This window comes from Ixodes scapularis, unplaced genomic scaffold (genome assembly GCF_016920785.2).
Source record: "Ixodes scapularis isolate PalLabHiFi unplaced genomic scaffold, ASM1692078v2 PGA_scaffold11__112_contigs__length_91849675, whole genome shotgun sequence".
NCBI lineage: Eukaryota > Metazoa > Arthropoda > Arachnida > Ixodida > Ixodidae > Ixodes > Ixodes scapularis.
Genome location: NW_024609837.1, coordinates 83233860 through 83378038, shown reverse-complemented (window position 1 = coordinate 83378038; position 144179 = coordinate 83233860).

The following is a 144179-nucleotide window of genomic DNA, read 5'->3' as shown; positions in this document are numbered from 1 at the left end:
CACCGCCCACACATCATACAAAAAGAAAACAACTTTCAGCCTTTCCAGTCTGGTGAAGAAGGAAGTCCAGCGGAGTTGCACAATGGAAAGTAATGGCCGGGCGCAAGTCGGCAAGCCAGAGTGGAAAGGCTGCCGCCATCTATGAACGACGGCGGCCAACCAATACGTGGCTTGCCGCCGTCACGCATAGATGGCGGTGGGTGTCCAGAGTTCGGTGTCTTCATTTCTTTGCGGGGGACTCAATCCTGGGGAAGATATTTAGATATGTTGATGATTTTTTTTGGTATTTGTTGAAGCCTCCGGTTGCGAAAAAACACTAGATTACTTCCTTAAAGTATTCCATAAGCTTGGCCAAGGCCTTAAGTTCACTTGACCCCAAAAGAGAGTCGAATTCAGTTTTTAGATCTCATTGAATTTACAATAGAACTCATTTGCTGGTTGTATCATCCTAGAACATCAAAGAGTTTTCTAAACATTCCCTTCTCTTGTGGGCGCTGTTATAGCGGGCAGACTGGCCGGTGCTTAAATATCCGACTAATAGAACACCACAGCTCCTTGAAAGGCACCGCTAATTCGCATCTAGCGATGCATCGCAGAGATTACGGTTGCAAACCACAGTTCGAAAACACCAGCATATTATTTTAACACCGCGACCAAACAAGTCGAGGATGGTAGAAACCTACAACATCATGAAGAGCAACAGTTCGCGTGTGAGCCAACCTTCGGTGACTATGACTCCCAGCGAGATTAAGTTTTTGGATTCAGGGTTACCCAAGCTCCTGAGGAAAGAACACTAGGCTACAATCAGATGAAGGGCTTTGCTGGGGAGAGAAGAAGAGAAAGCCAGCTGGGTGAGCCGTTCCTTTTCTCTCATCCTGATTTTTTGTTAATTTCACCCCAGTCTCCATTTGTAAGACAAATCTGAGCAATCAGTCGTGACCACGAACAACCGACTGCAGCTCATCGCGGTACGGGTTACTTCAAGTAACCAAAAACGCGGCATGACCTCGCAACCCAGTACACCCGTACTGGCACAAGAGACCGGACCTTCGTGCTCCCAGCAGACTCCTGCTGACAAGAATCACTCAAATCATGCCAACCAAGAAACCCAGCCTGGACGCCTCAATCTAGGGAAGCGACACAGCGACGGGGACAACAATTCTCCCGAAACATCGTCGACACCGGCGAAACTACAAGCGCCCCAGAACGACGAAATGGAACAAGAATTTACAGAAGGCGACCTGGAAGGCTTCGTTCTCGTCCAACACCGCCGGCAAAGAACGACATTCTTGCGCCCGTGAATGAGGAACAACGGTTGCAGAAACAAAACCCGCTAAGCCTAAGCACCGAAGTGAATCAGGCAGCAGCAGCGGCCATTTTACGACATCGATTCACCAACAAAGGCGGCCTTCTGGTAGAAGTTGCTGAAGCCGCCACAGTTGACCGACTCCTCAAACTTCGCTCTCTCGGTGGGGTTCCAATCCAAGCTACCGTACCCAGGACCTATCTTAAAAATGGCGGAATGATCAAAACGGTGCCCCAGGAGCACACCGATGCCGAATTGGCATCGTTTCTACATGAAGACGGAGTAATTGCAGCCCGCCGTCTATACCGACATCGAGGAAAGCCCGATGAAGCTGCGCAACCAACAGACCGAGTTGTCCTCACATTTCGCCCAAACTCTGATCGCCCATCAAGAGTAAATCTTGGATTTACCAAACATGAAGGGACGGAATTTATTGAAGCACCGACCAGATGCTTCAAATGTCAAGCACTTGGCCATGTCGCCAAATATTGTATAGGGGAAACTAAATGCAAGAAATGTTCTCAACCACACCTCATCAAAGACTGCAAGGGAGATTCACCAGCCAAGTGCGCAAACTGCGGTGGAAACCACCCTGCGAGCTACGTCAATTGCAATGTTCGCCTAACGGCTCTTGCGAAAACAAAGAGATTTGTCCACGGCCCAAAGCGCACCCCACCATCGACTGAAAACAAGACTGATCAAGACCCTTTACCTGCTGATACAAGCACCATTCCTGACCTTCAACACAAAGAAGATTCGGCATCTCAAGCCCCGAAAACTCGAGAAGCACCTCGAAAAAAGAAAAAGAAGACATATGCTGCCGCGGCAAGTACAAAGACAGCCGAATATAATTCCACTTAGGAACAGATTCCCTCTTCAGCGGGTTCCGACACGTCAGGTTTAACTCCAGCAGTAGGTAACAAGCGCACGCACGGCAACGCCTCCAGTGGTACCACGCCTCCCCGGCAGTGGGGCCTTCCATCTTTGGCTCGATGACAATCAGTGATGTCGTAAGCCTTATTTTCTCTGTCATACGAGGTCTCACTGCCAAGCTGCCATCATGCGCCTTGAAAGACATCTTGCAGGGGATCTTGATGTTTGAAACTATTGTTCTAACGGTGTCAGAAGGGTCACATCAGGGTAATGACTGATGCCCCTTCTTACGCGGATAAAGTTAAAAATGCGACTGTTTTTCAATGGAACGCGAGAGGGCTTCGTACTAGACTTTCAAACTTTCGACAATTCACTTTCAAACACCATTTTCTGATTTTGGCGATTAGCGAATCGCGTGTAGCGCCAGATTTTCGATTATCGGGTTATGAAGTATTCCAATCAGCTCGCAATTCTGACGTCAGCCGAGTCCTTCTCGCATTACGAAAGGACATAACCTATATATCGCATAGTGTCTCACCTCATCCGAACAATGAGTACGTCTCCGTTACTGTACAGAAAGGCAAGCTCACGTTCACTGAAATAGCAGCCTATATACCACCTGCTTGCGATTTTGATACCACACGGCTGGGGAATATCATCCGAGAATGCAAAACACCAGTTCTTGTTGTTGGCGGCTTCAATGCCCATAATATCGCTTGAGGTAGTGTAAGAACTACACGTCGCGGAAGAGAACTACTCGAACTGATGGATTCTTATGACTTATGTATTTTGAATGACGGTTCGCCCACATTCTTTCGGGGCAGTCGCTGTAGCAGCTGCTTAGACGTTGCATTCATGTCACGAGAACTCGTATCTCAGAACTCCTGGTTTGTGGACATAGAAAGCCAGGACAGTGACCACTTCCCAACACACATTACAGTTCGCGGCTTCAAAGCCAGCAGTGCCAGACATAATATGACTTCGTATATCGACTGGACATGTTTTCGAGAAAATGTAGAACTGCCCATACACACTGCGAATACTTACCAAGAGTTTGTTTCTGTCGTACATAAATAAATCAGCTGCAGATGCTACTAGGAGTGTCCGACTCACGTCCTCACGATCTGTTGTAGACGCAGAGTACGAAAAACTTCGAGCTATTCGTCGACGAGCAGAACGTCGAGCCAGGAGAACCAAATTTCCAGCTGACATTCGTGAAGACAGGCGAACTCAAAAACATATTCGCCGTCACTTAGATAAACTCGCTAGAAAAAAATGGAGGAGAAAGGGCGCCTCATTCGACCCACGTGATCCGCTCACAAAAATATGGCATATTGCCCGCGGACTAAGATCTTCACCACAACAAAAAATGCCTTTTCATGCGTTATCACTTTTTTTTAAAGCAGTCGTCACTAAGTATTGCTGAAGAATTTTGTTCGTCACTTGTTCTGTCAGCAACAAAGGATTGTGGTCCACCTTTAAGCCCTGAAACTTTAACTGATACACTCTTTTCAACCATTATGGATACTGTATTCAGTGCCCTAGAATTAGATCAGGTTTTGCCTTCTCTCGGTCATTCTTCATCGCCAGGTCCAGATAAGGTAGCCTATTGCACACTTGCACATCTAGGGCCAGAGGCTCGCCAACTCTTACTAGACGTATTCAATACTTCGTGGACAAGCGGCTGTGTTCCTCATGACTGGAAAACGGCCTGCGTTATACCCATTCTTAAACCCGGCAAGTCCCCAGTGGACATGAGATCTTACCGAGCCATTGCTTTAACAAGTTGTGTTGGCAAATGTATGGAGCGGTTAATTCTCTCACGCCTTGAATGGTTTTAGAATCTCAATCAATGTATCCAGAAACCATGACGGGATTCAGACAAGGCCGCAGCTCAATTGACAATGTCATGGACCTTATAACTCACGTTGATGACCAGAAATTTTGCGGAAAGTTCACAACAGCGGTCTTCCTTGATGTTAGAGGAGCTTTTGATAACATCAAATATTCAGCGGTTTTACAAGGGCTAAAAGCTGTCGGTGTTAACGGTCGGCTATATGCGTGAATTGCTGATTACCTTCACAATCGAACAATATATATGAACACAAAGGAAGGTGAAACTTCTTGTCACACTGTGACAAGAGGCGTGCCTCAAGGGGGCGTTCTAAGTCCAGTCCTTTTTAACATTGCCCTCATTGGTCTGCCAGAAATTCTCCCAAGCGCTGTACGCCTGACACTCTATGCAGACGATGTATGCCTCTGGACGTCAGCAAGCTCACTAAAACTCATACATGCGCGCTTACAAGACGCACTTTCCAGAATCAATCAGTACCTTATCATTCGCGGGCTTGAGATTGCGCCAGCAAAGTCAGCCGCTGTGGCTTTTACAAGGATGAAGATGGACCGCTTTTCTCTATCCATCAATGGAGACAAAATTCCATATGCTGCAAATCACATCTTTCTTGAAGTCTCTATTGACAAAGGATTAACTTGGAACTCGCAAATGAAACACCTCAAGACTAAATTGTCCGCGTTTATTAATTTAGGACGCTTCATAAGTGGTACTACTGGGGGAACACGTCTACATCTGCTCTTCTCCGTTTATATAACAGCCTATTCGTTGGAGTCCTACGCTAAAGTTTACATGTGATGTATGGCTTAAGTCCAACAAACATGAAAATGCTCAAATCACTACAGGCCCAGGCTCTTAGAGTGTGTATTGGGGTTCCGCGACCAACGTCCACCATAGACACGACAGCAGAATCCCATTGCCTTCCTATCGAAGCTATTCGCACCCAAGAAACTCTAAGGATACATATTTATAGGGGAGGAGGGAGCTCGTCAAGCTGATTCATTCAGCTTTTTTTCCCCAACCTCCCACACCGCCCGGATGAAAAATAAAGGCATTATTATTATTATTATTATTATTATATGCGCCATCTAACACGACATCACTCTCATCACCTCGCCAACATTCCGGAGACACGCTTCTATAGCCGCATATCTCGGGTTATTATCAAACATAGTGAGATCCTTCCAGCGAAATTTCAAAATCCAATGTTACTTACTACACCACCTTGGTTACTGCCCCCCCTTGAAGTCTACACCACCATCCAGGGTATAACCAAAAAATCTGCGCTACCCTCTCATTTATATACACAACACTCTTCTTCTTGCCATATATATACTGATGCATCGACCACACAGAATGGATCATCTATTGGATTGGTTGCACCATCGCTTCGTCTGAAAGCCGGTTACAAGCTGTCTCATAAAATCTGCTCTACTGCTGCCGAACTGGCGGCCATCCGTGAGGCACTCCGATACATCCTAGGGCCTCCCCTCGTGCGTGGACTATAGTCAGCGACTCTAAGTCAGCCCTCCAGTCACTACAACGTCTACGCAAAAATAGTCCAGGCTGGCCACTAATTTTATAAATACACAAAGCTCACTTTGACACTGTCTCACTTGGACATTCCATATCATTTCAAATGGTACCTAGTCACTGTGGTATAACAGGCAATGAAATGGCTGATTCGATGGCTACACATGCTCACATATCTCCTCAACAAGTGCTGGCTCCATTCTCCAAATCTGATATTCGTACAAGATCATCAATTTTAGGAAAATCTGAAGCAGAGCACCTTTGGAAGAAGGTCATCAACGACACTTCATCTTTAAAACATATCGATCCATACTTGATGTTTCGGGCCCCCCGCGGTCTGAAGAGACGACGTGAAGCCGTACTCCATCGAATAGGGCTAAAAGTATCTTATACAAACAATTACCTTTATTTTATCGGAAAGCTAGGAACACCCAACTGCTCCGAGTGTGAAGCCATTGAAGACATTACACACATTCTAATTATATGTCCAAAGCATGAAGAGCACCGGCAGAAATTATTAAAGGACATTAAGCAGCCACCAGGAACAGTCCTTACGATTGAGCTTCTCCTGGGCCTCTGGGATAATGAAGCCTGTGCCATGACAACTACGAACGCCCTCCTACGCTTCCTTAGAGCAACAGACCTCGACAAGAGACTCTAACATGTGGCACTGAACTCTATCATGCGTCTATTTTATGTGTATGTTTAATCTACAAGTGTAATTTTTTTATTCTCTCTTTTTTTTTCTTCTTCTTCTTCTATATCTGTCATACCCCTACCCCATCCCCACCAGAGTTGCCAGTCAGGAGAAAATCTCCAGGCTAATTTCTCTAGCTTCCTTCTTTCTACCTCAATAAAAAAAAGAACAATCGGATGAAAAAGAAGAAAGGGGCATATTCGACGAGGTGCCAAGCAAGCGCGCGAACATTTGACTCCATGTTTTTCATTTCATTGTCATTCTTGCTTATGTTGTAATAATGAACCAGTTGCTAGTCAGCGCTTTGTCTTGTGTTCTCTTCCGTCTCTGTGTGTCCTCCTCCCAGTCGCGCTGTTTTTCAACATGAAACTAGTCCTTCATAACTCCGCTCTAAAAGACACGGGTGTTCGCGACAGACACGAGGACAAAATGATCCGCGCAAACTCCTTAAAAGCTTAATCGAGACACGTTTGCTTCTTTGACCGATGTAACGCGACCGATATAACGGGAACGTCTCGGATGTGAAAAAACGGTCTCCTAAAACTCTTTAGTGTTTCCAGAGTCCAGACTGTCTTTCGTGGGATGTGTTAGCAGTGTCACCCTGGTTGCTTTAGAGTGAGACGGTTTGAATTCGTGCAGCTAATGAGTGTCAGACAAGCCGAGTTCGCCACAAAAAGTAGGAAGTGTAAAAAAAAGAAAGTGGCTTTCGTTATCAGTTTTTCTTGTTCTTGTCTTTCTCGCGCGCAGGAAAAAGGGAGAAATATAAAAAATTTGCAAGTATAAAGTGCAGAAATGCAAATGTATTTGGTGGATTAATCAATGTGCTCCGAACAATAAGGTTCCTAAAGACTTTCGGCGCAATTGGACCCGTGTAATTCGTTGTTCTATTTTTGTTTTGTTTTGTTTTTGTCTATGTTTGTTCTAAAGGTAATGTTGCGTCCTTCTTTTTCTTTTTTTATGTTTCTTTTTATTATGACGAAATTGGAGCATGGTTTTGTGACATCCTCGGTCCCTGGAGTTTAAGCAGGAGGCACACAAAGAAGTTAAACGGGATTCTGGTGATGACCAGCTAGTGCGTTCTGAATTGTGCGTGGCTCGAAAAACTTGAAGTAGAGGCCCTACAACCAACATCCAAGCAATATGAAAGAAGATTTTTAAAAGAACAATAAAGGTTATTTCAGACTCACATTTCGTAATTAAATTTCGTGCGCGTGGAAATAATATATTAGGAAATAATGAAAAGTAGTCTTTTCTTCTTCATTTTTTTTGCCAAAATATTTTAAGAGCAGTTTTTGTTTTTGAAAAAAAGTATTAAATAAATATAACCAGAAACATTGTTTCGCCAGATTTTTTTTTCTTCAAAAATCGAGGGACCTAAAACAATCACTTCACTATGACGAGAGAGTCGAAATACGAAAGTCTTCCGAAATGGATAAAAGTGCTGGCTTGCGTTTTCTGCTGCCAGAAAAAGATCTACCACCAACGCTTCACATTGTTATCCTTTTGAAAGTTGCGCGCCATCTGGTAGTGGTTGCGGCAGTTACACGAAGCGGCCATTGTGTGGCCACATCCTCCGAGCCATAGCCTCCTCTATACTCACCAGGCTTCCTTTCTTTTCAACACTTCTCTCTCTATATATATATATATCAGGGATGGGAAAAATACATGCAAATATGTATCGAAATACAAACACAAAATACTTGGTCAAAAATGTATTTAATTACTAATCTAATTACATTTCCAAAAAAGCATTTAATTACAAGATATAAATACAACCAAATGTATTTGGTCTCCTCCAAATACTTTTCCAAATACATTCCTCAAAATTGGCGTCAGTGACTTCAGGGCACCTGCAACGGGTTTCTGGGTATCTCATTTTAATTTTGCATCGCACACTCGGGAGTTAGTGTGCGAGGCTCTAGTAACGTAATAGAAATATAATCACAAAAAAAAATGTAATCAGCTTGGACGTAGTAGATGAAGAAAGCACAGAGCGTCAAGCAGATTTTTTTGTCGATTACATTTTGGCATAGACCAACAAAGAGCCGAGGCGACCAAGACGTGCCGCACTAGCTAGAGAATTTTTTTTTGTTGCAACTCACACCAGTTACGAAAATCTGGACGACCTGCGCATTTAGAATGTTCCAGGCAAACATATCGATTGAAATCAGGCTGGAAAGCATCACAAGTTGTCACAGGCACTTATTTAGCCAGTCTGCCTGTGAACGTCGATTTCGTCATTATTTTTGCCCTGGACTAGCACCGTAATCACAAAGTCACTAAACGCTTGCGCTTGATTGAGAGACACTGCATTCGGTGCAGAACGTAGTTTTGTTCCTGCTCTGGACAGTGCCTTTAAAATAAAGCCGAAGGAGAGAAAGAAAAAAGCCCCATGGCCGAATAAAGGATGGAGACTATATCTTACAACCATATCATAAGAACAAGAATTATCGTGACAATAAATTTGAGGGACGTATTTTCACCCACACAATTGTATTTATTTACAATTGTATTTGAAATGCCCACGTTTTAGTATTTAAATACACACGTCAAATACATTACCCAATTTGTAGTTAAATACTTGTATTTAAAATACTGCCCATCCCTGATATATATATATATACTCACAAAGACCGGCAGTTCGACGACGGAGCCATAGAGTGCCCGGTCGCAGATTTGGAGCACAAGCATATAATAGCAGAGAGCCTTTCTCGGGGAACCTGGACGTGTGCGCACAGCTTTCGCAGAGGCGAGGACCCGAAACATGGTTTTCAAACCTGGCGAGAAAAGAAGAAGTAGCTCGAGGAACGCGAGGAGAACGAGCGGACATTCCATCGCTCGGGACAAGTGTGTGCCGGCGTCTCGACGCAGCGGGGCGCCAGTTACATGGCTCTCCTCTCATACGTTTTCTGCCCACTTTTCACTTTCGGCGGCCGCGTCTCATGGCGATCTGCCAGGCTTTGTCAGTGTGGAGGAGGATATGTCCGAGCATGTATTGGATGCGAGGGTTGTGTCAGCGTTCGACGTGAGCTCGAGCCCATGACATGTTATGTGCCAATGAATGGATGGATAGATGGATGCTAACGGTTATACCCTTTATGACGACGGTAGCTTACACCAGCTAACCTAGAAATTAGAAACCAACCGTACCGAAACATTTGGTTAACTTTTCGCTATCCGGATTACGGAACCGGAAATTTATCTACATTCTATCTGAATTTTATCTGGAATTTAGTTTTTCAGAAATTATTCTTTTGTCTGAAATCTGGATTTCGGGTTTCCAGAAACAAATTTCCGGTTCCATAATCCGGATTGTGAAAACTTATACCGGATTTTGCGGTAGGGAAAAGCATCATTTCTTAATTTTATGATTTGGCTTCCCCTCTGCAATTTCGTAATTATCACCAGGTGGTGTGGGATATATCCAGGATGACCTTTTAGTAGAATTGGGCAAACAAAAAAAAACTAAAATCATGACGTAAATAATCCCTGGAGAAGGGCAACAAGAGGAACAAAGGACAAACACATGTCATCAAACACATCTAGATGACTTGTGCGCTACCGAAAAAATTCGCCTCGTCCGGGTATAAAACCGGGACCTCTCCGATTCCAGTGGAGCGCTCTACCAACTGAGCTAACCAGGGGTTAGACGTCAGTAGTTCTTCCCCTTCTCCAGGTGTTAGTTACGTCATTCTTGTCCAGCTCGATTGCACCTTTGCATTTAGTCCCATTATAATCAAAACTAAAATCATCACTTTTCACCTCTTCTCCCCGGCGAGGGAGTCGCCAATTTTCCTTTGGTCAAACTTAGTCGGCGATACCCCGGCACCGGGTCCACTGGGCGACATGGTAAACATTTGGGCCAAAGCCACACGGGAGAGAGTCCCAATAAATGGCGAAAGCCAACGGTCCTTAATGAACTTTTGAAAATGGTATGTTGAATGATGGCTGTGGAATCACTCGACAAGTGCTGAAGAGTAAAGAAGTACAAGCATGTTTTTTGTTTGTTTTTTTATGAAATATTATGAAAATAATCCCGGGAGAAGGGGAACGAGGGGGAAAAGAATGCGCACCAGTCGCCTGGCTGTGTTTACAGACTTGTGTTTAGTGCGAGCTTCATGCCTCTGATAACACTTGACATGGCATGAGCACGCGCACCCAAAGCACGGCGGAAGGCAAGGAGCACATGATGATGGCGGAGCTTCTATCGCACTCACAAATTGTCTTCGATTATGAAAAGTTATGAATAAATAACCTTTCTTCATGAACGTACTGTTAATTGAAAAGAGGGTAATGACATAGCGTATGAATATTCGTATGTGTCTAATTGATTAATCCGATATCCATCTTACTTTGAAAATAACAAGTCACAAAACACGCGAGAATAACCAAGATAAGTACCGCCGAGTCGGTATCTCCACTAGGTTAAGACACAGTTTGGACAATTAAACCTGTGCAACACACTAAATAAAACGCAACATGCAAACGAACAAAGAGGTTGCAAGAAAAACACGAGCGCACGCACAATACGAGCTGCACGTAGGCAATTTGAAAATGTATTCCACGTTGCTAAGCACCCCTCGTACTTATAGCAGATGAAAACAAACATATGTTTGCTTGCCACTTGAAGCACCTTGCAATTTGCTCGCGCTGCAACATCTTTTTTTTTTTTTTATGCGAAGGCAGTAGTTATTTATGTAGCGGGGCCGGTGGCGTCTCTAACCGAAAAAATATAAGAACAAAAACGCGCAAGGAATGTTTATTTTTTTTTCTATTACAAGATCCTAGATCGGGTGCTGCCGTCATTGCGTTGCGTTCTTAAAAATAAACATCCATATGTTTTTATCTTCTTTTTGTGTTTCTTTTGTAGTCTGTTTTTGCATCAAGCATTTGAAAATCTCGCTATGATCGGTTGCGCTTTGTAGACGAGAAACTTGGACCGCGCTTATAGAAAATGAACTAAATCCTAATAGCTCCTTATATTATCCCTTGTTAATAGAAACTTGGGAGCGTGTTGAATTTTGCTCAAAGACGACAGAAAAAAAATAATACACTTAAGAAAAAGGAACGATGGACACTTTTTCTTTTTCTTTTTGAAAGAAGAAGTCTACGTCATCCTACTGCCCCTAAATAAGCTGCGCTTGAGAGTAACGATACTTGGCCATATTTTGTCTTAAAATCATGGTTGCCACTTATCTGAGGCTTTAAAGGAAACTACACGAAACGCCTTTATGCCCCCCACAAATGTTTAAACAGTTCGCGACAGAGCAAAGCAATAATACATGAGCCTCCCAACACCGTATTTAATGCTAAGAAAGTCGCACTTTTGAATCTTGACGATCGGCAGTGGCGTCTGCTCTGCACAAGCACCAAAATGGCGTCGCCCACAACAGTGTCGGGGAACGAAGTGCCGATACTTTAAGCGCAGCTCATTTAGTGGCTCTATGTCGTCCCTTTGTCTTAAGTACGTTTTTCTTTCCGTCGCATTCATTCCTAGTTGACTAATTCCTCTTTAGTCTTGTAGATTTCTTGCTGGTAAAAAGAACCATATATGAAGCGGGTAAAAAATTTAAAAAATAACACAAAAAAGATGTAACACACTGGCATTTTGATAATTTGAAATGAGATTAAATGAGAAGATGAGTGTCAAAGTAACAAAATTGGGTTTAGTAACTGTGGAGTGACGGGTAGCACTATTTAGTTATTCCTGAAGAGGAGTGCGTACAAGAAACGTTACTTATTTTGTTTTATCCTCAGCTCGCGCCTGTGGCATTCACGGCAAAAAAAAAAGTTAAAAACATATAAAATGCGTTAACAAGAAAAAAAAAGTTGCCAATGAAAACGTTTGAAAGCTAGGTATTTTGCTCTCCAGCTGACGGTTATGAACAGCTTGTAGCTCAGTTTAACCTTTTAAAAAGGCGGCTACACGCACTGTAAAAATTCAACATCGTAAAATAGACCAGAAATGGATGTTTTCAGAAATATTGGCAGCCATCAAATAAAAATATCTTCTATGGGCACAGGCAAAACGCTCCCCCGGTAACACTATGCTACGATCGAAATTTAAGCAATACAGAAATAAGGTTAATGCCATGATTCGTCAGGTCAAACGCATGCACTTTATAAATAAATTTAAGGACGCTCGTTCTAATATAAAAAAAAAAACTTGGTCGCTCATTAACGATCTCAATGGTACGAAGGAGTGCACTAAAAGCAATGACAGCTACCTTCTTTTCGCAATTCTCTACTGATGGACAGAGCATTGCTAATGAATTTAACATTTTTTTCTCTCAAGTATCAGGTATTGCAGGGCAACACCCAGCTTCATGTACCTTAAACAAAAGTGTCTTAGACTCGGCTTATCTTCCTCTTCTCTCTGAAGAAGAGCTTAGGTCAATCCTTTTTAGCCTTAAGCGCAATAAACCTCCAGGTATCGACGGTATTTCAGTTAATGACATGCGCAGAAACTTTGGGGGGATCAGGGCTGCTCTACTTTCGATTTTTGATCACATTATATCTAATGGTATCATTCCATTATTAATGAAAACAGCTTTGGTAATTCCATTATTCAAAGGAGGCGCGCGAAATAACGTAGAACATTATCGACATATTACCACTCTGTGTTGCTTTGCTAAAATCCTGGAAAAACATATGTGGATAACTATGAATAGCTTTTTAGATAAACACAGTTTTCTATCTTCTTATCATTACGGATTCACACAAGACCGAGGTACTCAAAAGCTCCTTGAGGACTTTTCTGACATGCTCAATTTATCTTTTGAACGTAATCAAGTTGCCTGCGCACTGTTCCTTTATGTCCGCAAGGCATTTGACAGTTTTAACCATCACATTTTGTTCACAAAGCTTTCAAAGTTAGGCTTTAGAGGTTCTTTTCTAAATTAACAGGAAAACTTTCTACATGATAGGCGTCAATGTGTTTCATTTGGAGGGTATCAAAGCGGATTCATTTTAATCAAAGCGGGTGTCCTCCAGGGCTCGGTTTTAAGTCCACTGTTATATAATCTTTATGTTAATGACCTCTTCATGGTGGTACCAATTTCGCTATTTCAATATGCTGACGACACGGTTATTTTATCTAGAGCGTCCAATTATTCAGATGCCTTTTCGTCTTTACAAACTGTGGCAACTAAAAATATGGACTGGTTTGAAGCTAATTTAATTAAGGTTAATGTATCCAAAACGCAGCTTATAAGTTTCCACAACCCTTTGAAGAAAGTTAATATGACCTCCTATTTAGGATTACATACGTCTAGATGTCTATCATGTGCATGTGAGCCTATACAGCATACATCTTCTATAAAATATCTTGGCCTATTCTTGGACAGTGACCTAGCCTGGAGCACTCATCTTGCTCATGCGTGTAAGAAAATCCGTGCAGTGTCTTGTGTGCTATACAACACGAGATATTTTATGCCACTATCCGTTCGAAAAATTGGTGTACATGCTCTTGTTTACAGTGTGCTCCATTACGGTATTACCGTGTATGGTCATTGTGCTCAGCGTTGGCAAATTAGAATTAATTCGATTCTGCGTTTTTAGAGCGCAGCTCTTAGGGGCTCGTTTCCGGCTTGAGCGGCGTCGCCGTCGCCGTCGGCGTAATTGCGCGGTGCCTTATGGGTAAATTTCCCCGCTAAATCTAGCGGAAAAATTTCCCCACTAGATTTAGCGGAAAAATTTTTCCGCTAAATCTCGCGTAAATTTTCCCCACTAGATTTAGCGGAAAAAATTCCCCGCTAAATCTAGCGGAAAAATAGCAGGAAAAATTCTCCGCTAAATCTAGCGGAAAATATTCCCCGCTAAATCTAGCGGAAAATATTCCCCGCTAAATCTAGCGGAAATTATTCCCCGCTAAATCAGCGGTAAAAATTCCCTGCTCAATCTAGCGGGAAAATTTCCCCGCTAAATGTAGCGGAAAAGTTTCCCCGCTAAATCTAGCAGAAAAATTTCTCCGCTAAATCTAGCGGAAAAATCTAGCGGGAAATATTTTTCCGCTAAATCTAGCGGAAAATATTCCCTGCTAAATCTAGCGGAAAATATTCCCCGCTAAATCTAGGTGAAAAATTTTCCCGCTAAATCTAGCGGAAACCTTTTCCCCGCTAGATTTAGCGAAAAAAATTCCCGCTGAATCTAGCGGAAAAATTTCCCCGCTAAATCTAGCGGAAACATTTTTCCGCTAAATCTACCGGGGAAACTTTTTCCGCTAGATCTACCGGGAAAATTTCTCCGCTGAATCTAGCGGGAAAAATGCCCCGCTAAATCTAGCGGAAAAATTAACCCGCTAAATCTAGCGGAAAAATTTCCCCGCTAAACCTAGCGGAAAAAATTCCGCGCTAAATCTAGCGGAAAACTTTCCCCGCTAGATTTAGTGGAAAAAACTCCCCGCTGTCTAGCGGAAAAATTTTCCCGTTGAACCTAGCGGAAAAAATTCCCCGCTAACTCTAGCCGAAAATTTTTTCGTGGAATCACGTGACCCCCCAAGGTCACATGACCCCCCCCCCCCCCCCCGCACCGAGAACAGGTAACCCTCAGTACCCTTCCCTCCTCCTCCTCAAGAGCTGCGCTCCAATTCGGTGTTACAGGGAGTTGTAAAAGGCTTTCACTTTTTTGTTAAAGAACCTTTCCTGTAATTTATGCCTTGGTAAAGACATTGACATGTTTAAAGCACTGCATTTGCCTGATTTTAACTCGCTATTGATGGAAACTGTTGTTCATAGGCCTTTTTGGGATAGGCAATTTAAAGTTCCATAAGTACATTATCGTATTCTTAGACCCAAAGAGCTTTACCGGATACCTCGATCTTCGACAAGATTTGGAAAAAGAGCTCGGAGTTACTATGTAACAGCATTTATGAACAAACTCCCTTCTAGTATTCTAAATTTAAGAACAAAATACAAGCTCAAGAAAGCCCTGAGAAACTTTAGATCGTAAAGTGCTCACTAGTTTGCTTTTGCTATCCTTATTTCTTTGTGTGGAGTTTATTTTACATGTTTCCTTTTGCAAACGGCATGGTTTCACTGATTTTAAGACGCTGCCAATCAAGCCCAATGTGGCTTAGACAGGTCAGACTTAACGTACGTTTGTTCATTTGGAATAAAATTATTATTATTATTATTAATATTATTATATTTTTAGTGCCATATATTGGCAGGCTGCTGCTGCTGCAGAAAAACGACACATTCAAAGTAGCGAGAAAGCATATTGTTAGTTTTGAGCCGTTCCTTCTGAATCCCACTAACGTACTGAGTACTTATAGTTACTTTTTAAGCCAGTTTTAGTTTTTTCCAGCAACGCGTACATGTCGGTACACAACACAATTACGGTTTTACAACATATATTTTTTGGATAGTGCTGCATTCTCAAATCAAAAGGCCAAGCGGGTTTTGTTTTGTTTTTCTTCTTTTCGAGCTTTCTGGGTACGTGATTTATTGCGGGTGCGCTAAAGCCGCATTTTTTCTTCCTGTAGCAACAAGCTCCGGTAATTGGTAGGGAATCCTTAACGAGGTAAGGTTTCTCAAGGATAGGTGGCGCAAGCTGCCCCCCCCCCCTCCCCCCCCCCCCCCCCCCCCGATATAAGGGGTACGATCGTTCGCATTGATCCACCCATCACTGATGGTCCTGTTACAGTGGTCATAAAAAGAATGCATGCAGACATCGAAACTAAAGCAGGGGTGCAAAGCGAGCTCGATCAACACAGACATGGTAACCCAGGAAAAAAAAAAGGGGGGAGGGGGGGGGCGAATAACGGTTGGAGCCTGTGTCGTTCGTCCCGTTTGTTCCCCCGCTCCCGGGCTAACTCTGCACACACGTTTCAAATCAATTACTGTATATGTAGGAAGCAAACAGACTTCGATGAGTAGTAAGTAGTACGACGGCGACCTGACATAATGCGGCGTGCATGAACGAGAAGGAACGCTCCTCCGTACATCTATAGGCGATTCGTGTTTATTCTTAGCCCCGTGCGTAAAAGAGAAGGACACCAGAATGACCTTGCTAAAGTAAGTCTCATCCTAGCTTCCACTTCGAATATTCTAGGCCTAATATTCGAGGTACCGAATGTGGTAGATAAGAAGTCGAGCGTGGGCTTTGCCGACTCATTGAGACTCTCCCGACGGCGATGCCCTCTTTCGCCAGCGCTCCACTCCACGTTTCCGCAGACTCAGACTTTGGCGACGCCCTGTAGTGATATTCATTGAGCCTTTTTGGTTTTTTTGTTAGTTCTGTACGCAAATTCGTCTCATTAAACGTTTCTTTCAGTTCATCCTTCATCGTATGTTTGCCTTCATCCGCGACAATATGACCGTTCATCCGGAATCTCCCCCCTCCCCCCCCCCCCCCCCCAGGCTTTTGTCTCTGCTCTTACGCGCAATTTAATTTGAAATCACACAGAAAAAAAATATACAACCTCTTTTGTTGATTGTTTACAATTTCGTTTTTCCCAGTATTTTCTACGCTATTTTCCTACGCCAGAAGGTGTTTATGTTTCCCGTCAGAAAAATCGGATTGCACTTTTAAATAAATGGAAGGCGTTCCTCTTACCCTCACTACATTAGTGCCTTGCATTGTGCTCCATCGATGGGAGAGAGGAGTTTGACGGAAGAAGGTGGGAAGAAAATAATACATTTGGAAACACTTAGGTCTCAATAGGTCAGCGTCATGTTGCTTACGGTCTCGTAATAATTTGAGTGTTTACTCTCTGACCGAAACACGTACCACCATTTAAGTAGAGTTGTGACAATAGTTTGAAACGTTCCTATTACAACGACTAAATCAAGCTATTTAATAACTTGAAATCAATCAAAATTGTCTAAAACAAAAATAGAACATCAAGTTTCACTTCGTTTGTTTTTAACTTATATGCACTACAGGTCCATCACTGCAAAACGGCAAAAGTTTTCTTAATGAGGAAAAGAAAGGAACTGTATCATCTTAGTCGTTTTTAGCTTCACATCAAAGGTTACGTTTTTTTACTTAATATATTCTCCTGCAGTACCTCTTTTTTTTCAATTTGGTCCAGCAAGCGTAGTGCAGTTTGCAAAACGTGCAACCAATATCCTTTCTTGATAATATTTTAGTGTTTTGTACAACATTTGTATTAGCGTGTTTTCGCTGCGATCCTGTATATATTTCTTTCGTTTGGTCTGGGGCTCCGAAATAGCGCATAAAATGCATAAACGCCTGCGTTAAAAAAAAAATACATGATCAGCTTAGTGAGATGAAAATAACCTAATAATGATGTTCACCTCGGCAAAACCGATTTCATCTTACAGATAGTTTCAACCACCTCTAGCCCAAATGGGAGATGCCTTTGTCATCAATTTCGTCCTGAGGTCACGGGGGCTTCCGTTCGATTGCGAGATAGAAAACTTCCCTCTGTGCTAAGGCCGGTTCACACACCCAGCGAAGCGCTGATGTAGCGCTGCTGACGTGTCGTCAGCTACTCACCGTCTGCCATGAGCGTTTTAACGGTGCGATGCGAAGCTGGTGAACGCTCCCGTCAGCAGGCGCTTAGCACGAGGTCAGCACTGCGTTTGTAGCGCTCCGCTGCATGTGTAAACAGGCCTTCCACCGTGTTTTTACAGCGGAGCTGTTAAGGGCTAGTTTCTCCAGGATCGTGTCCCCCGCAAAGAAATGTCGACACAAAACTCTGGTTGCCGCCGTCGCTCATAGAGGGCGGTACCTGTCCCGAGTGTTGTGTTTGCCGGTTGTCCGCTTGCTGCCGTCGCTCATAGATGGCGCAACCTTTCTACCCTTTCCACCCTCGCTTGCCGACTTGCGGCCGTCCATTACTTCATTTCCACCATAGTACAGCTTCGCTAGTCTTCCTTCTTCACCAAAGTGGAAAGGCTAAGTGTTTTTATCATTTGGTTTACTATCATTGAATTTAACTGAACGCTGTTACTTTTTTTGTGTTCTCGATAACGCTAAGATTTATTTTTTCCCAGATTGTTTTGTTGACTTCCAGCTAGCTACGAAGTTCACACTCACACTCACTCTCCTCATACATCGCTCAAAAGAAGCTGCATTTGCGGCAAACATGATGACAACATTATCTATCGACATGCCTGAAGTATGTTCGTAGCAGATTTGCTTCGTACATATAAGTATGCTTCTAACACGTCGACAGTTTTTGCATAATTATAGCCTTCTTTATACTGATAATGCCTGCCCCATTCCTGGCTTCCCCTTGCATCGGCGCCGTTGCGCCTGCATCACCTAATCACCGCCAGGGGCGCCACCTACGTATACAATGAAGACTGCTTATCAGCTGCGAACTGCTACTACACACAACACACGTGATTCCAACGCTTTCGGAACGCGTATTTCATAGTGGGTTAGCAGCAACATGTAGAGTTTCCTATAGCGAATAAATGCAGTGGACGGTAGGCAAGATCCAACACGAATAATACACAAATGGCTCAACTGCCAAACTTTCACGAAGTCAAAACAACAAACTGTAAATTTTTCTTTTTGGCTGAGGGTGAGGATTGGGCGAAACGCAAGAAGTGAAAAGGAATTGCAACTGCCACAGTTTTTCTGGGATTACAACTGCTAAGATGTCCCCTAAGCAGTGTGGAAGGTGTTAGCTGTGCCGGGGCTCGCATTTTTGTAATGGCGTGCTCTGCCTGTCGCTAGGCACTGGTCAATACCTCGAGTTGCGCGAAAGAGAGCTATGTAGGTCATTCAGTCAAGCAGCACAAAACGAAGCCGGTGAAATTTGCATGAGCTGATCCAGCTCTGACGACAGGGAGGCCCGAACCAAGCTGGTCTTTGAGTAAAGCCTTAACAGGATGCTGAGGCTTCACTGGTATGTACATCAGAGGAACACTGGCACCCCACAAAAAATGTATTTTTATTTTTAGCCAGACAATTTTATATGACGTCAAAAGACGACCGAATCAATTGCTTTACATCACAGTAAATTATAAATTTCATATTGAAAAAAAAATCTGCTGCTCAAAATTTAATTTCAAACACGTTACGGATTAATGCCGCGACATATCGACCACAGTGGAGAGAGAAATATAGAGGACGAGACTGTTGCCGGAAAGCACGTAACTACGCTCGAGAGCGTGTTGTTTTTTTTTTTTTGTTTTTTTTCTATACTGTTTCGCTTCTGCGAAGCAGACGACTGTTTTAACATTGTAATGGTGAAGCACACAAAGGGGAACTCCTCGTTCGCAGGAATGCAGCCAGTCGACTGTAGATCCGAAAGTTTCCTGCCAATTCCCTACTGCAAAGACACTCGTCAAGCTCAAACTCCGGTAGCATTACGCATTGGCTGCATTTGCGCCTAGTAAAGAAATCGTAGGCAGGCATGGTCAACACCAAGTGCGCAATTCATGCTTGCCGTTTGCGGTTGTTTAAAGCCTTTTCCAATTCGTGTTTGTAAGACGAGGGATGTCTTCAACCAAGAAAAGGGGCGACGATTGGGCGACTTTTCCGTGCGAATAAGCTTGGTGGTCGCGCGTGTCGTAGGTAACCAATCCTAATTGCTTAATCGGTAGGAAAAACAAGATATATATATATATATATATATATATAAACGAATATGTGCAGATGAAGGAACCGTACTTAATCCAATGAATTAAAGAATCCAAGTTTTTCAGGAACCCGCCGAAAGCCAAAAATTGGCGGAGCCAGGATTTGAACTCTGGGCCTCCCAATGTCCGGTCGGGTGTGCTAACCACTACACCACTCCACCTTAGCTTTCTGGCGTTTCCTACCTGTCTTATTAATGCACAAGAAACGAAATGTGTCCAATCGGAGGTGTTCTGGAAACACACGCCGCCGCGTGGAACGCGGTACGACGCTTAGTGTCACGTGGTACGTGCTCGTTTGTGCTCCAGAAATCCTCCCACTGTTTGTCTCGCCCCGTGTACATGTAGTATTCTTTGTTTATGAGCTTTTAGAGACACGGTATCATCATCATCTGCGAGAATCAAGAGCCACGTTATTGAATATACAACACGGGCACTTCACGTCATCGTACGTGGTCTCCGAGGGGGATATAAACGAATATGTGCAGATGAAGGAACCGTACTTAATCCAATGAATTAAAGAATCCAAGTTTTTCAGGAACCCGCCGAAAGCCAAAAATTGGCGGAGCCAGGATTTGAACTCTGGGCCTCCCAATGTCCGGTCGGGTGTGTTAACCACTACACCACTCCACCTTAGCTTTCTGGCGTTTCCTACCTGTCTTATTAATGCACAAGAAACGAAATGTGTCCAATCGGAGGTGTTCTGGAAACACACGCCGCCGCGTGGAACGCGGTACGACGCTTAGTGTCACGTGGTACGTGCTCGTTTGTGCTCCAGAAATCCTCCCACTGTTTGTCTCGCCCCGTGTACATGTAGTATTCTTTGTTTATGAGCTTTTAGAGACACGGTATCATCATCATCTGCGAGAATCAAGAGCCACGTTATTGAATATACAACACGGGCACTTCACGTCATCGTACGTGGTCTCCGAGGGGGATATAAACGAATATGTGCAGATGAAGGAACCGTACTTAATCCAATGAATTAAAGAATCCAAGTTTTTCAGGAACCCGCCGAAAGCCAAAAATTGGCGGAGCCAGGATTTGAACTCTGGGCCTCCCAATGTCCGGTCGGGTGTGCTAACCACTACACCACTCCACCTTAGCTTTCTGGCGTTTCCTACCTGTCTTATTAATGCACAAGAAACGAAATGTGTCCAATCGGAGGTGTTCTGGAAACACACGCCGCCGCGTGGAACGCGGTACGACGCTTAGTGTCACGTGGTACGTGCTCGTTTGTGCTCCAGAAATCCTCCCACTGTTTGTCTCGCCCCGTGTACATGTAGTATTCTTTGTTTATGAGCTTTTAGAGACACGGTATCATCATCATCTGCGAGAATCAAGAGCCACGTTATTGAATATACAACACGGGCACTTCACGTCATCGTACGTGGTCTCCGAGGGGGATATAAACGAATATGTGCAGATGAAGGAACCGTACTTAATCCAATGAATTAAAGAATCCAAGTTTTTCAGGAACCCGCCGAAAGCCAAAAATTGGCGGAGCCAGGATTTGAACTCTGGGCCTCCCAATGTCCGGTCGGGTGTGCTAACCACTACACCACTCCACCTTAGCTTTCTGGCGTTTCCTACCTGTCTTATTAATGCACAAGAAACGAAATGTGTCCAATCGGAGGTGTTCTGGAAACACACGCCGCCGCGTGGAACGCGGTACGACGCTTAGTGTCACGTGGTACGTGCTCGTTTGTGCTCCAGAAATCCTCCCACTGTTTGTTTGTGGTTAGCACACCCGACCGGACATTGGGAGGCCCAGAGTTCAAATCCTGGCTCCGCCAATTTTTGGCTTTCGGCGGGTTCCTGAAAAACTTGGATTCTTTAATTCATTGGATTAAGTACGGTTCCTTCATCTGCACATATTCGTTTATATCCCCCTCGGAGACCACGTACGATGACGTGAAGTGCCCGTGTTGTATATTCAATAACGTGGCTCTTGATTCTCGCAGATGATGATGATACCGTGTCTCTAAAAAGCTCATAAACAAAGAATACTACATGTACACGGGGCGAGACAAACAGTGGGAGGATTTCTGGAGCACAAACGAGCACGTACCACGTGACACTAAGCGTCGTACCGCGTTCCACGCGGCGGCGTGTGTTTCCAGAACACCTCCGATTGGACACATTTCGTTTCTTGTGCATTAATAAGACAGGTAGGAAACGCCAGAAAGCTAAGGTGGAGTGGTGTAGTGGTTAGCACACCCGACCGGACATTGGGAGGCCCAGAGTTCAAATCCTGGCTCCGCCAATTTTTGGCTTTCGGCGGGTTCCTGAAAAACTTGGATTCTTTAATTCATTGGATTAAGTACGGTTCCTTCATCTGCACATATTCGTTTACATCCCCCTCGGAGACCACGTACGATGACGTGAAGTGCCCGTGTTGTATATTCAATAACGTGGCTCTTGATTCTCGCAGATGATGATGATACCGTGTCTCTAAAAGCTCATAAACAAAGAATACTACATGTACACGGGGCGAGACAAACAGTGGGAGGATTTCTGGAGCACAAACGAGCACGTACCACGTGACACTAAGCGTCGTACCGCGTTCCACGCGGCGGCGTGTGTTTCCAGAACACCTCCGATTGGACACATTTCGTTTCTTGTGCATTAATAAGACAGGTAGGAAACGCCAGAAAGCTAAGGTGGAGTGGTGTAGTGGTTAGCACACCCGACCGGACATTGGAGGCCCAGAGTTCAAATCCTGGCTCCGCCAATTTTTGGCTTTCGGCGGGTTCCTGAAAAACTTGGATTCTTTAATTCATTGGATTAAGTACGGTTCCTTCATCTGCACATATTCGTTTATATCCCCCTCGGAGACCACGTACGATGACGTGAAGTGCCCGTGTTGTATATTCAATAACGTGGCTCTTGATTCTCGCAGATGATGATGATACCCGTGTCTCTAAAAGCTCATAAACAAAGAATACTACATGTACACGGGGCGAGACAAACAGTGGGAGGATTTCTGGAGCACAAACGAGCACGTACCACGTGACACTAAGCGTCGTACCGCGTTCCACGCGGCGGCGTGTGTTTCCAGAACACCTCCGATTGGACACATTTCGTTTCTTGTGCATTAATAAGACAGGTAGGAAACGCCAGAAAGCTAAGGTGGAGAGTGGTGTAGTGGTTAGCACACCCGACCGGACATTGGGAGGCCCAGAGTTCAAATCCTGGCTCCGCCAATTTTTGGCTTTCGGCGGGTTCCTGAAAAACTTGGATTCTTTAATTCATTGGATTAAGTACGGTTCCTTCATCTGCACATATTCGTTTATATCCCCCTCGGAGACCACGTATGATGACGTGAAGTGCCCGTGTTGTATATTCAATAACGTGGCTCTTGATTCTCGCAGATGATGATGATACCGTGTCTCTAAAAGCTCATAAACAAAGAATACTACATGTACACGGGGCGAGACAAACAGTGGGAGGATTTCTGGAGCACAAACGAGCACGTACCACGTGACACTAAGCGTCGTACCGCGTTCCACGCGGCGGCGTGTGTTTCCAGAACACCTCCGATTGGACACATTTCGTTTCTTGTGCATTAATAAGACAGGTAGGAAACGCCAGAAAGCTAAGGTGGAGTGGTGTAGTGGTTAGCACACCCGACCGGACATTGGGAGGCCCAGAGTTCAAATCCTGGCTCCGCCAATTTTTGGCTTTCGGCGGGTTCCTGAAAAACTTGGATTCTTTAATTCATTGGATTAAGTACGGTTCCTTCATCTGCACATATTCGTTTATATCCCCCTCGGAGACCACGTACGATGACGTGAAGTGCCCGTGTTGTATATTCAATAACGTGGCTCTTGATTCTCGCAGATGATGATGATACCGTGTCTCTAAAAGCTCATAAACAAAGAATACTACATGTACACGGGGCGAGACAAACAGTGGGAGGATTTCTGGAGCACAAACGAGCACGTACCACGTGACACTAAGCGTCGTACCGCGTTCCACGCGGCGGCGTGTGTTTCCAGAACACCTCCGATTGGACACATTTCGTTTCTTGTGCATTAATAAGACAGGTAGGAAACGCCAGAAAGCTAAGGTGGAGTGGTGTAGTGGTTAGCACACCCGACCGGACATTGGGAGGCCCAGAGTTCAAATCCTGGCTCCGCCAATTTTTGGCTTTCGGCGGGTTCCTGAAAAACTTGGATTCTTTAATTCATTGGATTAAGTACGGTTCCTTCATCTGCACATATTCGTTTATATCCCCCTCGGAGACCACGTACGATGACGTGAAGTGCCCGTGTTGTATATTCAATAACGTGGCTCTTGATTCTCGCAGATGATGATGATACCGTGTCTCTAAAAGCTCATAAACAAAGAATACTACATGTACACGGGGCGAGACAAACAGTGGGAGGATTTCTGGAGCACAAACGAGCACGTACCACGTGACACTAAGCGTCGTACCGCGTTCCACGCGGCGGCGTGTGTTTCCAGAACACCTCCGATTGGACACATTTCGTTTCTTGTGCATTAATAAGACAGGTAGGAAACGCCAGAAAGCTAAGGTGGAGTGGTGTAGTGGTTAGCACACCCGACCGGACATTGGGAGGCCCAGAGTTCAAATCCTGGCTCCGCCAATTTTTGGCTTTCGGCGGGTTCCTGAAAAACTTGGATTCTTTAATTCATTGGATTAAGTACGGTTCCTTCATCTGCACATATTCGTTTATATCCCCCTCGGAGACCACGTACGATGACGTGAAGTGCCCGTGCTGTATATTCAATAACGTGGCTCTTGATTCTCGCAGATGATGATGATACCGTGTCTCTAAAAGCTCATAAACAAAGAATACTACATGTACACGGGGCGAGACAAACAGTGGGAGGATTTCTGGAGCACAAACGAGCACGTACCACGTGACACTAAGCGTCGTACCGCGTTCCACGCGGCGGCGTGTGTTTCCAGAACACCTCCGATTGGACACATTTCGTTTCTTGTGCATTAATAAGACAGGTAGGAAACGCCAGAAAGCTAAGGTGGAGTGGTGTAGTGGTTAGCACACCCGACCGGACATTGGGAGGCCCAGAGTTCAAATCCTGGCTCCGCCAATTTTTGGCTTTCGGCGGGTTCCTGAAAAACTTGGATTCTTTAATTCATTGGATTAAGTACGGTTCCTTCATCTGCACATATTCGTTTATATCCCCCTCGGAGACCACGTACGATGACGTGAAGTGCCCGTGTTGTATATATATATATATATATATATATATATATATATATATATATATATATATATATATATATATATATATAGGGTGTTTTTTTAAGCTTAACAGATTTGTTTTAAAAAAGCCGTGAAAGTAACACTTATGCCGCTAGTGGAGGTGAGTTATACGGCCAAGGGGACATATTATAGGAGGCTAATCGTAACAATCAGTCGACTAATTAACTAAAATGCATTAATGAACTTCTTAATTAATGAAAATAGACACATAGTTCCAATTAGAAACTTGCTCAGCGTCATCGAAAACCACTAAATCAGTCATTTTCAGAAAGACTTTGAGCGCGTGAGAAGCGTAGTAGTGCACTAAAGTTACCACGCGTGGAGCAGAGGGGGGGGGGGGGGGGGGGGGGGATTGGACACGGGTCGCGCGCACACCGAATCAAAAAACGTTGAGCTTTCGCTCCACGCTCTCCGACCTGGGGGGATCGGTGGCCGAGTGGGCAATAAAGAAAAAAAAATCGGTGGCCGAGTGGGCTAAAGCGCACACCCAGCTCGACGCACGTGGAGCGAAAGCTCGCGCTGCAGAACCCAGTTCGAGCCCCACCCCTGCCCGTTTCGATCTGGATGAGCATCGTACCGGCGTGCGGTTGTGTATCACTACTGCGTGGTGCACGTTAAACACCCCAGGCTAGTGGTGGTACTGCACTGGCTAAATTGCTCATCAACAGTGTAAACCAGTGTCGCCCCTACTGGCAGACCAACCTTACGCTGTATAAATCACTCAAACGTTCAATTTGACTTTGACTTCTCCGACCTGGTATGAAAGAAAGATGTGCGCTAGTCCACTTGGCCACCGATCTCCCTTCAGAGCATCGAGCAACATTGGTGGTCGCCAAATTAGCTGACGCAATAGTGTTCGTTTTCAATACGATCTGAACGGAGTTTACGCCGAATGCAGACGCAGACCACGTGTCCGATACATGCTCAAAGCACGTGACCAAGCAATGGCGGACAGGCGTTGGCGCGGACTTTCGAAAAGAATCTTTCGCACTGAGCATAGTCTATTGCCCTGAGCTCTCTCAAGTGCTTCTCGGGAATGTAGACGCGCCCGATTTCATTGAGTTGCACTGTTTTCTGTTGGTATGTTTTTACTGATCATTGCGCTCATGCCTCGGGGCATCTTGTTAGGGCTCTAATAACAACTGACTAATCATCCCAAACCATAATATATTAAACAAAAAAAAAAAGTGACGCGTCACTTAATTCAGGCCTCCTTTGACGTAAGAATTGCTACGTGAAGTTATATATGAATAAATAACTGAAAACAACTGCTTGAGCGCGGTTCACGCTCGCAAATTGCCTTTCTAAGACGTATCCTGATCGGTCAACGGTTTTATAAAGGTGTTATGCCCGGTTTCGTACTGACACGGGGACTTTTAGAAAACCGTGAGCTTGTTTTGCGTACGGCACAGCTTCTGGAGCATGCTTTTAGGCTCGCTCCCCGCGGTCACAGATTCACCCGTGCGCATGATGCATGCTTCAAAGGCTCCGGGAGTCCGGTACGCGGAACACGGTAACAGTTTGCTAAAAGTTCCTGTAGAGTAGACTGAAGAAAAATCCGAGGAAAATACCGGACTTTTCGGAACTATTCGCTGGAGCTGTATCTAAAGACCGGAGAGTTTTTTTTAAGTGATTTTTATGGATGTAAGTGGTAGTATTAATGATAATAATAATAATAATAATAATAATAATAAATTTATTGCAGGTGCTTAAACGTCTTCAGAGTATCATTTCGGGACCGTCAAAGTCCTGAAGACTTGTAGGACTGATCCCAACAGTCCTACAAGTCCTTGTATTATTATTATTATTATTACAATAATAATAATAATAATAATAATAATAATAATAATAATAATAATAATAATAATTCATGAGAGAAGAATTACCAAGTTCAGCTTCGGACCTGGTCAAAGCCGGCAAGGGCTTGTGGGACCAGATCCAGCAAGAGAAGAATCAAAGGGCGAGCTCGCATATTGTCACACAGTATGTAAAAATAAGAGAAGAGAAGAAAATTACACAAAAATTGTCATTGCTCCCGCAGGACGAACGCAGTTACCCGTTGGGCCAGTAGATCAGTCGGAGCACCAAATAAAAAAACGGCACTCATCGGCGCGCGCACACACACACACACACGTACACTTGTACGTCCGTATTGAAGAAAGGCGAAGCAGAACGTCGGGACGAACAGACCAAGACTGTAGTTACAAATAGTGTAGGGCACTAAAAAGAAAAAGAGCACCAACGAAAAAAAACAAATCACTGGGCAAATTCGCAGAGGTCTTAGGGCCTCACGATGATGCAGATAAAACAACAATCTACTTCAGGACAAAATTGAGAAATGAAAAGGAAAATAATATCAAAAACAGAATAATCAACGTTTCACCGATATCATATGAAGCTCACAGTCACTGTCGCGATACGTCAGAAAATGTTGTTTTTAAAGTTTTCTTTAATTTCTTGTTTGAGGTAATGGAAAATATTGAGTCTGGTAAATCATTGAACACTTTCGGCACATAAAAAGCGCGCGTACTTTCACCATATCGCGTTCTCACTCGTGGTATATCGAAACGAGAGGTAGTCCTTAGTTCCCGCGGCGAATCTGATGTGACCTTAAATTCGCTCTCCCAGAAGTGGCGCCAGATCACCGTTTGAAGAAAGAGGGAGTGGAATGAGGGCAGTTCAAGCGAACCAAACAAGTTAGCGTTTGACGAAAATGGTGTGTTATACGTGACGTTCTTGAGGATTGCGTTTAGAATTCGGTCAATTCTGGAATGCCAGAAGAGTGGACAATTAAAAAAAAGTGTGATCCCGTACCTTAGTATACCGTAGGCCAGAGCGTGCACAACCCTTTTCCTGATGGAGAAAGGTAGGAATCTTTTTATGTTGTATAGCATACAAGACACTGACCTCAGCCGTTGACAAAGATGCGTCATATGAGTAGCCCAAGAAAGATCGCAATCAAAGTAAATGCCTAGGTATTTGATCGAACTCACATATTCTATAGGATCACACTGAGTACACAAGCAACCGGAGTTGTGGAGAAATAGCGGATAGGTCTACCTTATATTCTTTAAGGGATTGCAGAAACATATAAGCTTTGTTTTAGAGGCATTTACTCGAAGCTTGTTTACCGAAAACCAGTCCATGACGCTAATTACATCCAGTTGGAGCATGCCCACTGCACGCTGGTACACTAGATGGCGAGAAAGCAAAACAGTGTCATCAGCGTACTGAAACATTATTGAATTGGTAATGGATGATGAAATGTCGTTCACAAATATGTTAAATAACAGTGGTGACAAAATCGAACCCTGAGGGACTCCAGATCTTAGGAGGGCCTTTGCACTATGGACATTGCCTACCGCTACAACCTGTGTGCGATTTGTAAGAAAACATTTGAGCAGTGCGTGAAATGGGCCACGAAATCCCAATCTATACAGCTTGTCTAGGAGGATGTCATGGTCTACTGTATCAAACGCTCTAGCGACACCGATAAAGAGTGCACACACATACATGTTGTGTTCGAAAGAAGAGTGAAGGAAGTCTGAAAAGGTTTCTAGAAGATTGGTGGTACCACGACCAGCGACAAAACCGTATTGGTTTGGCGATATTACTGCGTGTTTCTCAAGAAAACTTGACATAACGACAAAAAGATGTTTCTCCAGAATCTGTGAAATACAAGACAGTATAGAGATAGGCCTTAAGAGGAAATCTCGTTTCGTACACCACCCTTAAAAAGCGGAACTACCAGGGCTTGCTTTAATTCGTTGTAGACAATGCCAGAATCCAGAATGTTATTTATCTGAACGAGAAGTACGTCTTTTAACGAGTCATAATTCCGGCATAGGTCACCTACTGCAATGCCATCCACACCGGCCGACCGGAAACGTTTAAACCCAAAAAGATAAGAACGCAAGTCTGGCTCCGTTAAAGAAGGAAGAAATGCAGATTCCGTGATTGACGAGGCTGCGGGCAATCGATCCCCAGCACAGTGAGATGCGACAACGCCTGCGCCTGCAAAGGAGCGATTGAACTTGTTCACAGTAAGAGTGAGATCAGTGCCGAAATGTTTAACTAGACTATCGGCTACGTTCGTTTTCAGGCAGCCACGAAATTCATTGATAATGGACCAAGTTTTCCTGACATCAGAACCAGCGTCAGAGATCTTTTTAGCAAAGTAGGACCGCTTCGCTGAACGAATGAGAGCGTTTACAGGGTTCCTGTGGATCTTACAATCCAGCTTGAAAGCGGCATTGTTGGGAGAACGCCGACTCTTTCTCCACAGTTGCTCTTTGAGTCCTATGGCCTCAAGTATTTCAGAAGTCATCCAGGGCAGTGTGGGCCTGCGTTTCTTGACATGCACAACCTTCTTTGATTGGCCTTGAAATTTTTGTATAACACTGGTAAAATTTGTATATAAATTTTCGCCGTTGACAGATGACAACAAAGCTGCCCAGTCATAACCGGCAATGAGCCGATCGAACATTTTCAAGTCAAGCTTCTCAAAGCGGTACCTTGCCTCAGTCACAGGAACTGCCTTAGTAAAGATACACTGACAAGCCACAAAGTAGTGGTCGGCTAGTTTTTGAAGAATTACGGCGGACTGAATGGAAGCATCAGAAGCGCGGACATTATTATGGTCAAGGCATGCAGAAACAAGATTCCCATTTAGCACTTCCTCTCGCGTTGGGCTTTGAATGGTGGATGTTATACCATGATCCGAAAGAAGAGATAAATATTCGCAGACGTGTGATTTGGAACCCTTAAGCGTGTCAATATTGATATCACCTACTAACCACACATTTACTTCATTAGTTAGTCCCCGCAAGTGTTCTCTCAGCTCATCTAAGAAGCTATTACAGTTTGAGGAAGGAGGTCTGTAAACTGCTAGCAACAATATTTCATGGCTGAAGTTAGAAATCTTAAGAGCCAGACTTTCTGAGTTCTTAAACGAGACATCGATTTTAGTTACTGATTTTAGTTATAATAATAATAATAATAATAATAATAATAATATAATAATAATATCAATAATGTAATTATGATAATAATAATAACAATATAATAATAATATCAATAATATAATGATAATAATAATAATAACATTTATTCCACTTTCATGTTTGTTTTCGATATTTTCGGACCCGTCAAAGCCAAAGTAGGCTTGTGGGACATAGCCCAAAAGAGGTAGTAAGCGATTATATACATCTTGTTAACAAACACCGATAAACAGTCATAGTTGTCCGGGGTGGGGGAGGGGAGGGGTGGGTAGTCAGTCACTTTGTACATGGCACGGATAGAGAGAGTAAATCACAGTAGACCGGTAGAAACATTATAGACATATACACAGGTACTATCGGGGAAAAATGAAATGCGAACAGAGGAGCGCGTGGCTCGCGGTACAGGCTGCGCCGCCTGGAAGTGAGCCCAGGAGCGAGGGTGCGCGGCCTACTCTGACGTGTTCACGCCCCTCCCTCTGCGCTCTCCTAGCTTCGGCAGTTCGCCTCTCAGTACGCTGCAAGCGTCACCGCTATCTTTGCTGGCTCAGCGCGTGCGGTGCAAAGAAGCTCGCCGCACTCGCCGAGCAGGCAAAGATAGCGGTGACAGCTTTCAGCGCACTGAGAGGCGCACTGCCGAAGCTGGGGGAGCGCCAATCGAGGGGCGTGAACACATCGAAGTAGGCCACGCACCCTCGCCCCTAGGTTCACTTCCAGGCGGCGCAGCCTGTACCGCGAGCCACGCGCTCCTCTGTTCGCATTTCATTTTTCCCCGATAGTACATGTAGAGACACACACAAAGCACACATATAGATATATAAAGATGCCACTGACGGAGATAGTCAATCGCAGTGAACCGGTGGAAACACAATAGAAATATATACAGGTGAAATAAAAAGGTTCCGACAAAGTTGTCAAAAAAAAAAGAGAAAAATGTAAGGAAACATTAACGAGTACTTAAGGTAGAGTCCAATCAATTAGAATTTTTTTTAGTTGCTTTTTTTTAGGTAAGCGTAAATATGTCATCAGGAAGCGAATTAAATATTTTCGGGACATAAATATCACGAGTAGCTTGTCCGTAGCGAGTATAAGAACGAGGTACAACATAGCGAGGACTATTTTTTAGAACTCGGGGGGACATGTAAGTTTTTTTTTTTTTAAATCATCCATCCAAAAGTGGCGCAAAATTACTGAATTCACAAACCACTTTTGGAAGGAAGGTAAACCAAGATACTCAAAGATACTTCCGCATTCTGTCATATCACAGTCATACGCCACGCTCTTCAGTAAGTTCTGCAGAATATTATCGATGCGTATTTGCCATCTTATGGAGCAATTGGAAAGAATAGTGATTCCACATCTTAAAACTCCGTAAGCAAGACTGCTGGCAATAGCTCTGCGCACACCGATCGGAGCAAGATGTCTAACGGTGTACAAAAGCCAGGCAGTACTTCTGAGTTTGCTACAAATATAGGACAGGTGGGTGTTCCAAGCAAGGTCGCTGTCAAAATAAACTCCCAGGTATTTAACTGAATTGACATAAGAAACTGCCGTACAGGAACAAGAAGCAGAAGACTAGTTGAATTTCTCTAAGGGACAATGTACTGAATTCCAATCCTTCATCTTTCAGTAGGTTAACTATTTTTGGGATAGCATGTCTAAGCATTTGTGTGCCATAGTTCGTTCTTGCAGTGACTACCTACCAACATTCCGAACGACGGGTAGAATATGGGTGAATATTTGAATAGAGCTGTCCAAGGTTTATCAAATGTTTGTACCCCTAATTTGTTCTAGTTTTAGACTAGTGACAAGTCCATAGCTAAAAAGAGCATGTCTATTGATATCGCGAAACTTCTTAAATAAAATAGCTGTGTTGAAGTCAAATGGAACGTCTTTTATAGACCTTAAAGGGGTACTCCACCGATTTTTTGAGCTACCTCAACTAACTATATTTTCTGACTCCCCGGCCTTTACTCTCTCCGGTATGCTATTTAGAATCGCGAAATTCATAATAGTTATTGCGAAATCGGCAAATGAAAATGATGCAAAAACCAACATTCAAGTATACGCGCGCTTTTCAGGGCCATGACGTCAGCGGCAGGCAGGCTTGCCAGTCGAGCAAGCAGCCAAAAAATAGAATATGCCAATCATCTGTTCCGTGCTGGAGCGCGGGTACTGCAGCGAGCTTTCCAAGCATTCATTTGACACCATGAAACTGCTTCGAATCAGTTTAAAACGAAATCTACAGCCCAAAGAGTGAACCCCCGCCTTCCACTGACGTCACTTTTTTATTGTTGCCAGTAGAGACTTCGAGCTTGAAAAACACGGTGAGGACCAAAACTGTAAATTCAATAACTTCGCGAAAAAACAATATTTTGACCTAATATTTGGGATACTACTTTCGCGATGTTTGTTGGTTAGTTTAGCAAAATTTCAAGCAAATCGGAGACAATGAAAAAATCGGTGGAGTAGCCCTTTAACCCTTTTTTTAGCAACAAGTATATTTTTTCTAGATTCGTCGACGTTGACGTCGACGACCCCAGACTAAATTACAATAATTTAGGTGGGAGTAAAATCACGAATTGTATATAAATACTTTCACCTTTGCTGGTAACATGTACCGTTGGTGATTTATCACACCTACTACTTTTGACAACTTAGAAGTAAGGCAGTTCACATGACTATCCAATGACGTATTTTTGGTAAAAGGGGTACTTCAGAGCTTCAATGAATTTGCAAACTCTATTTTGGATGAGTTCAAAACGATATCTCTTGTAATTGTTATTAGTTTATGTTCTGGGCCAAGAAACACTCCGTCTGCTTTTCGACGTCGATTTGTAGTGAATTAATACGACTCCAAATTGCTACTGCCGATTACGCCTGATTTGCCATGTCAAAAAGCACATCGACATTTTCATTTGAAAAACGAAAACGTGTGTCGGCGGCATAGTTGAATAATGTTGCATCAGAGTTAATATTAAGAACATTATTAACGTAAATATTGAAAAGAAAAGGACCTAATATACTTCCCAGCGGAACACTACTAAGAATACGCTTAAAACTTGACAAATATTCACCAATATAAACTAACTGCATTCGATGCCCCAGATAAGACTTTACTAACTGCCAAGCATGCCCTCGAATCCCATAAGTGCAGGTGGCGACTTTGGGGCCTTTATGAGCTTTGCGAAGCTGGCTGATTTTCGGACACTGACGAGTTTTGTGATAAGAGATCCTGATGAGGTTCGCAATACTCTAGTCTCTTGCACGTTACAAAACCAGGAGAGGCCTCTCCCACAAAGCCCTTTTCTTTTTTAAATGCTTTTTAGTTCAGCAGAGCAAAACACTTGAGAGGCGGCGAGGAGGGACTCACATCCTCTTCAGCGTTCGCACTGCTGAAGTGGAATGAGTGAAAGGCTTTTCAGGAGTAGCTTTCCACGTTTCTAAATATGCCGCATGCTATAGTTTTGTCATTGTTTCGATGATGATAAATATGTGATAATGTCAGCTTCCATAAGGTAAAGCAATATTTCTGAACGTGATAGAACGTTGAATGACTCAGATTTAATAAAAATGATTACAAATACCTGATAATGCATAGTTTTCGTGTTTTCTATACATTAAACATTTCCAGCTTTCAGAAGTGTCGTCGAAGATACGCATAGACACTTACGCCACGCGCTATGGACGGAAGCAAGACCAGCCTTTCGGTATACAAAATGCATAAAAATATTTTACGGACTAGTGTGCACAGAGCTCACATCAAGAGTTTGATATAACCACGCTCATAGGGATAATTATAGCGGCTTTTTCGGCCCGCACTGCAGAATTTTCTCCAGTCTAATACCGGAAATAGCGTACACTTCACTCGGACATGTGGGCTACTGAAAACGTGAGACCGCCCCTCGTAACCCGTTAAAGTAGAAATCGAGAACGTTAAGCGTAAACTAAACTCACAAGGTACATGTCGTGAAAGTAACGCGTTGCGTTTCTTATTGTTTTTCCTTTGTTGCAAGTATCGGGTGGCTCTCTAAATCACAAAAAAATACCAAATATGAGGTAAAAATGCAAAAGAAATTGCCTCGTGGTCGAGCGAACTGACCTCTTTTATTACGTTTGTTTCCAGGTTTCTACAATTCACACATGGTGTTCAACGCTGTCAGCGTCACTAGCGCGAGCTTCTAGATGACTGTACGAAAGGATGTATACACCTTTTCCACAAGGGTGCCGCCGTCTTGAATGTCGTTTCTTTCTGGTATGCGTTAAAATATCGTTTGTATCTCTCTACGCTGTTGGAAGGTGTTCACAAAAAAATGAGTGACTGACACGCATTCTTGTTTTGCCCTCGCCTATATTCTCTCTCATACTCCAGATTGAAATGTCTCGTTACTATATCGTCCCGCATACCAAATACGAAACTCACGTGACTGAAAACGATAGGAGATAGAAAACATCCATAGTGTGCAACTGGTAGAAATAATTAGTAGGAATTTACGCTTTTCTTCTTTGATGCTTCCGGATTTCGACAGAAATACAGCACAATGTAGAATGAACGCGAAATTCGTGTTAAATGAATTCGAAAAAAAAAAAGCGACCTAAATACCTTTCTTAATTTTCGGGTCATAAAGGTACTAGAATCGGTTACGTATTCTTGTTCGCAATACGTAACGAATTTGATATTTCATTACCAGTTAAAATAACGTCACGACGCACAAGTCTGATTGGAGCCGTGGGCGGCACACCCGGCCCCATATTCCTCCCGCCCTTCGCGAGAGCCGTGAGGCACACAACTTAGTTTCCGAGGTTGCCGGGTTTGACCCGACCCTCCAGTGCACAAAGCGACCGGCAGGAGCCGCTGGCGTCGCTTTCTCGCTCACTCCCGTCTCCCGACTGCGCCTGTTCTCAATCAGAAGCGAGCCTGCAACCGCGGCGCGGTGTTGGGCGCAGTGCTGGGTTTTGTTACACTCCGTGAGGAACGTCCACGTGGTCTCGATCCTCACGCTCTCTCCGCAACAGCGACAAGCCCCGCAGGTGCGCTTACGGCAGCTCGAGACTGAGACCAAAAAGCTAAATGTGTTAATGACGATTTCTTTTCTCTCTTTCGCTTGCGCGTTAGGAAATTTTTTTTCTTTTCGTGATTTCAGTTTAAGGTTGTGTTTGTGAGTGAACGCGTACGTGTCTTAGTTGGACGACGAGCATTTCTTTGCAACTACGAGATTCACTCACCTCCTGCGACTTTTGTTATTTTTCTACTTGTACTTTCGCCCCCTTCCCCCCTCCCCACAAAAAAAAAAATAGAAAAAAAAGCAGGGCATCCGTTGGAGACATATTAAGTGATCGATATCTCAAGTTACTTTTATGTTGATTGCCGCAGATCTGTCTCAATGCAGCTTCCGTAATCAAGGAAAGTTTTCAACCGATGATTCCAACGGAACATGTGGTACATTCTCTTGGGACGAAGTTTTATTCAGCCATATGTACGGGCCAGCTTGAGAAAAGCAGGACGTTGCAAGTTCTAAACATCTAAAAAAATTACGAGTTAGTTGTTCAGAGAGGAGGAGCTTAGGTTGCCAGAATATGGCACATTGTTACCCACTCTAGATGAGTAATTTTGCTATTGCAGTACGACCTCCTGGCTTGGGGGTGTTTCACGAGCAACACTGCAGTAGTGATACACTACCGCACACCGGTAAGAAGCTCATCCAGATCGAAACAAGCAGGGGTGGGGTTTCAACCGATAATCCCCGGGTTTCGCCGGGAAATCTTTCGTTCCCCGTGCACCGATCTGCGGTTCACGCTAGCACATTCGGCCGCCTGCTCCACGAGACATCTCAATATTGCTCCGTAGAATTGAGATTGCAACTTTAGCCGAATACAGCGACGAAGCACGAATTTTGAATCAAGAAGTACAAGCATGACAAGGCATGACCTTTAAAGGGATACTACAACGAAATTTCGGTGCTCATTTTTTTGGCCCATATGTGTTCAAAAGAGCAGTATCACATGGAACATACCAATATCTTGTTAAAAAAGTCTCAAAAAGGAATTTTAAAACGAATTAAACGATTAGCAAAGAGCACCTGGTGGATGTCGCTAACGCCTCGTTTCTAATGCTCGTCTAGGAACCTTGACAGCTAGTGACGGAGGTTGTCTCGTCTTCGGCCACGACGAGAGAAGGGGGCAAGGAGGAACTCCCCTCTTCCCGAGAATCCCTTTTGTGTGTCGCAGAAGTCGCTATTGTCCCCCTAGAAGATTATAGAAGATTAACCCGTCACTCAAAATTCGTACAAAAGCAGCCGCTTCGGTGGCTGGAACGACTAGGCCAACCTCTCTACGTCAGCCTCGCCGTAGCTTTGCTCGTCTTGAGACGACCTACGTCACGATTGCGTTGGATGTCACGTGCTCTAAGCTGGGCCTTCTCCGAGCGCTTGCCAGAGTGGGCCGTTTATAACGAAAAATACAGCCACCAGGATCAAAATACAAACGTGCGATTGTCATTTACGGATATTGTGGATCATATTCAACCTATTTTTGAACGCGACGGGAATATTTCAAATTTCGTTGAAGTATCCCTTTAATACGGTTCTTGAAGTAGTGAAATATTACAAAATCGTTAATTTTGAAAAAAAAAGGGAAACGTTTCAACATCTTTAGTTCGGAGTATCTCCCACCAAATATAATTGTTCAAATCAGTTTTTTTCTATCCTAAAAAAAATATACTTAAGCGGCTAAATTTCTAGCATAGAACAGCATTTAGGTGATTTTCTCGTCTTTGCATTTTTGGATAAGTGTCGTTGCTTGAGAGGGTTTTCGAGAGTGCTTCCCCGACTGTATTTCAAAAAACCTTTTGGTTTCTGAAAGAAAAAAAAAGTGAACTGCGTCTTAATCTTTTATACACTCCGTGCGACGCGACCGGCGCGCCGCCGCGCGGCCGGTACCGAAGGTAGGTAGTGAGAACCCCAGAGAAAACGAAACCGAAACCACGCCGCGTACGTTGGTACGCATTGAAGTCGGAATGGTGCGGTTGCGCTGGGTTCACAGCCTGAAGTGCTGCCTGTGCTGCGTCATTAAGTGCTTCAATAGTTATGCGTCGTATCTCGTCGTGACAAAGTTTCACAGTTTTTCACCTCGCCGATGTTTTGTGGGTCAGCGACAACGATGGAGCCGTGCCGTACGACGCGGGAAATTTGGTCTCCCGATCATGACTGCCACTATGTCGGTACGGCTGACATATTCTACTCTGCCGCTTTGCGCACTGCGTTTGTTTTCGTACCAGTAACGCCTACATGTGTCAGCGCCGATGGGACGAACGGAAATACCATCCCACACTCGTGGGTATGCAGTGCCAATTTCGTTGGAGGAATGCCCTCCAAAGAAGTTTCGTCCCCATCGTACGTGTCGATGATATTTCCGGACAAGTATGGCACGCAATCTGTACTTCATGAAGAAAGATTCGAACGGTAAAAAAAGTGACAAATATGAATCTAAAGAAAAAGAAAACAACAATGAAACTCGGAATCACTGGAGAATCGACGTTTGAGTATGGAAGTTTATGTGATATGCTTTCCTTCTTGATCAGCCTCCTTTTGGATGTGGAGCCGCTGACACCCCGAGTTCTGTAGACAATTCTTTTTCTCGGCTTAGAGCCACCTATCGCAAAGTGGCTCGAACTGGAGGTACCGTCCACTGGTCCCTTCCTACCTGTAAAGTGTGCACCTCCCACGATGAGTGCTATTATCTGACAGCCTTTGACGGTCAAAGCCAGTTCCCATTTAGTTACGCCGCCCAAACTAAACTTCCACCTGGTTTCGCTATACCAACTCTTTCTGTTATAATAAGTGTTGTGCCAAGGTACAGTCATGTCAAAGCACCTGTGCGCCGAAAATCAGCACCTCGCACAACAGGTTATTACACAACAGCTGACCGCAAAAGCCCTTGGCGGCCAAACCGTGTGTTGGCCGACAACTTTGTTTTCTCGGCTTTGGAACCACCTTTCGTAACGTTGTTTCAACTGGGAGTACAGTCTACTAGTCCTTTTTTACCTGTAAAGTCTCCACCTCCCCCGACCAGTGGTATTCTCTTGACAGCCTTTTCATGGTCAAAACCGGTTCCCATTGAGTTACACCGCCCAAACCAAATTTTCACCTGGTTTCCCTATGCCACCTTTTTTTTTTGTATAAAAAGTGGTGCGTCATGTTACTGTCAAGTCCAAGCACCTGTGTGCCCAAATCTGCACTTTGCACAGCCCGCTATAACACAACATTTTGGGTTTAATATTGGATATCCCGTACAGCTTTATTCCGTTATTCGTTAGAAGCATAACTTTCACACCTGCTGTACTAAAAAAACTTGGCACTCTTCGTGCACAAACTTAGTGACCATCTCACTCGCCTCCAAATATCATCGTTCCAGCAGTCTTAGGTTTACAGCGACGAGCGAAATAAATTTCCCACTCAGAGCAATTATGGAGGCGGCCGTCTTGTTTTTCGGAAAATTGCTCCAACTCCTCTTTCGACCGCAACTAAAGAAATTACGCCTAATAACGACTCAAACTCAATATGTAAGAAGTGGAGAACAGCTAAATGCCCTTCTTCCCCAGCACTCGTGCAACGTCACCCTCAACTTATCGGCTCAAAAAGCAAAAGTTTCGTCCGCGCGCGCTTCCGCCGCCACAGTTTGGCATGCGAAAAGGCGCCGCAGGCTGCTGAACGCGCCTCACAGTTGAACGCCAGCTCCTCCGCTAGCGGCGCTGCGCGCGTTTTTCAAAGCGCCCCCTATAGTTCCCGCACGGAGTGTATAGCTCTAAATTCAATAAATACAAACTAATTCAACACAACTTATTGCAAATATTACCTCATTTGTTTTCTTTTTTCAACTGTGATATATTTTAGTAATTTCAAAGCTTTATAAACATTCTATAGGCTTTAGGACATATAGTGGACCCTTGAAAAGGAATGTATGTAATGATAAGTAAATATATTTAGGGAGAGATTGTCCAAACGACCCGTAAAAAACTATTTAATTAGGATCATACACTTTTCGATACCTTTTGTGCGAGAAGACATATTTTAATTTTAATTGCAAATTAAAAATCGGCATTCTAAAGGAGATTACCCCCTGTACACTAAACTACAAATTAAAATTAAGAGGTAAACATGCGAAAGCTATTTTGTTTCAACCTAGAAATTAAAGGTTTAATATGCCACTTTTATCTTACAATCAATAATAAACCCATTGAATTCGTTAACTGTATTAATATACTAGGTGTGTAGCGTTCCGACGATATGATCTGGAATGCTCGTATAGGTCATGGTCAAGCAAAATTATTTAAAAGCGTCGGGCTAATAACAAAATTTAAAGCTATATACTTCCTACTCGTATTAAATGAACTATTTATAATTCAATAGTTTCTTCCCCTCTAAATTACTGAAACCTCGATTGGGGGCGCCACAACCAAAATAAACCTTAAAATCTTGCACCTCTTACAAGGAAGAGCAGTACCTGCTATTTTCTGTGTTTCATTTCTTTATCTCACTGCGTCGTTATTTGAAATTCCTAAAGATAAAAGCAATTCAACAAACATAGGCGTTAAAACTTTTAATAATATAGCTAGCGTGGGGCTCTACAGCATAGCAATGTTCAATTCATTCAATTAGCTAACCGTTCGTCCATCGCGTACTAACCACGTTGACGAGGCGCTTCATTTCAATTTGTCCACCATGCTAAGTAGTTTGTACAGAAAGTGAATAAACGTAGAAACACAGTCAAACAAAGTTTTTATACGTTCGATTTTGTCCCTTTGACCATTGAATACTGCTGATGTTGTTGTTGGGTGATTTTGGTGTGTTATCTGATATGCTATATTTTCGTGCACTTAGTTGTCTCGTGTTTTCGGGTACGTTTGTGCTTAAATTATTCCTTATATTTGATATCTGTGTGTTAGAATATTATCAATGTATTATTTGTAACTTCTTTCCACCATCTGTCACGAACTGCGCGGGGACTGGGATCCATTCGTTAAGCTGCTGCTCAAGCAAAGTTTTGTCCAAGTCCCCTGTTGCCATGTAAGACTGTGTCACGACAAATAAATGTGATTTCATTAGGTTAAGAGGAACAACCTGAACACTGTATTTAAGCGAGATTGGTTATTAAATGAGAACAAATGTTTAATAGCCCTCATTCCCCCTTCTGCTGTTTGTTACTTTGGTAGCGAAGCCAAGTATAAATAAATTAAAAAAAAAAACACAATGCGAGATATGCATATATAGAAACTCCGCCTTGAGCTCCCTTCATTGCCTTTCGCTTTGAATCTGACTCCGCGTACGTCGAAATAATTTCAAAGTCAAGAAGTTCGTGCCGGAGGAACCCACTGATTTTTTTTATTGGCCTCGAGATCGACCTAGATGTTGCGGTACTGTCGCAATATTATCATCATCGAAACGTGGATGGAAACATGACTGCCCCATAGGTTCTCCACGTTCGTGCGCGAAACGGTGTAGATTCTTGCGTTTATTTTGCCGCGTGGTATCGCCAAGAAAATAATTTTAGCGTAAAGGTGTGTGGTATCTGTTCGGTGTTTTGGTGAAAATTGAATCGTGTTACCAGTGTACGGTGTAAATTTAAATAATCGCTTGTGAGTATGTGTTGTCTGCTTTAGAGAGCAGTACTTTAGATAGTATTGCCTGCTCTAGACAGCAGGAAAAGGAATCTAGATAATCAGAGTATACCGTTCAGTGAGCGTGAGAACATGATTTGCGAAGTTGCTGAATTAATTCACATAACCGAGATCAGTTAATTCACATAACCGAAACTCGCCATAGGCTCCCATCGAAACCAGATAAGGTACCAGCTAGGATTCTGCGATCCGGAAGCCAAACAATAAGGGACAAGTAGTTGAAAAAGAGGACCCTGCTAAAAGTTTGCAACAGGAACACAAACATATATGAAAACCTAACTCGCCGGACAAGGTCTCTCCTCTGGACCGGGAAAGAATGGGCTCGGAATAACGGCTATCGGTTTACCTGATATGCAAACGGTAGCGTCCTCATCCGTACAAATCAAGATGACCCCGCACACGCTATCAGTTATGCACATGACCTAGCGAAGTTTGTGGCAGGCTGATAGTCGTCTCTTGCATGTGATAGTGTGCAATATTATTTGTTATGGCCACTTATGAGCGCTATCTGTTACCTCATGAAATATGGAGTACTGAAATGTTTTCACATAGGCGTGCAGTTTCGAAACAATAAAATCGATGAGCCCCAGATTCTACTTGATATTTTTGGCGTTTTTTTTATGTCCTTATGATATCTGAATTATGGCTAAAGGATAGTGATTGTTTTCAGTTACCATGCTTTTCCACATTTGCTGTGAACCGTTACGGGCAGGGTTGTAAAGTACCTAGGTACAAGTAACTGTAAATCGGTATCTAGGTACTTTTGTTGTACCTGAGGTACAAACCTAGGTACTTTCATTTTTCAGTATCTGCATCTGTATCTTAGGTACATTTTCCAGTAACTTGTAACTATGTGAAGTTACTTTTAGAGCGCAGCTCTTAGGGGCCCGTTCCCGGCTTGAGCGGCGTCGGCGTCGCCGTCGGCGTCGCCGTCGCCGTCGGCGTTGGCGTCGGCGTCGGCGTAACCAAGGTCATCCCAAGGTCACGTGAACCCCAAGGTCACGTGACCCCTTCCAAGGTCATCTCAAGGTCACGTGACCCCACGTGACCCCTAAAGGTCACGTGACCCCCAAAGTCACGTGACCTTGGGGGTCACGTGGGGTCATCTTGGGCTCACGTGACCCCCAAGCTCACGTGACCCCTTCCAATGTCATCTCAAGGTCACGTGACCCCAAGATGACCCCACGTGACCCTTTGAAGGTCACGTGACCCCCAAGTCACGTGACCCCTCTGAGGTCACGTGACCCCCGAGGTCACGTGGTCTCCTCCCCAAGGTCACGTGACTCCCGAGGTCACGTGACCCCCAAGGTCACGTGACCACTCCCAAGGTCATCTCAAGGTCACTCGACCCCCCAGGTCACGTGACCCCTCTGAGGTCACGTGACCCCCCGAGGTCATGTGAAACCTCCAGATCACGTGACCCCCAAGGTCACGTGACCCCCAAGGTCACGTGACCCCCTGAGGTCACGTGGGGGTCACCTTGGGGGTCACGTGACCTTGAGGTGACCCCCATGTGACATCCAAGGTCACGTGACCCCCAGGTCACGCCTCCCTGAGGTCACGTGACCCCCCTCCCCGAAGTCACGTCACACCCCCCTCCCCGATGTCACGTGACCCCCCCGGAGCATATTAAAGAATGAGGGGAGGAGGAGGAGGAGGAGGAGGGGTCTGCCCTCCCCTCAGTACCCTTCACTCCTCCTCCTCAAGAGCTGCGCTCCAATTCGGCGTTACAGGGATTTGTAAACGGCTTTCACTTTTTTACAGGTACTTTTCTATTCACTTCGCCAAAATCGTAGGAAATACAAAATAACATATAACTGAAAATAAATTATAATTACAGACGTAAAGCAATTTAACATCACGTAGTGTTTCCACTCAATAAATCAAACTCAAAATTTGCAGTTTATAAAACCGAAAATATTTGTGAAGAAAATAAAAACTGAGAGGACGTTTCACCTTCGCCTTTAAGAGTTGAAATGGATAGGGTTATCGGGCCCCGTTCGCATGGCCTTCTCAATCGCTGCTCATGCTCTTGAGTCTCACAACGACCTAGTTCTTATGATACAACACTCCCGGCGTGATCGAGGAGCTTTTGCCAGTGCTTTGATGCCATTTTACCCCGCAAGGTTTATTCACGTGTTTGCTGGGCACGTGCTAACAACACTCGATGCGATAATGCCTTTACCCTGACGCAGACAGACATCGAGGCACTCTAATGACGGCAGGATCGCAGTGCCATTCCCAAGCCCTCCGTTGCCTAGTCGGTATCATGTCTGGCTCGCAACCGAAGGGTCGTGGGTGCGATCCTCCGTAAATTTTTCAAATTTTTCTTGAAGGCAAATGAATTAGTTTATTAAGTGGGATCATTTGAAACATGCTGCGACCATTAATTCGTATGTCTTTAACCACCCTCATTCCACGCGTGACGTCACGTTTCACATGAGCGTTGTGGGTTGATTGAAATTCCCGCGCGAAGTCATGTGGCTGTGGCGTCACGACCCTATCGACCATTCAGAAATTTCCCGTCACGCCACCGACGCCACCGACATCCGACGGATTTTCTGAGACACGAGCTCCTAAACGCGCTCGCGTTAAAATATTATCTTCCTTCCTAAAAACGAAAGAAAAAACGTGAAAGCTTGAAGCCTTTCGCGCATCGTTGCGTTGCGAAGGTTAGGTGCGTATGCACTCGATTCTTCGTTTCTCCGTGCGGCCGACGTCTTCAGGGCCCGCCGATGGCTTCGATGCCAGTGCTGGCGCTGAAGGGCAAGCCACGTCAACAAGCGAGTTTGAGCGGGGCGTCGTAAACAATGGAAGCTGTGTCCTCGGTGAGCCAATTGGAGCGTGAGAGTAAGGCATACGAGGACTCAACTCCGATGTGGACGTCTGTGCAGCGCCGTTACGTGCCTCGCTCCAGTGACCTTATTGGCCCCCCGGGCCCTCCTGTTTTGCCATTTGCCAACTTCTACCGAGTTGGAGGCTGCTCCGGTGTCTGTTTCTCGCCGACTGTACAGTACACCAAACTTGCTCGGACAAGAAGTCTGGACTGCTTCAAGCACATGCCGCTGCTGAAAGCGTATCAAAGCTGTATGTTGGGCTAGTTGGTATTGGTCTTGGGTTGCCAAAGGCATGGTAGCGCTTTTTTGGACGAGGACAAAAGAAAGAAAGACAAGACAGACACAGCGCTCGTGTCTGTCTTGTCTTTCTTTCTTTTGTCCTCGTCCAAAAAAGCGCTACCATGCCTTTGGCAACCCAAGACTGAAAAGCGTGTTCTTAAAATTCGACACAGGGCTTAAGCAGTGCGGCGGTAGAGCACGTTTTTAGCATAGGAGGAACAATTGCTACCAAACTGCGATTGAAGATGTCGGATGAACATTTCGAAGAAGTCCTGATTCTGAGGTCAAATCGAGCACCCATGTGAAAAAGACAAAGTCTTCGAATGCTCTGGTGAGCGTTTTGCCTTATTTCTCCCATTGACACCAATAAAGCACGTTTATCAAACTTTTTTTTGTGTACATCCCAGTATACAAAGGACTTAATTCCAATAATAATGTGATAAATTTGAGAAAAATACTTGATGTGAAAATAAAAAATGAAAGCCGTTTACAACTCCCTGTAACGCCGAATTAGAGCGCAGCTCTTGAGGAGGAGGAGGGAAGGGTACTGGGGGGGGGGTCAAGTGACCTCGGGGGGCGGGGGGTCACGTGACCTTGGGGGTCACGTGACCTTGTGGGAGTCACGTGACCTTGGGGCGTCACGTGACGTCGGGGGGTCACGTGACGATACCGATGACGTCATCAGTAGCGTCACTGATGACGCCATCAGTGATGATGATGACGATGCGGATGCCGGTGACGTCATTAGTGATGTCACTGATGACGTCATCAGTGACGATGACGATGCGGATGCCGGTGACGTCATCAGTGACGTCACTGATGACGTCATCAGTGGCTATGACGTCAACGGGGGGTCACGTGACCTCGGGGGGTATCCCCAGGTCACGTGACCCCAGGGGGGGTCACTTGACCTGGGTAACCATCGTGACCCTCGTGAGGGTAACCCTAGTAACCACCGGAAAGAGTTGAGCACGTTGGTTACACATACTTAAAGGGACCATGAAATGATTTTAAAATCGAATTTCATCCACCGCACGTCGTAAAAGGTGTGAAAAGGAACACAAAAACACAAGACTGGGGAGCCAAAAAAATTATTTGCTATAGAACTTTTAAAAGAAAACTGGACTCTTTTGCGACTTCTTTCCTTCGAAAGCTCTGCCTTTTCACTACGATGCATACGCAGAATCGGTGCACGTCAGCCGAATCCACATCGCCTATTGGGTAAGAGCCTACCTCACCAGCACCGCGATCGTAAACAATAAATAGCCGGCGAATGTTTCCTAAAAGTTTTGTTAAATAATATTCAGATCCACATTTTGTAGCATAATTAGAGATGTGTGGCGAAAATTGCCAAATTTGATAATGCTGAGAGCCAAGCGCCATCTATCGTGTGGTAAACGAAGCAACTACTGCGCGTGCGCAGTAGGGCAGGGCCAAGTTAAGATTTCCTTTGGTTTCCTTCCTCTGAAAACTCTGACTGACTGAAAGTTTATTTTTCTACGTGTTCATCTCGCGCGCGCCGACTTCAAGCAGCAAGAAAGAAATGTACTTAAAACAAACCACGACGAACAAGAACGCTGGATCCACAAACACCCGAGAAGAGCGACAACAGCCGCGAATCCCGCTCCGACGAAACTCTCAGAATATAGGCCTAGCAGGCACTCCGACTCGGCGCAGCGTTGCTTCGTCGCAAGACCGTCTGCCTACGACCGGCTGGCGTACTGAATGGAATATGCCCGCGCTACCCTTGTGGACCCTTCCGTATTATAGTTTGATCGCTGACCTCAATTTTAGGTTAAGAGGTGAGGTCAATCTCTTCCCCTTGTTTTCCGAGGCAGTGTTGACGAACACTCGTCGAAAAGGGACCCTCGTCGATCCTCTCCTTGTTTTGTGTGATATAGAGCTGAAATAAACGCTGTATGGATTACCTTCGTAGCACGGTATGTACACTTTGTTATTGGTATGCCATTTTTATTCTGACAGACTGCACGTCACTGTCGAGCTGTAACAGTTCGTGGGAGGTATACGTGCAATACCGGTCCAACCTTTCTTTGCCGAGTGTCGCGTCAGTATCGAGTTGAAATTGTAAAAGATCGGTCCCGAAGCGCTTACCAACAGTGCGAATACAGCACTTCATCAAACGCGCGCGTCCGCTCCGAGTGTGGACAGGGGGGCTATGTTGCGCTTTTTGCGCTCCCAGGAGACTAGGGAGAAGGAAGTGACGTCAACAACGCAGCAAATGCAGATTGGATGTTGATTTTGTTTTCTTCTGTCAACATCCAATCTGCGTTTGCTCTAGTCGTTGACGTCACTTCCTTCTCCCTAGTCTCCTGGGAGTGCAAAAAGCGCAACATAACACCCCAGGTATTTACGTGGCTCTTGCTGACAGTTCAAACGTATCTTTTTTAACGTCGGCTCGCTCCTGCATCTCCGAGACCGCGAAAAACGCCGCGGCAAATTGTTCCCATCTGCACTTCCCAACAGGCATACCGGCGTATGGGACTAGTCCCATGCTGTCGCTGTAGCGCAACGTATCTCATTGAATTTCGTTCAGCTGCGATGCGGCGATGAGAGGCGCCGATTCAGAAAATACGTCGGTGACATCGGCGCAGTAAAACCCACCGGCGCACCCCAACTCGCTAACGCTCCCATCTCCTACTGCAGAGAGAACTTCCGGTTCCGGAAACATCGTACGTCACGGCTTGTTTTGCGGTCAAGAAAAAGTCGATATTTCATTAATTTTTTGTGTAGAAGTTAATAAACCGAGACGAAAACGGATGCCTGTTCGGCATTCAGTGAACATTGACGGTTTATTGTAAAAGTTATGTGGAAAAAGTAAAAAAGTCATTTCATGGTCCCTTTAATAGACACCAGCTGAACAACCCAAGCACACAAATGTAAGAAGGACTCTCGTCCTTCTTACATTTGTGTGCTTGGGTTGTTCAGCTGGTGTCTATTAACCCTAGTAACCCTTGTGAGGGCAACTCTCGTGACCCTCGTGAGGGTAACTCTCATGACCCTCGTGAGGGTAACTCTCGTGACCCTCGTGAGGTTAACTCTCATAACCCTCGTGACCCTCGTGAGGGTAACCCTCGTGAAGGTTACCCTCACGAGGGTTACTAACCCTCGTAACCCGCGTGAGGGTTACGAGGGTAAGTAACCCTCGTGAGGGTCACGAGGGTTATGAGAGTTACCCTCACGAGGGTAACCTAACCCTCGTAACCCTTTTGAGGGTTACGAGGGTTAGTAACCCTCGTGAAGGTTACCCTCACGAGGGTTACTAACCCTCGTAACCCTCAAAAGGGTTACCTTCACGAGGGTTACCCTCACGAGGGTTACTAACCCTCGTAACCCTCGTGAGGGTTACAAGGGTAAGTAACCCTCGTGAGGGTAACCCTTGTGAAGGTAACCCTTCTGAGGGTAAAAACACTCGTAACCCTCGTGAGGGTTACGAGGGTAAGTAACCCTCGTAACCCTCACGAGGGTTACGAGGGTTGCGGTTACGCCGACGCCGACGCCGACGCCGACGGCGACGCCGCTCAAGCCGGGAACGGGCCCCTAAGAGCTGCGCTCTAAAAGTACCTTTGAAGTAACTGTACCTGTACCTAGGTACATTTTTAAGCGAGTAGCTAGATACGCACCTAGGTACATTTTCGTATGGGTAACTGTAACTGTATCTTAGGTACATTTTAGAGCGCAGCTCTTAGGGGCCCGTTCCCGGCTTGAGCGGCGTCGGCGTCGGCGTCGGCGTAACCAAGGTCATCCCAAGGTCACGTGACCCCTCCCAAGGTCATCTCAAGGTCACGTGACCTTGGGGGTCACGTGGGGTCATCTTGGGCTCACGTGACCCCCAAGCTCACGTGACCCCTCGAGGTCACGTGACCCCTCCCAAGGCCATCTCAAGATCACGTGACCCCAAGATGACCCCACGTGACCCTTTGAAGGTCACGTGACCCCTCTGAGGTCACGTGACCCCCGAGGTCACGTGGTCTCCTCCCCAAGGTCACGTGACCCCCGAGGTCACGTGACCCCTCCCAAGGTCATCTCAAGGTCACGTGACCCCCACGTGACCCCCCAGGTCACGTGACCCTTCTGAGGTCACGTGAAACCTCCAGATCACGTGACCCCCAAGGTCACGTGACCCCCTGAGGTCACGTGGGGGTCGCCTTGGGGGTCACGTGACCTTGAGGTGACCCCCATGTGACACCCAAGGTCACGTGACCTCCAGGTCACGCCTCCCTGAGGTCACGTGACCCCCCTCCCCGAAGTCACGTGACACCCCCTCCCCGATGTCACGTGACCCCCCCTCCCCGAAGTCACGTGACACCCCCCCTCCCCGATGTCACGTGACCGCCCCCGGAGCATATTAAAGAATGAGGGGAGGAGGAGGAGGGGTCTGCCCTCCCCTCAGTACCCTTCACTCCTCCTCCTCAAGAGCTGCGCTCCAATTCGGCGTTACAGGGATTTGTAAACGGCTTTCACTTTTTTGAAGTAACTTTTACAACCCTGGTTACGGGTGTTGCCGTGAAGGTGTGTGTATCCGTGTTAATGAGAAACTTAATTGCGAGCTCTTGCCAAAGCTTTGTCACAGATCAGCTGACGTTGAAGTTGTTTCAGTAACGAATTACAATACAGGAATATCAGTGTTCCAAAGACCTCTGTTTGTTGACACCTGTTCCTTAAATACTTTTAATTCTGTCTCACTTTTATATCTGGCCAAATATATGATGTAATAATAACTGGAGATTTTATCATAGGCATTCTGTCCTTACCACATCAAACAGTGTGCATTTCGATGCGTTATTGCGATGTTTCACAGTACCCACTCGTGCAACTTCACCTTCAAAAACACTATTAGACTTATTAATAATCCGTCATAGTCAGGAGTAACGTGTTGCGATTTAAGTGACCGCGAGGACATTTACTTTTTTCTGTCAGACAGCACCATCGAAGCATAAAACCCGTAGTACGCCCATCATTCAGTGTGTAACAGCTACTGCCGTAGAAAGGTTTATGCAGAAATATCCGATGCAAAGTGGGACGACGTATACAATGAGAGAAACGTGGATAAGACGTACACATTATTTATAGAAACATTTAGCTATAATGTAACACGCACTTTCCCTTAAAAAAACGGTAAGAAAACGAGGATATCGCGCAAGTTCTGCACTAGTATCAAGGGGGAAAAATTGTCTAAGAATGGAAAGTAAACATATTCGGCAGATATCTGCCTGGTTGGGTGAGATAACCACAAAAAATATCATCATTTGCAAACATTTCAAGAACTATAGGGAAATTGGTTAAGTAGTGATATTGCCACGCGCTAGACACACCGGCGGATGGCACAGGCTATCGCATTAAGATAAGCACGTGACATTGGGCACTGCCGCACACCAGACGCACGGGCCGGTCGCACGAGCGTCTTGCGCTCGTGCCATCGCGTGACTGTGAGCTTTGTTTTTTGGGACATTCTTTTTATCTACTCCGCTAGGACTTGACACTGAAGTGAAGAAGTTAAAGTTCTTGTTTGACACTGAAGTGAAGAAGTTAAAGTTCTTGTTTTTCCACGAAGCCGAACTCTTTTTGTGTTGCACATAAAGTCGTGACATTAAGTGGTGGAGGTGCGGGGTAATGTCCTCCACATGCTCACGTCTAGTACATCCTCGAACACCCGTGACCCCAGCCCAGCTAGGGACGCCCACATCGAAGGAAGCACGTCGTTAAGCACCGACGTTCGCTTAAGCCGACGACAGCAAGGCCTACCAGCGGAGTTCGGGCTTCTTTCGGACAAGGCTCCAGCAAGAACCGAGACCTCAGGCACCGGGATCATGTCTTCCCCTGCTGCCCCGAGTCAAATAGTCTTCCAGGTTCCACGAACACCAAAGGCTTTCCACGGGGACCTTTACGAAGACGCGGAAGACTGGGTCGAGCATTTTGATCGGGTAGCGATACTAAACGTCTGGGACGATTCGTTGAAGTTACGGAACGTTTACTTCTCGCTTGAGGACGCAGCCCGCGTTTGGTTTGAAAACCGAGAAACAAGCTTTACGTCATGGGACGAATTCAAGTCCCAGCTTCTGCGGACCTTCGCCAACGCACAGCGCAAGGAGAGGGCTGAGCAGTTGCTTCAGGCAAGAACGCAGCACCCCAATGAGGGCGTCGTCGCGTACGTAGAAGAGATGATTCGCCTCTTCCGTCGTGCCAACCCGATCATGACCGAAGAAAAGAAGGTGCGGCACCTGATGAAAGGCGTCAAGCAAGACCTTTTCGGCGGCCTCGTGAGGAATCCTCCTTCGACGGTGGCTGAGTTTGTCGCAGAGGCATCTACAATTGAGAAAACGCTACAGATGCGCTCCCGGCTGTACGAACGCCAGTTGCCGACTGCCTAGCAAGACCATCTAGTAACGGCTTTCGGTAGCACCAGCGACGTCCTTCGTGAGCTCATTCGAGGTGTCGTCCGTGAGGAACTTCAAAAGTTACAGACGCCGGTACTTCAACCCACCGTCGCCCCTGTGTCAGCAATCGTCCGGGAAGAAGTTCAAAACGCCCTTGGCATAACACCAGTACAGGAGGAAGCCTCGGAACAGCGCACTCTGTCATACGCTGCCGCCGTGAGGAATTCCGCACCACTCATTGACTTCTCCAGGCAAGCTCCGCCTTATCCGCGGCCGACACGGCAGTTCACTCGACGCCCTAGCGAACAGCCCCGCCGACAAGGAAGACCGAGGTTTGGCGCACATCAGATCACAGGCCGCTCTGCTACCACTGTGGCGAAGCAGGGCACGTGTACCGACAGTGCCCTTACCGCCAAATGGGACTTCGAGGCTTCTCACCTGATGCTCCCCGCCCGCGCTACGACCAGCGACCACCCGAAATCGAGGACTACCTCAACCAACCGGCTGGTGCTTCAGCTGATCGACGCCAGTCTAGGTCTCCGTCACCGAGGCGTCACGAGTATTCTGGACGCCGCTCCTCCCCTGACGCTCCCAGGGCACGGTCGCCAAGTCCACGCCGGAGAAACTAAAGGTGGCGACTTCGGGAGGTGAAGTTGCTTGCCACCGAATCCGAGAAGACCCTCCAACGACGCGAGACGCACAAGACGACGACATGAAAACACCGTACGGCGACGATCAACTAACTACCTCCGACCTCCCCCTGGTTATCGACGGACACGAAGTGACTGCGCTAGTCGACACGGGCGCCGATTATTCCGTGTTAAGTGGGAATCTTGCCGCTCGACTGAAGAAAGTTATGACTGTCTGGGAGGGGCCACAAATCCGCACGGCTGGAGGTCATTTAATTACACCGGTCGGCAGGTGCACAGCAAGAATCCAGATACGAGGAATTACGTTCATCGCCAGTTTTGTCGTTCTCAAGGAGTGTTCAAGAAAAGTTATACTCGGAATGGACTTCCTCGGAGAGAACGGCGCAATCATAGACCTACGTAGGCAAATGATCACATTCTCCACTGCACGATGCGTTGAAGAGGAGAATTCAACACTACGGCGTTCTCCACTCCGAGTAACGGATGACCACGTTTGTCTCCCGCCATGTAGCAGCATGCTCGTGACTGTAAGAACCGACGAGACTGCCTCTTCAGGAATCGCCGAGGCGAACTCTTCTCTTCTGCTGGAACGGGGAATCTGCATAGCCAGGGGTCTCGTTCATCTCCACGACGGACAAACTGAGTTATTACTTACGAACTTTCGCTCCGAACACCAGCATATTTCCCGTGAAACTACTATCGCCTACCTTGAGGACGTCGCTGATGTCAGTGGGTCTTTTTCACTAGAAGCTTCACTGCCAGGCAAGATAACGACAACCTCCACAAGAACATTTGACGTTAATCGTGAGCTCCCAGAAAAAGAAAAGGAACATCTGCTGGATCTTTTACATAGGTATAATGACTGTTTTTCATCGTCATCGAAGGTGCGCCGGACGACTGTCGCCAAACATCGGATCATCACGGATGAAGCAACAACGCCGAAACGACAGCCACCGTACAGGGTCTCGCATAAGGAACGAGAAACGATACGGCATCAGGTCGAAGAAATGCTCCATGACGACGTTATACAGCCATCAAAAAGTCCCTGGGCATCGCCTGTTGTGCTTGTGAGAAACAAAGATGGTACACTACGATTTTGCGTAAACTACCGTAAGCTAAACACGGTCACCAAGAAGGATGTATACCCGCTGCCCCGCATAGATGATACTCTGGACAGGGTGCGTGGTGCGAAGTACTTCTCATCGATGGATCTCAAAACAGGTTATTGGCAGATCGAAGTTGATGAAAGAGACCGAGAGAAGACCGCTTTCATTACGCCCGATGGTCTTTGAGTTTAAGGTCCTTCCGTTTGGACTATGCTCAGCGCCGGCCACATTCCAGCGGATGATGGATAGTGTTCTTGCCAACCTCAAGTGGCAAACATGCCTTGTGTACTTAGACGATGTCGTAGTGTTTTCCACGAGCTTTGAACAACACCTGAATCGACTAGAAGCTGTACTGCAAGCCATAAGGACCGCTGGCCTCACACTTAAGCCGGAAAAGTGCCACTTCGCATTCAAAGAGCTCGAATTCCTAGGCCACGTCGTGACCGCAGAAGGCGTTCTGCCCGACCCTGAGAAGACTTCTGCCGTCGCATTGTTCCCTGCTCCCACCGACAAGAAGACCGTACGACAGTTTCTGGGACTGTGCGCCTATTACAGACGCTTTGTGGAGCAATTTTCCAAAATCGCCGAACCGCTCACTCGACTCACGCGTGACGATGTCCCGCTTACGTGGACGGAAGAGCAGCAGTGTGCTTTTGAAGAGCTTCAAGGTCGCCTGCAGTCGGCACCAGTTCTCGCACACTTCGACGAGCTCGCAGAGACCGAGATCCATACTGATGCTAGCAACCTTGGCCTCGGAGCTGTTTTAGTCCAGTGGCAAGATGGAGTCGAACGGGTGATTGCGTATGCCAGCCGCTCACTGTCCAAAGCAGAGACTAACTATTCGACCACAGAAAAAGAGTGTCTCGCAATCATTTGGGCCACCATCAAGTTTCGCCCCTACCTTTATGGGAGGCCTTTCAAGGTGGTCACCGACCACCATTCTCTATGCTGGTTGGCCACCCTCAAAGACCCTTCCGGGCGTCTCGCGCGCTGGAGCTTGAGACTTCAGGAATTCCAAATCACCGTCGTGCACAAGTCGGGGCGAAAACACAACGACGCGGACTGTCTCTCTCGTGCTCCTGTTGACCCTGCTCCGCAAACCGATGAAATGGACGACGCATTTCTCGGAGCTATTGACACTGCGATCATGGCCCAACAGCAACGAACAGACCCCGAGCTTCGTGCATTTATTGAGCACCTGGAAGGCCGTGATACACCTGTACCAACCGCATTTTCTCGAAGTCAAGGTTCTTTCTGCTTAAAAGACGGTGTTCTGTACAAGAAAAATTTCCAGCCAATCGCGGCTTCATACGTTCTTGTCATTCCGACCGCCCTTCGCGACGAAATGCTTTACGCCAGCCACGACGAGCCAACGTCGGGACACCTTGGTTTTGCCCGCACACTCGCGAGAGTCCGTAAGAAGTACTACTGGCCTCGAATGTACGCTGCTGTACACCATTACGTAAGGACATGCCGCGAGTGCCAGCGGCGTAAGACGCCGCCTGTGAAACCCGCAGGCCTTCTTCAACCAATTGACCCGCCGTTAGCGCCATTTGAACAAATCGGAATGGACTTGTTGGGCCCTTTCCCAACCTCGTCCTCAGGTAACAAATGGATCATCGTTGCGACGGACTACCTGACGCGGTACGCCGAGACACGCGCACTCCCCCAAGGAACCGCATTAGAGGTGGCAAAGTTCTTCGTCGACACCGTCGTCTTGCGTCATGGCGCCCCAAAAGTGGTTATAACAGATCGTGGTGCCGCATTCACAGCTCAGCTCACGCAAGACGTCATGAGGCTAAGTCAGACGACTCACAGAAAAACTACAGCGTACCACCCGCAAACTAACGGCCTCACAGAGCGCCTCAACAAGACAATCGCCGATATGCTGTGCATGTACGTGGACGTCCAACACAGGACATGGGATGAGATTCTTTCCTACATCACGTTCGCGTATAATACGGCCCCACAGGAAACAACGGGTTTCACGCCATTTCGACTAGTGTACGGACGCGAGGCAACGACTACGTTGGACGCCATGCTGCCTCACTTCCCGGACATGATGGATGCCGACGCTGATATCTTCGCGCAACGTGCAGAAGAAGCTCGTCAACTGGCGAGAGTACGAATCCGCCGACAGCAGCTCGTCGACGCCCGCCGCTACAACCTGCGCCGCCGGGACGTCCGATTTCGACCGGGGGGTCAAGTATGGGTTTGGACACCTATCCGGCGTCGAGGACTCAGTGAAAAACTTTTGCGAAAGTACTTCGGCCCCTACAAGGTTCTTCGTCGCCTGAGTGACCTCACATACGAAGTCATTCCGGATAGTGGACATCTTTCCTTCCGACGCTCCGCACGCCCTGAGGTCGTCCACGTGGTCCGGCTAAAGCCCTACTACGCCAGGCAATAGACACTTCTCACTCTGCATTTATTTTTGTTTAAGCATCGGGACGATGCTTCATCGGAAGGGGAGGGCAGTGCCACGCGCTAGACACACCGGCGGATGGCACAGGCTATCGCATTAAGATAAGCACGTGACATTGGGCAGTGCCGCACACCAGACGCACGGGCCGGTCGCACGAGAGTCTTGCGCTCGTGCCATCGCGTGACTGTGAGCTTTGTTTTTTGGGACATTCTTTTATCTACTCCGCTGGGACTTGACACTGAAGTGAAGAAGTTAAAATTCTTGTTTGACACTGAAGTGAAGAAGTTAAAGTTCTTGTTTTTCCACGAAGCCGAACTCTTTTTGTGTTGCACATAAAGTCGTGACAATATAATGAATGCGAAAGGAGGCGTTATTATGAGAGCTATTTTGAGTCCTCGTTGGATAGTCCGATATTCTTTGGAAGAAACTTTTGTCACTGAATACAAAATAAACTGAGAGCAAACATATTCTTTCTCTAAGCCCACTCACAATGTACAAGAATATACAGTTAATGACTTGACTTAAGCGTATAATAGACATTGTACTCAAATTCCTAACCCACTTTCTGACCAGGCGGCTATTTATTGTACGAGATGTCTGTTTGCAGCGTTTCTTAATTCAGCTGATGTAAAAAATATCATACCCATATTATCGGAATTATCGAACAGCACGTCCTGTCACGTCAACAGCCTTCAGATTCACCCCTTGAAATATGTCATACAACTTATTTTTGCTCCTCTTACATATTTATTCGACTTATGCGTAGAAACAACCACTTTTCCTTCACACATGCGTATTGCAAGACTTCAACCTTTGCAATCTGCAATCTGCAATTACAGACCGCTCCTTATCTTTCCAGTATCGTCAATATTGCCGCACGCAAGGCTGAGAAAGCAACGCTCGGTCACGGTCCTCCAGAAAGTTCCCGTTTATTCATGTACCTCACGTAACTTCTATCATTTATCCCTGCTTTTGTTTTCTAGAAAGTGCGTGTTCATTCTCGCCCCGATCACGCGACGCTCGAACCGCTTTCGCCGAATCTTCGAGATAGCGGCGCACTCTAGATAAGAGGCCGCCCGCGACCTTGTCGAGTCAGTTTCGCCCCAGCGTTCGACTCTGCTGACACGCCGACTTCGACGCCCGCGACGCTCTGCTTTCTTCTGTTTCCTTCTTTATTTTTGGCACAAGTTCGCCACATTAAACGTTTATTTATATCTGTTTATTTCTTGTTTATTCGTCACCACCCGTGACATTTTGGTGGAGGTGCGGGGCAGCGACGCCTGGATCTCCGAGGAAACCTCGTCGCACAGCAGAAGAGCACGACGCCGCCGCCGCTCGACATCGACCCCGAGCTCCCAGCTCCGAAGCGCCAGCAACTGGTTGACCTCCTCGCCGAATACAGTGACTGTTTTGCCACGACATCGAAAGTTCGCCAAACACCAATGGCGAAACATCGCATTATTACTGACGACGACGCACTCCCTGTCCACCAGTCGCCGTATCGAGTATCCTTAAAGGAAAGGAAAGTGATTCAAGACCAGCAACGCGTCGACGCCGGCCGCTACAACCTTCGTCGCAGGGACGTCCACTTCCAGCCCGGAGATAGGGTGTGAGTATGGACGCCCATCCGTCGCCGCGGCCTCAGTGAGAAACTGCTGAAACGGTACTTTGGACCATACAAGGTACTTCGTCGCCTCGGCGAGCTGAACTACGAGGTGATGCCCGACGGAACACGAACATCGTCACGCCGCCCACCACGACCTGAGGTCGTCCACGTCGTGCGCCTGAAGCCGTACTACGCTCGATAGGACTGTGGACCTTTTGTGCTCCAAAAGACTCCTTAGTTTATCGTTCTTTTTTTATTTTGATTTGTTTTACACTGCATCGGGGCGATGCACTTTTAAAGGGGGGAGTAATGCCGCACGCAAGGCTGAGAAAGCAACGCTCGGTCACGGTCCTCCAGAAAGTTCCCGTTTATTCATGTACCTCACGTAACTTCTATCATTTATCCCTGCTTTTGTTTTCTAGAAAGTGCGTGTTCATTCTCGCCCCGATCACGCGACGCTCGAACCGCTTTCGCCGAATCTTCGAGATAGCGGCGCACTCTAGATAAGAGGCCGCCCGCGACCTTGTCGAGTCAGTTTCGCCCCAGCGTTCGACTCTGCTGACACGCCGACTTCGACGCCCGCGACGCTCTGCTTTCTTCTGTTTCCTTCTTTATTTTTGGCACAAGTTCGCCACATTAAACGTTTATTTATATCTGTTTATTTCTTGTTTATTCGTCACCACCCGTGACAATATGCTTAGAAACAATTATACACACCCGTGTATCCCAGTTTATTGATAAGCACTACATTATTACTGATGGTCAATTCGGCTTCAGGAAATATCGACCTACAGAACTTGCACAGCTTGAACAAAAATAAATAATTCTGAGTTTTGAGAGAAAGAAATTGGATCTCGGAATTTTGTTGATTTTACGAAGGCGTTTGATTATCTATGTCACACTTTACTACTAGAAAACCTATATATTTATGGAATGAGATGTAAGGCACTTGTTACTGGTTATATTTAGATCAGCGTAAACAGTTTCACAATCTTAATGGTTTGGCATCTTCAACGTAGGCAATCATCTCCGATGAACCACACGGAAGCATTTTAGGGCAATATCTTTTTAATATATACATTAATGATATTGTCAACATAAATGCAGTTGCCAAATTCGTAGTATAAGCGGATGACGCAAGCCTCTTCTTTTCTGGCGATACTTGTGACGACCTTATCAACTGCGAAAATATCACCTTAACTGCATTCAAAAAATTGACTTCAGATAATGCGCTGAAGTCAATACGAGTAAGACTAAGGAAGTACCTTTCGGTCTAAAAACAAAAATGTTTATACAAAAAAGAGCCTTGTTTTAAATGCAAATGATATAGAGGTGGTAGATATTTGTAATAACCTAGGTGTTATTTCAGAGCGCAGCTCTTAAGCGCCCATTTCCGGCGCGAGCGGTGGCGCCGTCGGCGTAACCGCGCGGTGCGCTATGGGACGCGTGACGTCACTGGTGGCGATGAGGTCATTGGTAACGATAACGTCGTCAGTGATGATGACGTCATTGTTATCGTGATAACGTCGTTAGTGACGTCATCAGTGACGTCAGCGTGATCGTCACTGATGGCGTCATCATTGACGTCACTGATGACGTCCTCATCACTGATGTCGCCATCAGTGATGACGATGACGTCATCAGTCCCATGGCCCACGGGGGTAACGTGACCCCCGTGAGGTCACGTGACCCCGGTGACGTCACGTGACCCTCGTGAGGTGACCACGACACAGCTCGGATGGAGGAGTAGCAGAAAGGATGAGGAGGTGAGAAGGAGGGGTATACCCTCCCCTCAGAACCCTTCCTCCTCCTCCTCAAAAGCTGCGCTCTGATTCGGCGTTACAGGAATTTGTAAACGGCATTTCCTTTTTTATCAGTACTTTTCTTGAGACAATCATGTAAGTGACTTACGCACTAAATTATCAAGGGTCATTGGACTAGTCTTTCGTAATCGCTTTGTTCTACCGATGCAAGTTAAACTTCTTGTATTCAATACTCTATATGTTTTGCACCTGAAGTACTGCCATCTAGTATGCGGCACAACCGCCCGCTCAAATCTTTAAAAAAAACCACTTATTGCTAAAAAAAATAAAAGTGTGCGCCTTGTTGAGAATGTTTCCTAAGACTCGAGCACCCAGGGCTTGTTTATAAAATATAATGATATACTTCCTGTTTAGAACATATACAAGAATAGACTTGCATTATATTTTAAGTTAGAAAATAAAAAAAAAAAATGAGCATTGCTTAGTAAACCTTGCAGAGCTAAAGGAGCACCTCCCTTCCTACCAAACTCGATCGGCGGAACACTGGACTGTTCCACTGTGTCATAATAATTATTCTATAGAATCACTCAAATTCGCACTCCCAGCTGTATTCAACTTGTTGACAAAAAAACATTGATATTATTTCTGTTACATATCGGCACTTGCGAAATGAACTGTAATGAAACGAAAACGGACAAATCAATTTATGAGACATGTTTAATTTTGTATATAACTTTGTTATGTTGGTTTTCTCTTAGTTTTCCTATACGCTGTTGCTTGGTTTTAATTTCTGTATGAGATTTCAGGGGAACATGGGGCTCGGTCAAGGTGTTTATACAGCTTTTTCTCCTTGTTTCCTCTATTATGTGTTGAGAGAGGAAATTAAGTTTTTAATATTATTTCATATATTATGACTGTTATTTTTAAAAAGCAGAAAATAAAAATGACAGTAACTAAAGGCTAATTAGCATCCTTCCAGTTTTTTTCAGAAGGGTTCGAGAGAATCATTCTTGAACGATCGGGCAGGTTCTTATATGCCGATGATATATTTACTGATTCCCAGTATGGTTTCAGGAAAAACAGGTCGACAGAGCTCGTTCTTCTTCTCTTAAAAGAGTATATATTAGATATCGTCGAACGTAAAACTTTAGTACCAGGAATATTTGTGAATTTCACGAAAGTTTTCGACCGACTAAATCACAAATAAAACACAATATTTAATAAATAAAGTTTGGTTTTACGAAATAAGAGGACAGGCCTTACACTTGATCCACCCATACCTATCCTCTCGAAAGCAGTACGTTCATATATAAACCTATAAATCCACAATACGCTATGTTAACTGTGGCGGTCCTCTGGGATGCATCCTCGGCCCCTGCTATTTAACCAGTTCATTAAGGATATTGTTAACAATGACACTCAAGCCCGTTTTATTGTATATGCGGACGATACCAGCATATTTCTGCCTGTTGAGACTTACAATGATCTAATTATTAATGCAAATAACATGTACCGAGGAATTTGGAAACATGATAGGACGAAAATTCGCTATCAGTTAATATAGAAAAATATAAAACTGTAGTTCGCCCCAAAAATAAGACATACAGCGCGATAATAAACCTTTCGTATAAATCACGAACTGTCGAAATAGTAGTTCTTTAAATCACTTGGTGTCTATTTTTTCAAAAACATTCTCTGGGGTGATCATGCCAATCATGTCATTCTAAAATCATCTAGAGTTGTTAGCTTTATGTTATACCATAGACATATTCTCCCGCAACGGGCTAAGCTCGTTTTTATCCCGTTTTATTTTTTTTCTCATTTAAAATACTGTAGGCTAGTTTATGCCACCACGACACATGCAAACTTATATATAATATCCTTTGTTTAGAAAAAAAATCATCGCTAAAATTATGATTTTTTGAACGGCCACACCACTCGTTATTTATTTGTTAACATCAAAATTAAAGATATATTTAATCTATAGACTTAGACGTTACTACGATGCCACTAAACCGAGCAAGTAAGACCCATTATTACCATTTGATGCCGGCTTCATTTCGTTTATTCGAATCACCCTATCCGCACCGCCATAACCCTTGCTGAATGCTACCTCTCGTAAGGACAAACTACGGTCGCCAGAGGGTTAACCATCAATTGCCGGTAGTTTTGAACGAACTTGTTAAAGCAAACAAAGTTCCCCAATGTCTCCGATTCTATTCTGCGTAATTGCCTCATCTAAACCCGTAATTCCTAAAACTTTTTCGTAACTTCATGATTTGTCATTTCTGTTTAATGCATCGTTTCTCACCACATGTCACCGTATGTTTTCGCGTGGAACATATTAATATCTAGTTTGACTTAGTTTACGCGAGAGCTGAGAATGTATGCGTGAACAGAATGTTAGAGTGAAAACGGCCGCGGGTTGGTGATGATTAAACCTTATGAACTATATTCCCTGAGACCTGGGAGAAATTGTATTTTCTTTTGTTTGTACCGCTAAATCTTTTGTAGTCCCGTCGCTTAGTGCTGCAAAGGAAGCGTGAACTTCGTAAAGCGAATTGTCATATTTTTTCACCTCCTCCATCACTTTGTACTGATGGGAAATAAACATTAATATTATTACAACTAACAGCCTAAAAGCACAATATTTCACAAAACAAGGAAAGACGTGCGCTTTAGAAAAATTAATGTGCAGGGAGGCAAGTGTCCGTGTATAGCGGACAGACTACATTAAATGTTGGCTAGATGATGAAGGGGCTGCGCACAGACAACTTCTGAATAAAAACAAGCATACAGTAAGACCAAATCTCATAAACTTTGTGCAAGCAGAGAAGGGCTAAAATATGGTGAGATTAATGAAACCGGAAGTGTCAAGAGACGGCGCAGCTAACCAAACTCCGACAAAAGAAAAAGCGATGATCTACTGTCTTGAAAAATTGAGGTCATGAATCGCTGTGACTTGCGTAGGCGTGGATTCGAAAATGCAACGCTCGTAGAGTCGAAAGCCTCGTTCGACGGCAAAAGTCAAGCAAAACGGCGTAGAAAAATAAACCCACCATGAGTGGAAAATCGACATCCTGGGTGAGGAACGGGTAGAGGTATTAGGTTCTCGAGGGGCTAAAAAAATAACGATTAAATATTCCGACGTAAAGAAAGATATAAACGAGAAAGATTGCGAGACTTTAACGTTCAGCAGAATTAAATAGATATTTCCGGAAAATCTCCGCGCTCCGTGTTGTCGTTACCTTCTTCACTTCGTCCCTGTCCTTCGGCGCTTCTATCCAATCACACAAGGCCTTACGACGGCCTTAAAAAAACATTGATTTGAAGAAAAAAAAAAGGCTGATAGAAAAAAGAAGCTAGAAGTCAACACTATACGCGAGAGACAGAGGGAGAGGGGAGGATGAGTGTGCGCGGAGATGTCAAAACATTGAGCTCTGGTTGGAATGGTTAGTCGACTCTGTTCAAAACCGTGTTGCGCGTTCTATTCAGTCCGATTACTCCAGTTGTTTCAGTGTCTCCCTCATTAAATCAAATATCTCTCTCCCATTGCTCTTCACCCATCAAAAAATATTTCGTCTCTGCGTTCTGGATAACGTTTTTTTTTATTTGCCACTTCTAAATCAGTCTGTTCTTCCCCCACCGGCTTACCTTTCCTCCAGACTCGATCATCGCAATAAAATAGCCCGGCCACAATGTTCTTCCACAGCACATCAGCATGCTTCTCTTCCTGATGCAATTGTGGACTAGAATGACCTTCCCTAAGACATCGTCACCATCCAGGACCCCACCAGATTCAGAGGAGCAGTATCAAAGATTGCATTTAACACTCACTCCCCTCTCTAACGCCTTATGGCCCTGAGTGTATTGTAAATAAATAAATAAAGAAGTTCCCATCCATCAATCTCTCCGCCAAAAATCAAAACAAGATCATGGAGGAAGACTGTTCGGATTACAGAGAAAGAATAAAATACTTAAAGGACGAAAACAGTCACACAGATTTCTTTCAATGAGCAACGAACATTTAGGAGATGCCCATGACGCTACGAGCTGAACTCCAAAGAATTGAAAGAAAGAAAACGAAAATACTCAAATTTAAAACGAAACCAAATTACTCACAAATTAGAAAAACACCAAATTAGAATGATTTGAAAACTATAGAAATTAATCCCTGAAAAGGGGGGGAAAGGAAGAAGAAAAGAAAGGAAGGAAATTAACCCCTCTAAAGAAAAGAAGGAAATTATCTTCCTTTCCCTCTTTTTCAGGGGTTAATTTTCATAATTTTTCTATAATTCTAATTTAGTTTTTTTTTTTTTTAATTTGTGAGTAATTCGGTTTTAATTTAAATTTGAGTTTTTCTTTTGTTTTCTATCTTTCAATTCTGAGGAGTTCAAGGGTGTTGGGTCATGGGCATCTCATAAATGTTTGTTGATCATTGAAAGAACTGTGTGTGTCTGTGTTTGCCTTTTACGTGTTTTGTTCTTTCTGTGTTTCTTGTAGTTCTTCAAAGCGCTCTGCTACGTGTACATATTGTTCGGGCTGCGACTTTTTCTCTCATTTTTTTTTTCTGAGACTGCCATTGCAGGAGAAAGACAAAATAAAAACATACGCGCGTTTCTTCAGTTATTAATGAAAATATTTGGTTTTGAGTGGCATTTGCTGAAAGCACACCCGCCGGCGATATGAAAGGTGAACGCCGGACCGGCAACCGTTCCGTGCTATCAGCTCCATGACGCCGCTGCCGTTAGGGTAGGCTTTCTTATCGCGCTCTTCGCAGAGATTAAGCGCTTGGATCGAGCACTGTTCTCAGCTCTGCTGCTACTCTCCTCAGATAGCGCGAGGATTTCGGAAGGAACCTTTCAGACGCTATCGGTAGACAATGTGATTTAGTAATTTTCTTTGTTGTTGCGATATGTGCTAAACCGGAATGCTGCGGAAAAATCAAAAAGTAGCTTATCCTTTCCGTTTCTTAAAAAGAACAGTTATCAGTGTTCGCAGTTATTATTTTTTTATAGTGTTCACTCATGAATGAAAAAGGCGGTTGAGTCACTGATAAACCATGCCGAAGAACGCCCGCTCTAGTTCACGTGCAATGTGCAAATCATTTGCCGGCAATGACGGGGGCACGGCGCCCAGAAAAAAACGATGCCGAAATCGAAACCCACTTCCACGCTTTCTACGGGGAGTAGCATCAGAGCTGAGAACAGCGCTCAATCTCAGCGCTTAATTTCGGCGAAGCGAACGATAAGAAAGCGAGCCGCCACGGCAGCCGCGTCTTGGCGCGGATGGTATACGCACCGGTCGACGGTCCGCCGTTCACCTTCCTATCGCCTGCGGGTGTACAAACCTCGCTGCACCGCCCCTTTAAAGATCCGCCGCCAAAGCTCCATCACTCGTGGCAACCTTCGATAACACCGGGTGTTAGAGGTGTCGAGGGCTAACGACGTGCAGGAACGACTCTAATGACCTCCTTGGAGCTCTCCTTGTGCAAGCGCTCCGATTTAATATCGATCCGGAGTTCGAGCTCAACAAAGGAAGATTCTACAGCCGAGTCGTCCTAACGACCTGCTGCGCCTCTTAATTAATGCCTAAGCCGCGTTGTCCCGGTCCACCTTCCCGCAACGTATTCGTCTCGCACATGTCCTCAACTGAGTGTCACAACGCCCCTAGCCATTCGCCATGAAACTTGCTGTCTGAAATACATAAATTGTCAGCTTTTATGGGGATTCAACCGCCCGTCACCCACTAGGCGAATTTCGCTGCATAAACCTGCGTTTCAGAAATGCACCGGTGTATGGATCATTTTTTAGGCTCATTATAAAGATGTAGTGAAGGTCGTACGACCCTTAGATTTTTCCCTTGAGATGCGGTAAATGTTTAATGAAATTCAGAAATATGACCCTTTTGACTGTTTTGAGCGCATCATAAGACAATTTTGATATTCAAGTAACTTAGATGACATAGGTGACAAAACGAATGGTAGTGCGTACGAGAGGTGTCTCCTATCTTAACTTTAAGCCTCTTATGGGAAGCCTAAATGTCTTAGAATTCGCGTATATCTGTATCGCTATATTTATTTACAATGGGTTCAACGAGATGGCGACACCAGTACCAAATGCCCCAAGCAATAACATTTGTTGTTGTTGTTGATGCAGTTTTCACGAGCTTGAACGTACGGCGACTCGCAGTACGAGTCCTCTGCTTGACACAGCCGAGTTCAGTTTTGCCGTTTTGCCGGAAAACGGTCTGTGTAAGATTTCTGTCTGCTGCACCACACATAAAATAAGACCAAGACGAGGCGACGCATGTAGGACGTAGTCGGGCGGACGGTAATTAAATCTCGCACTTATCTAGCAAAGCCGTTGTGAAAAGCCGTTTTCGGCCGCATTCAGTGTCACGAAAACGGCACATGCCGCACGCTTGACACCGATTTCAGTGGCTATGAAGCCAATGCATTGTTCAACATAATAAGAGGCTATGGCCAAAGCTTCTGGCGTACGTGCACTCGCACTGCTGGAGCGCGGCTCGCGCTTCTACGCGTGCACTCTTCGCTTTTTTGAAATGACATGAGATGCGTCTACATGGATGCGACTAGTGCACGGTGTAAGAAATACATTTAGGTTATGACTGGCCGCTCTTCCTGCGGGGAGCGAGCGACCAGATCATGTTCGGAGCTAGCCTCAAACAAGGAGTAAGTTCCGAGCCGCCGCAGAGGGCGTTGAGGTATGAGGTCTCTCCTCGGCGGCCAAGGTTTCGGCGCGTCACGTGCTCGCCTTTTTCGCAGTGTGGTGGTGTGGTGGTGGTTTGCGGGCAGTGGCTGGTCTTGTGTTTTGCGTTGGTGCTGTGTTCATCACAGGAGAAACCAAAGTGACCGAAGGTGAGCCTTGATCCGAAGAAGAAGAAAGAGAACACAAATTTACGGACTTGACAACTTGGTGACTTGGTGGCGGCGTGGGGGTGATGAGGTACAACAAGAAACAGTGAGCGCGGGAATGCGGGACCACCGGTGGGAGCAACAACCCGAGCCGTCGGTTCGGGAGGGACCCGATACTTGGGCGCCATCTATCCCCGTGCGGGTGAAGCGCTCGGTGCGCCGAGCATTATGTGGCCGCCGCGTCCGACAAAGAGTCATCCTCTAAATGTGTTTCTTCCACCGTGGGTGCAACAAGAGGTGGTGGGTGAGGGGATGCGGGACCACCACTGGGAGAAACAACCGGAGCGGTCGGTTTGGGAGGGACCCGATACTTGGGCGCCATCTATCCCCGTGCGGGTGAAGCGCTCGGTGCGCCGAACATAATGTGGCCGCCGCGTCGGACAAAGAGTCATCACCTAAATGTTTTTCTTCCACCGTGGGTGGAACAAGAGGTGGTGGGCGAGGGAATGCGGGACCACCTCTGGGAGAAACAGCCGGAGCGGTCGGTTTGGGAGGGACCCGATACTTGGGCGCCATCTATCCCCGTGCGGGTGAAGCGCTCGGTGCGCCGAACATAATGTGGCCGCCGCGTCGGACAAAGAGTCATCCCCTAAATGTGTTTCTTCCACCGTGGGTGCAAGAAGAGGTGGTGGGTGAGAGAATGCAGGACCACCGCTGGAAGAAACAACCGGAGTCGTCGGTTTGGGAGGGACCCGATACTTGGGCGCAATCTATCCCTGTGTGAGTGAAGCGCTCGGTGCGCCGAACATAATATGGCCGCCGCGTCGGACAAAAAGTCATCACCTAAATGTGTTTCTTCCACCGTGGGTGCAACAAGAGGTGGTGGGCGAGGGAATGCGGCACCACCACTGGGAAAAACAACCGGAGCGGTCGGTTTGGGAGGTACCCGATACTTGGGTGCCATCTATGCCCGTGCGGGTGAAGCACTCGGTGCGCCGAACATAATATGGTAACCGCGTCGGACAGAGAGTCATCGCCTAAATGTTTCTTCCTCCATGGACTAGTGTTTGTTAAATGCCACTAAATAAGGTACGCTCCAGAGTAACGACACTTGGCCATATTGTGTCTTAAAGTCATGGTTGCCAGTTATGTGAATCTTCATCTGAAATCACAGGAAACACTTTTCCGCCCTCCACAAGTGTTTAAAGAGCCCGCGACACCGAATTTAATGCTGAAGAAGTCGCACTTTTGATTTGTGATGATTGGCAGTCTGCTCTGCGTACGCACCAAAATGGCGGCGCCCACAACAATTTCGGGGAACAGAGCGCCGATATTCTAAGTGCAGCTCATATAGTTGCTCTAGGACTGAGGTTTCATTTCGACCGCCTGGGGATCTTTTGAGCGAGCAACCTGCCAAACCCGATAACAAAATTTGAAACCAGGAGAGGAAACAAAAAATGGAAGGAAATCATTGCTGGAATCCGCTGCAAGCCTCATCTGGCCAGCAAAGCAGTTGTTGAGCTACTAAAATGGGCTTGATACAGTTTTATCGTATCCTGTCAACGTCCCGTCCATAACATCTTCTATGCAGTTGTGAATAAATCGACGAAGTGCTGCTGCGTTTATGCGACGGTCTTTTAAATGTTCAAGGAACTGCAAAAATATACCCGCGGCTTAATCTGGTAAGAGAACTATGCGGCTATGCTATAAGCGGTTAAGTTTGCCACTGCAATGGGAACACGGCAGAGACCACCCTTGTCGATGGAATTATAGGTCTGCTTGAATATTTAGAGTGAGGGTGACTAATCTTAAAATTAGATATTTGACCACTGCGGTGTGACTGCTAACCTGGGGCTTTAAAGTGAATCACAAAGTAATGATTACACGAGTGCAGCTAGACTGAACTGTAAAGAATGTGGTTAATGATCTATGGTGACTATCCAAAGCACCACCTGCCTACCTGAAAAACCTGTCAAGAACACCAACGGCGCGCTATCCGTACGGGTATCACGCAGTGTACTATGCAAGGCTCCGAAATGGAGGCACACATATGGATTATATTAAGCATAACAGAGCGGACCTTGGGAGTTTTGGTAGTCTTGAAACCAACGCTACTAGCACAACTCAGTTGGGGAACATCTATAGAGCATGCTTTGAAAAAGTCTCTCCGATCCGTACTCGAGAGCGGAACTAATGGCAATCGCTACGCCGCCATTTTTCCCGCAGCGGCCACCCCGGCAACTGTACGGCTGCACGTATTTTTTTTAGGTAGAGTGCCGCAAGCGCTGGTGGCGCCATCTTTCAGTGCCATTTCGCAGTAGTTTTATAAATGAACTTTCATGTTTTGACTCATCGCTGAAGGGCGGCGCTCTTATCGTATTTAGTTTGGTCTCGTTGCGCGCGAGAGGCCTGGGTTTGAATGATGGCTTTCCCAAGTATGTGTTTTAGTTACGTTGCTGGAAAGCTCTTCAGCGAATCTAGGATAGACCTAAAGCTAGCTGCTTTGTCACCGCTGCACTTAACGAACGCGTTCGAATTCAAAAGTCAAACACAGTACGCCAGCGTTCAGCGTTCTGACGGGACCCCGGAGTACAGTGGAGACAACCGCTGGCTTTGTCTCCACTGCCATAGCCTCCTATATACTGACAAGGCCTGGCAGATCACCTCGAGAAGCGGCCGCCGAAATGGAAAAGGGTGGATCGGCAGACTACAGATGAGAGGAGAGCCACGTGACTGGCGGCCCGCTGCGGCGAGGCTTCGAAAGACACTTCTCCCGAGCGAACAAGTGTGTTCGGATCATTGCCACTGCAAAAGCTGTGTGCTGACGTCCAGGATCCCCTAGAAATGGCTCTTTGATGCTCTGTGCTACCAGATCCTCGCGCTCTAAATCTGAGACCGGGCACTCTATGGCTCCGTCGTCGAACTGCCAGGCTTCATGAGTATAAAGGAGGCTATGCCACGGCACTTATCGAACGCGCTGGAATGCGAAAGCCAAACACCGGACGCCGGCGTTCCGAGTTCTTATAAGTTCCACGAGTGCAGTGGAAACAAAGGCAGCTAGTTTAAGTATATAGCTATTAATGAGTGTAGCCGGAGCTAGGCGTTCTGACGTCTCCCGGGTCTACCTCAATTTCTGGTCGCATAGTCACTGAGAAGGTGAAAACGGCAGGAAGGAGCTAGAGTACCTCTAGTGCGAACTTCCTGCCTTCGACAGCGCTTAGGCACCTTGTGCACTTCAACTACGTGCGTGCACGCACACAAAGCACGACGGGGGGCAGGGAGCGCATGCAGGAAGCCGGGCGTTCGAAAGACGCGCCATGCTATTCTCCCTCTGCCAGTTCCTGGAATCGTGTCCTTTTTAAAGCGTCACGGCGTCCGCTCATCTTACACTTCTAGCAGCTTATTCTCCTTTATTTTATGATTTTTTATGTCTTCGAAAGCTTTGGGTATTTCGGAAACACTGTAGTACCTTCGACTATGCCACTCTACGCCCCCTTTGAACGTATCTCCGACGAGGTCGGATGACGCACCACAATCTTTTTGAGTATTTGTAACGACAAAGGCTGACAAGCAATAATAAGTTTCTCCGATTTCCAAGTCTTTGAAAGAATATATTCTACAAAAAGATGTATAGTAAGCCGGCCATCCTGTTCCACTGGCGCCTGAAGGTGCTGGGCTTCTTGACAATACGTGGAATTAAAGATGTATTCACACAACGGACTCGTCCCCGTATATATTTCTAAAAAAAACTGCGACGTAACCTTCCTTGGTATTCAAAGTCCACCATGTTCCAGGCGAAAAGAGCATGCAAAAGTCAAAAGCTGATCCGCGGACCTCCAGGAACGTATCCGGGGACACGTCCGCGGACCTGTAGAGTGTTGTGTATCACCTAGACAACGCCATGAAGTAGGTCTGCGGACTTGTCGTAATAGTGTTGTCATAATCTCAACCCGTTCTATTGGGGCTTTTTCCTGGTCCGGCGAGGTTCGTGCCAGATCCGCGGACTAACCTAAACCGGGAGAAACCAGTCACGCCAAACTGCTCCCAGCGTCCGGCCCATCTGCCAGTTAAGGACAGAAAGATCATGGGCCCAAGCAACGAAACGGCGTTCTTTCTCATGTTACCCATAGCAGAATTCCTACAACTGTAGTGCCACTACGATGAGTAGCGAGAAAACCAAAGAAAATGCCAGCTGTGGCCTCAGTGAGAAAAAGAAGATGCAGCGGCGCTTTTGCCGGTGTTGGCCTTACATGGCAGATGAGATAATATAACGCTGACTGATTCACGTGAAACGCGCAGTTATTTTTGCCCGCTTATATTTGTCTTATGTAAAAATAAAATGAAATGGTTTTTGAAAGAAAAGTGACGAATTGTTTAGGCCAGAAAATTAAAGACAAAGAAAAAGTGTCCACGTTGCTGGGGATGAGTAACGTATGCGGAGGTTTTACCGCAGCCTCCAGTTCGTAGGGCGCAAGGAGCCTATGCTCTCACGGGAATGCAGATAGAGTATACTAGAAAGTACGAGTGGGACGAGCTACAGGCTCCGCTCATGATTTCAGTTGCACCTCAATATGGGGAAAGCGATCAGGTGGAACCCAAGCCACTTCGATCGCAGCGCCAACTTCGCTGCGAGCGAGCGAGCGGAAATACAATATATTGTATTTTTTATGATTTTGACGTCAGGGGTAACGCCAAAGTACCACGACACGACGACGTGACGTTACGACGACGCCACGAAGTCTTCGTCGACTATGATGTTAAGCGACGCCAAGATGCTGTCATAATTCCGTCGTGACATTCCGTCGCGTCGGGGACGACGCCGTTTCGCGACGTCAAGTCACCGTTGTGACGCCGTCGTGACAACGCGTTGAGGACAACGCCGTTACGCGACATCAAGTTGCAGTTGTGACACGGTCGTGACATCGCGTCGCTTTGAGGACGACGCCGTTACGCAACATGAAGTCGCCATTGCAACGCGGTCATGACGTCGCACGCCGCGTCGAGGGAGACGTGGACGTGGTCGTCGACACCGACGCTGAAGTCAACGCCCCACACAACGTCAAACGTCGCTATGACGTCACGTTAATGTCGTCCTGACGTCATCGTTAACGTCAACGTCACAACGAAGCCCTGACGGCGTGTAACGTCGTCGACTTCGTCAGCCTCAAAGTTGACGCGCTGTCACGACGGAGTCTTGACGTCGTGTAACGTCGTCGACGATGACGTAAACGTCGACGTCCTGTAGTTGTCGGGACGTCTTCGTTACGTCGAGTTGCGTCATGTCGACAACGACGTCGACGAACTGACGCCAAGCGTCTTTATGACGTCGCATTGACAAGGACGCCGTCATGTTGACGCCCCGTGACGTTGTCGTCGTCGTCATCAGCGTCAACGTTGGCATCGTCGTCGTTGTCAACGCGATTTGACGTCAGAACGGTGTCTTGATGTCGTGTAATGCACGTTGTCAACGTCGATGACGACGCTGACGTCAAGCCGTCGTCCTGATGTCGCATGGCGTTGTGACAACAAGTGAGGTCGCGGTGACTTTATTTACGTGACGACTGACGTCTAGGTTGTATAAAAAATATTGTCTGGCGTCCTACTGTCGCTATGACCTTGACCAGTGTGCCGGTCGAGCTTTGGTTTGGAACGAAACGGGTTTTTCATAAAAAAAAAACGGGTAATCCGGACCCCTTCGCACGAAGCGGCCGGGAGGGCGCTACGAGCGAAGTTGCTTGGATTAGCCGGTTTTTCCCCATGCGGAGAAGCCTAAATAGCCCTCCGGTGGCCTCACTCGTCCCTTCTGTACTCTGTTTCACCTTATTTCGTACCGTAGCGAGGGCTAGGAGCGCGAGCTCATAGCGTTGACAGCTGTCCTAAATGCACGAGAGCTTCTGCCGCTGTGATCTGCCCCAGAGCAAGGAACTCGCGCTTGCAGCCTTTACTGCGGTACATCATAAGGTGAAATAGGGTATAGTACACTCTAATGCAGATAACTCTACCGAGAAGATGATGATCCTTACGACGTGTGTAACACAAGGGCGATTTGCTGGCTCCTTGTTTTACGTTGGCGAGTGTCCACGCTCGGTTTCAATTGAAGAAACCCCTTGATTCATGTGCGAAACAAGGCTGGCGATGGCTGGCATAGTTTTAGAGTTGCGAGGCAAAACTGCCATTAAATCTGTCCATGACGACGTTGTCTATATTTCGTCATTTTTTCGCTCAGTTAGATCACGTTTGAGTGAAATGCGACGTAGACGCCAAGTGAAGCTGATAACGCTACTAAAAGAGCCATCTCACCAGCCAGCTCCTTCACCGCTGCTGCTACGCATTGAGGAAACTTCAGTCATTCTTCATGCGCGACAACCTCGTTGGAGCTCTGTGCACCTAGTGCACGAGAAGGCACGAGACACCACGGGCACTGCCACCTAGGTCCTGTGAACTAAGGTTACGGTGGCATCACGCCTGCGCCGAACACCCGATGAGACCGATCTATGCAAAGAGCAAGCCGTCTGCTTCCTGCGCAGGGGTTGGGGTACCGTCAGAATGACGCCGATTTCGGATTGGTTTCGATTGGAAAGAGAGTGGATATATCTTAGTGCTGGATGCCTTGAGGTCTACCCACTATTTTGTTTTTCAATCAGCCAATAAGAGTTAGGCGTTCTGACATCATCGTAACCTTTGTGCATGATGCAGACGAACTCGCTCTCGGCAATAGAGTTTTAGTAGATTGCTCGCTGCGGACAAAGGGCCAACTTGCTCACTTCACGCTTCGAAGTGACGGCACGAGCTCCCGATAGCGAAGTGGAGCTCTAGCGTCGGATCTACTAAAGACCCCGACGCACAGTTGCGCTTGAGTGAATTTGACTCCGTTGCGCCGAGACATCTCACCGGCACACCTGTGCTTCGTATGAAGCGTGGAATCCAATTCAAGGAATAATCCTGGCACGCGATATAGACGCTTTGCAGCAGCTGTACATCGACGCCGCCATAACTGACCTTCAGTTTTTGATTCCTCCTATTCTGTTTATTTCACTTCATCATTACGATACAAGGCCAGGTTATTGCCACATTAGATTCAACTGTGTCCTTTTCTAAAGCATCGGCCTTTGTAGAGGATCGTCAACTACCGTTTCAGTTGCTGGGCATCTCGGTAAGACAAGAGGACGTCACCAATGGCGGCTGTAATTTGGCGCGTTTGCAAAGCGTCTATAAGCAGCAGGCATGTCCTGGTCTCTCGTTCCCGCAACGCCGTCAAACGCGCTCAAACGCTCCCAAACTCCACTGTGCGTAAGGGCCTCAAGGTCCCCAGTGTGAGCCACGTTTTGCACAGGAGCCACGCTCCATCGAGGGGACAAAGTGAGGAAGAGTTTGTGCCCTCACAAACGTCGCCTAGGAGAAAAGAAAGCCTTAATTGGTGGAGTTGGGAACGCATTTAGAAGCTCGTTTGGGGGAATCACTGATCGGAAGGGGCACATTATAGTTGAAAAACACGAAACTAACTCATTTAATTTTTGTTTTACTTTACAGCTAGACAACTAAACAGAGTTGGGATTAAAGGTGGCCGATACGAAGGCATGCCACCTTGACACGCCTTTAGCACACACATCGTAACCAGCAATAGTCTCGAGTGTGCGTTTTAAAGAACAGTATCTGGTCTTAAAAGCGCCATGAAACGATATCGCGTTGGAATGGTCATTACTTTGCAGAGGACTACTTATTGCGGAGAAGGCGCCGTGTAACCGAGCTTTCGGTTGCACGTAAAAAGATCCCCAGGTGGTCGAAATTAATCCTCAGTCCTCCGCTGGGGCGTGCCAGGTGCCCGTCGTGGGTTTGGCACGTAAAACCCCCAAATTTGACTTTTGCAGAGGAGTACTTGTCCTTGTCTGGTCCAGTATACTCCCACTGGTCGCTACTGATTGATAAGCTTCTTTGTCGCGGTGAAATCGCAAGTATGAAAGCGCACTATTTCTTTCAGCCTTGTCTTGGCAGTTCTTGATGACGTAATTGTGGGATCGAAACCGAACCGCACGCGACAAAACAGCACAGTCAAAACAGCGCGCTTCAAAAGAGCACAGTGTCAAAACAGCACGGCGACAAAACAGCACGCGTTAAAATAGCACCACACCACAAAACGGCACAGCGTTAAAACGGCACAGCGACAGAAGTGCACGTGCCAAAACAGTAGGGCGTCAAAACAGCACAGCGTTAAAACAGCACAGCTTCAAAACAGCGGAGCGTCAAAAGAGCACAGCGTCAAAAGGGCACAACGACAGAAGAGAAGGCCATTAAAACAGCACCACGACAAAACAGCTAGCTTAATAACGGGTATTGACAATATAGCTAGTGTCTGGCGTTTTCGGTCTTTTTAATTTTGAAATTTGGCGTACTTTTTTTCGGTCTTTATTCCAAACAGAAGTTTTCCGTTTATTGCGGTGAATATTTGCAGACTCATAAACTTCTGGGTACTTTTTCAGACGAAAATCAGTATACTTATGAAAATGCAACATTTAAAAGCGTTTGTTTAAAGTGAATAGTAAGTAAAGCATGTATCTGTTCTTTTACTTGTTGCTGTCTGTGGCAGCCGACGCGACCTGTTCTGCAAGACGCACTGGGGCCCTATCGTGATCTGACATTATCGTTGTGCGCTCGGATGTTTACACAAGACGGACATGAGCTTCACTACCACTTCAAAGAAAAAGAAAATATCAAAATAAAGAAATTTGCAAGCATTGGACTCAGTGCGTTCTTTCCCCATTTTCCCGACTGCAAGATGTGGTAAATTCGCGCCGACCACAGAAACGACAACAAAACAATCATATTTATGCTCTCCTCTAGTAGACAGATGCTATTGGTGTGGAAAATGTGCTGCATTTACTAACGCCCTTAATTTTTTGTTCGTTTTACAAATGAACTCTCTTCTTTCAACAGATAATTGGGCACACAAATCCCAATCAGGTGAAAAACCAAGATTCCGTTCTTAAAGGAGCTGTGCAACAATTTCGGTACTCTTCTTGAATACTTCGAAAGTTGGTGTCTCGACTTTTCTGAAGTAAAGAAAAAAAAAACGTTTGTGCCTGCTTATCCTAGTTTTTATTTTAAAAACTGACAAAGATTAAGGTTTTCGGCACCTCTCAACTCCTTCAGCATCTCCCGAGTGACGTGCGCTGGGACGTGAATGGGGGACGCGCGGGGTTCCGGTGAAATTCTAGATCTAGAGACATCAGTGAGCAGCGATCACTCACCCGCTTGTGACCACGTGCTTGGGCAGCGCGATCAACATGGCGAAAGGAGGAAAGTCTCGTCCTGGTTCGGCCTTCCCTGTCCGGCTCAGCCCCCGTCCCTCTCCGGCTTCTGGCGGCTGTTCGCAATAGCAGATAGAGCTGACGGTTTTGTTGCCCTCAGATAGATGGCGCCACTAAACTTCTCGTATAAAATGTTTTGTCGATGATACCAGGTTTTCGAAGCATTTATAGTTGCGTTAAAACGACAAGATCCATTGAAAAATTACCTTTTATCGAGCAGGTATTTGCTCAACTTCCTACCTTTTTACAAGTCCCCCATTGACGTCGTGCCGCGTGGTTCTCATGGCCGCCGCTCGCGGCTGCAGGTCGAGAAATATTCTAACCTTTGCTTCCTGATTACGCGCCGGAGTCACCAAATTTCGAAGGAAGGATATGTCATTTCTGTCCTTTGAGACAAGATAAACAATGTTAAAATTGGATGTCAATTCTTTCAACGCTAAAATCGTTGCACAGCCCCTTTAAGACCCCGGCGCCCTCAGAGCAATTGTTAGAAGTTGAACCGATCTCGGAGACAAGCTGAAAACTGCAAACCTAAATGGTCATACGCTCAGTAATGAGTCCCATCCCGCCTCCCCGCCCCCCCCCCCCCCCCCCTAACCCACCCATCCCTCCCAACGCCCTGGAAAACACTTTTTCAGTTAAAACCGAAGTTTGAAAAATGAATTCAGCGTACTTTTACCGGTTTTATACGGTTTAAGCCGCAAATGCTTAAACTTAAATATAGCGTATGGAGTTAAAAAATACACGTTTCAAAGCAGGCAATGTAAAGGAATGGAGGGTCTGGACCAATTCGTCGAAAGCCAATTCGTCGACAGCCAATTTATCGAATGCGTTCTCTTGGGAGCAAGGTCGGAGTGGGGAGTAGACTCGATGCCCACATCATGGCTCCCTAAGGATTACCGAAGTCCCCGCTGGTGCTTATTCCGGCTATTTCTCGAGCAGTTCTGCTCATTTTAACGCGCAAGTTTGCTGGTGATGTCGTCTACAATATATGAATCAATCGTAGGTTAGCAGCGTAGGACTAATCTTTATCCTTAAGTAGCTCTCAGAAATATGTCTTCAATCACTTCGTAACTTCCACTGTAAATGTGATCGTTCACGAGATTCACAGTGAATACCGGCTGTAAACCTAAGCGGTTGCCCGATAAAATACACTCATCCCTGCTAAGTTTGAATGAAGATACGAAACTTGATCGAAACTCATCCTTGCTGACATGTTTGGACAGCGAAACTGCTGAACAACATGGAAAATTATGTTATAGGTACATTTGACCTTTGACCTTTGTTCTGCTGACTATTAACACACGAATAAATCCCACAAAGGTACCAGCAACAGCTTCGCTCTAAAAAGAGGTTTGAACAATGGCATCTAAGTGTTTAAAGCTTCCCGCTTGTCACCTTACAAGAATGCTTCACGCAGGATGCCGATCTGTAACTCCTGTTGTACTAGAAATTGTGGTTCACTACCAACTTCCGTGCCTTCCAAACCGTGGGTCCGACAGATCCAGCGGGGGGTCGCAAATATATTGCTGCCATCACTTTTTTTCTTTTTTAGATTTCAGTTTAGCTAGTTTTAGCTCTACTGAAAAGCGCTAAGGGGAGTCGTGACGTCATATATAATATCTTGGGGGAGTCTCCGGGTTCCGGAGTTTCGTAAACACTGAAATAGGCGTGAAATTCCTTTATAACTTTGCGACAATAAATGAGAGGGATGGAGGTTCGAAATTATCCGCGCAGAGAGAGGTGAAGAGCGTGCTCGAAGTTGTTACATCTGTGCTGTTTTCTCGCTGTGCTGTTTTGACTCCATGCTCTTTTGGCACGTGCTCTTCCGTTGCTGTGCCGTTTCGACGCTGTACTGCTTTGTCGCGTGCTATTTTAAAACGTGCTGTTTTGTCGCCCTGCTGTTTTGACGCTGTGCTCTTTTGACGCGTGCTGTTTTGACGCGTGCTGTTTTGTCATGTGCTGTTCTGTCGCGTTCCCATCCGGACCACCCGCCTAACGACAGTCGAGCGCGGCTCCTGAATTGGACGCGAGAACTGCGTAAGCAATCGACTTTGCTCGTAACAATCAGTGCCTCGGCGGACACTCGGGTAGTGGCTCGTGTCCAACCACTGCGGTGATGAGAATCGCCAAACTCCTACAATGCCTGGAGCTCAGCACGCGTTTTCTGTTTTGCGACCCTCAGCGCGTGGCTGTGATTAACGTTGGCGGCATGGAATAGGCACCCTAGTGCCACTAAATAAGCTACGCTTCAGAGTAACGACACTTGGCCACATTGTGGCTTAAAATCATGGTTGCCGGTTATTTGAAGCTTTATCTGAAATCGCAGGAAACGCTTTTCCGCCCTCCACAAATGCTTAAACAGTTCGCGATGGAGTAAAGCAATATTACGTGAGCTTCCGAACACTGAATCTAATGCTGAGGAAGTCGCACTTCTGAATCACGACGATCGGCAGTTTCGTCTGCTCTGCACAAGCCCCAAAATGGCGGCGCCCAGAACAATGTCGGGGAGCGAAGTGCCGATACTCTAAGCGGAGCTCATTTAGTGGCTCTAAGGCACCCGACCTAAAGCCCCTCGATGTGTTTGCGCTCTTTTATCAAGGGGCTTTAACCCGACCAAGTGGCCGCTTATTTTGGCTCCGAGTTGAGGGTATAAAAAATGTTCATATTCCTCGAATTGTTTTGGCGACTGCCATTGTTTTGAAAGAAAAACCAAGGAAAGTTTAGTGAGTTCTTAACATAGGGGGTGATTCTAAGAGGTACATAGCGAAAGTAGAAAAATCCTTTCGCGACCCATTTAAAAAAACTCTTGGATTTATTGGCTTGTCCATATTTGGCACACTAAAAAGTTATTTTAAGCACCCCAAAAAAAGTTCGTCGTAAAAAAACTGTAATTTTTTTAAGCTCCTTCTTTTGTGTTAAAGGGACAATGAAGGCGATTTTAATTATTTCTTAAATGGTGTTTTTAGGCTTCTTGGGAACCTGGCATAATGCCCAATTTTTTATAGACATTTGTGACGCGTATTTCTGTACCTACGAAAGAACTGAAGAAACCGAAACTGAACTATCTGCATTTCTCGTTTTTGGGCCTCCGAAAACGGAGGTGACGTAGGGGGTGACGTCACATGTGAATTGTCGGTACCGGCAGCATTTAGGGCGTCGAGACTCTGGTTACCGCGGTGGGTTATAGCAGCGCGGTGGCGCGGTTGTTTCGTCGGACCAACATGGACGGCAATGCCGCTCTCGCGAGCGAATTCGGGCTCCCGTTCAGTGACCTGACACCAACAGAACGGGAGGTACTCCTAAGGACACGGAACTCTGGAATTCGTCTTTACGAGGACGCCCCAGAATTGCCGCCGACCCAGAGTGATGCGCCTCACACCTACGCCCAGACGCCGGCTAACCTGAAGGTTCTGTTCAAAGTCTCCTGACCGAAAACATAGCGAACAAAATCTGACGCCATCGCCGAGACCTCTGCGCAAGACAACGCTGTTCAACCAGAGACTTCGCAATGCTTCATCGCTTGGGGAGTAGGTGAAAACTATCGTTGCCTGAACGATCACGGGTCTTCAGTCGACCGTTTGAACATCCTTCAACTGCGCACAAATTTGGCATGACTACCGCTTTGCAGAATCCCTCGAGTGCCGTCTTCCTAAACTAAACACGGCACCGACATCTGAAACTAGAACCAAAAAACTCCCGCGTGCTTCGCGCTGTGTCCTTTATTTTATATATTTTGTTTGCACATAGTTGCTCGTTGCCCGTTTCGCGTGCAGTGTAGCAAAGAGAAAAATAGTTATGGTGTTTTGTTTACGGTTTAGTCATCATTTTCGGTTCGATTTATAGTTCTCATGGTTATTCAAGTAGAATTAGAACAGTGTTCATAAAAACCACGAACCAAAGCGTGACCGAGGGCACGTTTCTCGTTTCGACCAATCGCTGACACGTCTCTTGTGACGTCACGCTTCCAGGCCCCGCAGGGTCACCTGACCTCCGCTTCTGCTGGTTTCTCTCGCAACGCTCGGGGCGTCGCCTCGATCGATCCCGGTATAGAGTGCCTTCATACACACGCGCGCTTTTGCTTGAGTGGTGACATCTCAGCCATTTTTCCGCCCTATCGTTTTTTTATGCATTTTGAAGTGCGCGCAATCCGGTGTCACTCAGCTCGAGCGCGTACCTTTGGCTAATCCATAGACGCCATTTTACCGCCCAAGCCACGCACCGAGTGCTCGAGAGCGTCACGCGCTGGCACATTCAGGGCAACAATGGATGTCTTCACCCTGAGGCAGACAGACATGTAGGCACCCCATCCCGGTACGATTATTACTGTGACTGTTTAATTGATTTGCGCGGCACACAAGCGCCGGTTTCGGCTGAAATTTGGGCATCGTGGCTTGAGGCGTGCCGGGAACCCAGTTCAATCGCCAAAAAAAATATCCGAAATTGCCTTCATTGTCCCTTTAAATAGTTATTCATTTCTCATCTGTCCTTCTAGTACGCCACGAAACGTAATCACGTTTCACAAAACCCTTTGGCCTACCACTCAACGGGACGTGGCAAACTGCAAATACTGTCATTCTTTTTCGTCAACCGCAATTGACGAGGTGCTCGAGCAATCTTCTCCTGTTTCTTTAGTGGCCAAGGGGAGATCGGTGTCCGAGTGGGCTAGCGCACACCAGCATGGAGCACGTGGAGCGAAAGCTTGCGCTGCAGAATCCAGGGATCCTGGGTTCAATCCCCACCCCTACCCGTTTTGATCTGCCTGACCATCGTACCAACGTGCGGTCGAGTATCACTACTGTGTGATACATGTTTGTATCACACAGTAGCGAGACATGTTTGTATCACACAGTGGTACTGCATTGGCTAAATTTCGCATCTACAGCGAGTGACTCGTCGCCCGTTGAGGCAGACCAAGTTCTAGGCTGTGTAAATATACACACACCCCTATTCAGCTTCCAATAGCAAGGCCTGCAGCACTTCACGCGCGAAGGAGTCTTGTTCCTATGAAGGACGGTTGCACGGGTGAGCTCTGCATGTCATCCGCAGCTCTGGCAATGAGCTGACAAATGTCCCGCTGATGTACCTTTTACCGACGCTGCTTGCTCTCTTCCTTTATTGCTTAGGGGGATCGATGGCCGACTGGGCTAAAGCACACCAGCTCGGAGCACGTGGAGCGAAAGCTCGCGCTGGAGAACCCAAGATCATGGGTTCAATCGCCACACATGCCCGTTTCAATCTGGATGAGCATTGAACCGGCGTGCGGTCGTGTATTACTACTGCGTAATGCACGTTAAAGGAGCGATGCAACAAGTTTTGTACTTTGCGCAAATACCGCTTAAAACGGATCCCTAACGTTAATGACCTATGAAACACGCGTTCGTTTTTCACCCCATGCAATAGAAGTCCCAGAAAAAAATTAAAGAAAAACGAGCAGCGTCCACCCCCTCAACTCGCAGCCAGAACAAGCGGCCACGTGATCTGGAGCCGATGCTATGCCACCAATATTGATCATATGGCGAATTTTTTTTTTAATGCTTTATTTATTTCCATCCTTTGTGATGGTGGGGCCCAAGAAAAAAAGCTGCAGTAAGCAGCTTGACGAGTCCCTGGGCCCCTACAATGGGCAGCGGAAGCATGCGGCAAAACAAACAAAAAACAACATAATAACGTGCTAGAGGCAATGATGTTACAAATCAGCACACAAAACTAAAAGCACCTTTTGCAAATGTTAAGAGAGAAAAGGATCAAGTACAAGCATATAATAAGCGCAAGTCTCTAAAGGGTAGATTTTCTAGATCAATGTTATTGCTGTTAAGGTTGTTTAACAAATGCGGGAGTGTGGAGCTTAACATTTGAGAGCCATAATTTGTTCGCTGCGTGACCATCTTCCATTTCTCTGGGTTACGGGTAGGATACGGAGGAGAAGCTTTCCTCAGCGACGCAAGGTTTTCCAAAAGACATGTACCTCTTATTTTTTCACTTTTATAACAAGTAGAAAGCCGATACTGATATAAATTGTGACCAGTGATTATTTTAAAGTTCTTAAATAAATCAGCGGTATGAAAGTCGCGTGGCACGTTACATATATATCTCAATATTTTCTTTTGCAACATAAAAAGTTTATCAATATTGGTAAATGTTGACGTTCCCCAAACAAGGTTGCAATACGTTAATTGGGAGAAAAATAATGATTTATAAAGCAATAATTTAACATTTGTTGGTAACACAGATCTGGATCGATTTATAATACCCACTACTCGAGCTAACTTTGGGATAAGATAATTTATATGGTTATCCCAAGACATACCCTCACTAAAAATGACTCCAAGAGTTTTAAAACAACTAACAATTTCGATTGGAGTAGAGCTAAAAGTGAGCACTTTAGACAGCACCACAGGCTTGTTTTTTGGACGAAAAATCACAGCTTTTGTTTTATGAATATTGATTTTCAAGGAGTTGCTATCTTCCCAACTTTTTATCTTTGATAAGGTCAAATTTGCCATATCGATTAAATCGTCGCAAGTATCGGAAGAAAAAAATACGCTCGTATCATCCGCGTAGATCACGAATTTTGCGTGCTTATTTACGTTAACAATATCATTAATATATCAATTAAATAGAAAAGGTCCCAATATGCTCCCCTGTGGGACCCCTGACGTGATGAACCTTACAGTGGATGAATAACCGTTTACATTTACATACTGTTGGCGATATTCTAGGTAGGACTGCAAAAGCAGCAGAGCTTGTCCGTGGATGCCATACGCTTCAAGCTTTTTAAGTAAAACCACATGACTAAGGCAGTCAAACGCCTTTGTAAAGTCTAGAAAGACCCCCAAAACATATTTTTTGTTCTCAAAATTTTCCAAACTATACTCTTTTTGATTAAGAAGTGCAGTTTCAGTTGAAAAGTTCTTCCTGAAACCGAACTGCGATGAAGTTACGAGGTCCCACTTATTTGAAAAATCTACTAGACGTTGATAAAGTATCTTCTCCAAAGCTTTAGAGAAAACAGGCAGTATAGAAATAGGCCTATAGTTACCTAACTCGTTTTTGTCACCTTTTTTATATATAACAGTTACTTTTGCAATTTGCATTCTTTTGGGAAACACACTCGTTTCCAAAGACAGATTAAAAATATAACTTAACACCGATGCAATTAAGTCAACTACATACTTGACTGGGCGAATTTGTAAGCCGTCGGCATCACAGCTCCCGCTGTTTTTTACGTGTGTAATCACATTAAGAATTTCCGAACTATCAGTTGGTTTTAAAAAGAAGGAACTACAATTATGAGGACAAACATGTTTACAAGCATTAGCTACATCAGCGTTAGCACCAGCGCTAACACCTATGTCTACAAAATATTCATTGAACACATTGGCCAACTCTTGATTGGTTACCTTTACACCTTTATGCTGCAATGTTTCGATATTATTTGATGCAGGAGCGCCTTTAACCAGTGAGCCTAAATGTTTCCACATTATGTCGGTACGGCCGTTTGCCGACGAAAAAAGGGAAGAATAGAAACTCTTCCTTGCATTCCTCAGCTCTTTGGTTAAATTGTTTCGGAAAGTCTTAAACTCCTTAAAGACATCTGGGTCACGCGTCTTGATGAAACGTTTATATAGCGCATCTTTCTTTCGAATTTTTCTAAGCAAACAGGATGTTACCCATGGTTTACGACTTTTGTTGGATACCGCTACAGATTTATATGAAAAGTGGCGTTCATATAGCCTAAGAAATTGCTCTAAAAATGTGTTATAGGCATCGTCAACCGTTGTTTGCATTAGCACGTTGTCCCAAGCAGCAGCTGCGATGTCCTGTCTAAATGCATCGAGGCTATTTTTATTTATGTTTTGAAAAACCGCAGGTCGATGTTTTATAGATTTTCGAGATACAATAAGTTTAACACACAAAAATATTGGAAGATGGTCACTCAGGTCACAGCTTATCACTCCGCTGCTCAGTCTATCTGTGTGAAAATTAGTTATAAATAAATCTAACGTAGTTTCAGAGCGTAGGGTAATTCTTGTTGGATGGACAATGGTATTAGTACATCCATACATACTGACAAGATTGTTCATTTCCCTTTTCGAGGTGGTGTCAGAATATATATCAATATTAAAATCCCCCCTGCAAATGACATTATATTGATTGTCATTTATAAATGCCAAAAAAGCCTCGAAAGTTTCGAAAAATGCTAATAGGTTCCCATCCGGTGGGCGGTAAAATACAGCAAAAACATTTTGACCATTACGTAAGCATAACACTTCTATGTCCTTCGTTATAAAGGAATAATCACTTAATACATCACAGTCGATACCTTTTTTAGTCAGAATGCTCAATCCCCCGCCACGCTTCGAAATGCGATTTGAAAAATATGTGTCGTGTGAAGGTAAACGAAAAATGTTAGAGTAATCATTATACCAACCCTATTGAAAATTCCATCAAGGTACGTAATTTGGGACACTGACTGCCAGTCAGCAGCCCTGGTGGAACGTGCCCTGATGGTCCATCAGACGACGTCTGACTGCCACTAATGGAATGTCCCAAATTACGTATGTGGTGGTCTTTGATGGAACGTACGGTGGTGGTCTTTGATGGAACGTATTGTGGTGGTCTTTGATGGAACGTATTGTGGTGGTCTTTGATGAAACATATTTGACGGAAGGTTTGATTGTGATCACTGCTGAGCTGATAGGATAGGCTAACCAGATTGCAGCGTTGCCAGAGAAACTATTACATACTTTCGACTGCCATAGGATCACTGCAAGTTAACTTCAAGGAGAACAGCCAATAAAATGACAAGTAAAATGCAAAATCAAACCTGTTGTATCTTTATTAGGTCACAGAAAACGCCTGCCTTGAGCGATGCTCAATCTGAAAAGGTAAAACAAACAGCACAGTTAGAATAAATTAAGTTAAAGCAAGTGGTAACTGCAATGGTGGAACTGACAAATGGTGATTTGGAGCTCTTGTAGCAGGCAAAAACTGGTTTTGGGGCAGACATTCTCACTTTTGGAGCAAACATTTTACCAATGTTATTGTGTCATTTCCAATGCAGAAGTTCAAAAATGCTATAACAACTTGGAACCTAATGCCGGAGCTGAGCGTTTCTCAGCAATGGTGACAGCTGCTCATATTGAATTCGAACAAGGGAATAAGTGTGTACCCGTCCTTATTTCTTGTTTTTTTCTTTCACTTTTGAAATTTTATTTTTTAGGCAACAGGAACATTCCTTCACAAACGGGCCCACGTGCACCCAAAGCATGTTTCAGAGAAACGCCCTCGATGTTTGAACCTTTCGGGACGACCGTATACTTTAATTCACAAAACGTATGCGACTCAGCTGAAGCTAGAGAGCAAGCATGCATGCTACGACAGGCAGTCCCTTGCTTCCATGGATGAACACGAGCAGCAGACATATCTGAACTATGCTCACGGATGCTTTTTGTCTGCGCTCTTCATGAAACAATAATAATGAGCTGCGACATAGCGGTAATGCCAATAGCCCATCTGTAAAAAAATTTGCCTCTTTTACGGAGAAATTCTCTGGCACCTATACTGCCGGAAAGGTCGTCCGTAATTCTAATAACGGAAAAATCCTTTTAAACATATACACAATCCGTAAATAAAAGGACATTCCGCAAAACAGATTATGGAAAGTGCTCTACTATCCGTAACGCTATTCAAGAGCTGTCCATAAAACAACGAACTGGAATATGCATTCCGTAAAGCCTATTACGGAAATCGCTCTAGTATCCGTAAAAGTGCTTAAACGTTGTCGGTAAAAGGGAAAACAGAGTAGGCTTTCCGTAACTTATATTACGGAAAGCACTCTTGAGTATCCGTAATCCTATGCGGAGCACAAGTTTGTCTGCTTCTTGCACAGGGGTTGCGGTAATGTCAGAAGGCCGAGCTCTTATTGACTGATTGAACAAAAAAAAATACTGCGTAGACCTCATGGTGTCTAGCATTGTGGTCTACCCACTATATCCTTCCAATCAAAGCCAATGAGAGATCGTCACCGTTCTGACATCACCGTAATGTCTGTGCAAGAAGCAGACGACTTACTCTCCGCATAGGGCGGTGTCAATAGAAAGGTGGGCTGTAAAATGAGCTAGAAGAATTAATGCCTTCATCTAGCAAGCTGAACTTATCAAAGGTTTTCTTTTTGAGACACAGATTCCCATGAAAACTTTTAAGGTGCAACTCCAGTCTGTGTAAAATAAAACTACATTATTTAAATTTGACAATGGGCACCAATGTATACAATCGAGAGCTGCCACCTGTTGTGGAAAGCAGGCAACACAGCTGAGCAATGCATCTGCAGCAAGTTTCCTCAATGTCAGTTGTTTTTTCTTCTGTCAGTTCTGGCATTCAGACCAATGTGCACAATTATAGAAGGTAGTGGGATTACAAAACATTATCTGCAGTCTGAACGACCACCGCAGTCATTGTATTTTTAAACAGCGATATAAAGCACCTTCTCGACAACACCAAACGTCACTCTCACTCATCTGCGTCGGCACTCATGCTTGAAAATAAAGAGAATGCTGTTTTCACATTCCACAGAGACGGAGCTGTGCCTTTACATGTCACAATGGTGTTCACTGCTAAAAAAGATCTTTGGTAAAAATATGAGCTCAATGCTTGTAGGTGCAGATTTCTCCAGTTCATTTAACAGCCAGTCCCTTAGTGATGCTGCCCTATACATAAAGTAATCTTCATTATGATGCTGATACAACCAGGTTTTCTATAAAAAAAGTTACAGAATTTTTAATTGGAAAAGGACCTCTTTAAACGAATATTGAGTACTCTTTCCTATGCTGCTTGCAGCAATCATGCAATGTCACCTGAATAATTGATGGGAAAATAAGAAAAGTACCTTCGAACGCTTTATTTGGGTCCTTGAAGAGCCAAAGTAGAGCCCCCCGTGGTGTTTGGCCTTTGTTTTCAGATGCTGCATGTAGCATGATGTGCTAAAGAGAAAAAAGAGAAAAAATAATTAAATATCTATATCAGATGCAAATTGAGCTTGTGCATAAAACACAGCCCCCCTCAGTCCATTTAATTATTAGCCATGAATCTTATACTAAAGTCAAATGGACATTGCCTCTAATTGTTCATCCTCTGACCCGATATCTAAAACCAATGTTTGACTTGAGGGTCTTGTTCTCCTGTTCCTTAGTCAAAACCGATACACTTCAAGCCTATTTGTTCGAAACTTAGAAAAAAATGCAAGGCCGGAATTGCAATAGTGATTTGGTTTATAATGTGAAGCATTTCTTGAGAACTGATGAACCAACCGGAAACCTCGATTCAGTTTGAGTAATGCTTCATTTCTAAGGTTCATGAGATGTTGCAGAAGAGTCTATGTAAAACTGGCTATTGATTATTAGGTGTTTAATGGCGCAAAAGCAACATAGGCCATGCTGCGCCAATAAAACTGGCTAAGCTCATATCCCAGACTTTCATAAGTTTGGGCTGCCACTCAAAATCTCCCATTAGAATGAAGGGCTAGTTGCACTCTTTCTCGTTGTCGAATCAGGTGGTCAGCCTCGAGTGCTTAGAGTGTGTGAACATAGAAACTTGATTTTCTCTTTAGATATCCCTGAAGGTTTTCACAGAACTGAGCGGGTGAAAGAGTGCATGTGTACTAAAACTGCTATCAAAAACTGGGGACTAAGCAGTAGCTTAGTCCATAGTCCCCAATCTTACAATTTGGGAGCTCCATCCTACCCACGTTTGAGCACACCTGTGCACACGCTTTTGAGTTGAGCGAGTGGTAAAAATTTACAGAGTATTTATATATGGCATGCAAGTCTGTTTGCAAGCTCCACACTTAGTGCACCTGATTACCCCCAAAATGTGATCTAGCCATTCCTTTTACCCCAAGTGCCTACCACTCAAGGAGCTTGCTTGGCCACCTCGTCAGCGCATTCTGGCTGCGCATTTCTTTTGTTGCCCGTTGAAAGGCGGACCCTTCTTCATAATTTTCTCTGAGAGACTATTCCGATGTGTGCGAACGATGCATTTTGGTGTACCTGCATGCCATATACTCCAATTTACAAGTTGGATTTGGAGCTGACAAAAGCATAGGGTCAGATGCACGGTTTTAAAAAGCTTTCTCTCTGCGTGAGCGCTCATACAAACCAAGCTGTCATCATGTGCCTCTGCCGTTGCCTGTGCTAGTCAAATCGGTCACACAAACCATAAAACAGACCAACCGACTGGTGAAAAGTGACAAAAATGTTCGCCCACAAATGCTGTCGAATTTAAAGTGAAAATAGGTCAAGCCGAGATGAGCAACCCATTAAAAAAAAGGTACCATGAAACTTTCATTACACCAGTTATTTTATATCTACAAGAAATAAATATGTGAACCCAACCGCATAAAATTAATTTATAGAGACCATATCGGATCTGCACAGATGAGGAAAAAGCCAATCTTGTGGAAGGCCTTCTTAATAACTGTGGCCTTTGATCTAGTGAAGCTGTATAAGTTAGGATAGAATAAATGTTAGGCACAGATTTTTCTCCATACATTGTGGACAAATAGGCATCCGACTATGACTGTGGAGGGGAGGGGGACACAGGCAGCAGCTGCATCTTTCTTCTGCGTGCACCTCGACCAAGTCGTATTAATTTGGGTTGTGGGGACCTGTACCTCCATGTCTTGGCACAGAAGTCCGCCGAGCACAGCGATTTCTGTGCCAAGACATGAAGGCCACAAGACATTTTTCAAAGAATTGGGCAGCTAGCAGGACTAGTGGGCAGCGAAACCACTGCCACCCACTGTGAAAAAAACCCTGGTTAGATGTGATCAATATTGTTTAAACAGTTTTCAGAAGGGTGCTGTCAGTCCCATCAAGTTTGCTTTTCTCTCAGACCATGCTAGATTTTAAAAACTGAACTATTTACTTGCCAGCAAAAAACATGTGCAGCCAACTCCACAAAATGACTTTTTCAAAGTGACCAATCGTCAAAAACTGCTCCACGTTGTACAATTCCATATGTAGTTCCTGAAAAAAAAAGACAAACACGAATGACAATCTATACAAATGAGAGTTGCTTAAATCGTAGCTGGCTATAACTATCCAAGGTAATCCTGCAGTACAATGGCCACAGGAGACTGCCAGAAATCAGCTGACTTGTGCTCCAAGAAATTCCTACAAACAAGACTTAAGAACCATGCAGTTCCCTTTACTTAAAGGTTACCTTATAATGTGTTAGAATATACAAGAAAACAGATTTCAAATTTTAGAGCAAGACCTGGTAGGCATCGACATAAACTAAGCGAAAAATTATGCGATTAGAGGACCCTTACAATATTTGTCGCCTTGGGCAAGATACTTTATATAAAAAGACTACCTAATTAAGCTAGTTAAGAAAAACATAGCCTATATTGGTTACTCCTAAGAGGTAATTCCATTATCTTACTTTACTTCTTTTATTAAACAAATAAACAAGGAAAACTAGGAACCGGCTATGCTCAGGTTTTTTGCACAAAGTGCCTGTATCAGTGTTATTAGATCTTATACTGAAGCAGCAGTTGCTTTTCTAAATTTTCATCCAAAAGATTTACAATACTGAAGGCAAGCACATCCATTTCCATCGCTGAACAAGCTTTCAACTGGCACACTCGGTGGAATGGCTTGCATGCACAAGGATTTGTTCCTGGTTAAAACCTCAACAATATACAAAGCCATTGCCTCCGAGGTTACCTTTCTCCACCACTGCTCCTCACTGTAAGCACAACTTTTGGAGGGAGTTGAGAAAAAATATTCTCCTTGTTTATCTGTTGTCAGTGTTTTCTCTGCATTGCCAGCTGCGCTTTGTCATTGGCACTTGTCATCCATAATCCGAAGTGCATAATCTTTTTGGTCATTGTCTATCCATGACAATCTAGATATAAGGTGTGCATCACATCATGCTCCTCAATGTAACTGTAATTAGAAAATTAACTCCAAAAGAACATTGCTACTTTTTTATTCAGTAAAAATAACGTGATACAGAACTTACTTCCCACAAACTTAGCGTGTGACAGTTAGTGTTACCAAGAAAACAATTGTTACATCAATATGTTGCTTGCAACGTGTCACTACTTAATACTACCTGCGATTCAAACGTGGCAAGTTCATCGGCTACAAAAAGCCAGCAGCAGGTGACCTAGTATGTTTAAATTTAGCTATAGTAACTAGATTCAAATGAATTTAGCATATTAGGTTTGAATCTAGCTATAGTGAATAGTAACACCAGTTGGGGTCAAAACAATGTTACATGCGACGGACACTACTACAAAACTTGTCGGAAGTGACACCAGCTGGATCAGCGTTGTCTCCCCCTCAGAGTCATGCTCGATCTGTAATAACTCACTTTTTACTTACCATGAAAATACAACAGCGAAGTTGACACCGTAACTCGACTTCTTCAAATAGTTAAATCATAAAACGTTGCTCGACATTTCGTATCTTCTGAAAAACAAGACACACACAAGACTGTCAGAATGCCAGTTAAAGCAAGTGAGAGTAGCTTAAACCGCAGTTGGCACTGGACATGCAAAGTAACCCTGCAGTCCAAGCATGGCTGCAGGAGGCTGCAAGAGATCAGCCAACTTGTGCCCTGAAAAACCTCTACAAAACAAGAATAAACCATGCAGTTCCATTTTGATGCTAACTCATAATCTGCTAAAATATGCATTAGAAAAAGGCTTGATACATGTTCAAACTGGGGCTTTAGGGGCAACATGTTAGATGTGGCTGATATTGCTACAACAGTTGTCGGAAAAGTGACATCAGCTACATCAGCGTTGCCTCCCCCTCAGGGACATGCTCATTCTGTAAGAACTGAGACTGGAGGCTTACCATAAAAAAAAATACAAAAGCGAAGTTGACTCCGTAATTCAACTGGTTCAAATGGTTAAATCGTCAAACATAGCTCGACGTCTTGAGGTGCACACTGTATTTTCTGAAAAACAAGACACAAGATTGTCAGACTGTCAATTTAATCAGGTTAGAGCAGCTTAAATAGCAGTTGGCACTGGACATGCTAACTAATCATGCAGTGCAAGCATGGCTGCAGGTGGCTGGCAGACCGGCCGACTTGTGCTTTGAAAAACCTCTATAAAACAAAAAGAAAGAACCATGAGGCTTCACTTATTTCAAAGCTTAAAAGTTACTATTTAAAGGGGGGTGCAACGATTTCCGGACTTCGGTCAAAAATTTGTGGAGGTTGCTCTCCGACACTTCTGAAGTAAAGAACAGGAAACCGATTTCGCCTGTGCGTCCTAGTTGTTGCGTAAAAAAAAAGACAGCTATTGGCATTTCGGGCACCCCTCAACTCACTCCCAGTCTTCAGGGTCACACCTGGTCGCACTCCCAGTGACGTCATTCGGAGTGCCGTGTAGCTTCCCGTGTGCTATCTCGGAGGACGCTTCCTCTCCCTCTCTCTGCTGACATTAGCGGGCGTTATGCTGCAGCTTGGAGCCGAGCGAGGGCACGTAATCTTCTAGCCGTAGTTCCTTCGGCTGCCACTTGCGGCTGCAGGTGGGGGAAAAAGCTTGGCTTTTGTTTTGCGATTATGCAGCGGAATCGCAACATTCTTAATGAAGGAGATGTTTTCTGTATCCCCCGGGACGTGATAAACAACATAAAAATGACGAGATGCAAATTCTCTTAATCATAAAATCGTCGCACCCCCCCTCTAATAATAATACATTTAAATATCAAACGAATAATTATTTTGTGCGAGAGCAAGGGGCAAAAAAGTTGCAAGGAGATAATTTGTAAAGTGGGAGGATGCCGGTTGCTGTAATTAAACAGATGCAGACTCATAATAACACGGGATATGAATACCATATCATGTCGCCCACATCTGCCTTGACACTGTAGCACTCGCACTGCGTGCATGCATCACCGGTTCACAGCAGCATACCGCAGCAAATCATGTATTGGCTCTGGGGGCTCAAACATTTTACATATCAACCATCTGTGGTTACAATTACAGGATGCCTTCCCGTTTTAAATAAACGAGTTGAAATAAGTTTTATTTGCATACAGTTCCCAGACTTCTGTGTGGGCTTTTGTGAGTCGTTTCAGTTGCTTTTTTACGATGGTGTGTCCTGGAGCATTCTCAGATTGAAAATTCGTACAACTGCCGAACCGTCCTATCCGATGAAAGTATAAACAAAATATGACATTATTCGCTTCGATATTTGAAAGTTCTGAATACTCACAAAGCCCTTTGTTACGCTTCTCAAAAGATTGGCATCAGTCACATTAGAGTTGTCTTCCTCTTAGGTACATGCTAGATGTCTAGGAATTCAAATTTGCACTTACCATAAAGAAACATACAGGTTCAAGGGATTTCTGTGGAGACTTCATTTGAAGCCCTTCAGCATCGCTAAAATCTTGAGCTGGGCCGTCGTTCGCATCACTGCTCCCATTCTCTTCAAGCCCTTCTCCAGGTTGATTTGGAAGATTGGTCTAGGAGGATATATTGCATCATCTAACATTAATGCCATGCCTGCTTCAAGCATACTCAGCCTGGTGAAGGTGAAGCCATTTATTTTCTACTACCAAGTCAGACTATGGTAGTGTTGGAACATGTTAAACCTGAATGACTGCTGAACAAGCACACATTCTATAGACCGACACCCTGTTTATAAGCAAGCCCGCGTTGGCCAGACCAGGTGTGAGCACTGTGCGTGCGCAAAAACCAAATTCGCGTAAAGTGAAGCGTCTGCGCTGTGCCGCCGACAGCGCCACCGCAGCTGTGCGACGTCAGTGCTGCGTGCTGGTCTATACAAGATAACCATGCTTCCCTGCCTTGAAAGTTACAGCCTAATGACAACCAGTGTTCCCACGTTATCAATTCATTATAAATATGCAGCAGCGTAATTCTTTGTAAAATTAGTACAGCTCAAATGTTTGTGCGAGTTATGAAAAAGGGCGCTACGGCACGATAAATGATAGGGTAATCTAGATTATGTCATTCTATGACACATCCTGTGGACTTGACGCATTTCAAGATTTTCTCACATTTGCATAAACTCGAGAGTGGCCAAGGCTTCCATTGAATAGGTAAATTCAACACGTAAAAAGCTCCAAACAAGATGCATACCGCCTTCAAGAATGGCATAGGCTCTTTAAACATTGGCCAATGCTCAGTGACAACGAAGCAATTGTCGTTGAAGACGCCTCCTGAAAAAATATGAGCTTGCATCTCAGACAATTTGAAACTGCAGGAACGGTGGCTATGTTCCTTACAAACAGTCTGACTGAGGAGCCAAGATTAATGCACACAATTTTGCAGTCCGTGGAACAGTGGTATTACGTGCCCTCCTGAGTGGCGCCGTGCAAGAATTGAACGGAGGTATATTGCTTTAATATACACATAGAATATTATGAGCATAAAAATGAATATCAATACGATGATCTTAGACCATCTGGTTGGGGGGAATCGGCGTACAGTGACACAAGTGCATTCTGTGAAATGAGAAATTCATCGGCTGCATTATGACTGCTAACCAACCAGTGAACGTGAAGTACGCAGTGGTGATACACCAATGGGGAATCAGTTCATCGAACGACGTTTCCTCTACAGATCGTTTCATCGACAGCTCGAATTAACCTTCTTTTTTTTTTTTTTTCGGGGGGGGGGGGGGGGGGGGGGGTAAGCTGCATGAGACTGTCGCCGCGAAGCGACCTGTACGGGTCGGGTAGGTGGGTTAACATTTTTGTAACGAGCAGCCGCAGACTGTCGCCGCGAAGTGGTGTGAACGCAGGCGGGGGTGTGGGTTTACGCGCACTTCAGTGATACACGAGTGGCGAAACGTCACTGCAGCATGAAATTCGCGTAACGAGTGTCGACGAAACGTTCGTGTCGACGAAACGTGTCCATAAAAAGTTGTCCACGAAACGTACTGCCGCGAAACGAATTTCGACGAAACGATATGGACCCCTCGGCGAAATGAGAAGGCAACAGGAAGCGCGAACAACGATGCGAAACTCGTAAAGCGCACTCACGCACTCAGACGATGGGTTGTCACGTGCTTTACTGCAACTCTTGCGAGCCAGCACGCGCGAATAGCCTCCCAATCGCTACAAACGACGAACCGCACGTCCCAGCGAGCTCACGACATGACACAAGGTTCAAACGAGCACCCGACTTGAGCTTTCAACTCTGAGAAGAACGTCAAACACGAACTGAGATAGCAGCGACAGTCATTGAACCCGAAAGTTTCAAGCGACGCAAATCCGTGGTTTCGTTTCTTTCGAGGAAAGAAGTGTCAAAAATACGAACGTATATATGACAGTCCCCAATCAATGTTAATAAAAAGAGCAGAACAAATTCACCGTTTTGGTAACAACAAGGAAAGCTCGCAAAAAACCAAGCACCTCTACCCCTCGACAAAACAAGCGCGGCAGTAACGGCCGTAACGGCAGCAAAACGACCGAGCGGAGATGGGTAGATGAAGAGATAGCGGCAGTGTGATTATACTAGACAAAAATCTCACCTCGTGCTTTTCAATTGAGCGGTAACTAGCGCCACCTCGTTTCGGAACGTTTATCATTAGTTGATTGACAGTGCAATAAATGATTCTTTAAAATGTGAGAACCGTTGTCTATTAGTCTAAACCAAATAAAACAACTTTCAGCTTGTCGCAAACAATTTTAGTTGTTTAAAGAATCGTAACTTTAGATTTACGGACAAGTCAATCGTATTTCAGATTACGGATGCTTCTCCGTAGCTTTTAATGAGAAGCTCTTACGTTTTTTTACGGAACGTTTTCACCGTAATCACCTGATAGAAAGATATAAACTTTCTTGCCTAAACCTCTCGGACCGAGTCAAGAGCATTTCAGTATTGCAGCGAGAGGTTCCGACAATGAGTGCATCGCTCTAAAAAGTGCTTCGGCTGCATATGCAGTTAAACCAAGCAATCGTACATCAATCGCCGTAATTCAGTTCTACTCACCTGCCATGCACAGTAGTTTCGCGTCGTAGAATCCTCCTTTCGTTGGAGCGTCTCCGGCCCAGTAGTACACCTTGTCGTCTTCAACTACACCGCTAAAGTGCCTTACATTGTCGGAACTCACAACAGGCTGGGTCTTGTCGAGTAGAAATTCTACTAAAACGTAAGACATTGTAGAGCCCGGGCAGGATCGACAGGTTGGAGCAAGCGGGCAAACAAAACGAGTCGAGAGCGATCGTTCATAGAAGCTCGGCGAAGCACCCCATGGGCGAAGCGAAGTGCGAAGTGTCGTGTTCGAAGCTTCGGCGGCTTCGGCGGGCTTCTGATCAAGGTTGTCGGTCGGTTGCGTGTCACATCTCTAACGTCAGCGGTTTTATGGGCTCACGTCCCGAAATCGTTTTCTCGTGCATAGATTACTTTTCGTATTCATAGATTTGACGAAATAGTGGTATCCGAACGAACTTTACGTCCTTTGACCGTACTTCTGTCTGCACGTCAAAGCTTTCTGACGTACAGTCAGAGACAATCGATGTACAGTCAGAATCACCACCAGGACATCCTGATGGCATTTCGCGGCGGCCGACTGCCACCAGGAAACCATCAGAAAGCCGACAAGCGGGGTCTGACTGGAGTTTGACTGTCGGTCAGAGTAACTTGTTGTCCAATCAGACATGCTTGACGTACAGTCAGGCACAGTCAGCGGTCAACTAGAAAACATTGACTGCCAAACAGCGTTACATTGATGGATTTTTCCTTCGGGAAGTCTCGGTAATCATTATAATATCAAAATTAACACCGAACTGATCAAACAGCAGTTCAAGATCATTACCCTTGTTCACTGCGGACTGCGCATTTAAATGAAAACACTTTAAATTGAAATTGCCTTCTTTCTCAAGGTAAGATTTTATTTCATTCGGAAGCAGTGGAGCTTGATTTTCCATGAAGTGGAAAACAGAAACAAGTTAAAAAGTAAGAAATAATCCACATCACCCCTACGCCAGCCTTGACAGGTCATCTTCATTTTTTACGACATACGCTTGTTCACCACCCCGCTTTCGTACCAGAATGCTTCCATTTCGATGCCATACATAAGGAAATTCAGACGTTTTGGCCCAATCTTTAGCCACCCAGAAAAGCGCTCTATTCTGCTTCGTCATGTTTTCAGAAATGAAAACATCCGGCTTAGTTCCCGACAGCTTTTTTTTATTTTGCAGCCACTGGTCCCTGACAGACTGCCTTGCGAAACGGATGATAATCGTGGGCACTTTATCACGTCTTGAGGGTAGTCGGTGTACGGCGGCTACCTCGGTCTCTGTCAGGGGCAGAACCTGCAGCCGGGACGCAACGTTGTGGACCTTTTCCAGCAAGGCTTCGTTTTCAGTCAGAGTAATCCCATGAAGCTCCAGATTTAATTTTCTGGTTTGCCATTCAAGATCGTTGATTTCATCCCGCAGTCTGTCGACTTCAGGAGCCGGATTCTCATTTTCTACGGTGTCCATCCGTTTACGCAGTTCTTTAATTTCGTTTTCGTGCCGAATTTGGTTTTTTAGGACGTTGTCATACTTATCGCTAACCTCCTGAACTTTTTTCTCAGTGCTGTCTATCGTCTTTTTTAGAGGCGCCAAGCTGTCTAGCTTACGGTTTATGTCCGCAAGCAGGCTTGCAACGTCAAGCTCCAGTTTTGGTTTACTCACTTGGCTCCCCTTCGATTTGCCCGGTTTACAACTGAAACACCGCCAACCCTTCTTGTAACTGTCTCTTTTTGATCTGAAAGTCGACTCGGACACACCAGAGCAGTCGCCAAGGTGGTAAACACACCCACATTCGGAGCAAGACAACGCGTTTTCATCATCGTCAAACACTTTGTCACACCTTGAACACAAACGTTCATCGTTGTCCGACATACTCCAAGGCAAAGCAATAACTATACGCGCAAACACAGAAAAAGAAAATGCAGTGTTTGGCAGCAGCAGCAGCGTCGGTAACACTAAAACGAGGCGCTAGCTAGGTAAAAAGTTAAATAAGAGACCAACCTGAAAGTAGCACCGGCAAGAAGTTACAGTCCGTGTGCCATCCGCGCTGCCGCCGCTGCCAAAGTGACGCTCCGTGTGTTCGATGGACCCTTTTATCGCACAACCGATTGTGGCGCTGCCATAGCCTCGAAATTCAACTGAAGCAACATGCGTTGTAACGATGGCGAGTCACCGCTGATGACTTGCAACGCTGGCGAAACTGCGGCAGATCCGAAGGCTTGCAGCTTTCCAAGGCAGGCTCAGCGTCACAGTAATGTCGATGAAAATGAGGCAGATCCAGAGGCTTGCAGTTTTCCAGGTAGGCTCAGCACACCGCCAGTCAGGGTAACTGAAAGTAGCACCGGCAAGAAGTTAGAGTCCGTGTGCCATCCGCGCTGCCGCCGCTGCCAAAGTCGGGTGGTCGGGTGCTACTTCGGGTGGTCAATCGCCGGCGAGCTCACGCCGGCGGCACAGGCAACGAAAACCCCGCCAGCGGCGCACCACGTGACCCTCTCCACCCGAACACAAAGCGCCTGCAACTGGCGTTTTCGTCTGCCTGGGTCGCGCGTGAACTTCGTTAACTTCTTCCACGATTATTTTATTTTTGCACGCTCTAGGCATCAGCAACATATATTCGGACTCTGAAATGTGGGTAAACAAATTGTAATATATTTTGTTTAGATTCTCGAGGAACTGTTGCCATCTTACAAGGATCCTAGAAGGCTCACCAGCGTCGCCATTTTATATTCCATTTTCTTGTTATTACCTTTTTGCTATAATCCTCAGCATTTTGATTTGACCCAGCCCTCTAAAATAGTAATGCGCGTTCAAGTGTCGAGCTGCAGCACTATCAATACATTTTTTACAGCGGTGTAATAACACGCTGTGTCCCATAGGAAACTGATCTTGCGGAAGCTTCCTTTAAAATATTTTATCTTTATCTCCGTTGTTTTTGCTGTCTTTCTCGGACCACAGAGGGGTGTCTGTCTCAATGGCTTCGTTTTCTACTCGAATCCGCTATCGGCGACCATTGTTTCGTTTGGTTCCCTTTCCCGATTCGGATATGACGATACCGGATACAGTCTGGCAGACAAGCTGCCCGACCTCTTGGAGCTCGGGCAAAAATTGTGCCGGTAAATTGCCAGCACACGCCTGAGAACTGCCACCCGAACGGCGCGCACTCGCCAGCCTTTGACCACGCGAACGCCCTTGGCGGAGATATGGCAAAATATTTTGCCGGGAAATGACCACGCGAATTCGCCAATAGCCACGCGCTGGAGTTGGCAAAGCGCAGGACACGCGCTGAGTTCCAGACATTGTTATTGCTCGGCTGTTGTCGTCGTTGCAGAGATTGGACACGGGTCACTACCCGAATGCTTCTCGAGCTGGCAATTATCACGAGCCTAAGTCGAGTGCCCACGCAATGCTCGGGTCCAATCTATGAACCGCATTTAAATATCGTCACTTGGGTGTACTGTGATCCCCACGTTACGTCATCAAATTTTGCAAAGGAGAGATTGAATGAAAATGATCGCTTTTGTCCTTGAAATTAAACCGCAACAAAGGAGTTTCTTGGCCAGTGGCGTTGCGTGTGAGTATCCTTGAGTCCCAAGTGTGCCAGTAAGCTCGTGTCAAGTGAAAAACATTCCAATTGATAATCGTTGCACAGCTCCTTTAAAGACCCCAGTTTAGCGGTTGTACTGAAAGGGATATATTTCTTCATCTACAACTGTTAGACTTGTCGCCCGTTGAGGCAGGCCAAGTTCTAGGCTGTACAAGCATACACACACCCCAATATATTTTCTACAATTTTTGTATACACCGGCCAGTTATGGTTTATGTAGCTCTTCCCGCAAGAGAGGGAAATATGATAGGAGACCCCCGTTTTGCATGGGACATAGTGGGTTCTATAAGCTGTGTCACATATCCGTTGTTGTTCACGTCCTGTGTTGACTTTGGGGCACATGGCGTAGGCTTTGTTCGGTGCCGAACAAAAAACCTGAAAATCGTGTGCTCGTTTTTCTCTGTGTTCAGCTGACCCAATTGCCAAGTGAAAGGGTACTGGGGCATCAAAATATCTTTCAAGAACATATATTATTTTCGATTAGAGTTTGGAATTATCACGCTCGCCTGGGAAGTGCACAAAACGAGACAATAGAAAGAAAAGAAGTGAAATATACTCAGCCTCTGGATGGAAATTTCGCCCAGATGCGTTCAATAAAGTTTAAAAACTCTTCGCGGCAAAGAGTTTTGATAATGTGGTGGGTAATTTTGCAAAGAATAGTGCGAACCACGTCCGAAATTTGAGCGAAAGACGTTTTAATTGTTGTCTCATGCAAGTGTGGAACTAAATGAACGTCATAGAGCAAAAACCGGGTTGCTGAAATACAAGAATCAAAAGAAATGTTCGTGTATTTCAAAGAAAACTTTTGTATTTCAAAGAAACTTTTTTTAATTTCAAAGAAACTTCTTGTATTTTGTAGAAAATTATTGTATTTTGTAGAAACTTCTGGTATATTATATAAAATAAAATCTTAATTCATCGCCACCTAGGCCATCCGAGAGTAAATGGCTATGTATCCTATTCCCCATAAATATTAAGGTTCTGCAAGAAAAAAAAATGTTTAGGAACAGACATTATTGATCTGCAAAGTCCGTCAGCTTTCACAGCATTTTATTTTTGAACACATTGAACATTTCCTTAGTTAGCGTTCGACTGTTTAATTGATATTTGAGTTACATCAAAATAAAGATAATTTCAAGAATTCAAGATAAATACTCCTCAGAAAAATCGAAATAGCAAAAGAAATCTAAGCGTCTTCGCTATTTTCCTGAAATAAAACGTATATTTCACAATTCAATACAACCTTTGATAGCCCAAAATTACCGCACGATTTCGCGTTGCGGTAATAACGCTCATTGCTAGATCTGGCTATTGGCTTGCATACATACGTTATATGAAACCGTTCGGGGATTCTAGAAAACTACTTTAGCGTTCTGTCTTTAATACATTTTGACTTCCCGTTTGTTTTCGTTGAAGTGGGTTCTCGTATTTGAAGGTTGTGAACTAATTTTGAATTTAAAAATAAAAAGGCGATAAAATATCATCGATGTTTAAAGTTTCTTTACATGCGGCCGGAACGATGACACTTATTTCAAAAAATAACATATAAACACGTTTCGTTCAACGAAGTGTAAACCACTGTCAACCGTTACGAAAACACCGCCAAGCCAGAGTCATAAAAACAAACGCCAAAAAGGCCCAGTGAAAAAAAAAACAGCTTTAGGTTTATTTAAGCCTTGAGACCTGAATTAAGGCTTCCCACGTAAATATGATTACGAGTATTTACAAGTATTTACATGCAAAATGAAACTAATTCACCTCGCCCGATGTCGTCGCTAAGCCGTTCTGTTGGTATCTTGTTAAACATCCGCCGCGCGCGTCCCGTGGTCAGCGCTCGCGCTTGCCGACCTCTTCGCTGTCTCTTTGGCAGAACTGCCACAACTTGTTATGAGTTGGGAATGCGAAAGCAAGGTTGTAGTTTTTCCGCTCCCCTGTTTCGACTACGGCGTATTTACGTCGGCCGCGCGCGCGCTCTCCCAGCTCTCTTAACCGGCGCCATGGGGTGGCGGGAATTGAAACTGACACGCAGCGACCAATGGGAGCCTCGCTTCTTGAACCTTTGACGCGCGCCAGCCAATGGGACTGAAGCCGAACTCCATCGGCTTCACTCCGCTCCTCTGGGATCGGGGGAGCTAGGTGCCGTTTGGCTCGGCTTTTCGCGTGGTTTCAAAGTTGGGAGATCGCGGCTCCACTTGGAGAACGAAGTTTAGGTGCCGGTTTGGCACGGTTTCAAAGCTGGTGACATAGGCTCGCTCCTCGGGACAGTTAATGCTTTCGCGTCATAAAAACACGGCTCGTGCAGTTAGTTGTCACCCGAGCAGTTTGGCGTGACTGGTCCCTTTCGACTTAGCCGAGTCCGATGACCTGGCACGGACCTGGCCGGCGCAGAAAAAAGTTACAATAGACTGGGTTTAAAATCTGGATAATCGTGGTACGAGAAGTCCGCAAAACCTTTTTCATGACGCTTGTCCACGTAATACAGAACATTCCACAGGTTTGCAGACTAGTCCACGGACACGTTTCTGTGGCCTGCGAACCAGCTTTCGAGTTTTGCATGTTTTTTTTCCTCCGAAACATGGTGGGTCTCGAACCGCCAAAAAAAGAAACTTTTCCGGAGTTCGACCTTCAACGTCTCCAAGTTTCATCTTTCAAAACACGCTCAATACTCCAGACAGCACCTTGGAGGGCTTGCCCATTCGTCGCTTATCCGGGCTCGGCAAGCATCTCAACGTCCAAGTTTAAATAATTTGTGAATGATGGCACCATTCACGTAATATGTTAGTGATGACTTTGTAAATGGTGACAGCTGGACATAATGACTAAGCCCCAGTTAACCTCACCAGGTTGCCATAACAAGGAATATACAAGCCTCATTTTAATCATATTAACCCTCTCACCGTATGTATACAAAATGATAAACGCATCACTAGATTTTAGAATGCAATTTAGCTCTCCAAGACAAGAACAGAGCAAAAAAGTAGTCAAGTAATAAAGTAGAAAGTTGGGCTAGTTGGTTTTGGTTATACATAATGACAAATACACAGCGCAAAAGGACAAAAAGGGAAGACACACACCGGATAGAACAGAGCGCTGACGCGCTGACTCGCAACTAGATATTTTAATAGAAGAAAAAGAGAAAGAAGAATATTTTGGTCATCATAATTCGCATGTGCAACCTGTGCCATGATCTGTGGTCGCTATGGCACGCGCTGGGCCTTCATAGTCAGTTTCATGAACTCCAACTCTTTGTTGGACAACGAGACAGATGGTGTGCTGATGCAACTTGCTCCTCCACTGTGGATATAAAAAGCTTCCAGAACTTCGCAGGTTGTCTTGTTTCGGTGTCTTCCCATAACTGTGGTGGCATCAAAAGACGGTTCACATAGACATTCTTTACAGTGAAGTGAAAAATTCCCACCCACATTGGCTCTGAGGCAGTAGTCGTGCTCACGGAGCCTGTCGTTTAGGCAGCGTCCTGTTTGTCCAATGTAGGAGCGGCAGCAGGATATTGGTATGTTGCAAACAACACCCATGGCACAAGGCACAAACGGCTTGGCGTGCTTTTTTGAACATCTGTTTTTTAGACATCCCTCTGCCTTGGCGTTGACTCTTAGACAAATCTGACTCATCTTTTGGGGGAGCTGAAAAGACCACAGGAACTCCATAGCGGTCTCCAACATTTTTTAGGTTATGGGAAATCTTGTGCACATACGGGATGACAACTGGTCTCTTTCTTTTAACACTACGTTTTGCATTCTGGATCCCTTTTACTTTCATAATTATGGTGCTCGCAATATCCGACAGCAGTGCGGATGGATAGCCGGCTTTTTGCAGTCTCGCTGTTTGCGATTTGAAGCTCTCTCCTATAGTGTGGAGGAAAGATTTGTTCAATGCTGATTGTAGACTAGACAGAGCGATGCCCTAATGTTTATGATTTTTGAAAGGGCCGAGTTGTAGTCAAGAATGGCCTTCTTCGACCTTGGCTTGTAGGTCCAGCACACATGGTCGTCTTCTAGGCACAGTGAAATGTCAAGGTACTGAAGCACACCTTCTTTTGGGATCTCGAATGAAAACCTCAGGCCTCCCCTACACGTTTTAAAGACACTCATCACTTGTTCTCTTACCGTGTCCAGTAGTACTCCTTTTTTAAGAATCACTTGAAAGTCGTCTACGTAGCGGAACACCCTACTAACAAAAGTGTCGCCTAACTCACTCGCGATAGCAGAGTCCACTTCACCCAGGTAAATGTCACATAAAACGGGGGCAACACATGACCCAATACACACCCCCGACTTTTGCCTGTAGCTATTCCCCTTACACGTAATTATCATGGATTGCAGGTAGAATTGCAACATTTCAGTTCACTTCACTGTAAAGAATGTCTATGTGAACCGTCTTTTGATGCCACCACAGTTATGGGAAGACACCGGGACAAAACAACCCGAGAGGTTCTGGAGGCTTTTTACATCCACAGTAAAGGAGCAAGTTGCATCAGCACACCATCTGTCTCGGTGTCCAACAAAGAGTTGGAGTTCATGAAACTGACTATGAAAGCCCAGCGCGTGCCATAGCGACCACATATCATGGCACAGGTTACACGTGGGAATTATGATAACCAAAATATTCTTCTTTCTCTTTTTCTTCTATTAAAATATCTAGTTGCGAGTCAAGGCTCTGTTCTATCCGGTGTGTCTCTTCCCTTTTTGTCCTTTTGCGCTGTGTATTTGTCATCATGTATAAAAAAGTAGTCGTTTCCGCTTCATCGCCTCTTTGTCATATATACAAAATAATAAAATCATCGCTAGATTTTAGAATCTAGTTTATTGCTCGAAAACTGGAACAAAAAAAATTAAAGTCGTTTACGCTTCTTTTTAATGTGAAATTAGAGCGCTCTTGAAGTATTTTAATTTTGCGATACACTGCGGTAAGATTTTTAGGGGAAAATATTCATATACGGGGTGCCCCTGACAACAAAGTCACAAAGTTTTTCACCGAAAAATTAAACTACTCATCGCCATCGCTCATTCTCTGTTCGAATGTAGCGCTCGAAATCCGAACCAGATACCAAACTTTCAGCACGAACTGATATTTTATTCAAAATTCATATGCGACTTTCTTTTAAATTCTATTGGGAAAATGATGGCCGGCGGTGCTCTTTATTACGTGGAGCTCTCTGGCGCAGAAACCAAGCATGGTCGAAAATGGGCCCAGTTTTCCTAATGAAATTGCAGAAAATTGTATTTTATATTTTGAATAAAATATCGGTTTCTGCTGGAATGTTGCCATCTGTTTTGGATCTCCAGCGCTACTTTTTTCTGGAGAAGGAGCGTTCGGTAATGCGTAGTTTCTTTTGTCGCTAAAAAATAAAATAAACCTGCTATTTTTTACTTTTCTTTTGGGGACAACCTATAAACTAATATTTTGATTTTTCTTCTCTTTTGGTTGAGGGTAGGAGATGAAAGACGAGGAGGGTACGGTGAGAGCCCCATAAAGCAACGCGCGCAGTGTTGCGTTATAGAACATCACAGACCTCCACACCAATTCAGTTTCTTCGCTAAATTTAGCGGGATATTGAATTGGTGTATAGGTCTGTAAATCTCATAATGCAAGCCGCGCGGTTACGCCGACGCTGACGGCGACGCCGACGCTGAACGCGACGCCGACGCCGACAAATGCGGGAACGTGCGCCTAAGAGCTGCGCTATAAAAGAGAAGAACTGGATATCACTGCGCGCACAGTGTTTCCCAGTTATGTTTTCGCCCTTATCTTCAAGGACTGCCATATATTCTAAAATTCAGCACCAACTCGCCCAATAATCAGCATATTTAGATTGAGCACCACAAGCCGTATGGTGGAGGTTCTTTCGCCCCGCAGCTCTCGTGAGGCAAGCTAAGTAATGCTAATACTAGTACTGGAGTCTGGAACTAATCCTACGATGCTTAAACGTTTCAGCTTGTTGGCTGATTCCATTGAATACTGTACCCCGGGAACTCTAACAGTCATTATTTGTAGATTTTTTTTTTCTAGAACGTTTCGGCGACAAAAGGGTGCACAATCACTTCCTAGCAATATCCGATGAAATGTTTGCGACGGTTGCACACCTTCCGCAGGAGTCGGAACAAGCGATGGCGCCCACAGAAGCCATTTGCAACATTCGTAGAACGACGTCCACTCCAACTACCAACGAAACTGCATGATCTCTTGGTTCATCATCATCATGATCATCATTTATTTTTCCTTGAAGGCCCAGGGGGCATTATACAAGGAAGTGACCACCCAAAAAAAACACAAATATAAACAACAAAAAAACGCTGCAATCTAGTTATGGGTTAGAAAAAAATAAGGTCATTACATCAGGAAGTGTGTTCCAGTCGTCAATGACCAATGCTAAAGTAGACATTTGGTGAGCGACTGTTGACGATAAAATCGGACGGCGTGCACAAGAATGGTCGAGACGAGGGAGAATGCGGTAAGCAGGCACTAGCAAACTTTGTCTTAAGTCGCGTTTACATGAATGCCACTTAGTCGCATCGAATCCAGTTGTCGCATTCAATGCGGTCATGTAAACGGCATAATGCGCAAAGAAAGCGCATCGCATTCAAGCCGCCAGACAGAGGTGGATCGAGATGGCGAATGCGCATTCATTCAGCCCATGTAAACGGAGGTCGCATCGCATTTTGGAACGGGGAGGATTATGGGAAAGCGCTCGCTGCGGGAGCGAGTGAACAGCTGAAAGCGTGGCGGCGGCCAACCTCGTCGGCGGCGCGGAGAGCGGTCCGGTATGGTCGCCGGCAATTTTTTCCCGAGAACAAACGCGAGTTTTTATTGCCATCATAAGTAAGCGGAATATAGCGGAGCTGCTCGGTGAGGGCGGCTCCCGTCCAAGCCTTGCGAAGTACGACTGGCGCGTCCGAAGGGGTCCCAAAGGCTTCGGCGCAAGTACGAACGACATTGAGAGCTCCAAGCACTGTAGAGCACTGCATGGTAGCGCAGAACGAGCAGCTCCTACCTCGGTGCCGTTCCTGGCTGCGCAGGAGCCTTTCGGACTTGGGGTCCGGTTGGTCCGATCGCGATCGGCGAGGTCTGGCGCGGCGAAGTGCGGAGGCTTCCTCAAAGCGTGCGCACACACGTCGCCTCTGGTCCACAGTGACCCGGTGGCCTGGCCTGGAGCCCTAAACGCTTGGGTTTTGATGTTTCTTCCGTCTCGTAACTTCTTCCACAGCACCGAAGACAGCGGACACGATCTTTACGTTCACTGAATGCGTCGAAAGGCCTCCACGTGCGATGCACCGGAAAACGTGGTGCGGCTGGTTCCGGACCACGTTGGACCACGGCGTGGCGCCACCTTCGTGTAGGGTTTGGTGCGCATTCATGTAAACGTTGCCGCGTCGGCTTCGTTCGAAGAACGAGTGGAGTCGATGCGCTGAAGTCGCTGTCGTGCAAACGAGGCTTTAGATTATTGTTGTAATAAAAGATCCGATAAAGGAGAGACAGACGAGACACTCTGCGGCGGTGACAAAGTGTGTCAAGATTCGCTGATTGGCGAAATCCTGATATGATTCCATGAGGGAAACAGTCAGAATCAATAAAACGGAGGGCTCTGCTTTGAACGGTTTTCAGGTTGTTAGCTAGGTATGCCTGCCACGGTTACCATATTGAAGAAGCGAATTCAAGTTTAGTTCTGACCAGGGTAGTATAAGCTAGTTGTTTTACGGGGGATGTAGCTGGTCTGAGGTTACGGCGAAGAAATTCGAGAGTGCGGTTGGCATCGGCAATGACAGATGTTACGTGAGTGGTCCATGACAAGTCAGATGTCAGATGAATTCCTTGGTATTCATACGATAAACAAGCAGTCACTAGGAGGCTAGAAAGGTAGTAGTAGGAGGATAGAACATGTGAACTGTGGAAAACGATAGCGTTTATATTTATTATAGTTTAAAGCTAATTGCCTATTATGACACCACTGAATTATTAGTTGGACATCGTTCTGGAAGATTTGTTTATCGTGGCGTGAATGAATAGGTCTATAAATGACACAGTCATCGGCGAACAAACGTACTGCAGAAGGGGTGCCATGGTGGAGATCATTAAAGTAGATTACAAAAAAAGAAAGGGGCCAAGAACGGTTCCCTGAGGGGCGACAGACGCTACTGTACTTGTGGTAGATTTTACATTGCCAAAATAACTGTAGTGAGGGCGATTGGTGGTGAATTTAGGAATACACTTGACTAGAGAGGGGTAAAGATAATATCTCTTAGTTGCATTAAAATACATTGATGAGGGACCTTGTCCAATTCTTCGGAGAGGTCTGAAAATGTCGTCAGTTTGAACATTGAATCGATATTCTAGTAAACGTCAGTTAGAAATGCTGTTAGCGGAGTTTCGCATGAGTATGACTTGACAAATTCGTGTTGGTCCTTAAAAACCAGGTTCAGGAGGTTACGAGAGTCAAGAACGTTTATTATGCTTGAATAGAGAATATACTCCATGAGTTTACATAAAACACTGGTGAGCGAGATGGGACGATAGTTGCTGATTAGTTGGTGATCGCCTGTTTTATGAACCGGGATGACGTTAGAAGTTTTCCAATCAGATGGAACTTCTGAGAGTTTAAGGGACTAAGTGAATATGTAGCAGAGGCAAGTGGAAAAAATGTGGTTAGTGTTTATTAATTCCTTAGAGTTAATTTGGTCATCTCTGGAGCTGGAGGACACCTTCAGTTGATCAATCGCCTTAATTACCCCAGTGCGTTCAATTAAGATAGGATTAATAAGAGGGTGAATGATATCGATCGCTTTCCTGATTGGTTGAATTGAGTAAAGCGATATCGTTGATTGGTGTTCGAGGGGCTTCTGGAACTGTTGGATGACCTACAGTCGGCGTGCACTTTTAAGAGTTTCACATCTATCATTCTGCCAGTATTCCTTTCCCTGCGTAATATTCCGGTCTTCTGCCCGGTCTGAAAGCCATTATGTCCCAGAAGCAACTCGGTCTTCCATCTTCATTAGCGAAACTGTCCCTTCGCCCGTCTTCACTAGAAACTCCTAAGTATCCAAATCGCGAGCCGCTAGACTTCTAACAAGTCACCTTTGTTCGAACAATAGTCTTTATAATATATAGAAAAACGAAACCGATCGTTTTCATGGACTGCATTTTGAAAGCTTTCGGGCTTCCCAAAAGTTCTGAGAACAAACGTAAAACGAGAACTCGAGGCTCGTTTTCGACGTAAGATGGAAGTTTCTTGAGCAGAGCATTAGGTATCGAAAGAGCCATTCCATTTAAACTAGAAACTCGTGCTTTTTTTTTCCTTGAATGAGTGTTTGAAAATATTGGTATAGGGCCTTCTTCGGTCACAGAAATGGGAAGTCGCTTTCGGTGCGACCTCCTGCTGAACGTCACGAGGAAAGCCAGAGATGTGTTGTTCAGCAGTGACTTGTTTACTCATACCCCACCAATACCTTAAGTAATACTGGAAGTGGCGAGTCGTGATCACCTTATTATAGCGTCGCGTCAGTGAGGTTGCACGCCGGTGTACAGCCAGAAACGGGGGCATAATGAACTACTCATTGCGCTTCATAAGTTTTTGGTGATTATGGTAATAGAGAGTTTAGCAAATGCGGAAATTGGCTTTTTGGATTCACACTTCTTGCTTTATGATTCGTTTTTTGGAATTTTTATCGGTTGATAAATCGATTTCATTGACTGTCGAGGGATAATAAGATGATCCTGACTTGCGCCGTTCTGGATTTTCTTGCGCTATCGGTTACAATAGAAAGTGCATATTTCTTAAAAAGGGCAACGTTGTCGACTTTGATTACTTTCAAAACGACTTCACCCTCAAATAGCACATAAAAAAGTAAGTTTCAAAAATATATTTGAAGCAAGAAAGTTCTCGAAGTGCCAGTAAACAAACAAACTTCGATTCCAGACGCGGCGTTCATGACTTCCTTTCAAGGAACACCGGGGGTCAATGGGTGGGCGTCGACAGTCCTGCATAGCACAAGGTAAATCAGCGACTGCGACTAACGAGACCCATCCAGTGAATGATGACTCTCCTCAAAACTTCGAACTGCACAGAGGCGACAGACATTACGTTTCTTTTACTATTTATGTCTCCTGCAAAGATTGCTTGTTCCAACCAAACTATTGTTATTGTTTCTCGTTTTTTTTCACGCTACATTCAACACACCTGGCTCGTCCGCGCGCGTGCTCCACAGACAAATAAATGAGCAGGCATCTTAAAAGATTAAAGGCTTTTTGAGGTGGTCGCCGGATCCTTGGGCGTCGAAGAAGCGTTCGAAAAAGCGTTTTGAAAACGGCGCCTGCCGCAAAGTTTGTCAGTTGCCAAGTTGATTTCGCCCTCTTGTTCCAGCTGCGCTGATGTGTCTCGTCAAAGCTTCGGCGTCGCGTACTGTCAGCACGCCTCTTGGCTTAGCTGTGTCGTGGTGTCTTGCGAAGGTCACGCTTCTGTGTCGCGTGTTGACCAATCGCCTCTCTCAGCAAGTCTCTTGGTTCAGGTGCTCCCTGCTGTCTTGTAAAGGCCACGCTTCTCCGTCGCGTGTAAACATGCCCCTTGGTGCAGCTGCGTCGTCGTTTTCCGTTAAGGCCACACTTCAGCTCTGAGTGTCAGCAGCCCTCTCGCTCCAGCTGCGTCGCCCCCAGAGCCGATAATCCACGGTTCCTACACTCAAAAAAATCTGGAGCGCTTACGTTCCCGCAAAGCACTCCAGTGAATCGCTACAATCCACGAAAGAGTGTGAGAAAGACGAGGCTGAGATTATGTTCAGTTTAATTACACAGACTACGCCGTGGCCTTGCGCATGGTGGAACGCTAAACTTAGTGCCACAGCACAGACGTTATTTTCTTTTTTCCCCTAAAAATACTTTCGGTCTTCTCATTTGTCGAGACCCCATCGTAGATTGCAGTCAGTGGCACTAACAAGTGCTTTGTGGAGAAGTAGATGCAACAGATATATCACAGTGTTGCTCGGCACGGTTGCCACAACTTTAATGAAAGCATTTCGCGTTTTCCGCTTAACTTGAGCTCCGAGAAAGGGCTGTGAATTTTTCAAAAAGGGTCTAGTTGCCCGGTCCGCTCATTTGGACGCGTGTCCGTTCTGCCCGGACGATGTAAGAGGAAATGGGTCACGCTTTCAATGCCGCTGGTCTGCGTTTGTCTCATTGTTCGAAGGTCGTTATGTATGCTCTCCCAGCATTGGGAATTCAGAGCTTCGCCCTCCAGCCCCATAAAGGAAACGATAGCAGAAGGAGCGGAGAGAGGGAGGGAGGGGGAGCGAGGGTCACAGCTCTGCTGCCGGAATCGGCGATTTCGACAAGTCAGGACAGCGAAGCAGTTTCGGGAGCTCGAGATCAAAGAGATTAGGACTTTACGACCCGGCGAACGCTTCCACTTGCTTGAACATGCGCGTTTCGGAGTCCGAGCGGCTAATGCGTGTGTTTAACTCGAGTTGGAGGGGGTGGGGGTATTAAAATCTTCTTTCGAGAGCTACGATTAAAACTTTCTGCATTCGGCCCCTCTCCGCTGCTGTTTTCAGTTCAAAGCTGCAATGAAGACGGGTTTTAAAAAGTGAAATGACTTCGAGTGTTTTGTTTTGATATTACTCTTATACAAGCGTAATTATTATATTGTGCTATTATAGTACAATCAGTTAGTTGTTATCTAACAGTTAAAACAGAACTAGGTAGTGTTACACAATCAAGTTCTTTCTCAAGAAGTGCAGAGCGATGCACTAGGCTAATGTACAGTCTGTTAGTTACATAGTGAAAGGGGGTATTTGGATTATAGTATATTTAGTGGAATTTTCTATAGCCTACAGTTTTAGAAATTAACACAGCGTCGCCACAGTGTCTTCTAAGCTGTAAAACAAACCGAAAAAATTGCCGCCTGCATTTAGAAAGATATAACTTCCAACGAATATGTATTCAGGTGGTGGGCGTTGCGTATACGGTCCAGTAGTGGGCTACGCTAAAGTCGTAGTCGAGCAACACTGTGCACATGTGTACCTATATAAAACCCAGCCTACTTAGGGGCGGTGTTCTGTATCAGTGCTGCGGATTTACCACTCCGGAATTAGAATGATTCGAAGATGATTCCGCACTCTCGCGGCCCCGGAGTGGAATGGGAATGGAATGGCGGCAGTGCTGGGGAAATGGAATGGGAATGGAATTAGATGCCTTTAGCTCGGAATGGAGTGACAATGTCATGAGCTCGATTCTTAAGCAAGCTGTGTTGATTTTCATTTAGGGCAAACGGGCTAACGGTGCAAGTCGTTAGGACGTGGTAAGTGACACTTGAAGCAGCATCATTGTACGGGAGGTGTCTGAAGGCTTGATTATCTGACTAGTGCAGGCACCGTTGAGGATGAAAATGGCGCACCCTCAGTGAAGCAACTAAAACTGAATCGTTGTAGACGGACAGGGTGCCTTTCCTGGCGCCGCGAGACGAGAAAACGCGGCTGTTGTAATCATGCGCGATTAGTATGTGTATTTTAGCCAGGGGGCAACCAAACCAAAAACCGGAGCAAAGCTGTTTTTTTTTTTTTTTGCTGAACTGGAACAAGACTGTAACCGAAAAAAATATTTCATATTGAGCCCAAACCGGAAAGGAACAGTAATATCATGTGGCGGTTACCGATTTATTGGAAACGGTTCAACGGAATAAAATCTGATTCGCGCCCTCTTGCGTGTGGAGGGGCGAAGTCAATTAAATATTCGCGATGGTAGCGTCAGGGCCTCCGTTTTGAGTAAACAAACGGCAGCGACGACATGGAGACAGCTCAGTAATGATGCAACAAATTTCACGTCTATGTACAGTACGAATTGGTGTCGGCAAGTCGACCTGAAGGCGTACACTTGTGTACTTAAATTCACCTTACGATGAACCGCAAAGGACGCTACGAGCCACCGGAGGGCGTCATGTGTCCTTCCGGTTGGGCGGAGTGACAGGAGAAAGCGAAGTCACGAGACAGGCTACGAACTACAGATCGGCTTGTGTAGCTCGTAGCGTCCATCGCGGTGCATCATAAGGTCAAACCGAGTATTTCTGACTATGCCGAGAGCACGGTGGCCTAGAGTCTAAAGAAGTATTCTTTGCGTGTACGGGCGTGTGTGTCTGTTCCCTTCTGGTTGCTAAACGATATTCCTGAAGGATGCAAAAAGCAAACACGAAGGTGAAAATAAAAACAAGAACTTGACGTCTGTCGGCGCGTTTGTTTGGCGGTGGCGAAATCTGTAGGCACGAAGATGCGAAGCCGCGACGAGCGTGACACTGCGGCCCCGGTCGCCGGGCTTTCACGAATCATCGCTACGTATTTTTTATTATTTTTTTTTTACGTTCGGTTTAAGGTTTGTCAAGGACGTAATTGGGGAATACTGCCCGACACTCGCTGGCTCTGACAGTTGCCGCGGAAGCTTTGGCGGCGTCGCGGGGGGCCCCATGCGATGACACCCAAGCAGAAAGTGCTCTAAGCTTCAGCGTTGCACAAGGCACATGTTGGTGCGGGGAAGACATCACCGTGCATCGGTGCGCTGTGAATCGCGTTCTGTTGGATGTTAAAGAGGCGATAATCGATCACCCGGGGCTCAAGGTGGCTGAGCTTCACTCAAAGGGGAAAACAGAGAGGCGGCAAGCAAGAAGTTCATCGATGCGAATTCAGCGCTGCGCTTGGTAAATACTCTTACGTATCAATACGCTGTGTTCTAATACAGTCGGAATAGAACATTTTCTAAAAGTGCTTGCAGGACAGCCCTCAGTAAAAAACGGGCACCCCTTTCAACGCGATCAGTGTCATGCGAGATTATTTTAAGCACAGATTCAAGCGTACTCTAGTGATTGCAAGGGTATGGTTCATCCAAAGGTCTAGGGCCCCAATATCGGAATATTGTTGAGGTTAAACACACTTTGTCCGCTTTCAGTTTACACTTGCCAAACTGTTTTGATGGACACATCATGATACATAATTCTGATTGCCTGATATTCACGCTGCACCTCTTTGCTCTGCAAGATATGATTTTGCTATTGTGCAAGCCAAGTGTGAATACCTTCCCATGCCTTTTTTTGCAATTATTATTATTAATATTTTTTTATGCAGGCTTTTTGGGATTTAATAAAAACCTGCATGCTACTAGTTCCAAACAGAGGCTGCTTTAGCATAGAAAGCATCTATCTAGTCTTGATGCGCTTTTGGACAACTGAAAAGGTTATGAAACATTAATGTCAGAGGCTGTTGTGTGCAGGTGTCAGCAACTAACCCCTGAAGCTGTGTTTGCACATCAATTCCTCGTAACCCCAAGAGATGCTGTGCTTCCCAATGCCGAGGTTAAAAAAAGGCATTGCTTAAGATTTCGTTGTGAAGCAGTGAATAGGATGCTCAAAAGCAAGTCCCGTGACTGCAAAGGTACTGGACACAGCAACATCATTTGCATTTCTGCACAAGGCAGGCTCGTATAACACTAACGTCCCGGGCTCTTACTCCTCAAGAGTTCAACCCCGAGAACGGTGTGATCTTCGACAGTATCTTTGATCTTTGAAAAATGATCTTTCACAGATGCTGTGCAACGTTGAAAAGTTTAGAAGTGGCCGCCTCTGCTCCCTAAGTATGTGCTGCCTATCAGGGTCACCCTCATCAAACTGGCAGCATGGCAGCTGTCAAGCCTGTTACGAGCTTCGTCTTTCGACTCGTCGCATCTGAAATATACTTGTGTGCATCCGCTTGCAATTCTGCGTCATACTTTGTAACTTGCCCAATCTAGTAGACAACACGGCAAGTCTCTTTTGACTCCAGAACGATCGACCTAACAGGCAGTCCAAGCGGCATTCAATTTCCATGTTTTTTTTATCGACTATTTATTATAGGTGAAGAAGCAGCTTGAAACGAGGATACTTTTCTTGATTTGAAGCAATTGCATATGCACTAAAACGACTTAACCCAAGCTCATGGCAGGCAAGCCTGGTACTTCAGAAAATTGTGTTTCATCTTAGATAGAAAAAGATAGACACGACAAGTATATTTATTCTTATTGCTGTGGTACCTGGGCTAGAGAAACGCGGCGCCAAGAATGTGGTGTTGGAGATTTTTGTTATGGCACCTAAAATTAGAGTTTTATATGTTTGTGATAAGTTTTTTTTTCTGAAAAAAAGCTTTTTAACACAATATTTATGGCTAGGGTAACCGGGCGAAAATGCAAAACACATAAGCTAAGCTGCGAATAACTACAACTGAGAACAAAAGCAGAGCCCCCTCACAGGTGGCATCTCGTTTCTCATCGACTGTGTAAGCATTCTGGCTTGAACAGTGTATTCTTCTAAGAATAGAGAAAAAAAGGAGAAGAATTAGGTGTGGTTGCTGGCATCCACCACTGTTCTACCGTCAATTGTGAAATGTCCGGTTCCTCATATATAAAATTCACATTGACATCAGAAGTTGCAGTACGACGGTCGGTAAATAAACAATTGCACCGAGATTTGCTGACCCAAACATTTTATTTTATGTATTACAATTTTGTTGGATATTCCCAAGGTACTTCTGCAAATCTTGTTTCCAAGCTATAGTGAAATCATGAACGAGGCAAGATGGTGCATAGGGAGCATTTTATTGTAGACGAAAACTCTGCACCACCGTGAGGTGCAGCACGAATGTGGTCAATGAAGATGACTGCTGGGCATGTGCAGTTGCTTGTCTCTCCACAGCCTGCACACAAGGTACACGAAAGGGGCTGATGCTTAGAAATATATACATTTTAAACAACATGTAAGAAAAATTGCATAGAAAAGTATAATCTCAGTGGTGTGGTGAGAAGTAGTGTATGGCCATACCACTGATTTTACCTTCTCTCATAACTCTCATGCAGTACTGGAAAGAGCAAGAATGGGTGACTTTGAAATGACATTTAGTTTATTCGAGCACCTTTCTAAGCAGGGAAGTGCTCAGACCAGCACAGTTATGCTGTGGGTTTCCCAGTACAGCATGCTACCTACGAGACGGGCGACCCTCAGCAATTTTCATTTAGCTTGATCTAATTACTTTGCAGTAAACAGGCATGCTCTGTCGAGCACATAAAAAAATGAGAAGGGGCAAGCTGGTGGGAATCGGTCACTTCAAAGCCCAACAGAAGGTCAGAAAATGAAAGGAGGGAAAACACAAGACCGCTGCATTCACCTTCTTTTCTGCTATAACTGTCTGTCATAGCTGATTTCCAATGACACGAAAACTGTTGTTCTCATCAATGTATTTGGTGCTGTGGTAGTCTAGCTCTTCCGCAATGCGTTGAGCGAGCAACAAATGATGTGAGTACGAGCTGCTCTGGATCTAACTAAATAATGCCAGGATGAGAATAACTCATTAGTGCCATATGACGCATGTATCCTTCACACGGTTCTCTACACCATGCTTGCCAGCCAAATTTGAACCTTGACTGCACTTCTCTAAAACTAGGGCATTCATGATGCACTGCAGCAGCATGTGCAATGCAACCAGCTGCTCCTGCTGAGTGGGCGAGAAGTCCTAATTGGTGCCGTTAGGGGCAGTGCAGGCCCTCACCATCGAGGGTGGCAGTGTACCTGATGAATGGCGCACGGTTGACAACATGGCACAGTTTCAGTAGCAAGCATACATGGTTTGCAGGTGATGTCATGTCAGTATAAGAGACAATACTTTTGGGCACTTCCATAGCGCAGTGGTATTGGCTACCGCTCGGTCTATTTTAGATGCGGTTAATGGCAGAGGCTGCTTCTATTGCCCCGCGCGTCTCTGAGCAAGTGTGCCCGTGGCCAAATTGTTATCGTGCTCAGCTCCCACGCAAAGGGCCGAAATACGATGCCTGGCCGCGCAGGCACCTTTTGGTTGTTTCTGTAAATGTCGCGTTCTGGTAAATTCAAGAACCCGTTACCTTGTTTGAGGTCCGAATGTTATACACGCCGAACGTTGTACGCCAATTGTCCTAGAAGCTCACGCGTGTGGTACATGAGGGCGAGGCGATGCGGAGCCTCGCTCTTGCGCTTGATCGTGTTACTCCACCTCGATGCCTGCGATGCTACCTCTTTGTATTTTTGTTTTCGGCACAAGTTCACCAAATTAGACGTTTAGTTTTTTTGTTCATTCGTGACCTCATCATCTGTCATTCGTGACATTTTGGTGGAGGTGTGGGACATTAACAGAGAAGTGCATGCGCGGCCGGGCATCGAACCTCGGCACTTTTCATTGGGAGGAAGCACGACAATAATAGACCACGAACGCGCTTGCTCAGAGACGTGTGTGGCAAAATGTGCTAGTGCAGTAACTTGGGCTAGGCCTAGGCAGAAGTTTAAACCATAAAGTGATCATGAAAAATTTGCCCGTGTTTTTCCAGTTCAGTACGTAGAAAATATTGCCCTGTGTGGTGGCAGGAACCATCTGCTACTTACTCTTAAATGGACTGTGATAGATTGTAATCTCTAACCAAAGGTGGAGGACTTGAATACCTGAGTGCAAAAAATTAAGAAAAATATTCAAAAGTGCACGACAGCGATTTTGCCGAGTTCGATAGGCAACGCCCAGCTAGGAGCGTCCTGCTCCCACAGCCCTTTACACCAAATTTTTTTAGAAATGGACCTTCAATATAAATAGCAGACATCAAGTTTGCCATTGGTGCGCCAGTTTTGCCTTAGTTTCGTTTTCTTGTCAATTTCAGAGTGATGGATGGGTAGCTGTGGTGCTGCAGGGAATGTTTGGTGGAAGCAGGCCGCTGTTGGGAAACGGGACAGGAGACACAGTCTTTATGCAAACTGACATTTATTCCAACTTCGTTTCACACGCACTGGCACTGTTCGAGTTCTCTCCCAGAATGCATCGCACTCGCGGAGTGTCGCACGGAGAACTGGCCTCAAACAAACTTGCCAAATGCACCGAGTGCAGAAGACTGATGCTGCCGCCATCTACGTTGTAGAAAGAGTACCGAACTCAAACCGAAAGTAGCGCCGTTCTGTTCGACTTGTGGGAACAGTGGGTGGGAATACGAAAGGCAGTCGCTGCTAACATTTGCCTATATATGTTGGTCGCTACAAGCTGTTGTTTTATTTGCGATGGCTTCAAGTAACTCGGCTCTCATAGAGATATTTACAAACCGCGTAAATTTCCTTAACCAGCTGACTATAATGCAGCGGAAGTTTTCACAAAAGAAAACTGATGGTGCGGTCCGCGCAGAAGCTTAATCCGTTTGAGCATGTATTTTTTGTGTACAACTGAAAGGGTCTGTTGGAATATTCAGCAAAACGTTTCGTTGGACTTTCAAGTTCGGTCGTCATTACAGGTGGATCAGATTTTATACTTCGTGAAAGCGTCGAGAACGAGGGCTTTCTCAAACAAAATGACGTGGCCATATATCTGACGTAGGTGAATATTAAACATGATGATGTTGCCCAAGCCTCGGGTAAAGTCACTGTGTTTAGCTCTCTGGAATGCTTGTTGGGCAGTCACAGGTTTCTGCTGGGGGACTTTCTTCGACGAATGTTAAATTTTTCACCCGCACACGGATAGTGGTAAAAATCTCGGGGGCTGTTGAGGCGTTTGTTCTGAGCATTTGTTTACACACTGGGATATTTCAGCGTCCGTACGGCAACAGAGCGACTAAAAACTTGCAAATAAAGCACGGGTTGTCGATTGCTTGCTTTGTGAAATACCAGACGCTCACAATTCAAGCTCCTGTTTGATTCCGTCGCCCTCGGGACAGAATTTCTAACAAAAAATCTACTTTTTTAATTTAGGTTCCGCTGTACGAATGACACATCGTAGCAGACGACCCCTTGTCGCCTGCTCCCGCTCCTCGCCGGAGCGGGGCATGACGGGATTGCATTTTGGCGCACGCTCGATTTTCTCGGTGCAGCAAGTGCATGCACGCGTGGCGTGCCTGCGCTGAAACGAACTCGGAAAGTGCGACTGCTTTTGGAGTGCCGGCCGAAACGAACTCGCTCCTCGCTGCCTGTGGGCAGGCGTGGGCACGAATGCCGTGAAACGAACTTACTATCAGTCTCATCCCTGACACATTGGAGTTTTACTTTACTCAAAACTTATTTTCAAGTCGCACGTGTCGCATGTTGTTAGCTATTGTATTAGACTCAGTGTAATCTCGCGATTTAGCAAAGGTTTTTTCAGTTTATATATTTTATTTGTGCTTTACCGGGGTATAGTTTTCAAAAACACGATTTTTGTTCAGTGATCTGGAACAGTCTAGAACGTATACAGGAAAAAGTTTTCTAGGATTTATCTTTTTAGAGGTTTACCTGACTCATACGTATACCTTGAAGTACTGAAATCATTACCGATATCTGGACTTGCAGCCAGACGGTGTTCGCGCGACCTTGTGTTTTTGTTTAAGTGTACACCCTATGGAAAGACCAGTTCAAACTGGTACCAGTTTCAAACTTGGTTATTGCTCCAGTTTGACCAGTTTCATAATGGTTGAACTGGTCAAGGTGGTTCGAATTGGTCACACTGGTTGCCTGGTCATGGCTGTGGAACTGGTCCATAATGGTTGAACTGGTCATGGTGGTTGAACTGGTCACACTGGTTCGACAAAAATATTTTCATTTGTTTACGCCACCACTCCACTTCGAAAATCTTTATTATACACAAATGTAGACACAATACGCGTACTACAAGCATCGGCTGTACATACATTGAGCGCATACACACACAGAGCACATGCAAACATCAATACAACGGCAGACTAACCCCATAACTTCTTCCGAGTTCTGCGTTTCCGTCTTTTATACTAGTCGTTTTGAACGCAAGGAATTTCTCGGTGGCCGCCTAAGCAATAAAAAATATTCCCAGCATGTTGATTTTTTTCCAGCAATGTCATACCTCTGAGAGTATTTTGAACGGCTCCGGGGATGAATCTTTTAGTAAAAAATAAACGCTCGATCATGCCTTAATTATTTGAAAGCCAATAAATCAAAGCGAGAAAGCCAGTAAATAACGTGAGAAAGAGGGGTCAAACTGGTAACCAGTTTGACCAGGTTGGTCAATCTGGTGAGAAGTTTGGTCAATCTGGTTAACAGTTGGACCTGTTCGGCCAGTCTGGTGACCGGTTCGGCCAACCTGGTGACTAGTTCGGCCAATCTGGTGACCAGTTCGGCCAATCTGGTGACCAGTTAGGCCAATATGGTAACCAGTCAGGCCAATCTGGTGACAAGTTAGACCAATATGATTACCAGTTAGACCAGTCTGGCTGCCGGTTGCACCAGTTTGATTTCCTGTTAGACTAGTCTGACCAGTCCAAATACAGTTTGACCTGTCCAAATACCAGCCTGACCAGTTAGATTTTCAAACTGGTCTTTCCAATAGGGTAACAACACTGTTAGTTCGATATTAGCTCAAATAGTCTCATCTGTGCACCATCACGTACCTGGAAGAAATGTTCGAAATCACCGCACGATCCGCGTTGACTCCAGAAACTTTATGTCACGATCGGGTCGCCTTCAAAACTATTTAAACTATCTAGACTCATCTGATATACAAATTTTTGAATAGAGATTTGTGTCAATTAAAGAAATGCTCACGGCATGTATGTGGTTGATGTATATACGTAGTTACTGCTGTGTATTTTGCTCTATTTTGTTGTTGGCATTTCTTGCCTTTCTTATTTTTTTATTTATTTGCATTCTTGCTTTACTACCAACGAGTACACCAGTGCTTAAGCTTAGGCTGATACTTGGCAGAATAAAAAAAAGTATTAATATTATGATTAAAACTCGAGTAACTATGTATGTATTGCCTCTGCGCCAAGTGTACACTTAAGTTTTTGTGAGTGTGGCTGAGGTGTCACCTTGCTAGAAACATCAACATGGTTGGACCTATAGCCTCCTTGGAAGCTGCTGACCAGGCACAATAATGTCAATGACAGCTTCCTCGACCTTCCTCCTAGGTATAGTGGTCACTGTTTTATGCAATTGCTGAGATGGGCACAAAGACTGTCACTTCGGGCCACTGGAGCCAGCACAGTTCACCATGATCACAGTGTAGCAAAGCTGCAACTACGGACCAATAGTTGCCACCAGGATAAGACTACCGACGGCACTCATGCATAATGCATATCAATGACGTGAAATAGGTGCAAACCAGGTATCATGGAAATGAATACAGACTTTTTTTATACCTAACATTTGGTGGTAGTGCAGCTGTCATCTGTGCTGGGTTCTCACTATTACCTTTGGCCACAGCTAATGCGTCCTGCATGATCCAATTAAATACGAATTACGCACAACAAATGGACAGCCTTTCTGGTTATGCGTTGATGTAATGCACCATTGCCTGCTCCTTAGAATTCGTGGGTCGGAGTGCCTCATGCAGAGGTCAAGAGAAATTAACCCTTGAGCTTGAGCGCTACGACCCGAGCTGTCGAAATAATATTACGAGCCAGCAGACTCGTGCAAAATCAATGAGACCAAAAAAATAACTCACGCGATATCTTTTCACTACCAGTAGGCAGTTTTAGCAGACCGCTACAGTATTCTGCTGTGGCCACGGTACGGCTGGTAAGGGTTCAGGCGCGCGCTGAAAAGCATGCTTCAAAGTTACAGCGCCAGCTCCAAGTAGCAATTCCGCTGCGCACGGCAACGCTACGCTGAAACCACCCATTGCGATACCCAGCGCTTACCAACAGTGCAGCCGATATGGCGTGTGGCAACGGACGAGGCGCGTCCGCTCTCGAAATCGTGCGTCGTCTCTTGTGTCTTTGCGAGGAATCTTCTCATTGGGACCAGGATTCTGTGCTACTCCTCGAGTTCGGCGACGATACAATGTTCACGTTCTCCATGGCCTCCTGCGTGGCAATCGCGACGTGACAGCCTTTGAAAAAGCCCGACTGGACAGCAAGAATTTAAAAAATGAGGCAAATCTTCGAACAGACACACGAGCACTTAACGAGCGACTTTACGCCGTCGGCCATACTGATTCATCAAAATCGCGATGTATCTCACGTGTTGGAATCATATAAATTCTGTCACTTATGTAAAAAGACTTGATTGATATGACCTAAACATGACACCGATAACTGTATTTAAATTGTACCAAATCCTATAATTTCCGAAGTTAAAAACGTTGCTTTTATAAGACCCTCCAATGCGGCGTTGCGTATTTCCACCTAGGGACATATTTTGGGTACAAGTCCCGATGAAGTTTCAACTTAATCGCCACTCTTCGCCGACGTTATCAACGCACCGCGATAAAGTTCCCTGCCAGTTGAGTTCGGCGCCAATTTAGATTAGGCTCCTCCCACCGGCGACGTCACCATAAAGTTTCTCCATCGCGTTTTCTAGCATAAACAGACTGTATCTGATAATTTGCTTTCAAGACTTTCTCCCAGATTTATTATGGCGTGTTGATACAGAAGCCCGTGGAAGCGATAATGTGCCCATACTCGTCCAGCGCAGTAAGTTAACGAGACCTCCGAGTGGGCCACGGAAATGTAAAATTACAAATTGGCCTATATTTCTATATTTCAATACGCTACAATGTTAAAATATTGATACGTTGAACAACTTTTCTTTGTTTGTAGGGAAATATTTCTTACCGCGCAACATGATAGGTATCTATTTCATCAGATTATAGAGGTGTTGGTGCTTCGTATGAAACACTTAGGGCAATACGGTGCAGAGCCTAGCAAGGATATGACCGCTCAGGTTGGCTAGATGGCTATGAGGAGGGCCAGCGTGTTCACGGCCTTATACAATGTAAATGTGAGCAACTTGTTAAACATCGATGGCGATAGCTTTGTGCTAATCTATAGGGTGCGAGTAACCCCACGATGATGTGCAATGTTATTTAGAGCTCTTAAAACGCCATATATTTATAGGTTCCAGCTGCGATCTATGGCCCTATTTAGCAGACTTGTACGTAATCCATTACACGCAACAAAATTAATTGTAATCCCTAACCTTTATCAGTAATTGTTTGTAAGGGAATAATTACATGTTTCGGAAAATAATTGCAAAGTAATTTCATTAATTCTTTTACGTACGTGAATGATTATAATCCGTTAAATTTTTGTCTTCATTCGCGAAGGAAAAAATGAGGGAAATTTAAATACTAACAAAAACAAATCGTATTTTTTTTTCTCTAGCGTAAGTTCTACCGTAATCACGCTGCCACCTACATTTACAAAACTCAAGGTCTCACATTTTTTAGATACTCAAAGCCTATGTTCATGACACCTAAAAACTCGGCTCATGTATATATATATATATATATATATATATATATATATATATATATATATATATATAACGGGCATGGTGGCGGGAGGCCGAAGGCGTGGGTATAAAACTGAGAAGAAAAAAACCCTTAGTGAAAAACAGCAACAACGGACGATTTAATCTTCGACGTTTCGGCCGGACGCCGGCCGAAACGTCGAAGATTAAATCGTCCGTTGTTGCTGTTTTTCACTAAGGGTTTTTTTCTTCTCAGTTTTATAAATATATATATATATATATATATATATATATATATATATATATATATATATATATATATATATTTATATATACATGAGCCGAGTTGTATATATATATATGTATATGTATATATATATATATATATATATATATATATATATATATACATGAGCCGAGTTTTTAGGTGTCATGAACATCCAGGATGTCACATACTTCAAGAAGCTTGCCAACGATTTTATCTGTACCACCCACTCCTCTCTGTAGAGCCTCCGGGCATTGAGAGTATGAAAATAAATAGGCTTTGAGTATCTAAAAAATGTGAGACCTTGACTTTCGTAAATGCAGGTGGCAGCGTGCTTCCGGTAAAACTTACGATAGAGATTTGCAATTTGCAAATCGCAAATCGCAAAAAAAAAAAAAAAAAAAAACACTCCAAAGGGTTCGCGAGTTGGTGTAGCGGATCTGTGCGCACCTTTTCTTTTTGTCTCTTCATTCTTTCTTTGGTTCCTTCTGGCCGAGAGGGAGAGAGCATATTGCATCTTTGTGCCAACTTCAGGGACCAATATAGCCTACACCGGGGAGAAGAGCGAAGTTTGGTTGAGCTGGGTAGTTAGGACACAGCGTTTCAATGGGCCAACAGGATTTAGCTCACGTTTTGGGTGTCGCGCGGGTAGGAGAGGCCTTGCAAACGCGTTGTTTTTTGACCACTCAGTCGCGCGTCCAAGTGGCACCCCTTTTTTGAAAAAAAGGTGGACTGAAAAGGTTGTTTAACGCAGCGGACCACATCTTCACATAGAAACGCGGCAAGTTATCCGATAAGAGTTTTTGAGACCCACATGGTGTTCAAGGTCACAGAAATGCGAGTGGCGGCAACAATAAACAGTTCCATAACACTTATGTCTTGTTTCTTAACCTTGCATAGTAAGGTTGAAAGCAACGCCGAGAAAGTAATGGATTACTTCTTGAAGTAACCGTTCCTTATTTTTATGGAAGTGTAATTTGAACTGTAAGTAGTTACTTCTGGCCATGGGTAATTGCCAATGTAATTCGTTACTTTTTTTGTACAACTCTGCCATCTAGACGCTATCAGAACTACAATGGCAAACGAGTTTTGCAAATTATTAGTTCGACCAAGCACGGCACCTCGGACACCTAAATGCACTGCCTCGCGTGTCATCGCCGAACAAACAATAAAGAACGAGTTTAGATCTTGTAATTTGGAGCCAGATTGTGTTTTCATAATGAGAGAACTTCAAAATACACTCAAATTGACCCGTCGGGGAAGGTCACCTGACTCGGATCTGATAACATGGGATGAACTGAACAACATCGGTCCACGTGCGCTGAACTTCATTTTGAGCCCGTTCCACTCCTTGTGGATCAAGGAAAAAATAACACACCAATAGAAAGTTGCTCAGGTCCTACCACTTTTAAAAGTTGTTTAAGCACCCATGGACGTAGCCTCCTCTCAACCGGTCAGCCTTACAAGATGGTTAGGTAAATTTTACGAAAATATAATTATTAATCAACGACTACAATGGTGGCTAGAAATAAGTAAAGTTTTATCCGAAGAACTAGCAGGACTTCGGCCACAGTGCTGCACGATGGATTGCGTTTTATATTTGGTAACGCCCATAGAACATGAATGTGCACTTGGAAAAATTACGATCGTTGTATTTTTATGTATCAACCACGCATGCAATACACTAAGTCAAATTCACATTTCATATATAGTCCGCCTAACGGTAACTTATCAGACTGTGGAGGCTGCGGCCGCTGCCTCCCAATAAGGGCGCCGGAGCAAGGCCCGTAAAAACACTCTATGGACGAATCCACCGGGCCTCGTTACCCCCAGAGCAACAGAGCCCTCCGCGACAAAAAGTCGTTCGACTTTTTTTTTCTTTTAGCAGCATTTGAACTCGCGCGAATCCATTTATATTGAGAAGATATTAAGAATAAAGAATAAATAATCACAATATTATGACTTTCAATTATATTTGAACAAAAAAAGTGACGCCATTTCCGCATCCGCTCGATTTTTTTTTCGCCTTGTAGTGCGGTGGCCGTTGGCGATGATGAGTCACGTGCCTCGGTCAGACGCTCTTATTGGGTCTAGGGGCCCCAACCTCCAGAGTTCACCAACTTATCGTGAAACTGAGTATAGTCTAATACAACTTGGAGTTTGAAAACAAGTCTTACGGTGGACAATGTAATGACCGCAGATGGAGATAGCACGGGGCACAATCTCCGACACGGCGTACCTCAAGGGAGTGTACTAAGCCCTACTCTACTCAATACGGTCATGGATATGCTTGTCGGTCGCCTCCCGTTGCCACTTTATGTGACGATATATGCAGATAACGGCTGTATATGGACTTCGGGTTTATGTCCAAAAACGTTTCATGAGCAACCTCAAACGGGATGAGCCTCTTAAGCGAGTTCTTGAATCAATGGGGCATGAATATTGAGCCTTCAATATCAACAATGCTTCCGTGCACGAAAAAGTAGCTTCGTGGAATCGAGCTCGAAATTCCCGGTCAAACTTTGGAGCGCGTTTCGCATCATCGCTTTCTTGGAGTGGTTCTGGATCAAAGCCTTCCTTGGATAAAACTGATCGATTTGCAAGATGCAAAAGTAAACAAAACGATCAATATGTTAAGTTATTTTACTGGAGTTTGTTGAAGAGACTCTATAAAATTTTTGATAATGCTGCATTCTGCACTAGTTCCGCAAATTATTACATATTCACTCCCAGCACTACATAGATTATCTGCAACACAGGAAAGTAGACTGCATTACATGATCGCCCGTAGTCATCGGATCTGCTTGGGCGTCCCGCGTCCAACTTGCGGAACACTAGTTTGAGCAGAAACAAGACAGCTCCCTATTCAAACGCTGCGCGAACATGACTCATTACGCCATTTCTAACGCTTTTCCAGTCAGAATCTTCAACCACTTGCGGAAAATTCCATAACTAGGACGGGCTCACATATTTCCTCTACACTGACATCGTCGCGCATCATCGTGCCTGATTATATATCATGTGTTCCGACCATTGATCGACACCCTGGATGTTTGGCGCCGCAGACAAATTAGCACGGAACTACCCAACCATAAGGAAAGTCTGAGCAGATCTCACTTTGTGATTACTTAGTTGGCGCTTTCATACTTGCATGATTACTACAGAGACCACATTCATGTATACAGCCATGGCTCGACGACAAATGAGGGCTCATCCTCAGCATTCGTATCAAGAAAATTCTGAGCACATCTCACTTTGTGATTACTTAGTCGGCGCTTTCATACTTCCATGATTACTACAGAGACCACATTTATGTATACAGCCATGGCTCGACGACAAATGAGGGCTCATCCTCAGCTTTCGTATTAAGAAAATTCTGAGCACATCTCACTTTGTGATTACTTAGTTGGCGCTTTCATACTTGCATGATTACTACAGAGACCATATTCATGTATACAGCCATGGCTCGACGACAAATGAGTGCTCATCCTCAGCTTTCGTATTAAGAAAATTCTGAGCACATCTCACTTTGTGATTACTTGGTTGGCGGTTTCATACTTGCATGATTACTACAGAGGCCACATTCATGTATACAGCCATGGCTCGACGACAAATGAGGGCTCATCCTCAGCTTTCGTATTAAGAAAATTCTGAGCACATCTCACTTTGTGATTACTTGGTTGGCGCTTTCATACTTCCATGATTACTACAGAGACCACATTAATGTATACAGCCATGGCTCGACGACAAATGAGGGCTCATCCTCAGCTTTCGTATTAAGAAAATTCTGAGCACATCTCACTTTGTGATTACTTAGTTGGCGCTTTCCTACTTGCATGATTACTACAGAGACCACATTCATGTATACAGCCATGGCTCGACGACAAATGAGGGCTCATCATCAGCTTTCGTATTAAGAACATTCTGAGCACATCTCACTTTGTGATTACTTGGTTGGCGGTTTCATACTTGCATGATTACTACAGAGGCCACATTCATGTATACAGCCATGGCTCGACGACAAATGAGGGCTCATCCTCAGCTTTCGTATTAAGAAAATTCTGAGCACATCTCACTTTGTGATTACTTGGTTGGCGGTTTCATACTTGCATGATTACTACAGAGGCCACATTCATGTAGACAGCCATGGCTCGACGACAAATGAGGGCTCATCCTCAGCTTTCGTATTAAGAAAATTCTGAGCACATCTCACTTTGTGATTACTTAGTTGGCGCTTTCATACTTGCATGATTACTACAGAGACCACATTCATGTATACAGCCATGGCTCGACGACAAATGAGGGCGCATCATCAGCTTTCGTATTAAGAAACTTCTGAGCACATCTCACTTTGTGATTACTTGGTTGGCGGTTTCATACTTGCATGATTACTACAGAGGCCACATTCTAGTATACAGCCATGGCTCGACGACAAATGAGGGCTCATCCTCAGCTTTCGTATTAAGAAAATTCTGAGCACATCTCACTTTGTGATTACTTGGTTGGCGGTTTCATACTTGCATGATTACTACAGAGGCCACATTCATGTATACAGCCATGGCTCGACGACAAATGAGGGCTCATTTTCAGCTTTCGTATTAAGAAAATTCTGAGCACATCTCACTTTGTGATTAGTTAGTTGGTTCTTTCATACTTGCATGATTACTACAGAGACAACATTCATGTATACAGTCATGGCTCGACGACAAATGAGGGCTCATCCTCAGCTTTCGTATTAAGAAAATTCTGAGCACATCTCACTTTGTGATTACTTGGTTGGCGGTTTCATACTTGCATGGTTACTACAGAGGCCACATTCATGTATACAGTCATGGCTCGACGACAAATGAGGGCTCATCCTCAGCTTTCGTATTAAGAAAATTCTGAGCACATCTCACTTTGTGATTACTTGGTTGGCGCTTTCCCTACTGAAAAAAATCATATGAATTTAAATAAGAACTGATATGAAAGACCAAAAACTGCTATGCGACTTATGAGAACTGATATGAAATACCCAAAACTGATATGCGACATATGAGAACTGATACAAAATAGCCAAAAGCGTATATGCGGGATATCAGAAATGTTATATGCAACATAAGAAAACTTATATGCAGCATACAAGTTCATATCTCTAATGAAAAGATTATATGAATTTATATAAGAACTGATATGAAATATCCAAAAACTGATATGCGACATATGAAACTGATATGAAATATCCAAAAACGGATATGCGATATAAGAACTGATATGAAATGCCCAAAAACTGATATGCGACATATAAGAAATGATATGCAACATATGCCAACTGATATGAATACGTGTCCAATAAACATATAAGAAATAAATTCATATAAGTTTTTTTCAGTATATGACGTGCCGTGCGGGAAAACAAACACGTGACTTGGGACCGAAGTGGAGCGGCTTGATATACTGGCTTTCAGATAATTATGGCATGAGCGTTTTCTTTTTATTAAGAGATGCACCCCCCGAGCCGTTCAAAATATTCTCAGAGGTAGGGCATTACTAAAAAGAAATCCCACATGCTGAGAATATTATTTATTGCTTAGGAGGTCACTGAAAAGCTCGGTACTTACAAAACCACCTGTATAAAAGGCGGAAACGCTGAACTCAGAAGTAGTTATTGGGTGTACTGTTGTATTCATGTTTGTTCTGCTGTGTATGCGAATGCGCTCAATGTATAGTTCAGCTGACGCTAGTGGTACGCGTAATGTATCTACATGCTGGCGTTCGTAAATAAAAATATTTTTGTAGCACATGAATTGGGCGGTACCTAGCGGCACCTAGCCTAGTGTAACTGATATGCGGCATATGAAACTGATATGAAATAATAAGTTCTGATATAAAAAAGGTGTCCAATAAACATATCAGAAATAAATTCATATAATCTTTTTCAGTAGGGTTCATACTTGCATGGTTACTACAGAGACCACATTCATGTATACAGCCATGGCTCGACGACAAAAGAGGGCTCATCCTCAGCTTTCGTATTAAGAAACTTCTGAGCACATCTCACTTTGTGATTACTTGGTTGGCGCTTTCATACTTGCATGATTACTACAGAGACCACATTCATGTATACAGCCATGGCTCGACGACAAATGAGGGCTCATCCTCAGCTTTCGTATTAAGAAAATTCTGAGCACATCTCACTTTGTGATTACTTAGTTGGCGCTTTCATACCTGCATGATTACTACAGAGACCACATTCATGTATACAGCCATGGCTCGACGACAAATGAGGGCTCATCCTCAGCTTTCGTATAAAGAAAATTCTGAGCACATCTCACTTTGTGATTACTTGGTTGGCGCTTTCATACTTGCATGGTTACTACAGAGACCACATTCATGTATACAGCCATGGCTCGACGACAAAAGAGGGCTCATCCTCAGCTTTCGTATTAAGAGAATTCTGAGCACATCTCACTTTGTGATTACTTAGTTGGCGCCTTCATACTTGCATGATTACTACAGAGACCACGTTCATGTATACAGCCATGGCTCGACGACAAATGAGGGCTCATCCTCAGCTTTCGTATTAAGAAATTTCTGAGCACATCTCACTTTGTGATTACTTGGTTGGCGGTTTCATACTTGCATGATTACTACAGAGACCACATTCATGTATACAGCCATGGCTCGACGACAAATGAGGGCTCATCCTCAGCTTTCGTATTAAGAAAATTCTGAGCACATCTCACTTTGTGATTACTTGGTTGGTGCTTTCATACTTGCATGATTACTAGAAAGACCACATTCATGTATACAGCCATTGCTCGACGACAAATGAGGGCTCATCCTCAGCTTTCGTTTTAAGAAAATTCTGAGCACATCTCCTTTTGTGATTACTTGGTTGGCGCTTTCATACTTGCATGATTACTACAGAGACCACATTCATGTATACAGCCATGGCTCGACGACAAATGAGGGCTCATCCTCAGCTTTCGTATTAAGAAAATTCTGAGCACATCTCACTTTGTGATTACTTGGTTGGTGCTTTCATACTTGCATGATTACTAGAAAGACCACATTCATGTATACAGCCATTGCTCGACGACAAATGAGGGCTCATCCTCAGCTTTCGTTTTAAGAAAATTCTGAGCACATCTCCTTTTGTGATTACTTGGTTGGCGCTTTCATACTTGCATGATTACTACAGAGACCACATTCATGTATACAGCCATGGCTCGACGACAAATGAGGGCTCATCCTCAGCTTTCGTATTAAGAAAATTCTGAGCACATCTCACTTTGTGATTACTTGGTTGGCGCTTTCATACTTGCATGGTTACTACAGAGACCACATTCATGTATACAGCCATGGCTCGACGACAAAAGAGGGCTCATCCTCAGCTTTCGTATTAAGAAAATTCTGAGCACATCTCACTTTGTGATTACTTGGTTGGCGCTTTCATACTTGCATGATTACTACAGAGACCACATTCATGTATACAGCCATGGCTCGACGACAAAAGAGGGCTCATCCTCAGCTTTCGTATTAAGAAAATTCTGAGCACATCTCACTTTGTGATTACTTAGTTTGCGCTTTCATACTTGCATAATTGCTACAGAGACCACATTAATATATACAGCGATGGCTCAACGACAAATGAGGGCTCAACCTCAGCTTTCCTAGTACCATCAATGCATGCGAAGGAATTTATTCTTTTGTCACACAGACCTCCTCTACTGTTACAGAACTTTATGCCATTTGTGCGTGAGTGGATTATATACAGGACGTAGACCCACAAAACCAGTGGGTTATTGGAACGCACTCCAGAGCAGCCCTCAGTGCTCTTTCTTTGATGGACTCTGGAAACCCGGAGTATACGTTGGTCTACCAGCTAGCTGATATAGTCAATCGGGTCACAAGCAATGGTCATTCATTGAAGCGGCATTGGAGTCCCTGACATAGCGGGGTCTCAGGAAGCATGGAGGCAGACAACTCGCCACAAGTGCACATGCATTGGAAATAACTCAAGAAATGTCTTTTTCCAAAAGAGACATAATGTATTTGATTGCACATCAATTCAACGAAATGGCAGCTGACATAAGGTTTAATGAGGCAGGACGGCAATTTATAAGTACTTCTCGTAGCGTCATAAGCAATAAACACATCTGTTACTTTTCTAGTTTCTGGAAAGCAATGTTTTGTTTTTATTAGTCAAAGCAAGCGCTATATCCTGCCACATGTTGTTTTCATTCGGAGGCTCCGCTATACCATTTTTTTTTTATCGGAGCCAATCACGTGCGTATACCACCGGACCTTAAATATTGTACATCAAATTAATTTATAGCTTCCTAAAAAAGTACCATTCGGCGTTCTAAAATTTATTTTTCGTGGCCTAGGTGGTCAGATTCTCAAATTGTGAACTGTAAATTTTCCTCACCGCATTGTTTTTTTCTCCCGCTTTCGCAATAAAACACATCAGCCTTACCATGCTGGGATCAGATACGCCAGCGTCGGCAGTCATTTACGAAGGATTGATCAACGCAAACATTTCCAAACGCTATTCATGAATTGCGATAGTTCTTCAGAATCTCAATGACTTGACTGTGTACAGACATCCGTGCCCAGAACCAGAGTGCATGTAGAGACTGTCGTGTCCAAACCAGAAGTAACTTTATTCTGCCATAAAATAACAACATACCAAGTCGCCCAGCGGTGGCACAGGGTTGCCTGGGGCAACCTCGTATACGAGGGCGCCTCTACAAACTGCACGATGAAAAGGGCAAAAAAAAAAAAACGATGTCAATCAGTCAATGAAACTTCTATGGCGGGGATCGCCAGAGTGAACAGGAAAGCGCCGATGCCGGCCTATTACTGAACTTCCATGTAAATACTGGCCATCAAAGACAGCAAACTACCAACTCCAGGCAGTTGCTGAACTCCATGTAAATACTGGCAATCAAAGACAGCAAAATACGAGTGCCGGCCAGTTACTGGAACCTCCATGGAAAGACTGGCCGGCTAAGACAGCGAAAATTCGATGCCGGCCAGTCACTGTAACTTCTACGGCTGAACTGGCCAGTAAGCAAGACGAAACCCCGACGCTGGCCGGGGCCGGTAGCTCACCGGCACCAATGGCCGGGCGCCGCCATCCTGCTAAAAGGATCAGCCGGCGTAATTCCGATGCCGGCAGACGCGGTGAGCTACGTGGGAGTATCTTCATGGTAGATCCAGAGTTTCGGTTTCGTATCTACAGCGATATACCGAGAAAATTTGAAACAAAGCTTCACCGCCTGCAACTGAACGTTGCTTTCACGAGATAATTGCGCTACAAAATAATAAAATTGATGACCCTTCATTTTCTTGCGGTCAGGATGTAAAAATAATTGAACATATTTTTATGAACTGTCCTCGCTTCGATCGCAATGGTCCCAACTAAAAGTACGGCTTGATATCGGGGATAAAAATATTTTCACCGTTAGTAAATTGCTAAGGCCGTGGCCCAATTAAAGTATGAAGAAACAGGCTTTCCTGGCAATAAAAAGGTTCATAGAAGACTGATATTATAGGCAAATGATAGCTTTTTATTTGATAATATTAAACTTTGTCGTGATATGAGTGATTATAACGATGTGTGTGTCAGTATGAACAGACTGGTGACAATTTGTAAAACTCGAAGTGACACTTCATACCAAGAACAAACGTGCTGTTCATTACGTTTTCTCATCGTCTTTGTCTCTGTATGTGCGCACGTGTTGGTGTATAAGCGGTACGTGTTATTATACAGGGATTATTGCCAGTGTAAAGTTGGGGTCGCACCGCGTATCTGTTGCGCGGGGCGCGGCCCGTGGGTGCCGCTTGGGACGATCTTGCTCTCTCATAACTCCGCGTCGCTCAAGCGGAGTTATGTGTCCGGGGGTTACGATTTATATAGCGGATGTGGCGGGGCCGTCGAGCTCTGGACGGGCGGTACTTGGACAGTGTCTGCAGGTTGAATGCTGTGGGGTCCGTGGGCCGTGTAACTTCAGCTGTAGACAGTTTTTTTTTTCATTATTATGTTCCGTTATAGGTAGGAAAGGGGGGGGGGGGGGGCATGAAATACGCTGAAGTGTATAGATGCATCTATGTGTTCGAAAGGTTTCATTTCTACGTCGGCAAAATCTTATTCAATGGTCATGGAGTAGCCGGTCACTCCTTATAATGACTAACATCTCCATTTATTATTTTTAACGCATATTGATAAAGGAAAAGAAGCTCGTAAAGCTTATCATGTGGCAAACACCTTAAAGTTAGTTTTCTTAAAACGCTCTCCAACTTTCCAATTTTCACTTCGGAACTCAAACGAATAGTCAACAAAATAACCCAATTAGACTTAAATAAATAGATACCTATCCGGACTAACAACACTTCGCGCACTTTCGTAAGACGCTTCCTAACAGAATGCATTTGGTTTCAATCCGGCAGACCGCTCTTCTTTTTAATATTTACGTTTGGTGCAAGTTATCTGGGACTCCATATATATAACGTTTTGAAAAGAACTGGCCGCGCTTTAAAAATTGCAAGCCTAGTTGGTAGAACGTTCCCTGAACCGTCCTGCTGAATGTCGCACCCGTAGGTTTCTTTTTTACTTTATTTTTGATTACTTATTTGCTGCTTCGTTATTGACCGAGCTCCATACGTGGATTGCAGCAATCGGCTCTTCCGAGCGTTTGCAGGAAAGTAGAATCACCAGATTTCTTAGATCGTAGGAAAGTGAAAAACACCATACCGTACTAACATCAAATGCGCATTTAGATCGTTTGGCATGACGCCCCTTAAAAGCGAGAAATAATTTACTACAATAGAATAAGCTAGTGTTCGCCTTACGCGGCGGCCTCTGCCCGAATTATGCTAGGCTCCACCGGGGGCCTAAAAGTACGGTTTGGAGAGCGCAGTGCGGCGGCACTCTCAAAGAACACGAATGTTCCCATGGACATTTATGGGATATTCATAGGACGTTATGTTGCTCTTCGGAAGTCAGCAGGGTTTTTGCTGACATAGTCTCGGCCCCCTTCTCAATAACTCGGGCATCATCACCTCGTGGGTCGCCGATGCTTCTTACGAATATTTCATGTTCGCGCGCACAGATCGGATGAGACATCTTTCGGTATTCCAAACGGAAGGACACCTGGATGGCTGTCGGACAAAGCTGGACCCTTTATTTCGATTATTCTGTCTCTTTCCTCCGGTTCGTGTAGCTCCTGGTTGACACGAAGCGAAGACGAGGGCTGTGTTCCAAATCATGCCCAAATAAACCCGAATTACTCCAGCGGGTTGTGTCACGTGACAATGCAGATTGAAGAACGCTAGACGCGGGTAGGTTTTGGAACGCCAAGTTTCAAAACTCTTAGCCTGGAGTAAGATTGAGTAAATTTTGGAACACGGCCGGAGTATTCATGACTCATGGTATATGGCGAACTTTTGTCTTACCTGACGTTCGACTAGTTCGGTGAACCATAGAACCTTTAGCAAACTTCGACGATGTTCGCTATTTGAACAGTGTTGTGCGGCTTCTATATAACATTTTGAAATTTCGGGAAGAAATATTTCCTAAATAGATCATCTTATTTTCACAAAATGATTTTAATGTTGATTTATCCACCCTAAAAACAATGATATTTACTTTTAATTACCTCATTTAATGATGTAAAAAAATAAACAAAATGTGCACAAAAAATACTGCACTTTTCTAGGTGGCTTCTTTTCTAGCTTCAGTTTTCGCGCATACAAATAAAAATCAAACTCGGGACGAACTTCAGTCAAACGTTCGTCGAACTTCGTGTTAGAACTTTGAAAGGTCGGACCAGCTCAAAATGGAATCTCGACTGTTTCGCGAAGTTTTTATTCATGAGAGTTAGCTGTAAAGAGTTTTTTTTAAGAATGACCAGTGGTAGTCACACTTGTTTATAACTAGGAAGCGCCCGGCTTTCTCCGGTGAGCGCTTGACCGGTTGCATTCGCGGCCACTAATCTAGTCACGAGGCAGAAGATGGAACAGCCGCTCGATCGCGGGCCGCCGGGATCGCCCAACGCTGGAGGCTGCTACACTCTGTTCACTCTTAAGCTGAGACCAGAAGCTCCGCCTTCAGCGCGAGCTCGCTGGCTTCCACAGTGCGTTGGTCGGGTCTACTTGTACGTTCACACTCGTGTTATCAAGTGCAGAAAGCTCGCGCTGAAGGCGGAGCTTCTAGTCTTACCCTAAGGGTGAACGGAGTATATCAAGCTCTTCGCAAAGGTTATTAAGTCTTATCAATAGAAACCAAAAATTAAAGCCCGAAGGTTTATAAACAATCTGACCACCAAGAAAAAACTAAATTGCGAGGCTGTACCTTTAAAATGATTCACCAAAGCTCTTATCATGCCGGCGTAATGTCTGTCGGTGGCCCCTGATGGAACGGGCAGGGGGCCCTGTGCTACACGGCAAAACCAAACGGGACCGGTAGTCCGGGACATCGTCGCCGTCGAGGATTGGTCAATGCCGTGCCGCTGACCAATCGCAGACGGCAGTGATAGTCCACTCTCCCTGTCCCGGTTTGGTCTCCCCGTGTAGAGTAGGTAAGCATAGGGCTCTAATAACCCTGTCAGACGGGCTAATTCAGTGCACTTCAACCAAGTGCACTTCGCCTTTAGGGCCATTTCTGAAGTGTGCCACACGACTTCTTCCTGGGGAACACACTTGGCTTCGGGTGAGTTTGACGAACACACTTCACTCGATCGAGTGCGTGACATCGGTAGCAGTGTTTCAACAGTAAAACATAACACAGAAGCCAAAAACGCGGCGTAAATTTTATTTTATAAATAATAAGAAATTCGTGAAAGAGAGGACGGAGAAGAGTGGCATTGCAAAGAAATAGTCGGGTGGATTTGGAGTTTAGGTTGATCGGTACCAAGATTAGCGCCGCGGTGCATTGATAAAATACGACGACAAAGTCGGTCATTCCAAGGCTATCTTGGTTAGCAGAGAAGGAGAGACCCTACTTTCATTTCAGCATGTAACTATACGACACGGCACGATAATTATGATGTAATTAGGCAGTGCCAGGGCCTTCTCGTAGACCTCCGTGGGACGAAGCAGAACGCCGAAGTTGCATATGCTTCTTTCTTTATACTGGCTTCCGATGCAGGGTGTCGAACCGGAACAGAACCGTTATTTTTAGCCGAACCGGAACTGAACCGAACCGAAATCTTCGCCGCCATCTCTGAACTGAACCGGAACTGAACCGGAAAAAAATATAACGGTAACCGGTTTAAAACGGTTCATGGTATTTTTTTTGTTAGTATTACAAATTTATTATTTGGGAATAAAAAATTGGCACGTGTATTCCTCTACGTATTGATCAAATCGTCATATACAGAATTGCAATGTAGAATAAATCCTGGTTTTTTGCGGCGCTTTCTTATTGGCACTATGATTAGCCATGTGTCACATTGTCACGTGACGTCATGACGTCAAGACATGCTGTCAAGTAATGTCACATCACGTGACCCCGTGACTTCACGTGACTCACCGCGTTAAGTCGATTCGAATTGAGGACGTCGCTAGATCTGTTAGCGTTGTTGATACCGTGACGTCACATGACATCACAACTTCGCACTGAGAGTCACGTGACACCATGATGTACCCGATTGTCATGATCCCGAGTCAAATGCTCTGGTTCATGACAACCAGTATCGCCAAACATTCGGGTAACGGCTCGTGTTCAACTAAAAGATTATGATGGGCCCGAGTCCCACTAGAGCTAGAAACAGAAACAAACAAAAGCGACAAGCCTCAGACACCTGCAGCATGTTCGCGATGGTACCTTTATACGGCTTTGAGTTGTTCGGTGCTCGCGAAGTTAGCACGAGTGTTTACAAGCCTGCAAATGGTACCATCGTGTGCATGATACTCGTGTTTGAGCATAACCTCTTTATTCTACAAAGCCTGTCAAATCGCGACATACTCTGGTTTAAGGCTAGCCGCTGTCGTTTGTTTCTGTTTGTCGCTTTAGTGGGGCTCGGGCATTATAGCCCAACTAAAATTATATCTGAAGATCAGCCCATGCTCTCTGCTTTGCCAACCCTGCGTATGACTATGATAAACACTGACGGTGTATATATTAGGATCAGATCACGTGGCTGATAGTTCTAATTGTGAGTTGAGGAGGGGAAAGGCTGCTTTATTTCTTTCTTTCGACTGTCTGCCATTCCGCGGAGGGGCAAACTAATGGATGCTTTTGCAAGTTATCAACGTCAGGGATTACAACTTAGCGGTATTTATTGAACTCAAGGTAAAAAAAAAAAAATGCTGCACGACCTATTTTACAAGTATGCACACCATTTAGGCTCCCAAACATGTTTTCGTTATTGCTGAACTGCCTCAGAAAGTTGTCCCGAGAATAGAAGTGTTAAAGGGTCTAAATGTGACGTATTAGTCCGACGTTACATGGAACTATTAGTGTGTACGGGAGGGATACCTGAAAAGAAAGTTCCTAGTGGCCTCACGGGGATAGCCGAACGTTGGCAGCCGCTCTAAGTCTCACAGGAGTGTCGTTCTCAAGTTCTCCAAGTTTCGACGGCCCTGTATTTTGTTTAACCTTCACAGTTTGGTGCAAAGTTAAAGCAAGGAAGAATTACTGTTAACAAGTGAGACAAATATAATTGTCGAGTGAACACCACTCAATACAGAGCAGGCAATTCTTGAGGAATAAAAAGTATCTTGAGGAGCAACTAAAAAAAAAAAGGGAGTGGGGAGGGGGTAGTTTTAAAGCATACTGTGTCGTAAAGATTCCTCTGCCCCACATTTTCGGCGCAGACTAGAAAGCGTGGCCTGGAAACGATAGTGACAGATGGGTAGTTGGTACAACTTTTATTTGTAAAAACACTCTTGCCAGAAAGCACGTTTTCGTCGTGCCAGATACTCGCGCCGTGCCTAACGACGATGTACCAACAAGAAAAATCTGTGCCTCTCAAATACATAGCTTGCACTGAGCGCGAAACTTTTGCAGCCTGCATTTTTCCAAACCGGATTTGATTTTCTCAGCAAGAACAACTCGCAATGACAACCGGTATCTAGTGCGATTACGTCACGTGCAAACCATGTTAAATACTTTAGCTTTCTGGTGAAGTGCGACGTTCGCAACACCAGCAGTAGACGTCCAATGTGTAAAGTTGTGTAGTATTTATAGCAGTCTCGCGATGATATACGGCAGCCTAATTAAATGTTGGAGCACATGACTGATAAAGAACAGAGTCGTGAAGTAAGGTCTCAAAACAAGTGCACGTAAAACCTAAGATAACATTAGCCTCCCGAGGAAGTATCTCGCGACGTTTCGAGCTGAGGCAAGCTGATGTCCAAAAGTGATTTACATTAGGATTCTAAAAAATCTTCGTTTGCCCTGCGCGGAATCTATGTTAAATTAGGAATATCATTTTATGCATTTCTATGCATTTCTTTTTGCAGTAAAGCGTTGTGTAAGGGATTATTTAGAAAAAAATGCGTGTCATCTCCTTATTTCTGCACATTTCGTGTATTTGCCTTCCGATATATCATGTGACCACAGTGTATTTTGGCATACCCTGCAACCCACTATTTTACACTGCAAAACAGCTAACAAAAGCACGTTGCCGAAGACACAACAGCTGGCGTATTTTCGAGTATCGTCCTTCCGTGTCGGTCTCAGGCGGTTATGTGAACTTCATAAAGTCAAATTTATCGATGATAATAAAAATATACCTAATTCCTGTCTGAAGATTTGGCAGCATAAATAGAAGATCCTCACCTCAAAGATATATAAGTAAATGCGCCTTTAAATTATCTGAAAGATGTTCTGCAAATATTTTTCGGCGCTTTTATCCTCTATAGACGTAATAGGTGATTTTGAAAAGCTTTAAATAATTTTTTTTATTTTGAGGCTAATTTAAATAACAATATGTGTTCCTCATGCATATATAACTTCTCAAATATATAGAAGTTTATTATCGCGTTTTTATGTGTTTTTATTATCACCTTTTTTTACTGGAACGAATGGTGGAACTATGACGATTGCATACTTAAACTCTCAGAAAGTGTACAATTAAGTAGCTTCCGAATTGAGTAGAGCATGAAATACCACTTTTTACTAATTAGCAAAAATCATCAATTAGCGAGGGTGATGCTTATTTGCAAATTAAATTGACCTGCATTTTGTCAAGAGCAAACCTCAACATCCAGGCTATGCCAGTTTATCCAATATAAGAAAATGTTCACATGGGTAAGCACTGTTTTAGGTCAGATTCGATCTCAGTACTAAGGTGCTCATAGGTTAGGGTGAACAATTTCAGTCACTCCTTTTCGCATGATTCGTCGCCCGCATCATGGTGCTGAGAGCAAACAATGCTAGTTAGAAAAACAAGCATTGCGATTGTCGCTTAGTGTTTCTATAAAATATAGACTGGAAGGACTTGTCCCGTGACTTTCGTGACAATTTGAAAATTATATTCCCTTAAGCTCAGTCGTCTCGTCATCATATATATATTGTGAAACGTATTCCGTAAAACACATTTTATGGTATATATGGCGACGAGGTGCCCATTTCATGAATGTATTCACTGTAATTAATTCCTTAGTTTAAGGGCAAAACCACGATCCAACATGTAATACTGCGATACAAAGTTGTACCAATCACGGGTATTTCGGCAACCTACTTCACTTCGCGAAAACATTTCGATTCAGGTACGATGTATGTGACTCTGGTAAACGAAGGGATGTTGAATCGTATAAACACGACGTTTTGTATGTTAATGTAGATTTTCCTTTCTTGTTGTGTAGGAATAAATAACAGAATTTTATAATTTTGGTACCTGAAAATAAAACTGAATTGAACAAACGATAAAAAAAACTATATACTGTAAACGACTTATTTTTCGTGGGCTCAATATTTCGTGATTTAGGTCAAAGATGAAGTTTTGGAATAATTCGCGGGTTGTAATTTTCTCGACGCGGTGGAATCTCAATATGAATTTCAATCTGTTTACATTTTACCGAAATTCTTCGCGGGACCCATTTTTCGCGAATCGTAGGCGATTCGCGAAATTCTCAAAAATAGGTCCTCGCAAAAATCATATCGTTTACAGCAGTTAGTTTCACGGCCTAAATAGCGCCTATTGACAGAACAACGCGGAAAATATATTCTCAATTTAGCGGTTCAAACCGGTTCGAACCGGTTAGAACCGGTTTGAACCGTTATTTTTTGCGCCCCGGAACTGAACCGGAACTGAACCGAAAGCCGTGAACCCGAACCCGAACCGAACCAATAAAAATATCGGTTCGACACTCTGTTCCGATGATCGATCAGAATCATCGAATTGGCGTAAAAATCGTTCATTAATCTAACATTTTTTTAGAGCGCAGCTCCTAGGCGCCTGTTTCCGGGTTGAGCGGCGTCGGCGTTAGCGTAACCGCGCGCTGCTTTATGCGATGTTTTCCAAAATGACGTCACAGATGCCGTCACGAGGGTAAAATTTCCCCGCTAACTTTGGAGGCAAACAATTTCCGCTAAGTTTGGCGGGAAACTTTTCTGCTAAATTTAGCGGGAAAGTTTTACCCACGTGACATCACGTGATGTCACGCGTGAAATTTCACGTAACGTGTTATGTGACGTCAAACGCCAACTGAGCGAAAAACTTAGCAAAAATTTTCCGCTAAATGGGATGGGAACAGGAGAGGAAGATGGGAGGGTAGGGAGGGGGAGCAGCTACATACCCCCCCCCCCCCTTCGTACCCTTCCCTCCTCCTCGTTAAGAGCTGCGCTCCAATTCGGCATTACAGAGAATCGTAAACGTCTAATTTTTTTAACTTGTCTTTATTAAGGGGTATCGGTGGCCGAGTGGGCTAGCGCACACCATATCGAAGTACGTGGAGAGAAAGCTCGCGCTGCAGAAGCCAGTGATCCTGAGCTCAATCCCTAGCTCTGCCCGAAGAACACACTTCCGATGGAGTGAGTTCGGGGAGCACACTACGCTCGCTCCGGCAGACCGAGTGTGTAATCTCGATAGCAGTGTTCAAGGAGTAAAAAAAAACTAGAAGAAACTGACGCTGCGTAAAATTAGTATTATTTCGATAGAAGTAATGGACGCGCACTTGTTTTCTGTTGGCAAGAAAGTAGTGCACTGTAGAAAAACAAGCGGCTAATCTAGTTACCATCCTTGGCCCCTTCGCGACGGCCAGGAGGCACCTGCAAGACCACCAGGAATCTGAACGTGGCAGTATACACGCGAAAGGCTTGCTTGAAATGGATCTCGGCCAAATGGAGCAAGGTGTCTCCGAACCACCCTTTGTTCCTCTGGAAAGTCCACCGTTCTCGACTGATCACGGGTAGGCTGTCGGCCATGAGAGCGACTACGGTGAAGGCATTGGCACGCAGCTGCTGATTGATGTCGCTCGAAATTCTTCCCTGTGCGTTGGCATCCAGCTTCAGCCGCCGCTCATGTGAAAGGCGTTGGGCTCTCATGAAGAAAAGTACCCCCCCCCCCCCCCCCGCGCTTCCACTGCCGAACATCGCGGATATCGCTCTCCAGCTCGTCTTCTATACACTCCATGATGCTTCGTTGTGGCGAGTGGCCGAGTGGGCTCCCGCGCACACCAGCTCGGACCACGCGGAGTGAAAGCTCACGCTGCAGAACCCAGGGATCCTGCGTTCAATCCCCACCCATGCCTGTTTCGATCTGAATGAGCATCTTACCGGCGTGCGGTCGTGTTAGAAACCCCAGGAGCGGTTTCCTGCACTGTCTAAATTTCTCATCTACAGCTGGGAGACAAGTCGCCAGTTCAGGCAGACTAAGTTCTTGGCTGTATAAACACACACACACTCCAATTGTTTTTTGTTTGTTTGTTTTGTTTTCGGCAATGAAAGTGGTGCCTAGATTTTGGATTTGCCTGGCTTGTAATGGCTGATCATAGTCGTCAAATCGAATGTATATTTGGGTTAAAGCTCGTGACTTAGCTCAACACTGTGTGGTAACGTGCTTTAATAAGACGACGAAGTTATTTATGAACATAGGCGTATGCACTTTAATATTTTGCGCGCCAATTACTTTACCCATCGTCATGCCATCATTCTGGAGTCACACTAAGTTTTCCCGTGTAGCACCAACACACTTGGAGTGTGTGTCGACGGGTTGAGGTGCACTCGCTTGAAGCGCACTAAACGAGCCCGTCTGACAGGGGTATAATGCACCCTCGAGCCGACCGTTCAATGTCACCCGCGTGGCTATAGGTTAGTTGTTGCGAGTGCCACCAGTCGAGCGGTCTCCGGAGAAAGCCACGAGCTACCGCGGTAGAGTAAAGTGTGATTGCCCACTGTACTTCCATCTCCATACTCCGTCTACCCTTAAGCTGAGATTAGAAGCTCCGCTTTCAGCGCGAGCTTCCTGCCCTTTGCTAACACAGGTGCGAACGCGCAGGCATGGGCAACCAAAGCGCTGCGGCAGCCAGCGAGCTCGCGCTGAAGGCGGAGATTCTAATCTCAGCCTAAAGGCGAACGGAGTATAATTGCGTTACTAAAATGTGTTTCATTATACCATTTGTTGCTCTTGCGCTGTATTTGGTAAACTCAGTTTTGATCACAGCTGTTTTTTTTTATTTGTTTTTTTCTACGTGAGCCCTAAGTGTTGCAACTTTCAATAACTCGATGTTTTCTTTCGGCTCACAACTAACTATGCCCTTCGTTTTTCGGCACCAGTAGTTTATTAAACAAAAGAAATTACGACGCAAGGCGACTGCATATTTTTGCTTTCTTTCTTAATGCATCAGCTACGTTAGTAGGTATTCTTTTAGATGTAAAAGAGTATAATTGCAGAATATTCAAACTTTATGTTGCGTAAAAGGCGGGCTCCTGTGGGAATATTTATTTCTTGTATATTGCCGCAAACGACAGTAAAGACGTCAATATGCCAAACGGAAGCAATATCCAGAAACGTTAGAAAGATCCCATTTTGTTTTTAATACGTTTGTGTTCTAATGCAATCACATCTTCACTCTTAGAAATAAGGGTGTGCTTGGGTACGCCCCTTGTCCCATATGTAACAGTACAAAACTACATTTGGACGTTGAGCCCACTGACGTGAAGCTGGCGATACCATCATTTACCACCGGCTTGATAGCTGTTGGATATAACGCACTAAATACCTAATGTCCGTATCAAAGACTAGGAAAAATAGAGCTGAGGTTTTGCAGCATGGCTAAGAAAACCATGATTGTCCATGCTGTAGTATTTAATGCGTACATTAGGTAGTTCAATAAGTTGCATTGGTCGACTATCAAGCCGCTCTTAAAAGTTGGTATCGTAGGTTCGACGTCCGTGGACTGGGTGTCGAATTGTTGTTTTGGGGTGTTACGCATGAGACAAGGAGTGAACCTCTATACACCCCTGTTTATTAGAGGGTTCATTAAAGTCCATACTCTCTGTTTCTAGTTCTCTTGTTTTAAAACAAGCGCGAAACACAAATTCGCTTAACAGCAAGAGTGATTAACTCTAGACAATATATGTAGAGGCCACATAAAAGGAAAAAAAAACAACTTCTATGGGTTGTTTTTGAAGTGCCGTTTTAAAGTTCCTAGAACGCAACACCGGTTTTCGCATATCATCTCTCACTTTTCTTTTATTCCCGAATTAGTATTCGCTTTGTTTGCCTGTCCAACTATCGCGCAGCTTTCGTGAAAGATCAAAGGCTCAGTAACTCTTGTGCTTTTCTACGCCTGACGCTTCCCAGGGATCAGTGTTTATTTGGTTTACAAATTTGGTTTTTGTCTTAGAATCCAGAACCCCGAAATGTCCAAAGGAGTCAAAGCAGAACCAAACTTTATATCTTTTTGGCCAAAGTTTGAATATCTCGGTCTTCAATTCCCAAGGACATGCCAAAGTTAGGCTTCACTTCCCGTTTGTTCGAACTTCGCTTATAGGGTTTTCACTATATAAGTTTATGCGCCAAGACGATTTCTTTAGGGCCAACATGCTTTGCCAACTAACGCGAGAAATACCAGTCACGATGTTTAAAGCCTAATACTTAGAAGGAAACATTAAGATTAGTCAGAAAGGACGGAAGAAGGGGGACAGACAAGCGTAATTGGTTTACTGGGGATAAGAAAAGCACGAAGACGAAAAGTGCGGTGCGGATACAATTTTAGTGCTCCTTGATTGCCACCATTGCATTGGCTGCTGTGGGACCATATGTGGAACAGAGTGTGGGACCCTTGAACCTCCAAGGTTGGGTCAATTAAGGCTTTTTTTGCTTGCGTGCTGCCTGGGTTTCTTCCTTGGACATCGAAAGACAGGCTAAAAATCGGCAATAAGGACATAGATAAACAGTCAGCTATCTTAAACATTTTATTGCGCGTTTGCTCTCCCTCTAAGCATGGGGTGGAGAATCATTGCGTTTCACGGAACAGCGACGCACGAAAAAGGAGACAAATAAAATAATCACACAAGGTAAGGATAAACAGAAATTAGGTTTGTTTGTTTAACCTTACTCATAAAGTAAGTGAACTCGTACAATAAGTAAAATACTCTTTTAATCAATCAATCGTAGAAAAAGCGACGAGGTGTAAAAAACTGGGAACAAGCTTTCAACTATTATTGTTATGTAATCACAAGCTTGTCTGCACTCTCACCATTCTGTTGAGCCCCCAGCACAGACGACAAAGGTTCGGTTGTTGTACCTCAAGGCCAAATAAATCAAATTGAAGGCAGGCAGCGAATGCGACATTTGAAAAGTTTATGTAGTGGGTGATTACAATATCATCAAACGCAGCGCTTAGCGCAAAATGTTTTTACTTATTTATTTATTTATTGTACATACCCTCAAGCGCCGAAGCATTGTAGAGGGGAGGGGCAAAGCAAAATTAACAAGGTGTCCACTTTCCAGCAGAACTTTTTTATAATACCAGCTCATTTCGAAGTTGAATCACCAAAATAGTTAAAGTATTTTATCCTCTTTTTTTACTTTAAGGCAATTAGAGAACAAGGGTCCATCAGGGTCCATTGTGCGTATTCATTCGCTGCTCGATTTTGAGTATCCACTTTTTTTCCCCCTTCCGAATACTCCGGATAGGTTACAACTCAACCGACCGATTTAAATCCTCGTTCATTAACATTCAGCACCCTCGGTATAGAGATATCTCAGATGAAGGGGGAGAGGGGGGAGGCGGGGTAGGGATGGCGAGTGTGCAATTTGGAGATGCAGACTCGACGGCAGGCTCGCGAGGCGAGAGGAAGGAAAGAGAGGAGGAGAGAGTTGGAGAGAGCGCAGCCTAGGGGAACTAGGGAAATGCGGACGAGGGAAAACGCAGAGAGAGGGGGAAAGGCGGAAATGAGACAGGAGGAAGGGAAGATAGCGTCCAAATGGACAGGTGCTTAATGACGCCCTCGGACAGAGCGCTCTGATTAGAATGCATCGCTCGCGTAGATTAGCGTGGTGAACGTTGCCCAGGCCAGTTAGTGGCACTGAAAGTTCTCTAATAGTGCGCAAAACAGACTTGCTGTCACATCATGAAAAAAAAACATTTTTTAGCATTATTCTTGCTTTGCACGATGTATCTCTTGCAAGATTTGGTTCCTGAGGAAAGAAACGATGATTTTAGCGTTTGAAACGGGTACTTCTCGATAAAATAACAAAAAGCTGATTTAAGACGCACCAGCATAAATCTTAACACAAAAAAGGGGCAAATTAGTAAGGTTCTGCGAGGAGCCGCACTTTTTTTTACTGCGGTTCTTGAGATAAATACGGGTATGGTGTGCACCGCCTTTTACAACTAACGACGACCAACTAAAAGAAAAAGCTTATCGATGGAGAAGAGCACGGCGGCTTTTCTATAATATGTGGAGATCAATGAAGATGTTGGCGCTGTCTTCACAGTACCGGCTGCTCAATTTATACCAATTGTAAAAAACAAAAGCGTAAAACAACGCATGATAATGTACGAATGTGTCGCGCACATAATGCATAATGCCGAGTCATTGGGCAGGAAACGTACGCGCAGCACCTGGATTCCTCAAAGAATCAAAGAAGAGCTGCTGCGAAGACTCAGAGTAGGGCCTGCAGCCCAGTAGACAAATATTGCAGCGAGCAGAAAGTGATTAATTATTGAAATGATCTACGCGCCAACATTCTCTTTCTAAAAGAGGCACTGTGTCGGTCGGTAGAGTAAAAAAAAAGTAATTGTTTGCAGAAAGCTCAAATTACTTCTTTTATATAATAGCTTTAGTCGATACGAGTTAGCTGACTATAGCACAATGTGAGGCTACACCTGGTTGTGCTTTTCAATTTATGAATTGAACGCGAAAATAATATAGATGTATTTCACGTGCCAAATAATGGTCATGTATCGCACGCGGTACATTTATTTGGGGCCTAAAGAATACTTATGTTACCTGGACTGTAAAAGAAGCATGAACAACTTTTTTTTTTTTTAAAACGTGCTTCTAGTTGTTTCGTGAAACAGCGATTTGTTGCAAAATGAGTCACTTGTTATTGAATGCGATAGCACTCTTGATGAGTAGACAAATTGTGAAGAAGGAACGAGACTCCGACCGTTCCCAGATAGAATCGAGCCAATGACCTCAAGACCCTGAGCCCTAGGCTCGACTACCGCGACGGCTTGTGATGCTGTGGTTATGAAACCTGTCAACAGTTCCTTCGCCAAACGACGTCGCGGAACGCGTAATTGTAGCCCAGGCGGGTAGTTTCGGCTTTAAAACTTCCGGTACACAAGGGCTCGCCGAGGAGAGATTGAGCGCAAGGAGCTCGCACTCACGGCCACAATCGTGCAGGTGTTTCACAGCTTCCAACAGCCGACACGTTTTGTAAAGGGGTGTCCGTAGAAGTTATAGGCCTGCTAGAAGTGCAAGGATTGTCTACATTTTCTTGCAAGAGAAACGCATAGACTGAGCATGACATCGCTGGACCGAAGCGGCGGCATACTTAGGCTTACGTGCTTGCCGTGCCAGTGAAACTACAGAGAAGATAAAACTGTGTTTGGCTAGGAACAGGCAAACTAAATGTAGGCCCGTTCTGCTACGACCAAGGGCTGAAGAATGGAACGAAGTTTGTCTCAATTTTAACTGCGGAATG